General features: G+C 39.5%; 1 protein-coding gene and 1 long non-coding RNA gene across 6 annotated transcripts in view; one reads left to right on the forward strand and one right to left on the reverse strand.

The window, feature by feature from the left end:
• Window positions 1–3,219: 3,219 nt before the first annotated feature.
• On the reverse strand, window positions 3,220–114,148 carry LOC102220330 (protein sidekick-2-like). Of its 4 annotated transcripts, none has more exons than XM_023349539.1 (45): window positions 113,801–114,148; window positions 46,916–47,075; window positions 44,019–44,125; window positions 43,682–43,829; window positions 40,514–40,647; window positions 36,011–36,122; window positions 35,387–35,577; window positions 35,082–35,165; window positions 34,774–34,968; window positions 34,227–34,343; window positions 33,768–33,935; window positions 32,255–32,357; window positions 31,297–31,473; window positions 30,767–30,903; window positions 29,980–30,127; window positions 28,696–28,836; window positions 28,224–28,405; window positions 23,791–23,906; window positions 23,369–23,564; window positions 23,161–23,259; window positions 22,111–22,302; window positions 21,861–21,982; window positions 21,629–21,738; window positions 20,543–20,693; window positions 18,932–19,169; window positions 18,729–18,844; window positions 18,469–18,658; window positions 17,737–17,835; window positions 17,192–17,386; window positions 16,878–17,079; window positions 15,927–16,030; window positions 15,613–15,683; window positions 15,357–15,492; window positions 15,190–15,246; window positions 14,633–14,734; window positions 14,405–14,520; window positions 14,132–14,318; window positions 11,862–11,999; window positions 11,092–11,274; window positions 10,856–10,981; window positions 10,617–10,781; window positions 10,023–10,163; window positions 9,061–9,205; window positions 5,605–5,734; window positions 3,220–4,381 (listed from the first exon to the last, which is right to left on the reverse strand). In XM_023349539.1, the coding sequence occupies exons 1-45, from the start codon at window positions 113,946–113,948 to the stop codon at window positions 3,965–3,967; spliced, it is 6,696 nt and encodes a 2,231-aa protein (XP_023205307.1). In that variant the 5' UTR covers window positions 113,949–114,148; the 3' UTR covers window positions 3,220–3,964. The 4 variants fall into 4 exon arrangements, with proteins under 4 accessions (XP_023205307.1, XP_023205308.1, XP_023205306.1 ...); XM_023349540.1 differs by having other exon boundaries at window positions 11,092–11,253; window positions 46,916–47,078; XM_023349538.1 differs by having other exon boundaries at window positions 46,916–47,078.
• Window positions 114,149–134,071: 19,923 nt separating this feature from the next.
• LOC111611585 overlaps window positions 134,072–140,720 on the forward strand; it is a 7,921-nt gene continuing 1,272 nt past the window's right edge. The window contains exons 1-6 of one of the 2 annotated variants that reach the window (XR_002754102.1): window positions 134,072–134,592; window positions 134,678–134,753; window positions 137,712–137,810; window positions 140,232–140,315; window positions 140,399–140,472; window positions 140,669–140,720. The exon at window positions 140,669–140,720 is cut by the window's right edge and continues 1,272 nt beyond it. This is a non-coding gene — a long non-coding RNA (uncharacterized LOC111611585). Of the gene's footprint in view, window positions 134,593–134,677; window positions 134,754–137,711; window positions 137,811–140,231; window positions 140,316–140,398 lie in introns of both variants that reach the window. The other variant, XR_002754101.1, reaches the window with a different exon arrangement.

The raw sequence follows: 140,720 nt of genomic DNA on the forward strand, positions 1-140,720 counted from the left end.
AGAATTTGAGTGCAGTGGCCTTCCATTTAGGCTGTGATATTTTGACACAATGACGCCTGAATGCATCAGCTCAACTGCTCTCTTCCTAAACAGCTGACACGCACTCAAAGTGAAAATGAAATGTGTTCAGAGAAAGAGGATTTCTTTTTTTTTTTAACAAATTTGAAAATAAAGATCAGAGCCTTTTATCCTTCACTGCAAACCACAAAAAAGAAAAGGGAATTTTCAAGTGAATGTAAAAAGGCAAAATGACAATTTTCTTCAACAAAACGAAAAGTCAAATGGAATCCAAGTTGGCAATTACATCCTTACAAAAGAACATTATTCAACTCTTGCATTTTAGCTTTAACAGCTTGACTGCTCCTTTTAGTCAAACATCAAGAAAAATGCTTTCAATACTATGAAGAGAACACTATCACTATCTTCTCAGTGTGAGTTTAATTCGTCTTTTGCTGTTCCTACATATTTCTTAGACCTGGATTTTGAAGTTCAGGGAAATTATTAATGTCTTATTTTTGTTAAATGGTAAACTAATATTTCTCCTGTCACTCAATGCCTAAGACAATTTAAAGTGCAAACCAAATCCTGTCACTTCCCACTAAATACTCAGAACAGTGTAGACTTGTATATTTCTCATAGGTCCATACTGCTGAACAAACTTTAGTCAAAATAGCAAATATACCAAAGAGCTTCTGGGGAACGTTTCAGTAATTTGCTTCCTCCAGAGCAAGATACCTAGAGCTGACAACATATTTAACAGGACTGTGATTCTCATCAGCAAATCTGAAGGACTCAATAAAGCCAAAACACAATGAAGATTTTGAAGAGGCAAATTCAAAGTCTGAATTTAAATGGGATGAAGAATCGGTAGCAGGTTGAAAATCCTCGACTGTGTCTGACTTAAAATAATTCTGCAATGACGATTGAGCCAGCATTTCTTCACACCAATGTAAAAAGACTCATCATCAGTCAGTGGAAATGCTTGATAGCAGTTTTGAGCACAAGAAGTTATCTGGTTTAAGAGTCCTTTTACTTTTACACATAGGTTTGGGTGGCTTTTCCATTCATAAGTAGAACCAGCATTTGTCAAGTACAATTTGCATTTACTCAGGTAATCTTTGTCTGATTGTGCAACTTAGGGGTAACAAAAAAGTAAAATCAGAAGAAAGCTGTTGGAGCCCAAATACTTGTTTTCACAGCACTGAACAACTGACAATAACAACAATTTAAAAACCTGTTTTTTTTATTTCTACTGTTGCTCTTTGCTTAATACGTCCCCGTTTCAGAGTCACCAGACTAGCTGCTCAACAAATGTACTCTGATTCATAACACCAAAGACAGTCAGAATCAGGACACATTAAATAGATCCCATGAAAAGATATGAAAATGTAAAAAATATGTGACAGATGTGAAGCTTCTTCCATCACTGTGTGGCTGAATGTGAGTGAGCGATACATTTTTGTCTCTCTTAGAAGAAAAACCACAGTTCCGGACATGTTAAGTAAAGAAACACTCTCCATCAGTTTAACTTGTACAAGTGAAAATTCAACAAATGAAATATTTCGTTTTTAAAATTGAGCTTCAGCTGATAAGTTTTCTGAAATACACATTCAGAGTGGCTACTCAAAAAAAAATCACAAGTTTTTCAATTTCTGGTTGAACCCAACAACTAGAACATAAATCCCTCTCCATGTTAACTATTCAATTATTTATGAATAACTGCCCTGTCTTCTGCAAATACACAAACTTTTTTGTTTTTTTTGCAATTCACTGTATGATAAAGTGAAAAACAAAAGATCAGGATGAACATTTCTCTAGAATAGACTCATGCTAACCCCATCTGCATGATTTCTCCGTGTCATGTTTAAAATCAATGTTTTTTGGCCTGAAATAAGGAGATTACCCAAACACCTGTCCCAATTTTCAGCATGCTTGCACCAGATCTGGCTCCTCTTCCAATTCTTCCTCTGGAACTCTTGCTCCTCGTGCATCTGAATCATTTCTCCGCGGTTGCTGAGAGAATCAGGTCACTCCTGCACTGTGGGATCAAGTGTCAGTAATCGCTTTATATTCCCAGACCATGCAAAAAGGGTCTGCTGACGGCTGACCCTGTAAAATGGCTGTCTGGAAAGTTTGATATGGTTTCTATTTTCTTTAAAACCATTGTTTACACAGCAGCTATGAAGCTTCACTAATCCTCTCATATGTCAACAGCGTAAATCCCCTGACTATTTTGCCAACAAATTTATTATTCTTCATTAATATTCCATCACGTTCTATAACATTCCGATGATTCATGAACAAAAACTAAAAAAAGAATATGTTTTGAACAGCTATCCTACTGTTTCCTTCGTTGCTGAGATGCATTTATGTTTACTGTGAATATTTTGGGGCTATTTCTCCAGACTGCAAAGATGTTTTATTCAATTGGGTTCTATCCCAGCACAAAAATATTGCTGTTGTGAAGACCTGGCTTGTGCAAAGTGATGCAAATAAACAACATTACACCACATTAAAATTTTCCTAGCAGCAAAATGAACAACTTAGAAAACTGCAAGCTTTGGATTTTGAAGACATTATTAAATAAATCTCTCTGACATAAGCTTGGTTTCATTATTGTGACATTTAGCAAATTCTAACTGACCCAAAACAAGAAATGTTTTATCTGATTTACTTTCAGAAAACAGTGCCAAAAAGTGCATGCATCTTTATATCCTGTGTATGTAAACTTCTGAGTTAAACCGTATAATTTGTGGATCCTGTTAGAAAAAGTATTACGTTGGAAGAAAGCCTGTTCAATGCTTCTGAAAACATGAGGGCAGGTTAGAGGTTCATCCAGCAGAACAACAATTTGAAACATTTAGTCAGAGCTAAAATAGAACTGTTTATATTAAGGCATCTTCATCTAGAAGGGTTCAGGGAAAACACAGATCTAAACCTAATTGAAAATCTTTGGCAAGGCTGATCACTTGCTGTTAGCAAACTATCCTTTCAATATGATAAATTCTGAGCTATTTTGGAAAAACAAATAGAGTTTGACATTTTCATGGTTTTAACTTGAAAAAAGTAAGTTTTTCTTTATGACTGACTGCTGTAAGAGGAAATAATCTGTATGGTTTCAAAATATCCTTTGGTACAGTCCCTCAGTATTATAAGACACATATAGACATGTTGATGGACTGAGCCCCAGTCCACAATCAGCATCCTCAGACAACCACAAAAGGTGCCACAACGTTTTAATGTGATTCATAGCATTTGTCACTAGTGATGTTCGGAACTTCTGAGCTTGAAGCTGATTGATATAAATATCTGGTAAACAATATGAGACAAGTACATACAGTAAACAATAAACTGGAGTTCCAGCAGTGACTAAACGGAGTGAGAAACCCAAAGGCAACCAAGGGCAACAATGACCACAAGTGCCTCTCGCTCCAGATCAGAGTCCATTCCTCACTGTGTTTTTGTCCTCAGTTGGACGGTACTTTATCCTTCCAAGCTAGTTTGTCCATTTTCAAAAAGCCATGTGGTCCATACTCTACATGGATCTATGGTGGGTTTTTTTTCTCTTCATAAAGCTCTCATGAAAAACAAATATACAATAGTTTTATAACAAGGATTCTTTTTCTTCAGAACTCTGTTCTGTATTTCCTTGTTCACATTGTTGATCCATCAAATGTACCCTAATGGTTGCAGAAAACCTCTTGAATGATTGTCTTTTCAGAAAATACAGAATACATAGATTAACCAAACAAACGCGCTAAACACAGTCATACTTACACACTCTTCACAGAGGAGAAAAGCACTATTTAAAATGCCTGCAATGCTTAATATTGAGCAAAAAACTCTGTCATTCAGACAGAACAAAATATACAAAAAAGAAAAAAAAAAAAGCAAAATATAAATAAACCAACAAAGAAAATCAAAGACTTGTCCTCAGGGTGGTTGCTAGGAGGAGAGTTGTGTGTCAAACAAAGGAGGAGAAGCCTGCGGTAGGTGCCTGAGCGGCACAGCCCAGGCTGCTGGGGGGCCGGTAGAGGGTGCTGTGCTGGCTGGGGGGGTCGGAGGACAGCAGCGAGGGGGTGGGAGTCCGGCTTCCTTTAGGCCTGAACAGATTGCCCTGGCCCGGGCCCTGGCACTGGGGCTGCGGGGACGGGGCGCTCTGGGGAAGGAGTGGAGGCAGAGGGGGCACGGGCGGTGGGTGTGGGCGGGACTCCTGTTCCACGAGGGGCTCGGGCTGGGAGTAGCCGTACGCAGGAGGACGAGAGACGCCTTTCTGCTGCCGCCGCCAGGAGTTGTAGTAGGTGGGGTCGCTGATGTAGTGGTTGACGAAGGAGTGGGTCTTCTGTCGGCTCTGATCCATCTCGTACTCGCTGTCGCTTCCCTGCAAGAACGCAACAGTCAAACGTCAGAAGACAGACACACACACATACGCGTGCGCGCACAAAAAAACCCCTGACAGCTACATTTTCATCCACTCATAATCGAGGATAATTCTATTTCTACTACTGAGCTGTTCACTGACAGAGACACAATGCTGAATCACAGCACAGCAGGAAACCTCTACTCACAACACATCCAATAGGAGGAGACCATCATTTCTATTAGAAATCTGTCTAGTCAGCTCACCTATAGCTCCGTGGAGCACGGACGTGATAAGTGTACACAAGAGCATCCTGGAATTGGATAAAGATATTATTTACAGGATTACTTTCTAGCTTGTAATATTAAGCTCATAAAGTTATGAATGATTGTGTGGGTGAATCCTTTATCGTACTTTCTCAGAAACAAAAACTGCAAACAAACAAAAAAAAAAGGACAGCAAATTACTCCTGAAGAGAACGTTAGACTTCGCGTGTGTGACAAATGCTTACTCGCGCGCTAGTCCATTGAGATATTAAAGCCTAGCAGACGTCGAAGGACCATTTGTTTGGACAAGTGCTTGGTAAACAGTGGGAGGCTATGCAGAGGAAAAAGAATAACACCAGGTTGTGTCTCCGGGGAGAACACTGTTTATTCGGCTTGAACAATGTTCTGACTGCAGGTAGCAGATAAAGGAGCGGGAGTACCGACGACTTGCTCAGAACAGCTTGCCTTTTGCCTTTTCCACCTTTCAGTTACTTTTATCAAATTAAACCCTCATCTGTTTACCAATTCAGCACACCTCATAATGAGCTGGGGCCACCTAAATTAATAAATGAATACCTGTTAGAGAAACATTAATTAGTTTTGAAGACATTTAGCACACAGGGGGCATGTGCAGTAGCTGAGTATCATTTTCTTCCTCGAAAAGTCAGTAATAAAAGATTCAGAGATGTCAGCAGTGGCTCGAATATGTTAATGGGGAATACTTAATTTCCAGATGATCCACTTGAGGCAGATTGTCAGGCAAAATTGCTTTAATTTATTGCAGGAAACACTGGCCCACGGTCATAAAACTGTCTGGTTTTTAACTACAGCAAAATGAGGTAAAATAATCTTTTTTGAAAAGGTTACAACATTCCCCTGGAGAAACTTGTCACTGTGAGAAACTGATAGAGCTGAATTTTTACTTTTTAATTCCTGTCCGCTTTCTCTTATAGACTGTAAGCCAGAGTTGCTACCAACCTGAGAGTCAGAAACCTCAGAGGGTTTTTCAGTCAAACTGCTGCTTTCCGCCGGCATCAGGTCATTATATTTAGTGCTGACATCCTCATCTGAGTAGTGCAGGCTTCCAGGACTGGGTCGTGGAGGAGACCTAAAGAGATTGGGGAAGAACAGCACATTTGAAACACTGAGTGTTTGATTTTCCAGCTAAAATGGACTCTGAAACAAATGTGAGGAAAATATTATAAAAAGAAAAGTTCTTTTCACTCTCTTCACAGCACCACTCAGTTTTAAATGTTTTTAAAAATGCACAATAATGAGAGACTCAACATAGTGCCACTAACTATAAAAGGGAAAATGACCAACTGCTTCAGAGAACCAACAGAACAATGCATATTTTTGGAAGCCCATAACAGAACATTCAAGACAGACGACATAATTGGTTATTCCTCCTTACTGTGTCCTTCAAATCCCTGGAGACGATCAGTTTTAAGTTAGCAGAGGACAGGTTCAGCTAATTTAAACCTTCATAGGCCCCCAAAACAGAATCCTTCACAAAAGACTATTCACTTGCTCACGAATGTCATTGTGCAGTTATTCAACCTGAATGATTTGGAAAAATGAGTCAGAGATGCAGAGTTGCTGTAGAAAAGCTCAGTAGTAAAGAACCAAGTAAAGTAAGAATACGCCTTCAATTCTGTTGGATCCAGTCATTATGTTCATGAACTGAAGCAAGAGAAGCATCTGGATGTAATCGTTTTTTATTTCTTCTGAAGTAATGACTGCTAATGTGCATAAGGTCTAAAGTTGATCTGGACCATAAGAAAGAACATAGGCCGCTACTTTCACTTAATTGAGCTACATCAGTGGGTTTAAAATGGTAATTATGCCAACTGAGCATTAAAGACAAACTTGTCATGAAAAATGAACATTTCCTTTTCTTTCTGTTGCTCATGGGCTCATTGGCTTTTTGGGTCAGATTTGCAAGAGTAAAACAAACTAAAATAAGATGAAGTAATGATTTAAAGAAAAGCTACATTAATCAAAGAAGTAGGAAGCCTGAAGAGGTAATAGAGACAGAAAAAAATTAATCATTACCAAAAAATGTATGTTGTTTTATAATGTATGTATTCAAGAATTAAAATATGTACAGTATGTTTAACAGCTTCCACAGAACTGGTCTACACTCATTGTTGTATGGTATCAATCATCGAAGTGAATAGTTATTATGCTTGATTGATTGATTGATCGATTGATTGACTGATTAAAAACAAGCAATATAGAGGTATTTTTCTTTTACTTCTACTACTGTTATAGTTTGCCTGAATCACATCGTTCTGCTAAGACTTTAGAAGGTTCTCAAAAATGTAAATACCGTAATAACCTTACTTTGTCTTGTCTCTTGTCTTACTTTGAGACAAGAGTTTTCTTGGCTTGCTTAAAGTACCAGTAGCACAAAAACGAATGTTTAAATGGAAAATGTTGAAAGTGGGGTTAGAAGAGACAAACAAACTGTGATGTCAAGTGAAATATTAATGCACAAAGCAGACAACCTTGACTATCTCTTAGATAAAACTTGAAATGTGTTCAGTTACACAAGCAGAAGCGACATTACTGCTTCCTTTTAAAAGCAAGGTTGGACGACCCAACATGTCGACAGCCTTGAAACTGTTAACACAACAAACATGTATACAGCTCCTTCAGGCTGGAGAGAATGCATGTGAGAGGGTGGACTCAGACAAGTTTCAGACATCAAAAAAGATTCAGCCTCATGAGTGGGAGCATCCTGAATCCCTTTGATCCCTTTTTCTGGCCTCCACGATCAAGGAGAGCATGGCATATTAACCTGCATTTGAGTGGACTGGCCAGTACATTCCACAATAATGTGCGCACTAATGTGCGCAAGTACTTCTGTTTCATCTGTTTTGTGCATTTGCGATGACAAGATGCAGACTGTTAGGCTGTAACAAGGGTCATCAGTCTGACCATGAACCATGCCTCTACTCAACCTCCTCATGCTGCAGCATCTGCAAAACCCCTCTTATCAAATGTTTAACTAAACATTACCAAACTGCCAGAGCACCAAAGTCCTGCTGACAGTAGTTTATGTTGGGATAACTCTCACAGCGCTGCAGAAAAGGCTAAAGGCCAAGGGAAAATAAGCAGCTCTGACCCAAAAGCACTCTTTGTCTCAAGCAGAGATGGGCAGACAAAGAGCATAGGCAGAAGCTGTTGAATGCTAATCGGCTGGCATTGTGCTGTTCCCCTGTATAGTTTGCTGCTTCCCAAAACACTGAATATAAATGAGAGGAGAGGAAGGAGGCTCAGATGGGTTGCTCAATATCTGAAGACTGACAGCACACAAAGGTATAATATAAATTCTTATCAGTATTCCGAGTGAAACTGAGTATGCATAAGGAAAAAGGGGGAAAAATGGCTTAAGTTTGAGAAGTGCAATTTTTAAAAAAAGGTATAAAAGTTGTCAATTGAATGATACAACAAGACATACAGTATGTTTCAGAGCCAACCTATTAAATTTAGAAACCATGACATAGTTAAAAAAAATTAATGTACTGAAACAAGAGAGACTTCCACATCTGTTTAAAACAGAATCACCATTTACCATGTATGGGTGATGACATGTCGCTTGGAATGTGCATCTGCTGTAAGCAGTAAACAGTTTTCTTGACTTAAAAAATACACTTCCAATAAGATAATGTTGAATGTTTTTGGATAGCACATAAAAAGGATAGGGTGCACATTCTTACCTTATGAAAACACCTTAGTTGAATGTCATTTTATTAACAAGACGTAATTATGCTCATTCACATTCAAAACATTTACTGATAAAAACACTTTTTGCGTCAGGATGATTAGAAAAATTTGAAACCTGACTTTAAAGGACGTAGACACACATGCATAACACAATTCATACTACTGTGATGACAGGTCACAATGCTAGAGTCTGCATCTAGAACACCGAGTTGACTGTGGCTATTGTGAAAAAAATGTGTTTTGTTAACCATGTTTTTTACTTCTCTCTCCTCTGGAGTCAGTACAAACTAACTGCTGCTATAAAATGAAGTCAATAACTGCTCTCCAAAAAAGGTGAAAGGTCCTCCACATGTTTACCAATAGTCCAAATGAATGCTTTTAAATGACTTGCTAGGCTTCCAGTCTTTTAGGTCTCCCAGCTGATGCACACTGGAGCCTTTCCTCACTACTTTCTTTTTGGGTAACCATCGTGTTAAGAACAAATGCCCCTGTTTTGCATTCTATACATGGCATAATTCATTAACTTTCAGCAAAGTTCTTGGCTGTCTTTTGGTTGTGTTCCTTCCATCAATCTTTTTAACCTATTTCTCCACTGTGGACATAAAAACGAACACTTACTGAAAGCTACAAACCCTTACACAGTTAGAAGTGCTATTGTAAATGTGAGGATTTAGGCTATTTCAACAGAGAAAAATAGCTTACCGGGTGTAGATGCCGTTTTTGCGGCAGAATGAGTTTTTCCCAGAAAGGCGTCTGTTGTTGAGCTCCAGGGCAGGGAAGCGTCCTTCATCCAGACGTACCATCTCTCCATGGGTCAGAGGAAGCGAGGTGCAGTTTGAGTGGTTGCCTAGAAATTTATTATGAAGTTGACACTTTGCTTGCTTTGGAATGAACTCTCCAAAGGAAATACGTCGCTCATATATTTTTTAAACAAGCAATTTTATGAATCACTTCTATTCTTTAGTCACATATGCAAAAAAGCTTTAAAAATATCCTTGACTCTATGATAACATTATTAGATAATAATTACCTTTAGTTAAACAGATCAAATTTGTAGCTGTCATCCACAGTAAGATAAAAAGTCTAATGACTGTGTACATACGCACTAGTAACTATGTGTTGCTGACGACTAGATTATTTAAAGAAATAAGCCTTATTATTATGGCATAATTACCTACGGACCATATGTAATTACCAATGAAGATAACAAACTGGGTTTCTTGGAACAGTTGTGTCAATTAGGATAATTAACAATCTTGCAATTTTCTCTCTTGATGCGATGGCATAGGAGCCACTGGTGCTGTAGTTTTACAATTACTCTCCATCTAATTAATGGCCCCAGCATTAAGCCGCTGCCAAGCCATTTGTCGTGTTATTGATCCTCGCTGCAGTTCAAGTCGGACAATAATATTTGTCTACTTCAGCTCCCTTACCAATAACCTTTACTCTTATGTTTCTGCTGTCAGCCAGACAATGTAGGAAAATCAACATAATGGGTTTAATTGTCTGTGCCTCCGCACTCTTGTTCTATAAAATAGACTTCAGCTGGTGAATCATTAAACTTCCATTTCTCTGTAGACTCGTCCAAGATGAAGACCAATTCCGCACTGTGGCTTAAGCTGCATAAGCACAACAAATGTGTGGTGGTCAGTCGCATTTCCTACCTGAATCCGTTTTTTTGGTGTATTTTTTACTCTGGCCTCGGATAATGAGGATGAAAACAAGGAGGAGGATGAAGATGAGGCCGACCAGAGCTATAACGACCAAGAACCACCACTCCTCGTAGAAAGGAGACACTTTCTGGGCTGAAAAAACACAAACATTGATCAGCATAAACATTCAAGCACAGCCAATAACATGCACAGGTTTAGTAAAAAAAAGAACCAACCAAACAAACAAACAAAAACCAGTATCATTGAAAAGTGAATTTCTTCCAGTAAATCAAATTAACAACTGAAAATCATATTATGTTAACAAAAAACAAGATGATGTGGTTCAAACATAATTTTCTATTAGTTTTGATGATTATGCGCTACAACTAATAAACACCCCAAATTCGCTCAGATTAAGAAACTATCTAGGTACCACTAAAATATTTTTAATACAGAAATGTTGGCCTATAAAAAGCATGTCACTGAATCCAGTGCAGTGCAGCCGGGGTTCATCATTATCACAAACACACATCAGGTAGATTAAAACTTATTCTCCACAGGGCCAAAACCCATAGACTGACAAGTCTACTTTTAAGCAGAATTTACCTGATATGGAAGGGGACGGAGCACTGGGGGAGCCATAGCCATAATCGTTGACAGCAATTACTCGAAAGTCATAGGTGACCCCTTCTCGAAGCATTTCCAGATTAAGTGTGTACGATGTCACTTCTTTGGGAATGTCTTTAATAAGAATATCCCACAATCCTTCATCTGTTTAAGCAAAAATAAATGTTTACAGAAACCGGTGGCACATTGCGCAGACTCAGTAAAGTGTGGTCACTCACCAGACGGTCTGGCCTCAATCACATATCGTGTAATGGGCGCACGGCCTTGATCTCCACTTGTCCAATGCAGAGTGAGGGCAGAGCCATATCGTGAAATAAATGGCTCTCCCGGAGGACCAGGGGCTCCTAAGAAGGTAAAAATAGCTGGACATCATGTCGCAGATGTTCTTCAAAGACTTATTGCTTGACATGAGAGAGAGAAACCAGCAATACATAACAGCCTTATCGGACAATACCTTCGCCAGGCCCAGTAGTGATGTTGGCCTCCACTTCAGGGCCGTACGTGAGCGTTTTAGCCCGAATACGGAAGTTGTAAGTGACGCCATCTGCCAGGTCTTTGATTTTCATCCACAGAGGAGAGCTGCCCTTTACATCCACCGTCACTATCTTACTAACACCTGGAGTGCGAGGAGAGGAGTCTGTACAGGAAACACTAAGACTCTAGATACTGCTTTCAACAAATCACAGAAAACCAAGCTTTGAGCAAAGATCAGAAATAGTTACACACGAGACCAAAGAAGCAACTAGGGACAGGAATATTTGCATGGATAGCAGAAAATGTTTTATTTCCAGTAGCTCTTTAATTGTCAAGAGAGGAATAGACCAAGAGATATTTATGTGTTTATTGCTTTGCTTGCTTCACTTTGTGCTTGCAACCCAAGGGACTACAGCAGCTTTAGTTCAGCTTTCCTAGTCTGCTTTCAATTATTTGACAATCTGGTCAAGGAAACAACACTTAGCCAGCTATTAACCATGTTTCTCGAAGTAAAAGAGGAAGCTGTAGAGAGGCTCACAAGAGCATTCCAGTGTAATTTATCAGCCTTGCTTTATACATTACTGCAGGGTCTATACCCATCTGCAACAAATTAGAACACAAGTTTAAGCAGTATGATTTAAAAACAAAAATGGTTAAGAGAGGAGAGGTTGTAAATCACTGCCTAAGAGAGTCATCTGAGGAATGTCAAGAGAAGAGGAACGTTGTCAGGCTAAAGGCAGATTTTCTCACCGTCGACTGGAGTGCAGGGCTCATAAACCAGACGGTAGCCTTCGATGATGCCATTGGCCTGCTTTGGCTCCCCCCAGGACACGTTTACCGAAGTTGTGGTCAGTTCACTGAAGTGGATGTAGCTGGGAGCAGTGGGTGCTTTTGACAGAAGGATAAAATGTCAGATCCCTCATTAGACTACAGTGCCTTGCAAAAGATTCCAGTCACTTCACCTTTTCCACATTTCGTCATGTTGCTCCCATAAACTCTAACCTAATTTTCTTATATTTAAATTTGAAATCATAAACAAACACAAAATAGTGCACAGTGGGAGGAAAAGAAGAGATGGTTGCCATTTTTCTTTCCAAATTTGAAAAGTGTGGTAATTTGTATTCAGTCCCTTTCCTCCACGGCCTTAAAATAAAACCCAGAAAGACCAATTCCATTAAAATGTAACTTAATCAGTAAATAGTCCACCTGTGTATAATTTAAGCTCTGCATAAATACAGCTGTTCTGGGAAGGAATTAAAGGTTTGTTAAGAGAAAAACAGAAAGAAAACAGGCATTAGACAGGCTATGGATACAGTTTAAACCAAAGTTAGGTTATAAGGCAATAACCTAAGCTTAAAATGTCTAACAGAGCAACATTCAATTTGTATCAAAAATGACAAAAAAAGGAAACATCATGCTGTGGAGATGCTATGATGATTGGGAAATTAATGAAGCAAGATTCAGGGTAATACTTGGAAAAAAAAACAACATGTTTTCAAAAAACACCTTTGACCAGGACAACGACTTCAAACACACAACTGGAGCTACAATGAAATTGTTTTGATCAGACATGTCAAACTATTGTTTCTGGAGCCCTGCTGTCTTACAGTTAGATGTTTCCCTAACAACTATACGTTTGAAGACAATGGCTGATTTGTATCCTCAGCATGCAGTCAAGTTCTACAGAGTCCTACTGAGATTTTTATCTGTACAGCATTTTGAAAACCACCATATTCCATCAGATTTGGGTTTGTGGATGTAATGAGACAAAACCTGAAAAAGAATACCTTTACGAGTGTTGCAAAAGTATAGCACTGTTCTCTGAACAAATGTAAGCCATATCAAAGTACATATACAGTATATTTTTATAACATGTAATTGATGGCATTGCAAAAACAATTTTTTAAAAATTATTTTTCATGTAATTTATCATTTAGGACTTATTAATGTAAAAGGGGGCCTTAAACATGTCTCTCCATTTGTTTAAAGCATTTTAAACAGCAATACGACTTTTTTATAATGAAAAGAAATTGAATTGCACCAAAGGGCAAACTGAAAACACTACAAGACGAAACAAAGAGACACAAGAACAGCAGAAAATATTTAATTGTTATTTCTCTGATGGTATTCTACTAGATTAAACATATTGATTTATCATTTGGATAAAGGAGTCTGTGACTGGAAAAAGTCGACTCCAGCTTAGAAAATCAGCGTCCGACCTTGAAGAAGAGCTGTGAGAATTCTGCCTGCTGAGCCAACCCCGATTCAGCTGAGTGTCAGGATTTAGCCGCAATTCAGCATAAGGAATGAAAGATCACAAAAGCTTGTATTGGCTGTGTTCCCAGTCCTCCGTGGTGAAAAGAGCCAACATTCCAGACAGTGTTTTAAAGTTCTCAGCACTTTTTAACCTTTATCAATGTCATAACTTTCAAAGGGCACAAAAGACCAGAATCATTTTGACTGTAAACATTCTTTTTTTTTTTTTTTTTTTCTGAAATCCCACAGGAGGGAATCTAACTTGCTTCTAAACAAAGACGTAAAATTGTGGCCAGAAACTAATCAACACCCATCATTCTTGATAGTCCTTTTTGCTCTACTGTTCTTCACTGTGGAGTATCCTGAAATAATAGGCAAAAAGCCTCTGATCTCTCATGCTATTCCTCAAGAGACGACACTAAACTACTTGAAAAAATAATAGCATAAAGCTTCCTGCTGAATTCAAGCAGTGGCTGAGTTTGCAGTGTTCCAGTAACTCAAAAACTCCTATCAATTGACTTTAAAGTCATCTATTATTCTCTTTATAGGCTTCTTCTGGGACTACATCATATAATCCACATGAGAACCCTACACAGCGTGTAAATCTGGAAAGGGAGTATCACTGAGTGCAAAAACATTTGCAAAGTTAGCATTGGGTTGGAAATGTATGAGGTTGCAAAGTGGAGCAGGGTGCTGAAAAAAAAAAGGTTTGACACCAAAATAAATGCCGGTGGTCTATTGAATAATCTTATCCGCATTTGCACCTGCTTGCTGAGTGCGCCCTCTGGTGGGCAGGGAGCGGGGCCCATCCCCTGCAGCATTGAAGGCTGCCACGCTGATCATGTAGGTGGTGTAGCCTGTCAGATTTTTAAGCTTCACCCCGAGCTCTGGCAGGAACAGAGTTCTCAGGCGCTCCGTCTCGTTCTGGAGCTGAAACTCCCAGAAGTAGATCTGCGGACAGAGTCATTGCATGGTTTTCTTGCAGGACTTAAAACAAATACTGGAGGCATAATTGAAAGTGCACGCAATCCTGATACCTTATAACCCTGTATGTCTCCGTTCTGAGCATCCAGAGGAGGCGGGTCCCAGGTAACGTCCAGCTGAGTAGCTGTTGAAGACTGGACTACCACGTTTTGAGGAGGAGCAGTTGGGACTGGAGGAAAAAGGTAGAAAAGATTCAACAAGAAGGTGTTTTGTTTTGTTTAAAACCTGAAGAATAATAACTAAAGGTAAAACTAGGGTGCAAACTGAGAAATTAATCCTACCCGCCTCTCCAACAAACACTTCCTGCGGTGCACTGCTTGGACCCTCCCCAACTGCATTATACACGCTGAGTCGGATCTCATAGCGCTTGTGTTTGTTCAAGTCTAACAGAGAAGAATGCAATGCAGCATTGTAATCGAGGACTTAAGATGAAAAAGCAAAAAATGAAAATAAAAATTCAGGAGAAACAACCATTGACTCAAATGCCATGGCAAGATAAGATCACACTCAACACAGAGAACACAGCGGTTTAGAAATATAATGCAAACTGATCAAAAGACAGGGCTGTTGTGGAAGCATGTGGGAAGACTTGCCAGTGATTAAAAAGAAGGAAACCATGCTGAAATAATGACAGGGCAGCTTGCAGAGATTAAAGTCTCACACACACACGCACACACATAAATAAGAAAAAGCAGTGGCCACAGATGAGTGGGAGGATGCTGCTGACTATTGCTGTAAATAATACAAATGCAAGACTTTGTGGGAATAATATTCACTAAATGGTATTTAAGCTAAAAGAGAGTGATTTGAAACCCACAAGGGGCAATGTAAGACTTACTGTCGAGTTCATACTGGGTTAAAGAGGATTCTGTCAAGTTCCTGATGCTGTATGGAGCTGGGAGGTTGAACGCAAAATAGGAAATAATGGGAGATACAAGAATTGAATAATTATTTTTTGAAAAAAACAGATGTAAAAAGCATGTCAGTAATATTATTAGAGCTTACATGTGAAATCGGCCCAGTTTGCAGAAGGACTGTTTACTGTGCGGACAGAGAAGCTGCGAAGGTGATCGTAGTGCAACTCCCTGTACCTGACTCTGAATCCCAGCAGAACTCCATTTAAGTGATCCTCTGAAGGGGGCTAAAAGGAAAATGAGATCTTCTTAATGTGTAATATTTCAATATTATGAAAGAATAAAATATTGGACGCCCTTAAAATTCAGATTCAACATTTGAAACGAGGCAAATCACCCAGCAGTACCTGCCAACGAACCAGTACAGACGTGGTGGTGTGAGGAGTAACAGACAGTATGGTCGGGGCTTTGTCTGGAGCTTCACAGGATTAAAAAATATGTTAGAAGTGCTGACATATTGTATAGGACAGCTTTTGCGAAAACATACTGTTAACAAACTATACACTGTAAGAATTCAGAGCTCACTGATACACTTGAAGAGTATTTTAGTACAACAAAAGGATCCTGAAAATAACAGCTTGTTCAGTTCACTGTGGAACTGAACAAGCTGTTCCTCTGTCCTTACTGTCCTGTAACCTTACGCTAAGGTAAGATTACTTACTGTCCTGTAGCGTAGTAATGGCCTCGCTCTCCACGCTGTATTCACTGTCTCCAATGTCGTTTGTGGCTTTAACTCGAAACTGATAAGAGGTGAAAGGCTTTAACCTGTAAACAAGAGGAGAAAAGTCATTTATAGGCATACGTTGCACAGGCATATAAATAAATTTGAACATAATAGAAAAGTTTCTTCATTTAAGAAATTCAATTTAAAAGGTAAAAACTCAAATACAGATTTATTTCACATATGTACATATGTTTAATTTTGTTAATTTAGATTACAGCTAATCACATCTCAAAATTGTATTTCTCCAAAAAGTTGAGCATCAACTAAAGTCAATTTAAAAAACAATCAATCAAGACATGGTATGTCACGGCTATGTTACGGCTGTTGACTTGACATTTGTCCAACAGACAGTAAATGACCCACTCCACAAGGAGGGTAAGCCACAAAAGGTCATTGCTAAAATTGGATCTCCAATGCACACTGTTTCCTCAAAGCATGCTGATGGATAGTTAAGTGGTAGGAAAAACATGTTAGAGAAAGCAAGCAACCAAATATCTGCAGCCTTCAGAGGATTGTGATGTATTCCACATTCAAGAGTTTGACAGAGATTGAAAAGGTGTGTCAACAATCACTATTGCAAAAGCTGATTCAGTCAACTGAATGGCCAGTCAGTTCAGCTTGACTGGTCAGCAAACAGGGGAGATCTGAACGCCATAGAAAGTCTATAGACTATGGGTGAGAGACACTAGACCCAACAATGAAGACCAGTTGGAGACCATCAAAGCAACCTGGACTTCTTTAACACCTTAGAAGCACAGGCTGATCACCTCTATGCCATGTTATATTGATATAATAATTCATGAACAAAAGCCAAGACACACTAAGCCCTATGCTTATATATACCATGCAACACATATATTGTAATAATAATAATTTTATGATATTTACCTGTCCACTATGTAGGAGTTTGTTTCATGGCTGACTGATGCTGAGTGAACTGTCCAGTTGCTGTCCGGCAGCTCTCTATACTGCACTGTGTAGTAACGAACGGGAGATAGGCCGTCGCTGCCTGGTTCCCATGACAACAGAACTCTGCGAGCCTGGACATCTTCTTGAGGAACGATGGGACGACTGGTGGGTTGAGGCCGAGCTGAGGGGCACACACACACACACACACGCACACACGCAATCCCACTTAATCTAAATATTGAGAGGTAAATGCACTTTAAAAACACATTTGAGCTACAGGATCTTATGCTCACCTCTTTTCTCCGTGGTGACCACCAGAGCCTCTGCAGCCTCTCCCCAACCTTTGCGCGTCTGAGCGGTGAGACGGAATATGTAAACCATTTCGGGTTTCAATGCACTTGCCGTGTACTGTCGCGCGCTGGGGCTCAGCACATCCACAGTGGCAGCGTTGCTGTTTGAAGAGTTTCTTCTATAGGTGATCTGATAAGCTGAAAGCATCCCATCAGAATCATGAAATATGTGAATGGGAATGAAATCAAAGTGAACAAATGTGGTAATATGGTTTAAAATTAAAACATAATGGGACATTTTATGGAAATTAAATGTCCACCAATTTAGTCAAAATTAAAAAATAGAACTTTAGTCGTGAACATGTTTCTTTATCTGCCTCGTGTTACTTTAGCAAATATTTTTCTTGTTTTATGTGTTTATGGTCCTCCATAAATGATTTCACGTCATTTTTGACTTTAAGGACTCATGCAGCCTTTTGAACTCAAATGCTATTTAAAAATGTAACACAAATAACTCTCCACTGCCTTGCCCGACCGTGTAATCTTACCGAGAATGATGCCGTTGGGCTGCGCAGGGGGCTGCCAGATGAGTCTGACTGAGGTTGTTCTGACTTCAGGGAACAGAATGCCAACCGGAGGCCCTGGTACTATCACACGTACAATAAAATAGAAATTATTAATAGTCCTTAGAGATTTCTCTATTATGAAACAAAATAACATAACAAAGATAGCAAGAACATGTTTTTACTTTGACACAATGCGATAAAACTTTAAGCTTGTGGGGAAAGCTTGAACGTTTTCAAAATAAATGTTCGCGCACATCTATGCTTTATTTATTCATGTATTTATTTATTTTTAGTGTCCTGTAAGCTTAGGAAAATGTTATTTTTTGTTTTGTATATACTAATAATAACCTGTATCAATGTTGTGTAGAATATAACAAGTCAAAAGTTTAAATGTATATGAAAACAAGGTAGAACCAATACAAAATTTAAATAAAAAAATATTGTAATGGAGACAAAATACATTAAAAATAAGAAAATATAGTTAGAATACAGTAAAAGCATGGCAAATAGATATTTTAACAATGCTGCATATTTGACTTTTTCATATTCAAGGCATAATAGACCACAGAAATTTGTCTACAAAATGGACTGTAGCAAATATTAAATAGGCTATTCCAAACCAGCAGTTTCCAAATATTTTATTCCAAACTATTGGTTTGGAATTAAATCAACATTTTGATCATCTAATGTCTGATTTGTAAAAGTTGTGTTTACCATCATCCAGTGTCCTCTCTAGAATAGGAGGCGAGCTGCTCCTTCCGTCTCCAATTCGTGTGAAGGCCAGGACTTGGATCTCATACAGGACATACTTCCCCAGACCAGTCAGTTGGACACTATGACTGTTGTTGCCCTCTACTGTCCAGAAGAGGGGTGCTGTGTCTGAGTCCTTCTCCTTAAACACAACCTGAGTGATGCAGAAGATTTACAATAATCTGACTTCTAAAGAAGAAAAAAAAAAAAGTAGTTTGAAATACCTTGTAGCCCAGGATGAGTCCGTTGCGGTCTGCCTCTTGAACTTCTCCCCAGCGCACGAGGATGCTGCTGGAGGTGGTGGCAAATGCTGACACATTTGTGGGGCCACTGGACGGCACTGCGGTAGAAGACTGTATTGTTTTACTGCCATTCAATAATAATTACAGGGTCTAAGTTCTCTACATTCACTCTTAATCTTCCTCACCAGACTCCCTGGTCCTGCCATGGACTGCTTGGCTCCAAGGTCCTGATCCAATGCCGTTGACAGCCTGAACCCTGACCTCGTACTCTGTCCACTCTTCTAAGTCCTCTATAGTGAACTCTCTCTCCAGCCGGTCCATGATGACGTGAGACAGAACGCCCCCTTTTGATCCCGCTTTGAAGTATTGGATGCGGTAGCCGACAAAATCTGGATTGCCATTGTATTCCCACTCTGGAAGAGGCTGAGAGGATTGTTGTTGGTTTTTTTACCTTCCCACTCACGGTTTAAAACCAATATGAATTATATCTTCCTTGTCTGGGTCCATAATGAAATAATAACACATGAGAGGCTGCACTTCACAGCAATTTAACAACACACAAGAGGCATCAACAAAAACTGTGAGAGGCAGTTAGCAGTTTATAAAGTGATGTTTAGTGCTTAACCCAGTTAGAACAGATTTGCAGGAAATTTATATATTCTCTAAAGTGTACACATGCCTGGTAAAATGCAATTTTTTCAATGTAAAAATTACACTCTCTTCACATATGATCTTACACATATCCTGGAAATTTCTAGTAAAAAAAATCATAAGGGTAAAAAAGCTGTGCTATAAAACTAATACTTTGTTGAAATATCTCTTTAAATAATTTTTTTGAAATTTTATTATTATCTTATGTTGCCACCTGTCATCAATTACAATAAATCTGATAAACCTGGAATGTACAGATTTGGAGAATTTTTGAAAGGTTGAGTGGGAAGATACTATCAAATCAGGATGTGTGTTGGACTCCTACCAAAGAAGACTAAATGCTAATTTAGAGCAAAATGTGGTTCAAGAAGATATTAGTTTAAATGTATGCACAGTTGTGCCATTGAACATTTTTGTTTTATATTTTAAATGTCAGCATATATAATCTTTTCAAGCTTCCTGTTTCTTGACATTTTAATGGTGTCCCTTATGATCCACTTTAGGTGTTCTGAACAGCAGCCTAAAGAAGGTGCAGGTTTTATAACATCCAGCTTTAGTACTGGTCATTAAGCTTTGTCATCAGCCTGCAGAGCAGATTCCACTGCTGACAATCCCCTGTTTCTTTAAATCCAGGTAGATTCGCTCTTTTTAATCTTGCAATGGCTTCAATGATATGACAAATCTCTGTGACTCATGTCTTAAGCACCGGTGGAGGGATGTTAATAGACAGATGTGGTAAAGAGTACACTGCCAAATGCTGATGCAGAAAGCAGGCATCCCAAGGACACCAGAATATCCAGCTTTCAACATCCCTATCAGTAATACTGCATGTACTCATTTATCTTATTAAAAAAGCCCCAATAGTGGAAAAGCGAGAGCTGAAAAAGTTACTGAATGTCAAACTTTATAATACCTAATCACCTAAATCAAGTTTTTACTAAGCTTATCTACCAACTCAAGGACATTTTGCCAATTTCTTTTTAGTTCCATCATTACATTTAAAGCTTATACTCAAGAGAGACGTTAAAAGAAAATAAGCCATTTCAAATCGTTCATCACAAAATCAGAAAAATGTCCCTGAAAATCTAATTAAACTACCCAGTGTCATGCTGTTTTTTCAGGACCAGTATGCAGCTAAGACTTACCACCCAGCGAAGCCACAGGCTGGTCTCACTGGCTGTGCGAAGGGTCACGTTGGCAGGGGAGATGTCTGGAGGAGCTTGAAGCGTCTGGATCTTCCTGGAGGGCTGACTTGGAGGACTGGTGCCAACAATGTTGACTTGACGCATCCTGAACCTGAAATAAATGAAACCTGCTGTTAGCAGATAAAACCTCTCAGCCATCTATACTGTTTAATATGAAACAAACCCTCACATAAAATAGTCACTATACTTTAATAATGGTATTACATTGAGAGTCCCTCCAAAGGTATTCATACGCCAAGGATTATTTTAGGTTTTGTTATGCTAGAGCCAAAAACATATTTTCATGTATGAATATGATTGGGATTTTTATGTGAGACAACAATACAAGGCACAGCATAACTGTGAAGTAGAAAAACATGATTGATTTAGGTCTTTAATTTGACCCTTCAATACTTTCCAATGTATCTCTGGCTTTGCTATTTTTGTCCTGCTAGGAGGTGAACATTTTACTATCCACTATGTTCTGTATTTTTTAAATAATATTCCTTAATTAACAAACATTTGGATCTTTCATAGAAGAACTCTATTTAAACTGAATAATTACATAAGAGTGAACACTATTCCCTAATTTGATTTCTGAGGGCAACTGTCTGCTCTGAATTTTATTTAAGATTATCAGATTAAAGTGGACACAATATGAAAACACCATAGCCTATCCCAAAAAGAAAAAAAAAGTCAATGTATGTAAAAAGAATTGGATAATTATCCTTTCAACTTATAATAATATGATGCTCTGTGTTGGTCCAAAACATCAAATCACATTAACGTACATTTAAATGTGTGATTCCAATAAAACAAAATATTAAGTACCTGTAGCAAGTAATTTAGAACCTTTTGTGATATACTGTGTTTTTAAACATACAACTTAAAAAAACAGTAGTACCAAAAGGCAACCAATTTAAACTGAGGAGTAAAATATGGGGTGAAAGAATAAAGACATTTTCAGTTAAATTTGAGTGATGTGGAGAGGACGCTTTTTATATGTATTGCATGAGTATAAGAGTTTGTTGGTATGCAGGAGAGCACCTGTAAAAAGTGTAAGGGTTTAGGTCGAGGACCTCCAGCGACCTAGCATCAGGTTCATTAGGCAGCTCCTGAACCATCAGCCACTCTTCGTTTTCCCCAATTATACCAATCTGAAATGCACAGGGACATGAGCTTGCATAAGCAGCTAAGCAAATAAAACTGACAAAAAAAAAAATCCAGTTAATGAATGCACTGTTGTTGGAAGTTAAAATAAAAGTGGATTTTTTCTTACCTGAGCTTCAACCAACCAGCGAGAAATTGATGTCTTGCCATCATAGCCTGGTTTGAACTGCAGGTTGACCGAACGTGGGCCGATGTTAGAGATGGCTAAGTTGGTGGGAGGACCGGGCAGCTCTGTTCAAAGAAGGTTTTGGGGGAAGCAGCAAACAGATTGTGTGTCACGGCAGAAAAGGAGCCAGCTTCTTGTCCAATAGTTTTGTGTAATTGTCATGCCACTTCTCAGCTCTCATTAGAACACTGACCTGGAGGCACACCAGACGATATGGTCGATGCAGAAAGCTGACCTTGGCCTTTGGAAGTCATGGCCGCCACTTGAATGGTGTAAGTAGTGAGTGCAGTGAGTCCTGTAACCTTATACTCCTGAGTCAGGTTGGGCAAATAATGGGTCACTCTGGTGTTGGTCCTGTTGAACTCCTCCCAGGAGATACGATACCCTGAAATACATTTTAAAATACTGTGCATTAAACCAAAAAAAAACAAAAAAACTGATCTTTGAAGATTTCAGTAACATAAAAAGGGGCTCTGAAGCATTCACTTCAATTTCTTGAAATATTGTCTTGTTACCACCACACATTTCAATCTACTTTATTAGACCAGCACAAAGATGTGAATAATTGTGAAGTAGAACTAAAATGACACATGCCTTAAGAAGTCACCTCATTAGTGAAAATACTCCATGAGTGGGATTTAAACTTAGTATGTACACACAACTGTTCTGTGAAGACTTCAGAGGTTTTTTTTTTTTTTAGAAAACATGAGGGAACAATCAGCATTATAAAGATCAAAGTACAGCACAAAGGTCAGTGGTAAAGTTGTAGAGAAGGTTAAAGCAGAGTTAAGTTATAAAACACATCAAAAGGAAAACACATCTGTTCGGTTAATCCATCATCCAAACATAAAAAAAAGAGTAGAATAACTGCAAATCTACTCATGCGCCTAAACTGAGAGAGTAGGCAAGGAGAACATGAACTAAAAACAAAGTGAGGGTGTAATTGGAGGTGCTACAGAAAAAAATCAAAAGTAATACATGCAATCTACAGGTGCAAGGAGAGTGACAAAGATCTGGAAAGGTCAAAACTCCTGTGACAATTGAGGTACTGAACTCCCTATCCCTCTACTTTATTAACCAGTCAACACATTCTGGTTGGTGATAAAGGTGGTGGTGTTGCTCAAGTCTTCACCTCAACAATATAATACATTGAAGTTTCTGGTTGTAATGAGACAAACTTTGGAAGAGTTCGGAGAATTTAAGTAATTTTGCAAAGCACTGAAATATTACACTTTTTAGATACCTGTAAGAATGCCATTTTTCTCTTGTGGCTCCTTCCAGCTGACCTTTAATGAAGTGTCCAGGATGTCTGTGAAACTAAGGTGTCCTACTGCACCCGGGGCTAAAAACAGAACAAACAAACATCGAATCAGGACCCAAAACATCACTCTTTTTGATGATTTTATTTAAATTAATTCTGAACACAACCTTGCATTAAAAAAAATACATACTATCCTCATGTGTTCGTAACCGCTGAGGGGGGCTACGGGGTCCATCTCCGGGGGTAGTGAAGCATAATACCGAAGTGTAGTATTCTGTGAACCTTTTAAGGCCAGAGATGTAACCCACATGCACGCTGTCCTGAAAGTTGGGCTGCACCATAACCACTGTGACCTCGTTAGAGCGACTGAGTTCCCATGCCAAGAGCTGGAGATGAGGCGATAGAAAACATGGAACATTGTGCAAGTAATTAAAAATAATACAAAAAAGAAGTTATCGCAAGCAATTAACAATAATTAAGCTCATGACAAGCTGAATAATGAGATTTTCAGCACAGTGATACATTATTAGTTCTTTATCAGATGAAGGCAAAAGACTGCCCTGCTACCACTAGCCACTAGAGTGCACTAGTTGACAGAAACGAGGTGCTCACCTTGTATCCCTGGTTGATTCCATTGATAAACTGAGGACTTGGGGCACTCCAGGTGTAACGCACAGTGGTGGAGTTGACAGCTTCAGCTTGTACGTTTCCCGGTGGCACAGTGGGCACTGATCCAAAGAGAGGAGAAAGCAAGAGATTCAGGGAGGCATAGGGATTAGAGAAGACACGGGAAGACAAGCAAAGGGATGAAAAGAAAGAGGAATAGTAATGAGATGGGGAAAAGCGGGACTTGGAATTTCACAAGAGCTATTCTTTTCAGACCGGACTTCTATTCGAAGCGTGAGAATCAGGGTGAAGGAACCTGTATTTTAGCTCATTTGGGAAGGTAAGAACACGGCAGTCAAACGGGGTGTGAGAGCGGTTGCCTCAGGCAGCTTCCAGGTAAACCCTGCAGCAGTTTGTTTGAAGTGAGCACGCCATCCTGATGTAACACCGGAAAACAGTTAGTGAGTTGCACATTAATGACGCTGATGGGACCATATCAGTCCTGATGTCCCCTCTGAATTCTCTCAAAACCTCATCTAAATGTTAACACTGATCCAGATTTAATTATTCAGGAGAATAGAAAAAAAAAACAATTACTGAATGTTTAGCTAAACAACACCTATCTTATTGGCGTTTTTCAATAAAACAGCTCAGATGATGAAATCCAGTTTTTTGCAGTTGAAACAAAATATATAGAAAACTGAACACTTAAGAGTTTTACAAACACCAGTCTTTTGTTTCATAAGAAATGTAGTACCACATCAAAGCTTATTACGATCTTTAACTTATAAATTAAGTGGTTATCTCACAGAGAGTGCAGAATGTTTTTTTCACAACAGAATCCATTATTCCTGAAGCATGTGAAGTATTTTCTAATCATCTGACTGTGACAGATTGGCAGAAATAAATGCCATTCCTTTACTAATAACAACAGACATTGTGGAGTGGAAAAAAAATATTTTTCAGTAGGTAGAGGAACTCTTACGGGCGCTTTATTTATTTATTCATTAATTTTTTGTGTGAGCTGCTGAAAATATTTAGTGATGCACCGTTTTCCCTGAAACACTTGATTTAGCATGACAGGGATTCACAGTTTTGAGTCTGTTTGTTCTTCCAGAACTTTAAAAGGCCTAAAAATGCATAAAATATGCAACGCTTGAGATGTTCCATACGGTAAAGGCTGTTGCAGAATTTCAAACTACATATTAACTTTGATGTGATTGGCCAAGACGTTTACCAAACCAAGCAAAGGCTGGGTTGTCAGTATTTCTTGTTTTCTTGTTTGTTCGAAGCTTTTTTATGAATCGCTCCTATTAGTGTTCAGATTTATACCCAACAATAAAATTCTATTGACAGTCACTGTGGGAATGTGTGATTTAAAAGACTGAGCCTCATTATTTTCTGAAGAGCCAGGCATTTTGAAGCTTAGCTCCTTCTAGAAGCAACATAGATTTTGGTGATTTATAGTAACTGTGACTCTGATCCTCACAAGAGAGAGAAAGGAAGACAAATATATTTGAATCAGTAGGCATGACGGTACCACAGAGTGTGAAAGGAATGTTCTAATTACTTTACTCAGCATGAACAAATGAAGAACAAATCATTCTAAACCAAATCCTTAAGAAACACGGAGAGGTATGACACAAGAGTGACTTTTGTCAGTTAAATTAGTATTTGGCTGACAGGATTAATTAAATATGTTCTAAGAAAGTGCAACAAACTTTTTAAATAATTCAGAATAAACATTTCTCCACTCACAAGTTGTTATAATAACTGATTTGAATTCTGTGTTACTAATAATTAATATCATTGACAATGGAGATCAAAATTAATTTGGGCGTAGATTAGGTGCATGCTTTGGCATAATGTGGAACAGGTTAAACATATTCAAACTTTTTGAAAAAAATTTTTTGTACAAAACTGATATCCCATTAATATAATCCAGTAAAACAGTTGCTGGGATGAGTAAATTAATCCAGGAACCAATCAGTAACAGAGTAAAGTTGTGGGTAAAGTTTAAAGGAGGGATGGCTTATAAAATATAATCAGACATGCCCTGCAGCACTGTTCAATCCATTTTTCATAAATATAAAAATTATGACACAGTTGCAAATCTGCAAAGACATAGCCTTCCTACACTGACAATCCAGGCAAGCAATAATAACAGAAGCAGCCAAGATGGTACCTTTGGAGGAGCTGCAGAGATTCCCAACTCAGGTGGAAAAATTAGTCAACATAACAAGCATTTGTTGTGCACTCCTTACATCAGGCCTTTAACCATGATTGAAGTAGCAAGGAAACCATGATTGAGAGAAAGTCGTGAATAGTAGTGTTTGAAGTTTGCCTCAAGATGAGAAAGGAAAAAAAGTAACATCCCAATAAAATACATTGGAAATTGTTGTTGGAATTGATAATTTGGTCTCCAGGGAGCTAAATCTCCGAATGATCAAGGACTTGGTCTTAATCAATAGTTCTTCTCAGGTTGGCGGTCGTTCAATGTTTTCTTTGAACCTTACCTGCTTGTTTAACTAAGTGTAGACAAGGTACTCAACCATTTTTAGATGAATGTGTTTCTTTTGTTTGTTCAGCCAGTTAACTCAGATCCATGAATCATTCAGATATAAAAAACTCTCCTAAGCACAAAAGATGAATGTCAAGTGTTGTGTCCTCAAAGAGCAGATAATATAGCAAACAATTGTACAGTGCATAGAAGAGGTTTTTATCCCTTACAGATTTATTCTACATCCATATTATACTTTTGTTAACATTGTTCCAGCTCACCAAACAAGGCTAAAATCAGACTATAACATCCAGAGTTAATAAAATATGCAGTTTTCAAATGTTAATTTAATTCATTTTAGGGGAAAAAAAGTGACTATAGGTTGCAAAAAACGCCATTTGAATAATTTGAAATAACTGCAAATTAGTCTTTTGCATCACTGTGGAGGAATTCTGCCACCATGTTCAATGTAGAATTGCTATAATTCAACCACACCTGGAGCAATTTATGTTTACTCACACCACTTCATGTCAAGCTGATCTAAAGCCAAACTTTGACTAGACCACTCAGAGACATTTACATGTAGAATCCTAGTGTGCTTGAAATTACTGTCCTGCTACAATATTGAGCTCAAGATCATGGCTAGGCATTTTCCTACATAATTTGTTCATCGAAAGTCTAATTCATAGTTCCACTGATTAATCATCATTGTGATATTAAATCGGAAAAGAAAACCATCTCACAGGAAGTCTTGAGGATTATCATGATGTGTCCTGCCAAATGTGAGACAGGTTTTTCTGATCTTTTGGTTGCATTGGTTCCTTTGCTACCAGCTGGAAAAATCACTGATGGTAATTGTGGTAGGCAGCAACTCCTGGGAAGATTGACCACTTTTCCATCTTTTTTTTCAATTTGTGGATAATGGCCCTCATTGTGGTTTGCTAGAGTGCAAAAGCTTTGGGAATGGTTTTGTGAATTCCTTGCAGACTGATAGATGTTGCTGATTTATCTCTAATTTTTTCTTGAACGTTTTCTAGTTCAGTGCATGACCTTCTGGTTTTTGTAATGAGTATTAGCCTACTTCCTGATATCAGACAGGTTATGTTTAATTGGTCTCCTGTTTCTGGCAGTGATCAGGCCTGGGCGTGGCAAGTAAAACTGAATCAAAAATGTCATAAATCATAGATAATTTAGGATTTAATACCCCCCATACCCCCTAGTTAAATCATCTTATAAAAACAGATTAGATTATTTTAGATTAATCTAGATATAAAAGAAACAAAAATAAAACTGACAGAAATAATGTTCTTTTCTTGTTATTATAAGGCAGCACCAACCAGCTAATCCCCAAAAATTGGTATTAGCTGAAAACCAAGGTGATTAACTGTATTAAAAATATGTTTCCTATTTCTTGTCATGAACTTTACCAAATTATGAACATGAAAAATAAAAGCAGAGACTTCAAAACAAAGAAGAAAAACAACACTCTGTGAGTAATAAGGTAAGGAACTTTGTGTTATACAGTAATGCAGCATCTATAAAGATTTTTAGCTAAAAAAAATGCTACAGGGCAAGCAGGCAATGTCTTTACAACTCTGCTTTTCTGTGCTGACTGCAAACTTCTAAAATAAGCAACAGAAATAGTGCTGCGTTAACGATGTGGGCGCTGGTGTGTCTTTCTTAATGCTATTGGGGTGAAAACTCCCAAGAAAACTCTTAATTTGATCATTAAAACCAGATTATTGCATTAAGTTATAAACACAAATTTCATGCTGCAGGCTGAATATCATGCCCCCCAACAAACGTTTAAACATAAAGTAAATGGAATATGTAAAACTAAATGAACTGCACTCCCTCTAAGTAGGGAATTTTTGATCCACATAAACAATCTTTTATTTGAGCCAGCACAACCTACAAGTCCCGTTTTTGTTGCTCTTACCTCCTTGCAGGGTCCACTCTGTGACTTTATGGCTATAGATGCCTGTGCCTGCTCCGTTGTAGGCTGCCACCTCAATCTCATAGTTTGTCCAGATGATGAGGTCCTCCAGGAGCAGGCTGCTCTGGTCAGGGTTGGTGATGTTTTTCATCTGACAATCGACTGGAAGCCCTGACAGACAATACCTGGCAGCAGAGAGAGTAATTGATGGATGGGGGAGGCAAGGACAATATAGTCATGCAACAAGATTAGTGAGATAAAAAAGAACATATATATATATATATATATATATATATATATATATATATAAAGAGGAGACATGTGGAAGAACTTAGTACACTTTTAATGGGAAGCACCTCATTGAGCTAAATTGTAACACAAAAACTGGCATTACATTTATTAACTCGTAGAAACAGAACTGACCCAACAGGGCAACTATCCTCAGAAAAGAAAAAGAAATGGCAGCTTTTCTTACCTGATGATGTAGCCTTGTAGTGGCCCATTCTGATGGCTCTCTGGGGGTGGCTGCCACTGGATCATTATAGACTGATTGGTGCGGCCACTTGCAATGACAGTTTGAGGTGGTGCGCTGGGAGGCTCCTCGGGTAGAGTCAGTCTACAGCGAAAAAAAGAAAGCAAAAGAGGAAAGCGAGGTACAAGAAGAGACAAGGAGAGAAGCCATGCATTAATTATCACACGTTTCTGCATATTTCTATCCCATTTCATCATAGCGCATCAAGTCATGATAAAGCCTTGCTTTTGTATTTCTTTTTTTTTTTTTTTTTTTTGAAAACCCTCCATGAAGAAAAGTTGTGGAAGTAGGGTCGTGTTTTAGCCTAAAACATATTCCCCATACTGCTGTCCGCAGAGGGACCACTCGCTGTGGCAGAGAAAAGATCAAAGAGGCCTTGGCGAAAGTGGAGCAGCACGATGGAGAGAATGATAGCACAGAACAAGAAGGAGAGCTCCATGAAGATTTTTCTTTTAAGTCAATTTAAGATGACATCTTGATTTCTTCCCAACGTGCTGGAGCAGCCCCTCTGGAGGAGATAAAGCAGAGTGTTTAGGATCAAAGAAGTGCCTTGGAAAAGTGTTGCTCTCTCTGATGCAGTAACCCCGCTCCCCATTTTTCCCCTTGTTTTGGTGAATTCACCGGGGGATTCTGTAAATGAGCGCTGGTTATAAAGCACCGTGATGATATGCGGTTGCTTTCACTTGCAGGTGTAAAAGAAGTGAATGTTGACAAGGGCCATGTCAAACACTTGTGTGTACAAGCGAATAACATCAGATCCTGTTTGAGTTTGCCCTTTATGAGATTGTTTGGTCTTGCTCATCGACAGAATCCACCTGAGATTCTGGGTCCGCGCCTCTTCAAAGCCTCGGTTTATTTCACTCGTGAAGCACTGCAACGACAGTTAATATGAAGGGAAGAGAGGAAGCTGGGTCAGGGCACCCATCAAATCTTCTCAAAGCACATTTTAAGCTCAATCACACTTATATGTTGAAAAAATATGGCCCGACCGAAAGCTGGTTCATCTCTCCCTCAATTGCGTAAGAGCAAAGAGTTGGGGGGAAAAAAAAAAAAGAAAAAAGTGGTCTTACAGGATTTTCTATTGAACTGCCAAGATAAGATCTAGGGGGAGAACGAGTTGTTCCAGGGCAATAAAAGCCCTCCAAGTGCAATACTTTTCTACGGACCACTGTTCAAATTAAGTTATACAGACTCCGAGTGGTGTTTTAGGGATTTTTGAGCACCCACCGATCCGTCTCTTTGCTGAACTGTCCTCTGCCGACGTCGTTGACAGCACACAGGCGGAACTGGTAGGAACGTGCTGGGATGAGGCCACCGACAACCACCCCTGTCGACTCAGGCTCAATGTTAGCCAACAGTACTGTCCAAGGGGCATCTGAGATAGAAAACATGAGACAAAGCGAGTTGTGAGCAACACACACTAAATATGAAATCTTTTTCTTTTTTTTTCAGGTTGAGGAGTTTTCAGGAGCATCTCCTGTGTGCAGGCAAACTCAAATTTGAATTCTGTGTTATATTATTGCTTCATTTTCTGTAATAATATTGCAGTCACCTATACAAACAAGTCATTTATTTTGCATGCACTCCCTCTAAAGATCAGATTGCAATTCAATTATCTAAAACCCAGATCCCATCTGCATCCTCAGATCCATTTTCTTTTTAATGAGTTGTCATTTTCTCAATTTAGCCAAAGCTTAAATGAGAAATGGTCGAACAATTTACCCTCTGCGGGTGAAAACATCATAACTTCTTTGATTTTATCTGGAGGAAGAAGAAAAAATAAAGGAGATAGGAGCATTGGACATCAACACAATTTAGTTCCCATGGAACCGATGGGTGAGGCAATTCAGTTACACTGATTGCAAAAGGCATGAAAGGAAGCAGCGGACAATTTAAGGGAAACAATAGAGACATAATATAATAAAGGGGCTGCAAATTAGTACATCACACAGGAAAGAAGAAGAAACTTGACTTTTGAAATTACAAATAAGAAGAATTTAAAGTGAACGCTTACTGTTTTCGGAGACCTCCATGGTATAGCGGATCAGTGGGCTGTTGCCATCGAAGGCCTGGGCCCACGTGAGGTTAATGGCCCTCTTTTCTGTGCTACTCAGGATCGCCACTGGGTTCTCTGGAGCATGAGGCAGTTGCCTGTAGGCACATGTGTGTTTAGGAGAAACAAGTGATCAATGATTATCATGTGCTTAAGTGTTTTGAGTGATTTTGTGTGATTCCTGTAAAGTGTCTCTCAGATCTAAAAAAAAAAAAAAACAACAAAAAAACAGTGCACAAATAAACTTATTTTTGTTATTATTATTAATTCAGACAGGATAAGTGCCAAATAATAGCACCAAACAGCTAAGCTGAGAGTTTTCCATTGTAGATTTTAGAGATATTTCATCGATTACAGAGGGGAGCAACAATAAATTGCAACAGCGAAGAAAACAGCCATCAATCATTACCTCCCCAGACTAAAGTAGGCAAGGAAAAAAAAGAAAAAAAGCCCAGACATCAAGATCAAGATCAGTTAGATAAGGTGCAGACCTGACTCGGAGGTGGGCACTACGGGAATCGTTGCCCCCCACCGAGGTCACCCTGCAGGTATATGTTCCGATGTCGCCCGACCACGTCTGGGAGATGTGGAGGGTCCCGTCAGGATCCAGGCGCAGGCGGGGCGACGAGTTCACGTCAATCACCGAGCCGCTCTTCTCCCACACATACCTGCAGGATTGAAAAGCGTGTCAAACACACATTCACCGGGACACATACACCGGCTTATGCCTTTCCACTCTTTACTCCTGAGTGTTGTGACAGTAAATCTGTTTTCCTTGTGTCAGATCATACGGCAAACACAGAAGCTGCTGACACTGATGAAAAGCCTTGTGAAGTGGGTAACAAAGTGTTCTGAATCTGAAAAACATCTCTCTCTCTCCGTCTCCGCCACACATACAGTGCACAACATATCATCCAGCCATTCCACTCCATGTCATGTCAGACATCCACCCGCACATATGATCCCTCTTATGCATGCATTGAGGCATGCAAGTGCCACAAGCCAGTGTGATTAATTGCAGCTATTCGGGCTCTCCGGCTAATCTCCTCTGTGTTGCATTTAATTAAAGGCGCTGTCTGAGGTTATTACGCTGTTTACATATTCATCTGTTTACCCTGCAATCTGATCAATGTCGCAGGCCCACAGGTGACAGGCACTCTAATCACTGGGCTCCCAAGACGACATTTTGCTCCCTCAGAGACAGCTGCGTGTTCTCTATCGCGCTCACGACTGACTGAGAAGCGAGGCGAGGCCATGAACTAATTCCTCAATCCGATCTTCAGTTTCCGAATCTCCTCGCTGGAGTCTTTCCAAGGCTGGATTACCACAAGATATCGCCCAGATTTCATAAACTAATTAAATCCACTCTCGGTTGAGTTTGTCTTCCAGATTGAAAATACTTCATGGAAGATCAGCCATCAATTTGCAGCGCAGATAAGTGAAAGTTACCTTATGGTGACGCTGGGGTCGTGGGTCACACCGCAGGTCATGACAGCCTTGGTTCCCTTGATGACACTCTGGTCTTGTGGTGGTTTAGTGATGCGGGTACGTGCTGTGAAAAGACCCAGAGGCTGGTGCTCAGAGACCACATGTTTGAACAGTGGATTTAACAGAGCTTAGTGGACTGGATTTTATCTTTTACTCAGTGTATCTCGGAAGCAGAATAAATCATCGCAGTAATTTCAATGGGTGTTTTGCAACGGCTGCTCAAGGACTGATAGTTTGCATTCATTTACAGTGAAAAGATCATGTTACCTTAGTGATTGTAACTAGAATATCTTGGAAATTAGCGGTTGAGTGTATTACTCATAATTTCCTTTTGAAAATCAAGATCTTTCAATGAGTGACCTTTAAAACCTGTGCATCTCTTCTGCTAATTTTTTATTTTTTTTGACATCTCTATCAGAAATATTGCAATGAGAACCTGCTTAAGACAACTTTAAGGTAAAATTATGCTCTTTTCATCTTTATGTTATAGTACCAATGATACTCAAAAGAACTTAAGAAACATCTTTATTTTATTTGCAACAATATAAAAAAGTAAAATACTGTTACTTTTGCATGCTTTTACTTGTCTCCTTTTCATCAATTAGAACTAAACCAGCTACAGGAACAGGATTGCTTTCTAAAAACTGACAGATTTCAGCTGATGTTTTAGCTTATAAGTTGCTAAAATTGTATTGTAATGTGGTCACACTTTATGTGATGACCGGTAAGGTGATGGACAATATTGAGCATGGTGAAGCAGCTGAAGCAAACAGCAATAATGATTTTTAGTTTTATCATACGAATCTGTGGATATTCTTGTTAGAGATTTTCAATCTGACTGGTTTCTGTTCATATTTCTGCCTGTAAAATGAGACATTACCCCACTGTTTTAACCTGAAATAGTTTTTGCTGGTACAGTGGCATTCAAACTACTTAAACATTCCTGAACAACTTCCTTCTTTTTGACTGCTTGTCAATGAGATTGGTATTTTTCTTCTTCCTACTGATGTTGACTAGAAAGGATTGGGCTCATTATACGGAGCACTATCTTTCCTACACTGTGTAATTTTCAGCACAAATACCGAGCGATGCAGCAGGCATGCAGGAAACTGTCAGGATTTGAGCACTCAGAAGCTTGATTTTGAAAGGGTACATTTTATCTTGATTAAATAATGATTTTCAACAGCATGGTAAAACAAACAGAAAAATTATTTGGTCTCAAATAGAAAAAAAGACTGATATTACAGGGAAGTATCAGCTTTAATTTATTGAGTTATTTGATTCGATTTTTTTACGTGTGGATTACTTTAGTTTCACTGAGATCTGATGTGAATTTTCTATTATCATTAGAAACGTATATTATGAGAAAATTTATTATCTTTTTAATACTTACTTCCCCACTGTATTGATGAAGAAATTTCTAATGCTAATCATGGCTTTTCGAGCAGATTATATCTGCTTCATTTAAGCTTACCCCACACCACTAGGTCAGCTGAGGCCTCATCAATGCCCCGCGAGTTACTGGCCATGCAGGTGTAGGTCCCGGCATCAGACAGGTGGGAGGGGCTTATGAGCAGGCTGCCTGACTCAAGCAGGGTGAATCTAGGCAGCTGGACTGAGCCGCTAGCCAAGACGCGTTCACCTGCAGGAAAGGGGCAGGAGTGATTGATGGTTTCGGAAGGAGGACAGGGAGCAAAAGAGGGGAGAACATGGTGGGGCACACGGAAATAGCGATTAGGGCATTGGAGAAATGTCAGAGTAACATAATAGGAGTGTAAATAGTGCAACAGAAGTAAAAAGATAAAGATTAGCTGGGGAGCATTTATATTGTGGATCTTTTCTGTAGCTCTTGTGTAACTTTGGCAAGTAAAGACAAAAAAAAAGCTGCATAATAAATGCCCCACAAGGAAGCTCACACTGTTGGCCCACGCACCTTTCTGCCAAGTGATGGCTGGGCGGGGGGCTCCTGAGGTCTCACAATGCAAAATGACTGACATGCCATCAATCACCGCGCTGTCAGAGGGGCCAGCCGTGATGTTGGGAGCAATACCTGGGTGGGATCAGCCACACACACAAAGAAGCACGCATATATTTAAAGAAAATCAGGTGAGACAGAGATGATAATGAGAGACATAAACAGCTTTGTCCCTAATAAAGCAGGCGGCAGCTGAGAGCTTAATAGACTTGACAAAGGGGGCAGCCGTCAGGTCTCATTCCCAGCGACAGCTCTAAGACTCTGACAAGCCGCTCTCATCTCACTGCTTCTCTTGCTCAGAGTCTAATTCAAAAATAGGGCAATAAATGCACAAGCTTCCAGTGTTAGAAGTCTGTCACTGCCATGGCGATATATAGATAGATGGGTGTCGGAGAGAAGATGGGGAGCGCGACAAAAGAGGATTAGAAATGAGACAAGAGGATCAGATTTACGAGTTCGGAAATGCAAAGACTGAGAAAAGATGAGAATTTCCAAAGAGGCGTACTTGTAACGGCCAAGTAGGTGTTTGTCTGGATTTCTCCTGCGAGATTGCGGGCAAAGCACTGAAACATCCCAGTGTCGTCCGGCAGGAGGCCGTTGATCTGCAGGCTGCCTCCAACCAGCACCTTGTACCTGGGGATCTTTACTGGGCTGATAGGCACCGCATCTTTATACCACACAATGTCTGGCTGCGGCGTTCCTGCAGAAGAAGATTCACCTCCTCAACATGATGTCTACTTGTTTTGTTTTTGTTGCTAGATTTTTATGCTTTTTTGTGTTTCGCTCATTCAACAGCAGAAGAAAATGACTAACCTCGTGCCTGACAGGGTATATCTACCACTTTCTCCATTTCTGCGGTGATGTGACTTGGTGGCTCTTTTATGAACAGAGGATATTCTGTTTCAGAAGGACAAAAGCACAGCTCTGTTAAAACATTTACAAAATTATCTCGAATTCAAATTTTCATTCAGCCCTTCTCTGTCGTACATAACGTCACTTAAATTACTCGTGGTAGTCCAAAAATCTCACTCTAAATTCTCTCAACACGAAAGCGAGCATGCTGAGGCAATACCCAGGTGCTCTGAGTGGGACTGAAGTGTCAGCTGTGTTTTAATTACCAAGAACATGCAGGTAGGCGCCAGCGGTCACCGAGGGGACGCTGCTACTGCGAAGAGATGCCTCGCACTCATAGTAGCCACTATCACTGACCGCAGGCAAACTGATCACAAGCCTGCGACCAAAATCCCTGATTCCTGTATTGACCACCACGCCGTCTTTCCTCCAAGTGACGCTCATTTTAACAAGAGGTCTAAAAGAGAGAGAGAGAGAGACAAAAATGATGAAAAGGAAAGGGAAAAAAGAGAGCAAGAGATAGAGAACGTGACATTAATACAAACTTTTATGCTGTTTCAAGGTTAAAGAGCGTTGAGGGTGAAATTTGATACATCTGTCATTCTGATTAAATCTTTGAATTGGAGATAATAGTCAGAATTCAGAGCCGGGACTGTGTGAGATAGGGAGAGCAGAGCAAAGCCTTGAATCAAAGGGAAGAATGGAGGAGAGGTACAAAACGAGAGATGTGCAAAACACTTTTTCGATCATGTTCAAACAAAAGATTTCCGGACTGATTTAAATCACAATATCAGATGTTGAGGAGGAATAAAAGTAGAGATTTTATCATCTCTATGTATATTTTTTGTGTCCTTTTCCCTCCAACTGCATATCTTTTTGTGAATACATACCTTGCATTGGCAACGCACTCCATGATGGCATCATTTCTTCCCACCGTTACCGTGGTGTTCTTTGGAGGGATGATGATGGAGGGGGCGATGGGATCTGCAGGTCCTCCAACATCTATTGCATTCATTGAAACACACACAAACACACACACAAGTGAAACCAATCTATAAAAGCACTCCAACATCTGATGTAGCCTGTGCATCTGCCTGATGCAGCCAGCTGAGCATGACTGGGTCCTTACACGTAGACTGACAGTCTGTCACTATCACCAGCAGGCAGCCAGTTTTCTATAAGCCAACTATTAACACTGCTGTCTGTACTCTAGGATCCTCTTTTTGTGCCCCACACAGCATTTCCCTGTTCAAGGTGTTAGACCAGGTGTTAGAAGCTATTATGTAATGTAATTGAGACAAACACAAAAAGCGATTAAATGCAGCACCATCACTCACTGGTTTCACGGAGCCTCCAGCCATCCATCGATTCACTGCCCTCAATCAGTGATCTCTCTCTGAATCTGATCTCATTTCTGCCAACCCCTCCGCCCCCCCTACAGCCCCGCCTCCCGGGAGGAACGGCTATGGGCCGGTGAACTCATATGGTGTTTGAGTGATTGCACGTTTACGGTGTGCTGTCCGTGTGTGTTGTGTGACCATGTGTTTGTGGGGTGCTCGATTTTCAGGGTGAGCGCAGGTTAATAAGGTTCCTAATCAACTTTTTATTATTAGTAATGTTATTCCGTGCCACCTCATTGTGAGTCTCGCCCCTTCATGGCTCGGTGTTTAATCTCAGCAGCGTTGTAACAAAGCTTCCACCTCAAACACTGCCTCTAAATGTCGAAGCAGACCTTCTGAGGCTTATTACTGCTGTTGGTTAAGCTACGGATCAGCCTCGCATTTCAATACCTCAAGTAATCTGTAAACCTATATTACTCCAAAAGGATTTTGCATAGAAATGTAATTAAAAAACTTATAAAGATTTGGTGTAACAGCTTACGTAGTCTTCAGTAACCACAGACATGAGACAAACACACAAACAGTTGTAAGGTTTACAGATTCGAGAAAAAGTAGGAAGACATTTTCAAAATGCAATTAGTATGCTACAGTTCCACATACTCAACATCAACATGTCAGAATACTTTAGACTTTTAAATGTGCACTTTAAACATATTTTGTGTTGACTAAAAGAAAAAAAAAATTAATTCCAATTTTAAATATATAGTATATTTTCTCTACATATAATAACCACAAAATCAAATGTCTCTGTTAGCCAGTAAAGAGGGAAAGATTCATATTTATTACTCCAGTTGACAGCAAAACAGTCCACAGAATGATGCTGCCACCACCATGCTTGATGTTAGTTAGATGGCCAGTCCATATGGATGACTGGGAAATTTCAGTTATGCTTGAGGTTGTATTGTTTCTTTCAATAGTCCATCAGTCCATCTTCATGTTAAACTCCATCATTGATATGACTAATAGTACTATGAGCCCCAATTTTTCAAATGCTAACTTAGAGTTTACTGAATTGTCTCACCAACACCCAACTTCAACTCAATTTAAATATTGTGGACTAATCTTTCTGTGGCATGAAACCAGCCAATTACTATTAACTCGACCAATTCTTTCAAGATGAGTGGTCAAAGAAAGCCAGCCAACACAATGTCAGAAGCTTGAATAGAAACACTGAGAGGTTGAGGATCAACTTCCAAAAGGACATTTAACCAAATATAAGTCTGTGTTTGTATCTTCAGTAACTGTCAAATGTATAATTCTGCATACATTTGGAATTTCTTTTAAATTTGTTTGAATATATGATTAATATTCATAGTTATGATAAGTGCGTGTAAACTTATGCCTGGAAGTAAACAGTCACTACATTTAAATTAACCTTAGAGATGGGTTTAATAGAACAACATATTTATGGAAAATCCATCTGAGACATATTGTCGAACGGTTTCGTGGACAAAACACGGCGATTATGTTCCGATGTGTGAAATTAAGTCGGAGACTCATATGAGCATTAACATTTGTTGCTGCAGGGATACAACCTCTCTGACAATTGAAAACAGATGAATTTTGTATGAATTTTTGACTGAGAGGTTAGAATTATTCCACACTTCCCCATTACATCATTTCATTACAGCAGCACAAGGACCATATCGAGGCTGCTGTTGACTTTATTATTACAATAATTAATCAGCACAGTGAAGACCAATAAATCCATGCAGAAAAAGCTTTCTGTCAGAGTTTCGAAAAAGAAGAAATTAAGCCCTGTGTGAGTTCAGGGGATTGGTAAGGAAAATCGAAATCTCTCGGGCCAAAAATTGTTTGCTAAATTGTGAGATTGCAGCATTCAGCTGATCTGTGTAATTCATGAGCCTAATTAAGTAGGGGGATTTGATTGGAAAAGTAGATTGACGTGGGGGCAGAGGGTGGAGAAAGAGGAACGACTGATGGAGAATCGTCCACCTATGTTGTTGAAAAATGAACTTATAGTTATCTACGATGAAAAACTCAACTCAGTCTTGAATAGCATTAAGATTTCTATTAGATTTCTTTCAGTTACTAACATATTATATGCTATATTTGAGAGAAAATGTGGTTGTTTACTTATCTAACATTACAAAGAGAGAAAACAGCAATGTTTTTTTCCCCCATAAGACATGAGTGGCTCCCTGCAGAAACTAATTAATGTATTGCAGTTCATAAACTCCCTGTGTTGAGAATACCTCAAGTGTGTAATCATCCAATTATATGGCAAAATTAAACAACACAGTGACCTGCATAACAAGTCCTCGCTACTAATGTCACAGCATTGTTTACATATGTCACAGTCCAAAAACAAGTGTAAACCCAAGTCATGTTGGGTGTATTTCACAATCTGAAGAATAAACCCTAACAAAACAAAGTGCCTTGCTACTTGAAGCATTGTGTTATGCCAGTTTGTTTTTACTTATGACACTCAGCTTTGGCTCATTTGTATTCTCCCTCAAGAACACAATGCTCACTTTGCTGTCTTTTTTTCCCCCGATTTTTCTTGTGTGCGTGTGTGTGTGCATATTTTCTCTGCAGAAATTTCCTAAATGAACAAATGCTGCTCTGAAATGCTTATTGACTTTAAGATGCAAAAATACAACGGCATGATCTGCAAGGTCAGATTCTGTGAATTTTAACTATTTCTGGTCCCAGCAGATTGCTGTGTCACGCACGTTGACTGACTTACAAAGGCTGCATTACAGGCATTTGAAAAGCAGATGCAGACAGGCATTTTTAAGAATGTGCAGGTCCTAATGCAAGCACTTTAAAATCTTTGTCCAGCACTACTTGTCACATACATTTTAAAGGAGATGCAGTGATATTTGAGTCATTCAAAACTTGTCCTTTTGGGAAATTGAAGATATATTTAGTAACTTTTAATTGGCTTGGAAGGGTAAGCAGAGAAAGATTGATTCATTCAGATAAAAAAAAAAGTGTGAGAATCTGTGTGACTTTGTTTAGATAAAACGTGACAGTAGGTGGAAGGATTGGCGAGCATCCACCGGGCTCTAATTATTAGGAATTTTATCTGTGCTTGGTCTAATGATGCAACATTTCATTTGAAGCAGTTACAGACTTTGTTTTGTGACAGAGGTCGATCTTCTAATCTGAAGTTTTTCAGTGTGGGTGGCGTTTTCTGTTAAATCTTCGCTTTATGTCATTTTCAGAAACCTGGTTACTGAACGGTGGGTCAGTACAGGCCAGGCAAACATTAATTTATTAAAAACATGTTTACCTGAATTGTCCCCTGTCTTAACCAGGGAAGCAGCCAAGAGGGGCTGAATTTCATCTTGAGCCTTTTTGATGTTTACGTTTGCGCTCCACCCAGTCTGACTGAACTTCAGCTATTTTACAAAAAGGAAGGGCAAAACTATCCGTCTCTAGATTTGAATAGCTGGTAGAGACATACACCAACAGATTTGCCGCTGTACATGAAGGCAGTCCAAGAAAGTATTGAATTAGTCTGAATACAAATATACCAGATGCTTTTCCGATTTTCCTTTTCTCTATGCTTCACAATTATACAATATTTCGTTAGTCTATAAAATAAAATAGATGAAATGTTGTGGCTGTACAACCAGTAATTTAAACCAGAGACTAGAGGAGCAGCAGAACAAAAAGAGGACAAACATCAGGCTGCAGGTATTCAGTGATTGAAGTTTATTGGACAAGACAAAAGTGCCTACCAATAGAGGGGGCCATTTCTGTTCCCACTGTCTGGAGTGGAAACCAACCACCTGTTTTAAGGCTGCTGTATTAAATGAATGTGTGTGTCTTCAGCTGAGATAAATAAAAACTGTTTTTCTAAATGACATTTTCATCTGTGCCAGCCTGTTGATGCAGTCTGCTGGCGACACAAACAATCTGCTGGTTAGCAGTGTCTTTCACTGCGTGGGCGAAGACGTCTGTTGCTTAACTGCAAAGTACGCTTGAGTGCCTGTGAGTGTATGTTGCTTTATGCGCACTTACTCTCCACTGTGAGAGTGATGGGCTGACTGGTTTTGTTCTCCCCGTTCTTGTCATTCACTGCTTGGGCATAGTACCGTCCTGCATCTGGGGCCACAGTGGACAGGATGACCAACGTGTTGTCCAAAGTGATGGCACTGATGAGAAAGAATTAAAAAACGAAAACAAAACATTAGATGCAGATTTAAGTCTGTCACTTTAGCTACAGATGAGCCTACAGACTGACATGAAAGTAGTTGATTTTTTCCATTAAGAAACATCTCCACTCTGCTCTTGTGCTTAAAATTTCCTCCACACCTATCCACCCCATACATGTGGAGACACACACGCATACACGCACACACCCACACACCCGCACGCAGATCCACTCAGATCATTAAATCAGTGAATAGTTGTTTCTTACAGTCAATAAATCCCAAGGGTAGACTGACACACCAGCAAGCACATAAATTATTTCTAAAAAGTGGCACACAAAGACATTTTATGAGTACTTCCATCTACAATTCACTGCATTTTTTTGTTGTCTATTGTTATTTTCCATTTCTGAAAACCGAAGGCATTTCCTTTGTTTGAGTTTTGTTTGCCTGTGTGGAGCTTGTTCTGCACATACTAACACTAATTAATGGGACCTTTGACATAATACAATAGTCCTTTTGAATAATATTTGCAAGACCTAAGATGTGAACATAGTAAACCTGTATTAATCCTCCTCCAGTTGGAGTGAGAATTAATTTAAAAGTGCATGCCAATACCAATTTCAGAGTTATTATCACATACTGATAGCCATCCTAGAATTGCTTAAACAATCTTTGTATCTATTGCTGGATATTTGATTTGTCTCACAAAATTTAAGTTTACTATTTTGTTGTCGGATAAAATCTATTTTTCTGAAAAACAAAGTTCTGTATTCTGTGAATGTCTCTTGGAAACACAACAGGAGGCATAAGCCAACTGATCAGAGTACTGCCATAGGGCTCCAGAATTTTTAGACAAAAACGTTAAAATTTTATGGATCCATTTGTTAGAAAGAACTGGAGCAGACTGGAATGGATAAAAAAAACAACAACACCAAATTTCAACAACAATTATTTAAAGAAAACCTTAACTCTTTGTTGAGGGTCAAGAAATGAAAGATGAAAGATTATGGTTTGGCTAATCTCTGGACTAAACAAGCAAAGTCAAATCAATCACAAATAAGATCTCCCACTTTGTCTGATATTCATTGCATTCTTCTTCATCCAATATTTGTGCTGCATTACCCATGTAAAAAAATCCATATGATTCACTAAAGTTAAGCAAAATTTTTTATATATATATATTTTTCCTTTCGCATAAGGGAGGAGTGGGTTCTCCTCAGCATTGTGCACAGAGAAAGCACAATGCTGAATATATGGCTGTAGACTGGACGTAGTCTTGGCTGGATAAATCTATTTACTCTGTAGCATTTAAATCAACATAAGAATATCTTATTGCTGACTGTGTGTGTTTTTTTTCTTGTTCATATATTAAGTGCTGAGGTAACCTTCACTAATTTACCCTACACTGTGAATGAATTCCTAAAAACGACAGTTTGAGACTGATCTTGAGATTTGAAAAATAAAAAGATAAATTATATATTTCCAATGCTTTTTTTGGATTAAGTCTAAGCTGCAGGGCCAAAATAGAGGTGGCTCGATCTGAGTGTACACAATCCATACCTGGCAGGGTTTCCTTTACCAATTTTCAGTTTAATCTTGAAAAGGAAATTTATACTTTGCTATCCAATTGTGTTTTTATTAGAATTCTATGGCTGTTGGAAGGAATTGCATTCCTGGGTAATAGATTTATATTTATTCTGACAAGCAGTAAAACATACAAGTATGCTGTGTCAAAGCTACACCATTAAATATTCATAAAATTACCTTCCCCAAATTTTAAAGACATCCTTTACAAACTTTTCTACAAACATCAGTGTCTCGATAGACCAAATGCCGGCTAGCCTGACAGGTTAGGGTGTTTGCAAAGAGTCTGTGAAATGAAAGTTGACATTAAGCATGTGGCCAGATTAGACTCTTCTTATATCAACCACCATCTGCCTGATCGAAGTGGAAAAAACGCTCCAGGACAATTAGAAGCAGCAGCTCTCGCCGAGTCAACAGACTCTTACACAAACAGACAAGCAAGAAAACACAGACACACGCACGCCGACACACACCTGTGAATATCAATGTGGCCTGACACTAAGCAAGCAAGAAAGCGGTAAATGCTGAGTGTCCTTTCAGTGCCTCTCATCGTCACAGTGTTTTACTGCTTGTAAAAGCCAACTGTGTACTTAGCAGCTCTGGAATTGGATAAAGATTTGTGAAAGTAGCTTTGTCTACTTTTTCCCTTCCCTCTTGCCTTTTGTTTTCCGTTTGGCCTACAATCTGCAGGAAGAAAACCCATGTACCGATCTATACCTTGAGCTAGAGCCTAGAGCTTGGGGTAAAAAGTCTTCACAGCAGCAATGACACAGTACAGCTGGCTGCTGAATAATAAATAAGGAGGTGGTTTCCGAGGACTGGTGGACTGCCTTCCTCTATTTGTCAGGATGACAAAATTAATCTCAGGTGATTACCTTACAGTGGCGCCTCAGGAAAATTGCATATATAAAAAGATGGAAATTCAAAAGACACTAACTGTAGAAGAAGAGTCACATACTGAACCCCTGACGTATACTCCGCCTCTGACAGATTCTTACCCCTCGCACAGACGCACACTCACAATTACACGCTCACAACTCCAACCGGGGCGAGAGCTGTCAGTCAATCATATCATCAATTGAGGCCTTTTGTCGAATTTTGTCTAATTGGTTCCCCTGCTGCCTGATCCATGTCTACCCTTCAATCATTCCGCCTGCAAAGTCAATAGGGGGGGATATAATAACCCACTTTATCACTGAGAGGTGATTCAGTGATGAACAGTAGGCTTGTGCCAACATTCACTCATCAGTTATTCTGCTAAACTTGGTTCATGGCGTGAGGGGGAATAGGAGAAAATCAGCGAGTAGTATTGAACTTCTTGGAGCTCTCTGAAGAAAAAGAAATTCTGCTACAGCAGCTCGAAAATTCACCAACATCTCGAGCATATCCAAACCCACACAACTTCTGCTCAATCCAAAAGCAAACAAACTGCGGTGGAATGCGGACTCACATGCGGCTGCTCGAGGGAATCTTGCGCCCGTCTCTGAACCACGTTATCTGGGGCCTCGGGAAACTGTGTATCCGCGGTGCGTGGATGAGAGCTCCCTCGCCCTGGGAAACAGTTTGAGATCTCTCGCCCTCCACAAATCCGCCCATATCTGGTAGACATAAAAAATAAATGAAAGTGAGAAAATAAAAAGAAATGTGAACACCACAGGAAACGAGGAGTGAAGAAAGAATCACTATCAATGTTCTCCTTTAATTAAGCCTAGTGACGTGCTGTACTTTCACAAGAACAGCTTCATCGCCTCAATCTGCCAGATGTATGAAAATAAGCCATCACTTACAGGCAACCTGCACCTCAGTGCTGCATTGCATTATAGCACCCACTCGGTTCCTCACGATGCAGCGGTAGTGGCCAGCATGGGATCGGTCTAGCGATGGGATCAGGTACCTAATGGGCAGACAAAACCCGAGTGCAATTAGTCATCATCAGAGTGACAAACAGGCAACACAGTTGTCATCTTGGGTTTTATCACCCACGCTAAGGACAGTAAATTAATTGAGATGTTTTACTGGACACCTGAAATACAGCTTAAATGGTTTTGAACGTGAGAGGAAAATGTTCTGAAACACGGCAGAGAACTGCCGATGTGTGTGTAGAGCACAGTTGGAGCAACACAAAGGAGACACAGGCGCAGCTGAGTTCCAGACAGGCAGGACTCACGAAACCCCATTGTTATCCTGTATCTTCAGTCTGTTCAATCAAATCATACAACCACCTGTCATGTGTTTCAGACAGCCACAGCTCTGTCTCTCCCTTGACATGCTTTGGTGGTAAATGGTGTGTGAATGTGTGTGTATAAAGCTGAATTGATAACCCAAATATTTTCTTCTGAATTAGGATTTCTAAGACTAATTTTACAGTGCTTTGAAAAGATGTATTTTTTTTATTGTTCCATTACAGTCACACCTTTTATGTTTATGATCACGAAGCTAATTTTAAGGTCAGGCAAATTTACCAAAGAAAACTCTCCCTCCCTCTCTCTTTTTTAGAACGTTTTCTAGGCCAGATTATTGCCTTATCTGCATATTTAAGAATCACTTCAATAGAACCTGATTGGCAGCATGAAGTGCTGCATGAAGATCCCAGAAAACAACAATTGATGTAAAGACATTCCAGATCAGATAAAATATAAAGTCGTAGAAATATGGGAAGTGTCTGGAGAGGGTCACAGAGTTGTTTCTGAGACTCCAATAATATTGAGAGTCATTGTCCAGAAACTGAGAAAACTTGAAACAGTAGGAAACCTTCACAATAGTGTAAAAAACTGCTACCAAAATTACTCTAACAGTGAATCTACTTTTCATCCAGAAGGTCAAAACCAAACCAAAGGCAACATCAGAATCACTGCCTTAGGCATGACTTACCTTAGTCACACTCAGGTTCTCATAATTCAACAGTAAAATTATGACTGTTACTATACAGTTACTATACAAAAATGATCCATGAGAGAGTCCAATGTCCAAAAACACCACTGATAAGCACAAAGTCTAACACCAGAAAATAAGATGATAAATCCTCAACACTTCTGGGAACTTAATCTGTGGACTGAAAAGTCCAAATTGGAACATTTAAGCAAGACTGCATCCTGTTACATCTAGTGTAAAATTAACAGAGCATTTTACATAATATATACATACAGTACAGACCAAAAGTTTGGACACAACTGTGTGTCCAAACTTTTGGTCTGTACTGTATGTATATATTGATAACTGAAGAGTGTGGTGGTAGTGTGATGAATTAAGGCTGCTTTGTGCTTTAGAACCTTGACAACTTGTTGCTCCTTATCAGAAAATCAGGAGTCTGTCTGACCTTCACTTTGTGACCATTTGTGTTATGCAGTAAGACAATGATCTGAAAGTCGTCAGCAAACCCAACTCTAAATGACTAAAACAAAAGGTCAGCATGACGGTTTTGGAGTGGCCTTGACAAAGTTTGGACTGAAATCTAAATGAGATGCTGTGATATTAGAGCAAGGTTGTTTTGGGCAGTGTTTTGGCCCTCAGAAATTGAGCTCATTTGATAGCTGCTTTTTGAACTTTCTTCGGTTATCTTTGTCTGACCTAAAGAAATGTTTGATGCTGTGAAACAGGTAAGTTTAACAAGAAGGCTCTCTTAAAAATGCGTTGTAAAGGTGTGAACCACATCCATGATTCCTGAATCTGCTAATTTGAACGTGGGGTGTGGGGGTGTGTGTGTATGTGTGTGTTGGGGGGAGGTGGGGGTCAGACGGAGGGGTTGGATTTTCTGATTAAATGGATTCCAGTTCTCCTCTTTGATCAAGGCTGGTGAAGAATAATAAGCAGAGGGCTGGCCTGCAAGGCAGACCCAGAGAACAAACCACGTGAGCAGCCAAGTGTTGGTGGAAGACAGGCCAGAGAAGAAGATGAGGGGTGGGGGTAAAAAGATCTATGGGAGAGTGGAAAAAGACAGCGAAGGGATACAGTGTGAGTCTGTTTTTGTGTTAGCAGCGATAGCAATCAGACAATCCCACCTAAGAGTGTTTGGCCATGTCTTGAGGTCTGGTCAGACTGTGAATAAAGTCCTGGAAACGAGGTTGGAACTGGAAAGAAGGTGACTTTCACTGCAGACTGCAACTGTGACTGGCAGGGACACACGGGGAGAGGCCGTGTTAGCGCAGACAGAGGCTTCCTCTTGCCACATTCTTTGGTGTCAGAGGAACTCTCCATGACGGTGTTAAGAGGCTTTAAACGTGTAATATAACACGTCCAAAAGAAACATCCTGTCAGTAAAGCACAATCTTTCAGCTCGTGGAGCAAGGAATCACACCCACACTGCATGGGATGATGATGAAAAATATGCACTGTTGTATTCTATTACCACCATGATAGTTTTGACAAACGGAATGGGAGAGGAGTGAAAAGAAGCATTATCTCCTCACAACATCCAAGAATGCCAAGTACGTTGTGAGACAAATTGGAATAAATCTGAAACTCCCCAAACGCCACGTGCAGGCTTCCAAGGAAGACATGCAACCAAATCTGTGGCAAATAAATCCATGCAAATGAGGTTAGAATATGAATAAAAATGAGCAATTGTGCTATTAGTTACAATTAAATGCTGTTAAAATGTCCTCGTGTGGTGAGATAATTGCAACCGGTGAAAAGAAACAGCAATGACAACAGCATTAGCTCTGGAGCACAAGGTCACATCCCTCACCTGTACTCCAAGGAGAACCGCGTGAGCTCGCTGCTGTTGTAGATCCATTTGAACTCGAGGGGCCAGCTGCCCTCCGCCATGCAGGTCAGCACCAGGCGGTTTCCCTCCAGGTGAACCTGGGTTTGAGGAGGCTCCATCTTAAAGTAAGGTGGAACATCGTCTACTGGAAGAGAATAATTGGAGAAAAAGGCAAGTTAAGCCAAAAAAAATTTAACTATAGGAACAGAAGGTGAGGAATAAGGTGGTGGCTGTTAGGGAGAAAAAAAATGAAATGTTTGATTCAGTAACTCATATAAGAAGACTCACGACACATTTCAGCAGTTCACGAGAAATGAAAGCTCAGAATGAGCCATTTCCATTTTTCTTTTGCTCTTATTAAGAACTTGAAGGTCAACAAAAATATTGCCAAAAAGCACATGGAATAAATTGCCACTGCAAACGCATCATACTTTTTCCCCTTTCAAATTGAAATGCGCCAGCAAAGAGGTGGAGGAGCAATTTGTGCTGAAAGGAGGAGTTTAAATGAACACTTCCATACCTCTAAACCACTAAAAAGGGGATGGGGAGGAAGATGGAGTTGAAGAGGAGACTGAAGCAGAAATAGACAAAGCAGATGGAGAAAAATATAGCAATCTGAAAAAAAATGTAATGCGGGCAATTTAGACGAGAGGAAAGTAGGGAACTAGGAAAGTATGGGAGGTGGCGATGGTGGAAGGGGTTGCTTTAGAAAACACTAAGTTTCCTAGTCTTAAACCCTGCTCTCTGACAGGATGAGTTATGCTTTGTACCTCTCTTCATTTATCTTTATAGTTCCCTAATGCAGCCAGATTATACAAGCCCCATCTGCAACACTGCACACAAGCAGTCTAGCCACAAGGAACAAAAAAAAAAAGCCTTTAAGGTGTTCCGCAAAGTCCAGAGCTGAGTTTGGAGACAAAGTGCTTTCATTTGAGCTGATGAAAAAGGCATGATCAGACCTATTGATCTGTCTGCCTCACCAGCCATGGGCGACACTGAACCAATTGCACCAGTGTTTGTGGCGTGCTAATTAAAGTCTGTATTAATAGTTGCAGGAAGGCGCTGGGGCCTGAAGCACGCATGGTTCAAAGTGTGCTGCAGCAGCTAACTCACTGTCATGGCTGGTCAACGGCGTACCTTTTTAACTCTCCATCCCCCCACAGTTCAAACGCAAGATTTATGAGAGCGGATGCAGAGCGTGGCGCGGCAAAGCAAGGTAAATGTGAGGGCACTCCCGCAGAGCAGGAAAGGGGACACAGAAAATGGAACCTGATTGAAACTGTAAATAAAAGAATAAGTGTGAACCTCTGTTTTCCCCCAAAGGCAGTCATGTGAGCAGAGTGCAAACGTATAACACACATTCCTGTCATCTCTAGTGATATCTGTCTGTAGCCTGTTTCCCTTTCAATCACATTGTTCAAATAACTATAGCATGTTTTAAGAAGCAGTTTCTATTTTTATTTGGTAACAATACTCCTCTCCCTGGCACATCTTGCCCTATCTATCACCTCTGCAAGAACTCAAAAGCAAACACTATAAAACCTAAAAGACACTTTAAACTGATCCTTGGCTGAACCATAATAAGGGAGCCATCCCTTGTTTCTTTTTTCTCTGAACACAAACTGCTGGAGTGGTGGCTATGCTGTAATTCTATCCAGTAGTAAATGCATTTGGACTTGATACACACACAAATCCAAAAACACTCTCTTTTGTCTGAACAAACACACACAGGCAACAACACAAGACCACATCCAATTGAGTCGGTGGCTCGCTGACGGTGTGCACTTAGCAACTCCATCAACAAGCCACCATTAGGTAGCCGAACGTGCAAACCCAAGAACCTCAAACACACATCACTCGCCTGAGACAAGGAATCTGCATAATGCCGACTTAGTGATGTCAGATTGTGGAACAGGGAACTGAGCACACTCTAATCTCCTCTGTGGTTACCTGTTATGGTGCCGTTCATGTGATCGCATTCCTTTCTGTCTCAAATGACCAATTAAAATAAAATCTGATTATAAATCCCTGGACGGCACTTGTGTGTGACACTTGCGACCGGTTTCACATTTAGACTGAAGTGTAGGGTTTCAGGAACAAGCATTTCAGAGGACAGAAAAATCAATGTTTAGCATTATAAAAGAACACAGAATGAAAACGCAATTCATTTCATTTCATGGAGTCCCAGAAAAAGAAAAAAATATCACAGAGTGAAACAACCAAGTCAAGTGATTTCTTTTGAGTCTTTGAGCGCTTAAGTGACCACAGGCCATCAACAGTACTCACTGCTGAAACAAGACAGGGCCAATTCATCCTCACACTGGCCTCTCTGAACTAATATGCTACCAATGAAGAATCTCTTTTCTGTAGCCCCAACTCTCCTCCCTCTCATTGTATTTTTGATATTCACAGAGTTTGCGCCTGTTGTAGAGTCTGCTTTGGTGACAGTGGCAGGATTATTGTCTTTGCATGTTTCAGCCATGGATAAGGAATGTATAAATGTAAAAATATGCAGTTCAAGTGAATATTTCAAGGTTGAAAAAAAAAAAAATCCATGACAAATTTTTGCTTACTTACATAGATGTGAACCTTTACATTTGTGGAACTCATACAACTGAACAAAGCTGTAATAATAAATACTGGGTAATGTAAACTCCTATTGCTGCTGTCACTCTGGTGGTTATTGGTTTTTCTTGTGGATTTCTAGATGTACCAATATGAGATTTTTCAAGTGGTTTTCAGTCGCCTGATATGCTTATAATGATTTTAGCTAATCACAATTTCTCGTTAAAAAAGTATTGATAATAAAAGTCATTTTTTCTTGACTGCTTTTGGACAAATGTAACTCAACCAATAAAATCCCTGCTAAAACAGTTTTAGAATATCCAATTTATTTCTTTACAAGACATAGTTATTTTTTTTATTTTTACAAACATCACAATACTTAAGTGTGTAGAGGTGTGCCATATCACTAATTACAATATAATCCATTCAAAGTAAATAAAATATTTAGTATCATGCGTAGTATTGTTGAATAATTCATTATTTATTGTACCTATACGTTAGCCTTAAGCAGTCGATGATTATTTATTATTTATGTTAGGTGCTGAGGTAACATCAAGCATACTGTGAGAGAGCTGTTGATGCTACACAGCTCTGCAGTCAATCAAATGGTTACTTTTGTTTCAACGAAGACAGCATGATTACAGAAATTACATTTAAAACTGTATTTAAACATCTCACATCTGGATATAGCATGGTTTGTATGGTTAGCATTCCTGAATCAGTAAATTGTAAATTTAAGCGAGATGTCCAAACTATGCCCAAAATGTGAGTTAGACTCTTTAAATGGACAAAACAATAACTCTGACAGCATACATTCGGCTTCCTGTCATTTTCCGAAGTCTCACATCTTGACAGAAGTACTGACATGCACCTATAGAAAAATGTATGTGATTTCTCAAGGTTCCTAAAAAAAATTGTCTATATTGCCTATACACTGTTATCCTTTGCTGTATTTTCTACAGCTAAATACCACAAAATGCCCAGTAAAACTACCATAAGACATCTTTACAAGTAGTTACTGTAATTTGCATTGCATTATGGGTATAGTACATAGTATTACAGTAACTTACTGTATGTTTTGAATTTGCAGTAATTTACTGTTTACACATTACAGTAGTGGTACTGTACTTATAATATACAGTAAGAATTATATTTGATTCCCAACGGTCATCATACACTGTTAGCCTTTGCTGTATTTTTTACAGTTAAATACCACAAAATGCCCAGTAAAACTACCATAAATAGGGTGACCATATTTTCAGTTGGGAAAACCAGGACACGTTGTAGCGAGAGGGGGGGGGGTCTGAAAGCGGGGAAACTCTTTTGTAAATAGTAGGTAAACATACATTTGCGCTTTCGTATGTTGTTGGCTACTGACAGCCACGTTAGCTAAGGTGCTAATTTTACCGTTGAAGGTTTTAGCTTGACTTTTGCCGCTTAATCTTCCTCGGGCGGCTTTAGGTTGAGATGAGCAGAGTGTCTGTTAGCATTGTTGTTACATCCTTTGTGGAACAATATAACCTTAACTGATAATTGATCCCCCCCTTCTCTTTTTTTTACATCTAATGACTGTTCATTTGTTTAAACCATGATCTTGCAAATGTTAAAAGTGCAGATTAGCTACGTAGGTCAGCAAGGATGAATTTCTAACATTGTTCTTTTTTTTTCTTTTCTTCAGATGATTTTTGTTTTAACTCCCAAGCTTTTTCCCTCCAAGTGGCTGTGCAGTTCTGTCCTGCTGACTGCTAACATAGCTTCATCTCTTCAAAAGACAAGACAACAGGTAAAAAGACAGCTCTTCAAACATATTTGAATCCACAAAATAGTCTGGAAATGTAGAGGAGCAGCTAACCTAATCTATAACTTTGAGCTTGCTACAGCTGGTTAGCCTGCAAAAGTACCATTACATCTCCAACATAGTGTATAAGAGTCTGTAAATGAGGACAAAGGTGAAAAAAATTAAAGTAGTTTCTGTTATTTTTTGAGTTTGTTCAGCCACAGTGGCAGGTGGACAAAAAAGTTAATTTCCAACCCTGGTTACATATAAGGACTGTTCACATGTTTAAACCATGCTCCTGCAAATTTAAGGTTAAGTCAGTACTAACAGGTGCAACTATGTACAGGTGTAAATTCTGCAGCATTTGTACTTCAGAATTTACTGAATTTTGTAGTCATGTGAAGAAACATCAACACACAGCTAATTATCGGTTTGCATGTGGAATAGAGCAATGTCCTGCTTCCTTCAGAACATTTTCTGCATTCAGGTCCCACATGCACAGGAGTCACCGCCATAGCAGAAGTCAGACTGAACACTTGTGGAATGTAATGCTTTAAAAAATGCATTTAGCCCCACAAACTGTCATTCACATCCGCTGTTTCAGAGTGGTAGCAGGATGTAGGGGTAAAGTCTAGTCTAGTCTCCGGGATGAGGTTCTCAAAAACCTGTTGTAATCTGGGTGAACTGGCCCTTTAAATATAAATTACTACCAGTAATTCATATTTAAGAGAGTATTCATTTTATGTTTTAAAGGTATCTTCCACCAAGATGTCTGTTGAAATGGAAATGACCTTACCCACTACACCAAGGGTAATCATGCTTGGTAAGAGGAATATTTTCTATCACTATAATTTTTTCGTAGCAATGTATGTAATTGTTATGGTAGTCTGTACTTTTACTCACTAGCGTTAGCCTGACAAGGGTTTGTCTATTTTAGGAAATAGCTCGATGTCTGCAACCCGGTGGATGGTCAGTATGGAGGAGAAGGTATTTTTCCAGCCTGAGCAACTACATGACTTTGCCAGCATCCTTGCTGTCTTTTTTGGGTCATATTATGTCTTCAATCTGGAGTATCAGGAGTCAGCATCCACCACGCTGGAGATGATACAATGGCAAGTACTCTACACCAAGCCATTTATGAATTAAATTTAATGACAGTTTGACTGATGATGAAGAACCACAGCTGATTGCTGTATTGTACGTCTTCATTAAAAAATACAATTAATATATTTTATTTCTGTTAAAAGATTCTTTGTGAGGATCAATCCAGATGTTGGTACCAAATGCACAGCCAAAGTCGGTACAAGCCGCAAGACGGGAAGTCTTGTCAAGAGGAAAGTAGTCAGTGTCAACTCCCAGATCACCACCTTCTTCCAACAACTTGCTGAATTTGAATGGAGGACTTCCAACTAGGTAAGTATTTTACCAAATGTAAATGTTTATTATTTTGTTGTCTTTTCCTCCTATCTTGCATGCTCTGACTTTACTTTAGCCTTTTTAATATGATTTTAATGATTATTTATAAATGGCATGTGATTCCTACACAATAGCCCTTTAGAGTAGCCTGCATCTTTTCTGTGTCCGTGGTAAAAAGTGGATGTCGCTGCATCTCTTAATAAATCACAGAAATGTATAAGTGTGTAGTCGTTTAAGTGTGGTGTATTTTTATACTATGCAGTTTTCAGTTTATTAGGCACACCTTTGCAGTAATCCGTCAGCACCAACAAAATGACTAAAAAGATTGTTGTACTTCATTGTCCCCTTGGGGACATTTGTAGTACGCAATCTTTTGAATTACTGAAGACTGACTGACTGCTTTTGCCATAAACAATCCAAAAACCTGAAGTGAAGCCAGTCCTGCTCATTCTTTATGCAGCTTCTATTATCACTTCAGTCCAATTGATTTTTTTAAACAAATTATCAACTTAATGCTGCTTTATGACAAAGATTTTATGCATGTGAACATTGTCACTTCAGCTTAATTTGTCAACTTCCTGTCGATTTGAAAATGTAGATAACTTCCTGACCATCTCATGACCTCCCACATTGTCTGTCTTATTCTTTACAGTTCAGCTTCCACAAGATGGATCCCACTGATTTTGTTTGACAAATGGAATAAAAGTTCTTCTGATGTAGGAAATGTGTTCTATGGTTTTGTTGTTTTACAGCACATTATATTGTATTGTGACATTGTTTTTTATGACATTGCGAATATGTAAATGGATTTTATTTCTACAAATCTGCTGAAAATAAATACCTGTTATTCACAGTACTTGGACTAAAATTTCTTTTATGAAATTTTTCGGTTTATGGTAAAATATAATTATCTTAAAGAAATGTAAACTTTAATTTACAGTAAAACTCTGACATTATGTTGTGAAACAAGTTTACAGTAGACCAGCTTTACTATAAAATATAATTACTGTATTATACTAGAAACTACATTTACAGTAATGCAGTTATAACTGTAAAGCACACTCACAGTAAAAATTAACTGTGAAATATCATAACAGTAAAGGTACTGTAGAATGGTAATTACAGTAACTTACTGGCAACACTGTTGCCAGTAAGGGTACTGTTGCCTTACTGGCAACAGTGTTGCCAGTAAGAGTACTGTAGAATTGTAATTACAGTAACTTACTGGCAACAGTGTTGCCAGTAAGAGTACTGTAGAATGGTAATTACAGTAACTTACTGGCAACAGTGTTGCCAGTAAGAGTACTGTAGAATGGTAATTACAGTAACTTACTGGCAACACTGTTGCCAGTAAGGGTACTGTAGAATGGTAATTACAGTAACTTGCTGGCAACAGTGTTGCCAGTAAGTTACTGTAAAATTACAATAAAAGGTCTAACAGTGTAGTTCTAAGTTTTCATCTAACTTAGAACTTTCTTCACTGTGAAACTTAATGCTGAGAGAAGAATGTTACAGTCAGAATGATCCAATAGCAGGTATGGTAATTTTACTGACCGGATTATCATAGATCATGAAACCAACAATTACAGGTTGCCAGGCAACATTCTAGGGATGTTTCTATTAGCAGGGTTGTCCTAGTGTATTATAAGAATAGCAGAAGACCAGACTTCACTACCAAGTCTTTTTCATTCAGAGTATTTCTTGCTGCATTCGCTTGGATAAATCTACCAATCACAACCAGCAGGTCAAAACACTGCACCATGCAGCTCATGTTACTAAAGAAAGAAAACTTAAGTATACTGAAAAGAGCAAGTATACTTATTATTGTCCACTTTAAATAATATTTCTTTACATTTCTTTTCTTTTTTTTACCTATAAAATAAAGGGTTTTTTTAACCTAATATATAAAGTTGTACAAAGCCTTAAGCAGAATATGATTTGGGGCCCCTCTCTACCTTTTAAGTACATCAGGACCACTAACAATGTGTCAATACAGATTTTGTGGAGTTGGTAGCTAAGTTTATTTGATGACTATTTGCTGAGGTGTATTTGCGAAGAAACTGATTTCTAACAAAAGATTAAACTCATGGCATCAGATTATAACAAAAGGTAACACAACAATCAATCAAATTATAAAGATTATTCCATGCATTTTTGAAAATTAAATTTACAAACTTCTTTCAATATTAAATATTAAATTTAAATCTTAAACACTTTTTATCTCTGATGAAAACTGTTAAATAAAATTTAATAGTATTGGCATTTTCCATAAAAAATGTTCAAATTGCAAAAAGTTATAATTTATATGATTTATTTTAATTTTATTTTTGTGAGTTTAAGTATTGTCAGCAATGTCATCCACTATAATATACCATAATTACCTAGTCATATTTTTAAATTTTCTGTCGACACAAAAATACGACAGGCCACTGGTGGACAGCCCTAGTGCCCTTATCACCGTGCTTAGAAAGTTTTCTGGGGGAAACGCTGTGGTAGTATTACTGGCCTAATCCAAAGAACAAATCAGTGCTATTTTACCTTAACAGAAATCAGCTATAATTCTTGCTATGTGTCCCTTTCTGGTTTCATTAAAGCATGAAATTTTATGACTCACAAGAATAGTAACATGGATCTTGACTATAAGAGGTACTTATCTCTTCATCCATTCTTGGCAGCACTAGATAAAGGTGAGGCTAGAAGTTATTCTTAAAAAAAAGACAAAAGTGGATCTAGGAAAAAAATAAAGATCAGTCTCTTGGAAGAAAAGCTGCACTCTCCATTCCACTGACAAATGTAGAAAAGGCATTGGTTTGGAAGGTACATGACAGAGCCCACTGAAAGGCAGCGCATCCAGATGGAGCGCTAAGGGGAAGTCCCTCTTGACTTAAACTCCTCCAGCACTACGACTGCAGATAAAAGCCAAACAGAAACGACAGATCTGGAGAAGACCAAAAACTGGCAATAGGAGGACCAGGGGGGGCTTTTTAATGTGGCTGCTGTGCAGAGCAGCTGCCCTCCACCGCCAATCTGCACCACCACAACCCATTCACTACAGATATAAAAACACCTTATTCTAACCTGACAGCTGAGGTTGAATGGTGGCACGACTCCAGTCGGGTCCCCTGCTGCATGTACAGAATTTTAATGGCTGTGAGACAAAGACCACAGGCACTGGGGCAGCTTTATATACCAAAGCCCATTGTGCTCTACGTTGCACCATGCTGGCATGCAATCACACAGACTGTGTTCACATTCGGCTTTTGTCTTGTGTTATTTCTCCTGCTTTATTTGTGCTTCACCTCTTAACCCTGGCTACACTGTGACGGTGAAGAGTTTCTTGTGTCTTCCTCTGTTTAAACCTCGGCTACCTGTGTTTCAGCCTTTGTAACCACATCTTAGATGGCACTTGGCAGTGTATCACTGAGGCACAGCAATAGTGGAGTGACAGATTGTAGTAACAATTGCAGTTCTCTCATTATCTCCATCCTTCACTGGATGTGTTTGTGTTGTAATTATCTTTATCTTCTATGATATCTTCTATTCTTTACTACACAAGGACATGCTCACATAACTTCCCTGTATCATTATCTCAGTCCATCTAGCCAACAGTGGACCATGTCATCCAGGTAAATGTGGAGTTGTCATCTAGCCTCTCCAACTGGTGTATAACATGTGAGATGGGTCATGGCAGACCTCTCTGATGGGGGTTATGCAACTGTCATGGCACTGACCATGGCTCAGTAATAGTCTAGTGAAAGCTTAAGGGCCATTAGGGATGGCATAACGTTTCCAGGGAAGCATCTAGAAAGCAACTAGGTGAAAGTAATTCTTCCGTTTTGAATACACACAATGAAATAGATAAAGCATCTCAATAATGAGTTCTTCTCTGTCATGTATTTGATGCTTTACCAGTTGAAATGAGAAGATTTGAGCCAAGACAATAAGGCTTTTCAATAGAGGCATTAACAAAACACTCAAAATATAAACCACTTGTATAACCAACATAAACTGAAGGTCATGTTAAACACAAGCATATTTGTAAATATTTTCTTGCATCCATGTGAGCAGGCACCTATGTACAATATATCTCTTAAGTGCATCAAAACCGATGTTGCCACGACTGAAGGAACTAGGAAACAGCGGTCAGGGGAAGATTGAGTGATGAAAACAGTGACAGTTAAACAGATGGTAGGAAAAATGCATAGTGTAATGGTTTAAATCAAGAGATCTTAAGAAGTGGGAGAAGAGTTGTGGAAAGAGAGAAATGAAAAGAGAGGGAGGGGTGTCCTCCAACCACAGGCAGCAAGGTGAAGGAACCCATTACAGCAGAAGCCAAACAGGCCCGAAGACAGGTAGAGGAGATGTAGAGCCTCTGCACACTTCTACAGTCATTTATAGAAATGGCCCATGCATCTGCGTCTGCATGCCGAATGAGACCCTTTGTCCATCATAGTTCAATTCATCCTCGCCATTCCCCCGACTGTATTTACAGCCTCTGAATCGGCGCACAACTTTCAGAGTGTTTTTAGTGCAGGCTGGACTCTGCCAGGGTTGCTTCTTTTCATTAACCCGTTTAATCCCACCGGCAACAATTGTTGCCAGACATTTTTTCTAACTTCTGGAAGCTCTAAAAGAATTGCTTTGACTTCAAGCAGCTAATTGAAGTTAAATCAAATAATAGTGTCTACTCTAAGCAATATCAATTTCATGTATATAGTGTGAAAGATCACATGACCAGACCTCTTTACTTCCTGCCTGTAATGGTGGAGGTAAATGTCAGTCACAAACGTGTACAAGAGGAAGTCAGTAAAATACTTTAATAAAAATATATAAATTAAATATTTTGTACATATGTTCTTTCAAGTGTCTTCTACTGATATATAAAGAAAATTGTATCCCTTCATCCATATTTTGATCATAAGAAGAGTGAATGTAAGCATGGCAACAACTTTTGCCGCTAGCACAATACATAGACAGTACTATGCTATGTGTCCATAGCTTTGCTGTTTATTCAATGTCTTGCTGTTCCCACACAGCTTATAACTATCAGATATTTTAGATTTTTGAGGCCTGAAGGAACCTCAAAACGATGTCTTCTACATCACTGTCATTCCCACAGTTGAACCCCTCCCCACACCCCATCCTCCAAAACCCGAACCTTTCCTCAAAGTGTGGCCTATGCACTGATTGACCACTACAAGATGACGCCACTCCTGAAACTAGTTTAAGACAAGGCAAAGGTCTTGTGCTTGGTCTGGTGGAACAGGGGCAAGGTCCTCTGAGATGCAGTTTTCTTCATACTAACATTTTCACCTGATTTTGCCTAATTGATGAAATAATCAAATGAGGTCAAAGGCAGTGTTGTATAAAGTACTGAAATCTCAGAGTCAAGTAAAAGTACAAGTACCTCTCCAAAATACGACTTTGGTAAAAGTCGAAGTCACTGACTGAAATGTTACTTGAGTAAAAGTCTTAAAGTATCTGAAACTTCTTGTACTTAAGTATGGAAATTACTGTAAAAATGGATGTACTCAAGTAATGTAATGAAAAGTACAAGTAAAAAGTAAAACAAGGCAAGTTTGAATGACATTTCTTATATTTTGGTAAACTTGTCAAATAAACTTAAAATAATGTACCCAACCAAGTGCAGGCAAAATGAAACCTGCTAATAAATTGTTCCAGTTTTAAAGAGTAGCACATGTTAATGGTTTGTGGTTTTGAACTTGCATGCCTTTCCTATATTCGTTAAATTTAGTCTAAATTGCTATCGCTATGGCTTCTGTCCCCCATTGAACTAGGGTGACCAGACGTCCTCTTTTTCCCGGACATGTCCTACTTTTCAGACCTAAAAAGATGTCCGGGGGGAATTTAAAAATTGTCCGGGATTTTGGTCAATTGCCTCAAAACACATTACATAGCTTACAGTGCATTATAGGGCACGGCGCTGCGTGTCACGTAATCCCTGAGCCGCGTCAGTGCGGGCAGCACTCTTCTCTGTACGTCCCTCCCACCCACCCGGTGTAAGGTGTTCTGATTTCTGATTTCCCCAACAATGGGAGAAGCGAAACAGGTGTATCCTATTGGAGGTGATGAACAAGCCCAGACAAGCAGGCTACGACTTTGTTCGGTAGCCTGCTTGCTACTTGCTAATCAGTAGGTGGGGTCAAAACACTTGCGTTTCTCTCTCTCGCTTTTTTGTAACGAGTAACTAAACCACACATTGAAAATGTATCGGAGTAAAAGTACGCAATTAAGTTCGGAAATATAGTGAAGTAAAAGTGAAAGTCATCAAACATTTTCATACTCCAGGAAAGTATGAAGTACTCCAAAATATACTTAAGTAAAGTAGTGAAGTATTTTTACTTCGTTACTATACAACACTGGTCAAAGGTCACTTGGCACATTGAGACAATGACATCTGCAGGATGTGGCATTGAATTTTTATGTTTCTAAAATATTTCTGAACACTCTTGTAACCATTCTTTGTTATAATAAGTTATGCATGTCATAATTTTCCTTATTTTTTTATATGTGTAAATAGGTCATATTTGTGTAATTTAGAGTGCAGTTTCCCACCGGCAACAATTGTTGCCGAGTATAAAACCTGCATTTTCACTAACATAACTAACATAAAATGTAATAATTCATAAATATCATGTGTTAAGGAGGTCCAAGGATTGAAATGTATGCACTTATTTTGCAGGAACAAAAATTTGGGATTAAACGAGTTAATCTTCATCATCAGGATTTCAACAAGTAGTCATGAAGAGAAAGGTGTCTGGTTTAAAACACGTAAGATGTTGAGTTTGCTGTTTCCAGATGATGTAGTTATATTGACACCTACAGTACACACTTACTTTAAGCATGCATTGAAACAGTCAAAGATGAAAGCCAACTCTTCTGAGCCAGAAGTCATGATTCTCTACTGGAAAAAGGTGAATTGTTTCCTTCATATCAGGGGGCAAAAGACCGTTTAGGTGTCTTGTTCATGAATCATGATAGGATGGAGTTGGACATGGATAAACACATTAGGGACTTTCAGCAAAGTGTGTGCTTCATGGTATAAAAGAACAACATCCTTTGAAAAATCTGAAATGAGCTTCCTACACAGAATGGTTATGCTCAGCTTTTGAGGCGAGGAGCTCTACTTCCAAGTTAAGTTGCTGCTCAGAAGGAGTCATCTGAACAGAATGTCTCTTTGGTGCTCTCCTTTGGAGCCTTTGAAGGATTTCTGGGGAAGCCCCACTTGAAGGAGACCCGGGGGCAAAATGAAGACTTGGTGGAAAGACTAAGTTTCTGATTTTGCCAGGGAATGCCCTGGGATGTCCTAGAAAGAGTTGGAGAGATTTGTGTGAGAGAAGGTTACAAGCTCTTAAAATTACTTTTTGTCCTTACATTGGCAATATGGATTTCTAAATAGTGACATTAAACACTCGGACGAATAGACGGAAAAAAGAAAAAATTGAATTTCTTGTTAAGTCATTAAACATATTTTTCTTTTTGATGCTCGGTGTGCTTTGATGTTGCAGAAAAAGTCCTCGGGTCCCCGCCGATGAAAAACAGCCTGAATCCCAGCTGCATTTAGCGAATTGCCATGGGTTAATTGATGTGTAATTGATGAGATTAATTGAGGTGTAATGTAGCGCAGTGACGTGCTTGGGATCGCGCTTGCCTTGGGGCCCCGGATTGGTGCACGCTTAGGTGTGCCCGCGTATCTGCGAGGGGCTGTGGCAGCACAATTAGAAGCAGTACTGTAGCAGCCAGCCAACAAATGGAGATTTAATTAGGAGTGAAGACGGAGCGGGAGGCCGGTCAATGGGCAGCAGATTGAATTATCTGGACACACAGTCCAGCACGCAGCACAGACAAATTCACAGCCACACAAAATCTCAAACACACACACTCGGTCTGTTTGGAATTCTTTACTGTTTGTCACATTTCGCCTTTGAGTAGATATCTCTACCTCTCTGCTCTGTTTATCTTCCTTTGGATAGATTCTCTCTTTTTTTCATTTTGATTTTCCCATTCTTTCTCAGATTTTCCCACCTAAATAACAGTTTCCTTTGTGCACGTTGTGGCAGTCTGCCTTACTTGGCGGCTGTGATCTGTTCCAATACAGTAGTTCTCATTTACTATCTCCATACCCTTTCATCAGTTGTCATCCCTTCTTGCGCATTTTCAATCACCATGTCCTTTCCATCTTCGCTCTCTGCCAAGAGGTCTCTCGATCTTATTCGGTCTTTTTGCACTTCTTCCGACTGTACCATGATTCCTTCAGTCCTGCTCTCTCGTTCTCCCCGGCACTAACAGTGTATTGTACGGAGCACCCAGGGACATGTCTGTGATATCCAGGAGCCTAATTAGCAAGTCCAGCTTCTGGCAGAGAGCACAACTCGCAGAGGAGCACAGGCACAAGGCCCGGCCTCAATTAATGAGACCTCGCACACCCACAGCCACCATTACACGCCCTCTGCAGCATCCAGTCTCTAGCTGGCTCAGCCTTGTCCGATGAGCAGTGGCGAAACCCCAGCTGAGCAACTGCGGCGAGATGTGAGAAAGTTATGTCTTTAATCATCAAGGAGTAGTCACAGAGTAGCTTGGCGGAAGATAAAGCAGGGGTTCTTGTCAGACTTTGTGGCACACAAATAAGATTTATGTTTCAGAGCAGCAGCGAGTCATGAACACATTCTTGCCAATGACAGATTGGGTAATTCCTGAGATTTTAAGGGCAAAACTGTATTAAATTGTTAGGGATATGGAAGCTTGGATAGCACTTATGGGTCAGACACTAAAAAAAATGACCCAGGCTTCCAACCTGATTTAGTGATTGGTGTTATTTCCCAGGTGGGACAGATGGAGGATGAAGGGAATGTTCTAACTTTACTCTTGGGGATATCCAGTTCTCATTTGACATCAAATACAAACAGCAACACAAGGCAGAGAAATGGCAATAATTGAATAAGATACAGAGTAAAAGGAGCGCCATTCAGCTTCTTCTTATGGCTTGATAGAATTGGAAATAGCCCTAAGTGAATTTGGAAAGTAGGGCAAAGAGTAATGTAATAAATAAAATAAACAAACGCATTGAAATGTGAATTCCACAAGGCCCGGGGTCATTAGAGTTAATACTGTGCGTAATGCCATCTGCTGTGATTGTTTACAACAGGCTAGATAATTAGATCCTAATTAGTGGATGGTATGGTGGGGGAAACCTTATTTTACGCGCACTGAGATAGAGATAATCAGATGCACCTGTGAAGCTGTGTTGCCTGTCCATCCTGGGACCTGTGGGCAGCTCTGTGAAGATGTAGCTATTAGACAGGTCCTGATTTAATTGCTCATTGCTCCAAACAGAATGTGTATCTTCTTTCCCTCCCATCATTAACATATAAATAGAGTTGTATTTATTTGGAGTCCTCTTGTCTCTTGACATTAGCAAAACCTGTGTTCTACTTGTTCTCCTTTGTCCCACATTTTGTGTGTATTTTCATTTCGGTGTGTTTGTGTGCATTTAAGATGCAAAATATTCTCAAGCAAAATTCATGGACTCAAAATGCTATGTCCCATCCCTGCTTTCTTCCCCAACTGATCTCTTTGAACCTCTGAATGAGAGCGATGCCGATGGCATGCTAATAGTGTTCCGCTAAGTGCGAGGTATCATGGTGCCTGCCATTATAATGTATGCATGTGGAAAAGCTGGTGATTGTGATTCTTATCAGTGTGTCAGAGTGCATGGCTGCCAAACGTTGAGTGGCAGGGGCTGGCAGTAAATGCTAATGGCACGGAGCAGCTGACAGAGAAAAAAGAATTATTACCTCCTTTCATTACATCTACATGGCCTGCCTGTCGTCCCCCCTTCCTTCCGCCGGGTCCAGGCGTGAACAGCAATCAGTGTTGGGAATGTTTTATTTACCTGGTTTGAAGTAGACAAACATCGTCTTTTGCTGAAATTCATCACTGAGCTCAGAAAGTGTTATGACTGCTAACAGGCCACTAGGTTTCGTTGACATGTAGGCATGGGTTCATATGAGATGATCTTGGTATTACAATGTGAAATAAAAATGCAAGTGTAGGACAAAAATGTAGAACCAACATTTATAGCATGTTCCTTTTATATAAAACATTAATGCAACGTACAGCAGCAAAAATGACGTACCATTGATTATTAGTATTTATTTAATTATGAGTATTTGTTTTGAAGTGCTTATTGCATAGAAGAGACCTTTTTGTCAATCTGCTCTTCAAAGTAACATGCATATCATGAACTGAAATTGATAAAATGCCCTACACAGATACAGATATGTGAACATTTAAGTACGCACTTCACAGTGCGCACTTGTAAGCATCTTGTGGATTACTGTAATAAATTTTATGCATGTTTCTTTATGTCTCATCATACTGTTATGAACAGGGTTTTTTTTTCTTTTTAATTTAAAATGTTAACTTTGCAAATGTCTAAGTAGGGCTAAGGAATAACATCCCTTTATTCAATCTAGGAAAGCCCGGATCACTATGTCAAAGCTTTCTATGACATAAGAGAATTGTGGATCTCGACAAGTGTTTTTAGTTTTCATGCCCCGGGGATGAATTGTTTTGATACACAACATGTGTATCAACCACAGAACAAAATCAGAAGACCTTATAAAGAATGTCTCACTATCCACAGAGTCAAATGGGTTGGGAGGTCACACATAGGTGAAGAATCCAAAAAGCAATAAGAAGAGCCATATTGGGGAGTGCCGTGGTGGCGTAGGGGTTAGCGCGACCCGCATTTGGAGACCTGGAGTCCTTGACGCGGCCGCGCGGGTTCGACTCCCAGACCCGACGACATTTGCCGCATGTCTTCCCCCCTCTCCTTCCCCGTTTCCTGTCAGCCTACTATCACTTAAGGGACACTAGAGCCCACAAAAGACCCCCTGGAGGGGTAAAAAACATAAAAAAAAAGAAGAGCCATATTATACCTTGCAAATACTCTTAGGGACTAAGACATTAATATTTGTAAACATGTCCTATGATCTCATTAAATAAAAATATTTCAGTATTGCTGTTAGTAAACCCCTGATTCTTGTTAAAAATGTGGAAAGCCTTCAAAACTGACTTCTCCAAAACCATTTAGCATACCCTGTCTAATTTCATGTGAGAAACACAAGCTCTTTGGGAAGACCACGTTAAAGGTGATATATGATCACAGGGTGATGAGTGTGTGGCAAGTGGATGTGTTTTCATCTTCTCTCATTTCCACATACGTCTAGAGTATAGCAGGATCATCACCTCTGCGAAACGAGAAGCACACGGGAGCACGAAGTCCCAGCTCCTAATTGAGACCTCTGGAGTGTGAGAACTGACAGAATAGGGTTTGTCATTTTGCTGACCCTCTCCAGCGCTCTAAAGAGGGGCCTACATCCACTATTTTCCTCCATCATCCCTGCAGAAGTAAAAAAAGAAAAAAAAAATCCTGCTTTGTGGAGATTCGAGACACCTTCAGGTGAAACCACAAAAGCTGGCAGCCTCTTTCCAGGTCACGCAGCTCACCTCTTTCAGGCACCCACACTTTCTCTTTCACTGCTTCCACATCTGTGCAGCGCAGCACTTGGAGAGGACAGACGAGGAAGTCCGTCTCAAGGCATCGTCTGGTGACAGTCAGGTCTAACCCAGCAGACAGACAAAGGTCTGAGATCTCCGACATCATGCAAATCGTGGTGTTTGGCTGGTTCTTACATGATTTCACACCACATTGCTCACCTCAATTATCAGACAAAGTAATGGGAACTGATGAGAACCGTGGAACTCAAACAACCCTTGGAGAAAAAAATAAAAAAGTCTCATTCAGAAATACTAATTGTTTTGTTCTCTTCATATGTTCCTTTAGACGGTTTAGAGCAAGAAACATGACTTGTTAAGATTGGGTGAGCATAATAACGCCCTATGTGAATACCATGAAATTATGCATGCTTGACAGTGAAAATACTGAATAATGATTAGATGCTAATTCTAACAGACCACATGAGAAGATGAAAGATGTGTATTTCTCTTCTCTCCCCTCTGATTAGGTAAGTACTCAATTTATGATAACAAAATGGAATATTTCTCCCTTAAATTTGATTATATACTTGTTATACACATACAATCAAATTCTGTGTGCTTTGCCACCCCTCTTTTCTTAAAATGCCTGTCATCTGTTCATTTCATGATTATTAAAAGAAACCCACATTTCTACTTGTAAGGATTGTGTCATTTTGATCGGCAAATTGCAAGCTGTCTTACATGAAAACCACAGCTCTTAATCAATAGTTCTCATAGCACAAGCGACATAAATACAGCTTGGAGCTCGTTTGCCAAGAACGCTATCTAATATATGAGGCTGATGATGTTGCTCTAATTACATTCTTAAGCTTCCACTCAAAACATCGCTCCCAGAGTGACTGCACTGATGTTGGCTGGTTTGTTTTCTGCCTCTTGGAATGATAAAAGATTTTTTTTAAAATAAGCAAAATCCACTTTGTCTCTTTCTTAGTTGAGAATGTTAACTCTGCAGTGCCAATTCACATGCAAAAGAATGTGAAGTAAGCACAGGTATTAAGAAATTCTGAATTTTTTTAAGTAAATACTAAGGTGGGCTCTATTCTTGACAGGCTTATACATATGCAGGAGGTCTTTGCATATAAAAGGAACTTAGAACCACAGCAATTTTAGTCTTCACACAATGTCATGTACCGTATATGCTGGAGGTTATTGATTGAAATTACATAAAAATAAATTGAGACACCATCTCCCATCAGGTTAATGTATTCAGAGAGCCTTTTCTTCCCTTTTCCCCTGCTGTGTTATTGAAATGTTCCCACCGATACTGCTAACTAGCACACCGGTTTAAAAAAAAAAAAAGAAGAAAAAAACTTTGTGTTGGTAATTCTCTGAACTTTCTCCGCCTCTGAGGACCTGCAAAGCGTAGGGATTGACTGTAGCTGGCTGCAATCGCACATTTAAATGAGTGTGGACGATCAAGCAGATACGGCATAAAGCTGCTGGCACCCGAGAAAAGGCAAGAGCGATTTGAAGGCTTAATGCGGCCCTCCACACCACGCAGAGTTATAGCCTGCGATTTGCATCATAAACGTCTGTTAAATTTCAACTTTTGGGGGATGAGTATCACTAAATTAAAACCTGAAGCGGAGCCAAATGTGGGGACGTAGGAGTGAAACTTCTTTTTTTTCCCCATTTTTATTTTTCTAGCCATGATAGAACCTAATTCCACATTACCACATCCATAAGCCATGCATAAATACACATCGAGTGCCTTTTATTTCCCAGACATCATAATCCCTGGATAATCTACATCCACACTATGAGCTGCAATAAATTGAAGAGACGATTCACAAATGAACATATTTACATCAGTCCCATTAGTGAAACACGGAGCAGATAGTGCTCCCAGATTGGCTGCGGCTTTAAAATGCCTTAGGCACTTTATATTTTTATTAGAAACATTTTAACTGAGTGTGCAATGGTAAGTAATGTGCTTTAATACACATATAATACAGTGGATTACCAGTGTGGATATTAATAAGTAATCAGTTTTATTTATTATTGCTCTTGTACCGTAATAGGTAGATGACATGTTTAATCTGTAACATGATTCAGGGGATTTATCAGCTACTGGTAGTTTATTATGATTCTGTGTGCTAGATTCGCACAAAGTAGTGCATAATTGTAAAATGGGAGGAACGTGATACATGATCCTCATATTTTCCGCATATACAAATCTCAAGTGTGGCATGCATATGTATTCAGCCCCCTGATCTGAAAGTTACTACAATCACTTTTCTCTCCAAGACTTTTGGGGTCTCTGCCAGCTTCGCACTTCTAAAGGCTGAATTTTTTTCTGCCTCGTTCCTGCTTGCAAAACAGCACAGTGTCAGACTGGATGTAGCATATCGAAGAATCAATTTCCAATATAGTGATTTCAGTTCGTTTTAAACCCCTTTTTGCCATGCTGTCAGCGTGCGTTTTGTTTTTTCCCTTTAAACTGGTGACACTCAATAGAGACTACAAAGTATTGCTGAGGAGGAAAAATAAATCCAGGTGGCCTTTATATAACTTTGGGATTAAGAAAGTTGAAACACTGCAATATTCCTCTTTTATGTAATCTGGCATTCTGTTACACACTCAATGAGTCTTTCAGAATGCAGCGGCAACTCACTTTAGCTACTCTTTGCTGAAACTTCTGCCAGGAAACGATAAAATGAGGAAGGAAAAAAAAAAACTTGGCTTAAGCTGTTAGTTATAAAGATGAGGGCATGAGCCTTCAGTTTGAATTATTCTGTTCTGAGTGAAGTCAAAGGCACTACAGTCAAGTTTTAAAGGTATGCATTATCGAGTCCTTAAAAAGACGGCACAAACTAGGTGCGCTAAACTACATCTGTGCTGTCCATGAGCACACACACGCACACGCCTGCACGCACAGAGTAGCCATGAAGATCACCTTGTGTAAAGCCTTCACTTTTCCTTCTCTTTTGTATGACATATCCAAACTTTGCCTTTGTAAAAAAAAAAAAAAAAAAACTGTTTAAGTGCTTTGTTCACCACCAAATAGAGCACTGTTAAATAACATCAGCATCAACTTCACTCACTTAGGGTTTGTCAGGTTAAAAAGAACATCATTCAATGGAAAGTTTTCAGAAACATGAGCTCTACTCAAAATTGCCAACATGACTTGTGGCAAACTGCAGAGGGTTATTAATTTTTTTCTTTTCTTTACTGTTCTTTCTTTTCAACCACTCAACAGCCTTGCCACTTATTTACATGTTTAAAATCTTTCACTGCAGAATTGTGACTTACTTTCTGTTGGGCTATCACAGAAAACCCCAAATACAATGCATTGAAGGTATTAACACTAGGACTACCAGGATTTTGAGAAATTCCTATCTCTACCAAGAGGGGCCAGATTGGGTATCTTCCTAGAGCTACCGAGAGGGGCCAAACTGGGTTATTAGCATCCAAATGTGGCCAAACTGACGACTCTGAATGGTCTAATTAGCATCCCTGTAGATGAGCAGGGGGGAGGAGAGCCAAACTCACTACATCAACTTTCACGCTCAATACACAGCAGTTAAAGTCACCTTCTCCCCACTCCCCAATTCAACATTTAGGCGTATGCTCACATTTTATACATATAAAAATGACTGCAAATAGACGTGCAATTGCACTGTTTCTCTTAATTTTAAAACATTTCAGTGGATAATTATGTAAATGGAATAGAAGATAATTTATTTTTAAGATTTTTTACTCAATTTTTACCATTTGCATGTGAAAAAGGCAGAATTTTGTGTTTCATAGACTCAAGTGTGCTCACCAAAGTGTTTAATGTAAACATTTTCATCAAATCCAAGGTTCTTTATTGCATTTACATTTTTATCAACCCTGATGGAATTGAGTTACAGAGACCAATACCTTTACCCAAGCAATTCAGAAATGTTCTTCTGACATTTTTACTGTACCAGCTTACATCTTATTCAGGCCCAAAAACTGGATACAGTTATCTGTCGATGATAGGCAGAATGTATCTTAGGGAGAATTTAAAGTTCAACACAGGGCTAACACAGAAACACACCAAGATGGCTACTTAGATGTACTAAAACAAGGTATTTTGAATATTATTAATATTTATGCTTTAGCACTGCTAGAGGAAGTCCAAACACTAGGGCACGAGAGAACGCAAACTCTACAGAATAAATCCAAGGCTACGATTCAAACTGGAGATCTTTTTTTCCAAGGAGACATTGGTAATTACCACACCGCTGTGCTGCTTCTGTGTAACTTTGTATTTATTGATATTGTACATGAAAAATGTTTGAAATGTATCTTTGTTCAATGCATTTGTGATTTTTTTTTTCACAAGTGAATTGGATAAAATACACAGCAGTGTGTTTGTGTTAACTTCCAATCATCGAGTGTCAATCCCTATTTCAGTGGCTTCTCTTTCTGCTATACAAAGATGAATCTTCAAAAAGTGAAAGCATATGCACACTTGTTTGATGCGGAAGGCATGCACAGTTGCAAATGCACTCACATCCATGCTCCATGTATATTTTAAATCTTCATCAGATTAAAGAAACACGCATTCACTTCTCGGTCTTTTAATGACAGAGAGATCAAAGTCCAGCATGTCCCTGGCTGAATTGAGGAGGATCATTAGTGATGGGTCAACAGGTCATCATTAGCCGGCTTGCAACCCTTGTAAGCATGCTGACTCTGCTCATTGTGTGCGCGGCTGTACCTGTGATCATCAGATGCATCTATTTTGCTCTCTGATCTCTCCACACAGCGTGGGAGGTGTGCGGCCCTTTTCCCTGCCGACAAATGCTTCTCCAGCGGTGAGAGCTGGCCTCTTGCTTCGCACCCCCTGCCTCCATCAACTCACTTTCCATCTATTACGGCCCAACAGGATGATCTTCATGGTTGAAGCTCATTGTAAAACCCTGGCCCTGCTGATTCAATAGGCTCTGGAGGGTTCTGACAATGACCAATTCACTCACGACTATTATTCATCACAAAACCTTTCCAGCGCTCCAATAAAATCCACCACCCACCTTTCCCACTCTGTTTGGTATGCTGTAACAATCCATCACTTCCAAATGTTCTTTAGCGTACACACACACGAACGTAAGCACGCATTCTCTTTCACACTTACACACACACACATCACATTTTTCTCTTCCAACTCCACTGAATAAACTCTTTCTTACTTTAAAAAAATGCTATTTCGGTGCAGGGCTATTCCTTCTCTCAGCAGTTTCACATTCATTCTTCCTTCCTCTACAAACATTCGCTCCTGGCTCCACACTCCCATCCACCCATCTAAAACCACAAGCTGCTTTTCCCCCGTTTGCCAGGTCTCCCTTTCTCACCTTCAAATGCCACCCATCCACTGCCTCCATGCCTGACTGCTTTGACAGGCCTGGGATTCAGGTGGGGGGGATTTGATCCCTTCGTGGAGTGCTTCACCGGCAGTGATGGTCCACTCTCAAAACCACCGGACGTAGAGCCCCTGAGCCACCAATTAAAAAGTCATGAAGGCTTTTAGGGGCACACAGGGTTGCAGTTTCCCTTGCTACTCAGGATTGGCTGCCTGAAAATAGCCTTTGTGTTCCTGAGACAACAAAGGAACACGGAGGGAGCTGGGGAGGCTGGGGTAGATTCGGGTTAACGGAGCAGCAACGCGTGGGCTACTGCTTTTCCCCCTGTGCTCCAGAGCAGCTCTCTCCCAGTCCCTCACCTTCCAAAATCAGATAAAATACCCACTGCTCATGCACGGTTCGTGGCTGTCCCCTTTATATTTCTGGTTTGTAAATAGACGTTTTCTTTGCGAGAGACAACAGCTGCCCAAAATACACACCAGATAGAGATAAAACAGAACTAATGGAAACTAATGCAACCACCTCCTAATAAAAACAAAAGGAACAATCCGTTCACTGTGTTTTGATTAATGTATAGAAAAATCTGGTGGAAAATGAAGTGTCAGTGGGTCCTTTAAGAAAAATAAATGTGCACGTTGAGAACAACTGCTGGAGAACCTGTGCTTCCTCCACCTTGAATGCATTCCAGCACATATACTGCAAGTAGTTGGTGACAATTTGCAACCAAGAGGCTGCAGAATACATTCATATATGCTATCACATCTGTGATAACAGAAGCTTACAGGGGTCATCCAGGATTTATAAAGTTAGGTTTTAATAGAAGATTAAAAACAGTTAAAGGGACAATCTGGATATTTAAAGATGAGGTTCTATGAATTTATTATTTGAAATAATTCCCTCACTTGTTAGACATTGCCATATTGCAGTGTAACTGCAGAAAAGTAGACAAAATAATGGGTGAGGTTGGAGACATAAGAATAGTAAGCCTCTGTGGTTTTTCCTGTCTCGTTGTTTTAAATTAGCCACTAAAGTTTGACTGATCAGATGAATCAATGGACTGCTACAGCCAGAAGCTTCTGCCAATGTGATCTCACCTTAGAAGTTATTGGGCTTAAGGCGCAGCATTTGATCCACCTGGTCAGCTGACCGTGAGTAGATAATTTCTGACAAGACCTGAAAATACTGGAAAACCTATACAGTTGCAAAGATGACACCTCTTCACAAAATACAAAAGCATACACTTCACTCTTTCCAGACAGGTTGGTGCTGATTTGTCGTGCTAGTAGAAACATGAAATTTGTTTGACAGAGTAAACATAGACAAAACTAACATGTCTCTTATAAAAGTGTAGACATTCATTATCTGCTAACATAGCACTGAATCCCACAGACAGACACATTTTTCGTTCGAATTGTTTTAAATTGCTAACAACAGGTGAATGATGTTTGTCTGATCAGGTGTCAGCATCACACTGCTATCAGGAGTTTGTTTACTTTTTGACAAACTTACAGCAGAAAGAGGTATGAATTTTACAGATAAGGGGACTATTGCTGATAATATTTAAACGGAATCTCACTGGAAAGGTCAAAACTGTCTGCTTAAGGTCTTACCTGTATCTCTAAACCTGACAGGTCTTTACATGTTTGGTCCTCAGAAGGTGTTTTGCAGAAGATCAGCACTAGTGAACTGCTACATATTGATTGAAAAGGTGATGACAGTTTATAGGTATATAAACTACTAATACCACAAAGCCGTTTTAGAAATTGAAGTTGTTTTAAGATGGTAAACGTACACTTTCAAACTGTGTGCAATCTTCTGCAGTCGCCACATAACAAACTCATTTGAGAAATCCTAAACTAATTCTTCAATGTGCTTTGCAAAGAAATATTAATTCCTGGCCTTCTGATATCACTTTACTTCTATCAGCAGAAGCCATCATCCATATCATTGTCACAAACAGCAGTCAGTCACTAATGGAATCAATAGAGCCTTACAAATATTTACAGGACAAGAAAGCCTCAAGGCAATCAATTCCAATCTATATTACGGTGGAGGGTTCTACTGCGGCTCTGTTTCAGGTTAGAAAAATCAATAATGTCAGATTCAGAAAAAGAGATGGACCAAAAAAAGCACATCTTGTGGTGGCATCCCTCAATCTTTCACTCAAAATGTTCTCCTTCCATCCATCATTCTGACCACTGTGATGATTCCTTTTTTCCGAAGTCCACGTTTGACATCACGGGGTGCAACTTCCCCGCAGGGCGTCGGGAATCGCAGGGAGCACAAGCAGCGAGGCAGTGGGAGACAGCTTTTGAAGAAAGAGGCAGCTAGTGGATGTGACAGGCTCTCAAAAAGCCTGCAAGATAACAGCATCTGCCTCTGGAAGTCTTAACAGGTAGAAAGGTAAAGTAAGGGGGTAAATGGAGGGCTGAGACTGCTTGGCAAATTCTCTGGATGATTGGATGTAAAAAAAAAAAGTGTTTCTCAGGTTCTGCATACATTTTGCAGGCAACTGGAAAGCAGGCTGAGTGACAGAAAGTGAAGCAGGGCAGAGAATGAGAATTAGGGTATATTAAAAACAGATTGCTTCCATTTCTCTCTGGGGGCAGATTTTTTTTTTTTCCATGCACGGGGCTGTAATCCCAAGTTTATGCTCTGTAGTAACTAGCTCAATAAAATACATCAACCTAGCACATAAAAAAGTGAATAAAACGGAGTATATAAAAGTGTGTGAGGGTGGCAGGAAACAGTAGCAGTCGAGAACACCCAGAGAGATTCCTGATTTATTGATGCATTGATGCCTAGAAGCACGCTGACAACTTCAACAGCTTCTGATAAATTGGCGATTATGTCAAGTTTTTTCTCTGTTGTTCGAACAGCTACCAGGCCTCACGTAGCTCCACCGTTTCCATAAGGGATGGGTATTGAAAACAGGATGCAAGAAGGTGAATTCTCTTTTTTTATGCTACTTTCTTTCTTTTCCTCTAAAAACACACCCAAAACTATCATCATCTCTACCTTTGGTCTTTGTTATGTAACAGGGGAGATAAAATGTCTGCACATTTCTGTTAAATGCCAGGAATTTGTGATTGAAACGTGTGAATACCAGATAAAGGTACAGGTATAGCTCAAAATATTTGATAATATGAAAATGATCAATATTTTTTGTCACTCATTTGATGGGTTCATTGTACTCGAGAGTGAATTGTTTTAAGCAATTTTTTTTTCTTGGATGTTAAAGATTATGGCAAACAAGTAATGAAAACCCAAAATTAAGAGTCTCGGAAAAAATAGAATGAATAAAATAATACATCAATAAAATTTGGCACAAAAACAGCACCACACATCATGAGTAATAATTTTGTACTACAGTCTCAAAATGAGACAGAACCTAAATCAAAACCAACAAAAGAATAGTTCCTACAGAAAAAAAAATCAAGAGAGTCAGGAGATGACCACATAATTAGACATACTTTGCTTAACTCTTTTTTTCCAGGTCAAGATGTGGGATGACCTGGAATTTTAATAGGGATGTGTACACATTTTCTTTAGTCTATACACTTGGAAATACTGTGTTAAACAACAACACAAATACCCCTGGGAAGACAGCATTAGCATAGATGGATCACACTTTATGAGAACAGGTTTCCGAGTGCTGTATAAACAAAGTGGAGCCACATTTTGCTGGCTGTATCACACTGCATTTCACTGCCCCTGGGCTGAAAAACTACCTGATCGTATGCTTCATTGCCTACAGTGCCAGCCCGGCTGTGAGCAAGTTACAACGTAGATGAATCAGGCTCATCCGTGCATAAATCAGCTGCTACACATGGTTTATATTTTGCACTCTATGCATCACACAGATATAAATGCGGCATGGTCCGCACTCTGAAAAACGACTGTATCCTCATGTGATAGATATTTCACACCACGGCTCAATTAACTGAAATTTTTCTACTGAGCCGTGTAAGAAATCCATAAAACAGATCAAACTCAAAATGCAACACACACAACTGCCGGCAAGTCTATTTGTGTGAGTGGAAAAAAGGAGTTAGAAGCATAGAGAAAAAAGACTGGCTGCAAAAACTTGAGCGTCCACTTAGCATCTGTGGTTCTGGCTGCCAACTTGCTAGAAATGTCAATTACTTTCTCTACATCTAAAACTTTCATGAAAGCATCTAGGCTGAATCATAGCTCACCACCTCATTGGCTGCCTTATAAATGTTTTCTCTCAGAAAAAAAAAAGAAGATTTTAATTATTGAGAACGTGCTTATCCGCTATTAGTGATTTTGCAGGCAATTTTCTTCAGATAGTTGTCCACAGTACCATTTTGCAAATCAGTGTCATCATATTAATTCAAACCTGTTTTCTTCTCCTGATCTGTTGCCTTTAATGAAAGAGCTTTGATGCATCACAAAGACAACTGTTCTCAGACTGGCTGAGCAGACTATGCAGCACAAGAAAACACACAAGCAATTTGGAAGAAAACAGGAAATGCAGAAGAGCAGATTAAGGCATAATTCACATCATCCAAAGTCTGCTGAAGAGTGATTATGGAATGGATAATTGCAATCTGATGCTGTTAGCCAGAGCTTAAAAAACATCAGATTGTAATTTGGTTGCCAACAATCCTGACAGACATGAGCAAAGCCATCCCTGTGTATCTCTGCAGAGAGCTGTGCCCTTCCTAGCAATGCATCAGATAGACACTGAGACAGCTCTGATCTTTACTTCCATAGGCAAGAGAGTTTTAATCCTTTCTGGATCAAAGACACCAGTGAGCTTTGCTTTCCTTTCATTAGGACGGGATAGAAGGCCACATAGAGGCCCTCCCTCCTCTTCAGGTCTGACCGGCCAGGTTTGATCAATCAATAGCAGTCCACTAACTCAAGCCTAAGTGCCCCAGCTCTAATCACTCTCCACTGAAAAATGGAAGATGGGGTGGTGGCACCAGACTCTTGCACTGTTTCATTAAAACAGCCTCTGGTCTGGGTATGAGTCAAATTATACTGTGCTTTGTTATGTTCCCTTCCAGCAGTAAATCTGCCGTGTGACAACCACAGCCCCAGAATTTAAGTCCCATCGCTCAAAGCATAAAAAGTCTGAATGCTGGTGAAAGGAAGAAGCAGGGATCAGCCCGGCTGACGAAGTGGCTAAGTACAACTGGGCTACTGCCTGACTTTGCCATTGTTGTTCACTGGAGACATGTAATCTTCTTAATCACGATCTAAACCTGCAGAACAACTGACCCATTTTCATATGCGCCGTCTTATCTGTGAATCCATGCCCATATCTCATTTAGAAGTGCTAGAAATCCCTTTTCAATCTAGGTGATCTGTTCTCACCAGCCTGCCTCCACATTCCTCTAATCCACTCTGATCTCATCCAATGCATATCAACCAGAGAATGTCATGTTTATGAATTAAAGAGCAGGTTCTGAGTTTTAGTTTTCTGCTAAAGTTTAAGTAATACTAGCTTCTATGAGTAGAAGCTTTTTTTTTTTGAAAGATTAGCTTTGGAAACCTTTGGAAAGTAATGAATTAGCTTGTTAAAACTGTGATTTGTTTACTGTCATTTAGCCATTTAGCTATTCTAGAAAAGACAAGTAAATGTAAGGCTTTCCAAACACTTGTCAAAGCCAGTCAAAACAATCTTTCCATAAGCAGATACAGGCGATGCAGGTGAGAGCTGAAATATGATAGAAAAGTCTTTTCAGGAAGCCATTACTTCAGTTTATAATGTGCTTAAAAGATCGGTGTTAACAGGAGCGGTTCATGTCGAGTTGAATTTTAAAAAATGCTACTATCCAACAGAACATCTACGAAGAAAAATGACATCACTGTCTAGAAATGACCTTTAGGAAGATTTGGAGGTCAGCAACCATTTAAATTCAAAAACCCACTTCAGCCCCCATTGCTACAAATAATTTTTCTCTAGATACACACAAATAGATATATTTAGTAAATATGTACAAATATACATATATTTTATTTTGAAATCTAAGAAAATATATATTTCTTCTATTTTCAAATGAAGGATTATTATTATTATTATTTTTATTATTATTATTATTATTATTGTTATTATTATTATTGCAGAATGAGGCCACCTGACAAAATACTTTCCATAAATATGAAAAAAGTAAAATAGGTAGCCCACTTAAAAATGTAAAGCACAGAGCAATGGAGTGGATATAATAGGGATGTTTTGAGAGGAGGCCAGTTTCCAGTATCAACATATACCCCTCCCCCAATAGTAGCTGAACTATGCGAGCCAAAAGAAAGCTCTTACATTTGCTTCAAAGGCAAATTTAGCAGTTTGAAAATATTTTCATGGGGTCAATATTGGTGCAGAAGGAGAGTAAGAGCTCAATCTCAGATCTTAAACACTTTGTTGGATAATGTCATAGAACCGCAGAGCTACATCTAAATGCCACGCAAGATTCTTTTAAGTAGGTATGAACAAAATGTCAACAATATGGTTGAAATGTTGGTTATAATGTTAGAATCTATATTGACAAGATATGTCACATACTTATATCTGTATTATTAATAAAACTAGTAAAAAAAAGCAAACAAAAAAACAGGATTCCTACACATTATTCATGTAAAACTTCCAAGTTTTTCCAGACTCCAGATTTTTCCAAACTCAAATATGAAATACTAAAGTTCACTATTTATAGTACACATTTCTATGTTGAACTGTTGAGCGGGCTTTATATGTGAAGTCTGTAAAAACCAAAAACTGCAAGGAAGGGAGTTTTAAAGGAAAAAAAATCAGGAAAGGAAGAAGGGACAGAAATGAGGAAAGAAACAAAAGGACAAAGACTAAACATATAACCATTTCACTGTTAAATTTATACGTTTAGGTTCTCAAAATGTTACTTTAGTGGTAATGCTCATCTCAAGTGCAGTAAATTTTGGAAATATAGCTGATTTGAGGACATGTGGTATACGTAGCACTCAATGATGGGAGACAATTTCTCTTAATTTGATCAAATGTCTCTCAACACCAAGTTGATTGTGTGTACAGACTAGTTTGTATGTTAGATTTGAGTTCCTGAGAGATTATCATTGAGTGCAGCTTAATTAGGGGAAAAAAACAAGCAAAAAATCTCTTTTTCTCTACTAGATCAAATCTGCCTTCCTTTTTCCTCCCATCCCTCCATCTTTCTCCATTTCTTCCCAAAATGAGACGAGATGGGCTTTCTTCAATGTGAGCAGCAGTGGCATTATTGTCAGCATGAGCTGCCTATTGTTGCTGTGTGTCAGGCTGGACTGCTCCCATCACGCTGTCACCGCCGTGCACAGACGTGATGTGAGGACTTTGGTGAAATTGTCACGGAGGAAATAAAGCAAGGCACCCGACTGATCTGACACTCTTATCTTCATGGTATCAGTCCTGTCAGACACAGACAAGTCAGTCAACTGGATCAAATAAGCAACACATAAGAAAAATCTATCTAGAGTACATCAAAGATTGCCCATCCACTAGTCCACATGAAATTAGTATGACATACGCAGTTGATGCTGGAGACACCCAGAGCTTTGACCTAAATGAGAGAGCTTTACTTGCACAATAGAGTGAGCAGTGAAGAAATAAACAGCACTTGTCTTTCTGTCGGTTCTTGTTGCATTTATCATTGTTTTAAGATTCAAAATCTGTAATTGTCTTTGGGAGAAAAAGCATAAAATCTGCATCTATAGAGACAATCGTAAAGCAGCACAGTCCCATTTCTTTAAACAAATTTGTTTACAATTTGTTATATTTTCTGTGGAGCATACATGCATGACCCTGACGGGAAGCCTGGGAGTGAATACAAGCATTATTTATTTTTTTCAATTCCCTCCTAGGGTGACTGAGCCCTGCTCAGGGAGCCCTTGTTGTGCAGACAGGAGCGAAGCCACCAGCTGCTGACCTTTACTAGCATCACATAGCAGCAGGGAGTGCCTCAGTTTACCTGACTCACATTCTGAAACCAGCTAATCAAAAGGGTCCCCTGGGTTACCACCTGTGACGAGCACTGTGTGTTTGCGTGTATTTATGCATCATGTCAGTATGTGTGGATGTATGCGGCTGCATGCATAATTTGGCCCATAAATTGTTTTGATTATATCATTTCCAGTCAACAAGAGAAGCAAAAAATGTATTCTTTGATCATTGTGAAAGTGGTTGTGGGCTGTGCTATTAAGGTCCTCAAAGTGGGCGTAAATGTGTAGTGGTTAGTAAATCAAATCTGAGTTTCATTCTCATCCTTTCATTTGCAGCAGCCGTGGTATCATTCTGACCACTGATGCAAGTCAGCAACCAAAGCCATTGCTCAAAGTTCCAGAGGTTAGATGAGGCCATGATCAGACAATCTATGACTCAATTCAACAAATCAGAGCAGAGTATAATGTCAGGCTATGCTTTCATCTTGAGATGCAAGCATAATATCTTCTGACTTTGCCTACATAAGAGCTGGAATGCAAAAAAAGAAAAAAGCTGCAAGCTTTCAAAGTGTTAATTTTAATTTGAAAATCAGACGTATGAAACTGATGCATATGGATTTTGCTTCTAATTTGGGTCCCTGCGTATGCTCCAAAAGGACTAAAGAACAACGGAGAAGGTAAAAGGCCATTAGACCAAATAAATGCCCTTCCCACCATGTAACCCACTTTTGAGAATCTTTTTGGATTTTTCCCAAGCAAAGGAATTCATCCCACCTTGTGACTCTCTCTGTAAACCTTCTTAAAATCCCTCATAATCAGGAGACTGCCTAGACAGACTGTCTCTGAACTTACTAAAGAATTTCCTAATAAAAGGTGTCTTTAATGGGAATGTAACTATTTCACAAACCTCAAAGCTTTATTACTACAGTAACAGTGATGCATATCTGCCTTTCATTTGAGCGCTGCAGAAAAAAAAAACACAATGCTATTGGAAAATAATACTTTGGCATTGCCTTACTGAGCTTTTGACATTATATTGTAGCAGCACAATGTCAAAATGCAATTGTATGAACTATCACAATCACAAAGGACTGCTACTAGCCAAAAGTAGCGCACCAGGTCCTCATGCAACAAAACTGAATTCTACACTATTCAGCTTGGGAGTCAAATGCAATGTGCATAACTTCAGTTCACAAAAATAATACACAATTATGAAAAAAAAGTGTTATTGTGACAAGAATTGTGATTTATAATGATGACAATGCCTTTTGCAAACACCAAAAATATAATAGTATTGGGGTTGATTACTTTTTTCACTTCTGGTTGCATTAGAGCATCAATAGCAAATATATTTAGAAAAAAAATGCACATAGATGCAAATAGTGTTTGCTATCTAGCAACATAACCACTCTATTTAATGCAACTGGTGCAGTGAAATAGGCTATTTGAATTTGAACAGCTTAGGAAAGTTCATAGCTTTAACACAGATTGTCATGGAGTGGTGCGGTGAAGGGTGGTGAGGCAGACGCAGCGGACCCAGGTCAGATGAATTATGATGATTTTAATGATAAAGCACAGTCCAAACAACGAGCAGCAGGCACATGAACACACTGACAACGAACGTACTAGACATTGACGAGGACCCGACGAGGAACAGGGAACACAGGTGGAGTTAAATACATGGGAGAGTAATCACAGAAATGAGACACACCTAGGAAACAATCAAGGGGAGGACAGGACAACGAAGAGACTCAAGGACACAGAAAACTCTAAATAAACACAGAAAAACACAGATCCTGACAGTACCCCCCCCTCAAGAGCGGCTACCAGACGCCCAAAAAAAACCACCAAAAAGAACACAACAAGGGTGGGCGGAGGGGCGCTGGACGGGGGGCCAGAGTCCAGAAACAATAACAAAAAACGACCCAACGAAGTGGACGGAGGCACAGGAAGGGCCAAGAGTCCAAAAGGCGGGAACCACGGAGGTGGTCTGGCGGTCGTCCGCGGCGGCAGGAACCACGGAAGTGGTCCGGCGGTCGTCCGCGGCACTGGAGGCGGGAACCACGGAGGCGGTCCGGCGGCCGTCCGCGGCGCTGGAGGCGGGAACCCCGGAGGCGGTCCGGTGGCCGTCCGCGGCGCTGGAGGTGGCGACGAGGAGTTCCGGGGGCCGCCCACAGTCGGCGACGACGAGCACCCAGAGGCAGGGTCTCGGGTGGAGCGCACAGAGTCGGGGTCTCGGGTGGAGCGCACAAGGTCTCGGTCAAAACGCAGAGGGTCTCGGTCGGAACACAGAGGGTCTCGGGAGGAACACAGGAGGTCTGGGTCTCGGGAGGAATGCAGGGGATCTGGGTCTCGGGAGGAACGCAGGGGGTCTGGGTCTCGGGAGGAGCGGATAGAGTCGGGGTCTCAGGTGGAACGCAGGGGGTCTCGGTAGGAACGCAGGGGGTCTCGGTCTTGGGAGGAAGACTGAGGGTCTCGGTCTCTGGTGCGCCGGCTGGTGTGCCGGCTGGAGGAATGCCGGAGCGCACCCTTGGAACCGGCTGTGGAGGAGAGCCGGGGCAAAGCCTCGGGGCCGGCTGCGGAGGTGAGCCGGGGCGAAGCCTCGGGACCGGCTGCGGAGGAGAGCCGGAGCGAAGCCTCGGGACCGGCAGCGGAGGTGAGCCGGGGAGCGAAGCTTCGGGACCGGCAGCGGAGGTGGTGTTTCCCGAAAGTGACAAGGGGCCGGGTCCACCGGCGGCTCACGTCGCTGACTTCCCGGACGGAGGAATCGACGGGGGCTGTATCCGGGGGGTGCCAACACCAGTCTTGTTCCCCGGAAAAGCTCCCGCTGCAAGTCAGCGAGGGCTTCAGCCAGCTCCCTCTCCTCCCTGCCGGATCTCCGCCTCGGTCCGCTCTGCTTTTTAGGAGGGAACCTCACTCCAGCTGGGTCCATTTTGGAGCAGCCTGGTCGGGTCCTTCTGTCATGGAGTGGTGCGGTGAAGGGTGGTGAGGCAGACGCAGCGGACCCAGGTCAGATGAATTATGATGATTTTAATGATAAAGCACAGTCCAAACAAGCAGCAGGCATATGGACACACTGACAACGAACGGACTAGACATTGACGAGGACCCGACGAGGAACAAGGAACACAGGTGGAGTTAAATACATGGGAGGGTAATCACAGAAATGAGACACACCTGGGAAACAATCAAGGGGAGGACAGGACAACGAAGAGACTCAAGGACACAGAAAACTCTAAATAAACACAGAAAAACACAGATCCTGACACAGATAGTAGCGTATGAGCTTTAATAAACAAATCTTCAAAAGCTCAAAATACTTAGAAAAACATTATTAATTTAATATTTTTAATTTACAATTCCTGTCATGGCAACTGCAGGCATCCAAAGGAAGAACCTGGTTTTCTTGATCCCAGGGTAGCTTTGCTCTATCTGAAGATCCTATGCTAATTATGTTTTTTACTTGACAAAATCAAAGCTGTATCCAAGTAGATAGAAAACAATAACAAAATAGAAAACTGTGTTTGGATGAGCTTCAAGTTTTTGAATTATTTGTATGGGTGCCTGAGTGTGACTGTGTGTGATCATGTGAGTGCGTGTGCATGCACGCCGCATGCACAAGCACATATGTTTAGAGTAGGTGTGTCAGTGTGCGTGCAGAGCAGGTGTGTGTGTGCTAATTTGCCACCTGGAATTATAAAGATTTCACATTGGTGAGACTATATTTAGCACTCAAGAGCAGCTAATGGCTAATAGGCTCAACTCTCGGGGGGGGGGGGAGCCGCAGCAGGACCAGGTTGACCGACACCAAACACCTCCACAGAGTAGCCATACACCTGACACAGAGGCAGGTTGGCAGCAAAGCACAGGATGAGAAGTCCCCAGGCCAAAGATGCACAGGAAGAAATACAGAAAAACAACCCCCTCTTCCCAACCACTTCCCCGAGTGCAGGCCAAGTTCACAAACTGGTCACTCCACTGACCAGGCACCCACACAAGCTTCAAAAAGCAGAACCGCCTAGCACAGGGGAGAAGGAACCTGCCAAAACCCCTGACCAGCTGGACCAGGAGCAGCAATACACAGAATCAGGAGGAAATGGCACTGTCCTTGTACAGACCCATTCAATAAATCAGAATTATTATTGAAAAGCCCATTTATTTTAAGAACTTCATCACTAAATGTAACACTTTATATAGATTAGTTAAAGACTGATGGATGTTTGAAAACCTTTATTTCTGTTAATCATGGTGATTTTCCACTTACAAGTAATTGAAACATGACATTTAAAAATACATTTTTAATACACTTTTAATCTGGCAAACAGGCTTCTTCTAAGCACATATTGTATGTGTTATATAAACACATATTATATGACTGAACTAATTAGTTAGGTAGTTTAACTAAATAAACTACCTAACTAACCACAAATTCCACTTTTTTCCCAATATACAGTACAGGAAAGTTGGGTGGAATACAATTCCCAAATCTTCAGAGATAAATGGGACAAACATAAGTACAGCTTAAGTAGGCACAAACAATTGTTCCTGGGTCATTGTCTTTCATTCAGTCCCAACAAGTGGTTCTCCAAATATTCTCTACTACACTTCTTTTTTGAGTATTTTATGTTAAAAGCAAAAATCAGTGTGCTTGAACAACCCATCACAGTCAATTTGTGTTAAAGTTGGTACCAAAACTTCTTCAGAGAACCTCTAAGGGCAGCACAAGTACTACCTGTGGTACTTGTATCACGGTTTGAGAACCATTGTTCTAATACAAGTTGAATAAGTCCTTTTTAGTCATCCCTCTTGACACATAGGCCAAAATAATTTTTTTCAGGGAGATGAATTATATTTAGGAGCTGCTATTTTATCCAAAGGGACAGAACTGCTGCTAGCTACAGCAGGATGGGTTACAGTCAGTCTGTATCCTACAGGCTGTGGCGCACCACAGCTCTCAACTTGTTTTGTCCATTGCATGAGGGTGAGGGAGAAAAACAAAGAGCTAGCTCTAACCCATCTTGATTTCAAAATTGGCTATTTAAGTTTTAAAATCTCAGTCTGAAAAGCTACAGTGAATAAATGTAAGCTAGTGAAAAAAATAATCAAATAGAAGAAATGCTTTCCCCCCCATGGTGTTTCACATAGCTTAACTTCTTAAAATGAGCTTTGTCAGTCAACCAAATCGGCAGCACCTGATGAAGTCATCGACTCCTTGTGCTAAAGGAAATGGTTACAAAGAAAATGCAGAAAGAAATGTAAAAATAAAAACAAGACACGGTGAATATTTGAACACCAAGGGATACAATTTCACTTATGTCAAGCCTGAGCCAATGAAGGACTTGGATGAGGGCTGGGGAAGGAAGAGGAGCAAAGTGCAATAAAATGGGCGAGCGTGGTGAGAGGGAGTGTCTTGGCTTCTATTATAGCTCTCGGAAAGTAGGAACTCAATCAGTGGCCAGGCGAGGGGCCCATTGTGCTGGAGTGTAATGGGAACTGTGAGATTTTATTAAGAGAGAGCAATTGCATGTGCTCCTCATCAGGGTTTCCATTGTGCCATTGGTGGTCACACTGACGTCCGGGGAAGATAGAAACAAGGTATTTACTGTCTCACATGGGGGAGAATAGACAGCTCCCAGAAATAGGGTTCCACTTTGACGCGAGAGGGTCTGTTACTTATAATTGTCACAGCATTCTCTTGTTCAATCTGTTTCTATCCCCATTCCTCTCACTCCACTTTTTCTAAGCTCGTTTCCCTTCTCCCTTCTCTCCCTTCCTCCTTCTCTCCCACTGTCAATTCATTTGTTTGTTCTTTCGTTTTTCTCTTTCTGAAATCCCTCTGTTCTGGCATCCTGGTTGAACCGTAAAGAAGATCTATCCTCTGCGAGTTTTATCTCTACAATCATCGCATGCACAGCGATTCTTAAAAAAAGGGATAATTGGGATGAGTAGTGGAAAAAAGTGTGGGAGGACAGCAGTGTGAGAGGGTGTGTCAGCCTGACTGGTGATGGACCCATCCTTGTTGGTTTGCTGCTGTCGGAGCAGGAATTTCCAGAGGACATGGTCTAAATTCGGCTGTTTACGTCTTTCCTCAGTGTATAATATATCTTGCTGTTCATTGTTCTCTACTAACAAACAGAATTAAAGGTCCATTGCTGCTAGTAACTGAGGCAATGTGTATTCGAGTATCTCTATTGCTCCAAATGAGAACTCAAATGATCGTAATATGCTGTATTTCTGCATTCATACAGGAATTATCTTTCTCCCTGTAATTTGTTCCAGTTTTAAATGGAAAGGGATATACTGAAACACATTGGATTTCGGCCCAAGAAATGTCCTGTTGTCTTTAGACATCACTAAGTTGAACAACTTGGAGTTTCATTGCATTACAAATTTTTACAAATATTGATACTAAGTTGAGCAGCAACACAAAATTAATTCACAATGTCATTGGTCAACAATTTTTAAACCAAATTACAACCAGCAAAGAATCATAAATATTTCTAATATTTTCACACTATTCCAGTGGTTAAAACCCAGGTGATGACAAATCAAATCAATGATTTTTTGATCATCAGAGAGTATTGCCACATTTATAACAGCAGGCATTATCGCAGTTTGTTAGCCTGAGCCAATCCTTAGCATATCAATGCAAAGAAGAAAATGTATCAGTAGTGATTGATGCATTTTCAAGTGTTTCTACCTGTTGAGTTTATGAGTTATTACAAGGCCATTTATAAACAATTGGAGACCATCACCATAAGGTTGAGTAGTGCAATGTTTGGTAAAAAGGCAACAAAAGAATCTACAAGCATCAGTAGTTTGATGTCAAAGGTTATGATAGAGTTACATTAAAAAGACTGAAGAAGAACTGATTGTTTGGAAGGAATGATAAAAGATGCCCACTTCTCTTGTAAAAGAATTGAACTGTATGGTGAATGAATGCCATTCCATCTGCACAAACCACTTGTTGAAAACCAAGGAGGAGATGCTTGGCCATAAAATATACCAATACGTTTGGTGAAAACTAAATATGGTGTATAAGCTTCAACTAGATCTGAAGACAACATGTCAGTTCAACTTGCTACATACTGAGAAATGCAGCTCAACATTAGTTAGCTTGCCACAAAGTCTAAAAAAGGGAAATAATCCTGTTTCAAAGACAATAAATAAAGGCCTGAAACCGACACAAATGCTTTGGTGGGATCTAAAGCAAGTTTTGAACAACTGAATACCAGAAAATGTCAAAGAAACAAAATGAAGGATTTTCTCACCAAACTGGTAATATATAATAAATTAGAGGACTACCTTTAATTGTGCCTGTTAAGAGTGGATCTGGAGGTATGAATATTTTTTTTGATTTATTGTTTATTTAAACTTATTAAGCCAAAATTTTTAACTGAGTTAATCTTTAAGTCGACTTTTTCCAGAAGATGTCTTTTACAAACTGGTTTATGCAGAGTGAGAACAATCAGCTGTCAGGGCCAATTTTGTGGATTTCCGTAGTAAACCTACAGAGTGCTGCCAGAAAAGTTGTATTAAAAAAAAAACCATAGGAGTCTGATATACAAAATCTTAGACATCACTTTGGATCTTTTTTATATGTGCAGCTATACAGCCATTTTATTCTGCAAGAGACACACAAAGCACAAAGCAGTAGGCTCAAAAGTTTGTCAAATTTAGGACAAAAATAAGTTATCCAAAATCCCAGGTGCTAATATCCATTAACTGACTGGCAGGCAGCCAAACTGTCCAATCCAACTATTGAGAACCTAGTTTTTCAAATAGTTTTAAAAATAACACATTATACGCCGAATTGAGACATACACATGGGCTAATAAAACTTTAGATTTCACCATTTTATAGAACAAATGTACCAAGTTTTCATGGATTATACTTTAAATAATTTAGAAAAAAAAAACAGCTATAGTAGAACATAATTTAGTTGAATGTTCATGTGTTACATCGGGTCTTATAAAATTGTAGAAAATATGTTGCTCATCTTCGACTATATCCTAAAGTTGCTATTAAGGATAAAGATCTGGTGGCCATTCGAGTACAATAAGCTTTCTGCCTTTTTCTAGAAACAAGTTTGATCATTTTGAGCTTTGTGACATGGTGCTTAAAATCCAGCTGGATGTGGACATCAAAAAATGGGTACAGTGGAGGATAAAAGGATGGCCATTATCAGCACCAACACCGAGACTGGCTGTGGCTTTCAAATTGTATACGGTTAGTGCACAGTTGCACAGTGAACTGAGGGGCCAAAAAAATCCTCAAGGAAACCTCCTCCAACACTGCATATATTTTTGATGTTTATGCAAAATTCTGACCCAAACAACTGATTGTTCCCGCTATAATTGACACTTGCCATCCATATGACTGGCAGATTCACTTATGTTCTCATGACCTGTTATGTAATTTATAACCGTAGTGTTTTTTACATTAAAGTTGCAACAGAAAGCTTTTGTAAACATTTTTTAACATATTTTCTAAAACTGTCACTATGTTCTGATAGTATAATTTGAGACAAATATGTTAAAAAGAAGCTCATTTGCACTCATCCTACCGCGATCTGCAGAAACACACAGATTCCATGTCTTAGCACAGTCGTGTAAGTCTTGCTCACACCCTGTGTGTACAAGTGCAAGAGTGTCGGTTGCAGGGACACGACCTCCCCACCCCCACGACCACCCTGTCCTACCGTGACATCTGCCGCACTCCTCTGAGCATTGAGCTAAGGCCGCGGGAGGGTTAAGATTAGTGTTCTTGCCAGGAAAAGTTTAATGTTTGACTTAAATTCAATTTATCTGAGATTACTGTTGGTATCTGATGAAATAGACTATTTCTTCTTTGGTTTGGAAAAAAGTTGATTCTTAACGTTTTTAACGTTCTATGGAAAATAGTCGTATTTGATAAGATGATATTAAACGGGAAAAGCAGTTATCACTCAAAGTCTTGACCTGGCTTTGTCCTAATGAATCTAAACTTACTCCTCTCTGGTCTCATGCAGTTAAAACGCCCTTTCCATCACAGCCAATCTGATAAAGGGATGAGAGAGGATATCATGTGTTCCTCACACAAATCCTGCCTGTAATCCGTACATTGTTGTTGTTCTACTTCCCTCACTGTAATCTCTTTCCAAGTCCATTCTATCCAATGCTGTCGTCCACCAAATGTGGAACATCAAACATAATAATAGCTACAATATCAGGGAGATAAGGCAAGACAGAGGAGAATACACAACTACAGAGTGTCTTTATGAAGTTCTGTGTGTAATGTGACACAAGGGGGACTGAAACATACTGGCCATCTGATAATGAGGCAGGGCAGAAGGTTGTGGGGGGTAAGGATTACATTCCCCAACAGTAACGGAGAGAACAGGACAGGACATATGTAGTGCTGTCCTTGAAAATCCCATTTGAACACAATGCATCTGAAAAGAAAAACATCTAAAGAGTAGAAAGCAGATATAGAGATAAAATGTTTGAAATTAATGGATGACATGGTGTGGGAGACAAATGTTACTTTAATCAAGAGATTAATTCTCTACCTTAAGTCCATCAACACAGTTACTAACCCAGAACAAAGCTCAGCCAAATGTTGTTTATTTCCCCACAATTTCCTGTCCCTTCCCCCTGCCATGCTGCTGTGATTTTGCCAGTGCGACATTCTCCAGCATTTATGTTACAGTATAGTACGCTCCATCTGCTAAGATCTGAGGATGTGAAGTGAATGCTGTCGCATATAATTTCTTTGACACGACTGGATATTCCTCATAAGAGTGCCCCCAGAATGAGCGACCTGATGCGTAGGTAAAGCAGCACTCACACAGCAACAACTTGTCCCGAAATACAGAGTTTGAGGATGCACACTTGAGAGCATGTACTCTGTCTTTGCCTGGGCTTTATTTTTATCTACTTGGTGACACATACAGCATCTGGACTCATTAGTGGCAATGATAAACTTTGACTACAGAAACAAAAACCTGCAAATGAAAGCAGACAGAGTGAGGAGTGCAGTAAATTAAAAGGGGTTCAATGCAACCCCTTCAGACATAGAAAATGAATCCATGGACATAATGAAATCATTGTTTTTAAAGTATGAAAATATGTAAAAGTCTACTGTTGAAAGCAAGACAGTCCCAAATTCGTATCCTGGTCTGCATTCTTTCTGCATGGAGTTTGCATGTTCTTCCTGTGCATACGTGGGTTTTCTCCAGGTACTCCAGCTTCCTCCCACACTCCAAAAGCATGACTATTAAAATAACTGGTCTCTTACATTGTTATTTGATATGCGTGTGTTTGTGTCACAATAACACATCTTGTAAGTTGTTGCAATAAATTGTAATATTTAGACTAGGAACACATTATCAAAGATCAATAAACCTTAAATTCAAATGAACATTTAGGACTGGAACTGTAGGACATTTTAAATATCTAAAATAAATAAACAAAGCAACAGAAACAACAAATATAATGAATTATGACGTCTCTGTAAAAAAAAAAGTCCTTCAAAAAGGGGGCAAGTTGAAACCAAGGCACCAGACTGAAGATTTTTGTCATCCAATATTTGGTAGAAAGAGAGAAACATGATAAATCATGCAAATTATTGAGTTTGTTTGAATTTATTATGTGATTAATTGATTTCTTGTTTATTGGGACAGGCCTACAGTATGTGTGTATATTGTTGTTCTGTACCCCTCTATTGTCCTGCAATCAACTGATGACCTGTCTGGGGTGCACCCCACCTCTCACTAAATGACTGCTGGACATAGGAACCAACAACCCCCACACCCCACAGTCAACACCCTGCAAGGATAAGCGGGTTCAGACAATGGATGGATGTATTTTATGTCTGAAATGAAATGCGACGGGAGCACAGGCATTTGTGTTTAAATTGGATCTTTGCCCATGATTAACAAGAGAGGAGCCAGGTGTTGTTGAGCCTCAGGGTCAGCTCGGGGCTCTGCTGGCTTAGCGATAGTGGCAAAGCTCCACTGAACACTGTACACTTGTCTGTATGCCACAGGATTCAATTTACAAGCTGCTGGTTTAAGCTGGCACAACGAACCACCCTGTTGTTTGCACCAGGATGCGCTGCCTGTTTTGGAGGCTTTTTGTCCTGCAGTTAACGAGCACTCTAGTGGGAGAGAATCTGTAACGGTCGATTACAGCTGTGATAATGGCAGACTCTTTTGTGTGCACAGAATGGTTAAAAAAAGCCATCCTCACTAGGGGGGAAAGAAAACAAATGAGGAAAAAATAAACTCTCATGCAGTTTGCAATCCTGTAAAGCCTAGTGTTTTCTTAAGGAGGACTGAGTGGATCTGATTTCAAGACAAGTGGCTTCCAAAGACACACAAACATCCATTATCCAGTGCAAGCCCCACAGAACAACACATACACCTTTACAAATGCATATTTTTCACATGTACTAATTCACAAAGGTACATTTAGAAGTATAAGTGCATTGATCATATTGTCTATCTTCTAGCACTTTAGGGATATACAAATTCCTGAAATTTTCAAAATGAAACTGCAGGCAATTGGGAAAAGGACTGGTGCATACAGGAGAAGTCAGTGATCAAAAAATGATGTTTTCTGATCATTGACAATAGGTTATAAGATGCAAAGACTGCAAAGTAAATGCAACACCTCAGCCATGGAACAGATGTTTTTGCCATTTTTATTGAATTTGCTATGTCTGAGTATCATATGTTATTTGAAACAATGCTTTCTTCCAGGCAGCAACAGATATTTAGTTCCATCTGGATTCCCCGCAGGTCAGTATTATCAAGCTGCTCAAACAGAAGGTTAACTCACATGTAGATTACTAAAGATGTAGCTGTCCAAACACATAGTCTTTAACAAATTTTTCTCTTCCTCCTACTGCTTATGTTTTTATGCAAATCTACAAAGGAAAATATATGGCCAGTGGTTATTTTGCCCTTTCAAAATAATGTACTTTTTGGCAAATTGCCTTAAAAATCTTCACTTGAGTCACATAAGGCAGACAGACTGGAAAGTGCAGGAGTCAATTGTCTTTCACTACCAATATCATTACAGCCAGGTAAAAACCAGCCCCTTGTTTTTTGATTCATATAGGGGGTCTCGGCTGTTAATAAACGATTGCTTGCTAGAGGCATGGACTCTATTAAAATTTCAAATGATTGGATCTAATTTTGCCCAACTGCTAATGTTTAGCTGTGACACATGTAATGTGGCAGCTCAATGAAGTCGGAAACTGCCTGCACTGTAACCAACACCATGGGGAGTAGGGCTATGACATATTTGCTGGCTATAAAATCCCATGTACATTCCTCTTGCTCCAACTTTAATTGCTCACTATTTGGAAGCTTGACCAACATGGACTAAATACCTCCATTCACTTTCACTCCTCTCACTGCCAAACTACAAACCTATAGGTAGACTACAAATGACCCACAAAGGAGAAGTCAATTGTTTATAACTCTGATTGGCCCGGTTGTAATTAAATCGGAGAAATCAAGCTCAGTGGGAGAAATTACAGACTGAAGGGAGATGAGAACTGAGCAGAATTAAGCAGGACAGCAATGGCCAAGTAAATGTAATTAAATAGAGAAGTATATAATAATTTTTTAAAATGTATAGAAAATGTTAGTTGTGTCATTCATTTAGTTAACAACATTTTTAATGAACAGCCAGACAAAGTTCTGGAGTGGCTCGTCTTGTCAGTGTTTATAGCAAAGTTTCTGCGCACTTCCCCCACCGGAATATTTGTTTGTTTGTTTATAGATAAAGGCATTAGGGAAAACATATTTTTCTTATTCGCACTAAATTTACAGGTGCCAGTGAAGAAACACCGCCTTTATCAACAGGAACAACACAGCCATCAGTTAGTCCATGCCACTGAGGGTTCAGCACAATTAATCTTTGACTTGGGGCCATTCAGTCACAGCTACAGTGTTGCTCTGGTGATGAGGTCGCGTCGAGTGACCATGGCGCTGTCTTCTGCTGATTAGTCAAGAGAGTTTACAAAGCCACAACAACTGTAGGCAACCATTTGTCAAGCTCCCTGTAATTAATCCATTGCAGGCAGTCTGTTGGGAGGGTAAAGGGGTTGCTAAGGAGGTTCTTGAAAGGCAATTATCAGAAACACAAAAACTAAACAGATTGACACACACCAGACAAATGACTTTCTGAGTGACACTTTGATACCCAATAAGTTTCTTGGCTCTAAAGTGTCTTTGTAAGAGGGTTGATTAGAGGAAGGCCACAGCAGAGAAACCAAAGTGGACATAGAAGCAAAAATGACAGGTGGAAGTGAATTATAGAGAACATAATATGTACTCCCTAAGTGGATTCATCTATCTACATGGTTTAAGGTCAACACAGTTTTTATGTCATGACAAGAAATATCTGAATGTTGTTAAGTGGTTGACATTTCCAACACGGTTTCTTGAAGATTGTTAGTGCCACTTGAAGAGTGATAAAAAAAAACAAAAAACAGAAAGACCTGAAAAAATGTAGGCTGACCTCTGACTAAGAAGAGAATGTTAGTGTTATTTGACCCTTAGAATTGAGGTGAAGCCATGCCATGCTAATAGATGTATTTCCTACCAACACCCTTCCGCACGCCACAAGGGGCGATTTAAGCTCAATAATGGAGAAAATATTTCTTCAATCACACAGGTGTCAGACTTCATGCCTGAGCGCACAATTTTATCACAAGCCTGCAAGAGAAAACAGAAGTCCAGTGTTTTTCTATACAGTAACATCCCACTCTCACCAGGCATGCAATGTCACTCAGTCACCCACACACTGAACAGAGGCAGTTGCCTAAACAGTGTCTATAACCTCACTATGCAGACAGACATAAACAAGCATGACACTTACTTTTTGGGAATGCGAAGAACACTGATTGACAGTGCTCTGTCGGCCGGATTAGAGACGTTCATTTCGTCCTGAACTCAATTATACTTTACAAAGGCTGACATCCCCAGTTAATTGCAGCCTTTCCACATGAGGGAATTATTTGCACTTCTCAATTCCCTGGCCATGTGTACTCTGTTCCGCATGTACAGGCTTCATCTAACATGTGGAAATATTGCAAATTAGATCAGTGGAGAAAAAATGTAGAAAGGAAAAACTAAAATCTCGGAAAGGCAAAAAGTGTGTTACAATTCCAAGAGAGTAGGAAAGGAAGTGGTAGTGTGCCTTCGTCTCTGACTTCTGTCTGGATCTTAGCTCTGACTCTGAGACAACATAGACATATCCAGAGTGACAGAATTTTGATGATTGACACGGTGATGAGGAGGAGAAGAAGAAGGGGAGAAGTGAAGGAAAAGGTTATACGGTGCTATTGGCTGCACCAAAATGAAAATAAGGGTTTGCCCATAGAAAAATATGACAAGAGTCCCTGGGTGGTATTTAGCGGTTGAGGAAATGTTTGTTTAGTAATAACAAGGAAGCCTACAAAGCCCAGAGCAGTTGTATCTGCAATATATGTATGTGTGATTAATTGGTGTTAAAATTATGTAAAAAAAAAAAAAAACAACACTGTGTATACCGGATTATACAGACATGTCTGTCCTTACCCCCAAAGCATCTAACAGCAGACATCCAATGGTTGACATGTGTCAGCACACATAGTCAGATTAGCAAACCTCTAATCCACCTCTGTGGCTGACTGGATGGGTGAAAGGGTTGGGGATGATCTGCCACACCACAAATAATCCAGTACCTAGCATTTCATCTGGTAGGGGGTCATGTTGCTCTGTCAAAATCGCTCTGTGTTTAATGGGCAACGAGGCCTTGGATTAGATATGTGCTGTTACTGACATGTGGAGAGACAGCTGTTGCAGAGATGTGCGAAACTAAAGTCCTACTCCAGGCTCATATCTCTATGTTACCCTTGGGTTGTCCCTGATTGTCAAAGAACTAATCCCGTATCATTGTTTTGCAATTTTGTTTGTTACAATGGATATCAGTGACATCACCGGTGTTGACATTGGCCTGTCAGCAAACAACGCTACTGTTTATCTTTGTCTGCGAGATACTGGGTAAATAAAAGAAGAAGGAAAAAAAACACTTCCAGATGGGAGAACCGCATTGCCAGTGAGAATCTAGAGTAAACAGACAAACAGGGACTATTTACTGATAATAATCTCATCAAACAGCTGAATGAAGAGTCCCTTTTATCAAAAGTAAACAACCCTTTGAATATGCTAGACTAGTTGGAATAGACATCTCTCCAGGATGAAAACATTAAAGTTTGTCTCCTTGAAAGAACATTGTTCACAATAGTATCTCAGATGGTTGGTAGTAATCTTTGAGAGAACCTGTGTCATGCTGTACATGTCAGGGACAATGATCTCTCATTGGTCACATTGACCAAACTGATTGCCACTCATCAGCCATTGCGGCTTACACAGCATTTTTTTTAGAACAAACAATCCTTACAGTCTAAAAGTATTAATTTGCTTAGTATTAATTTGATTTAGATAGTAATAGCAGTGAAAGCTGACGGAATTCTCCTTGACACTCAGTGCAAATAAGAATGTGAGGAGGACAGTAGTGTAGAGAAACAACTTAGATTTGCTCCAAGCAGGGACACTCAGCTTATGCAAAGGCACACCAGTGATTAAGACAGGTCAATCATTCTTAGAGTCAACGTCAGGTGTGCAAAGGACGTGCCCCCCTTTCTCAGCTTGAAGGAGGAGAGAGGCTTTCGACAGCTGCCAGAAGGCCAACAGTGCTTTAACCAACTCCCCATTAGTTGGAGTAAGTCAGTGAAACCTGAGCCCAGGAGACCCTTGATTATGAGCATGAACAACATTAGAATACTCTGGAGAACCCCTGCTGTAATAATATAAACAACTCCTACAGACATTATACTGAGTTAGTTTGCAAAGTATTTTTCTTTCACTGTTTTGTGAAAGAGTGCAGCTTTCCATCGAAGCACTAGAAAAGTTATATAATAACGTAACATCTGATGAAAACATGATGGTTAATTTGAAGAAAACTACACATATAAAGGCACATATAAACATAAAAGTTTTGTTATTATTATCATAATCATCATCATTATTTTTATTATTATTATTATTATTATTATTAATAAAACTGGTGTCTACAAATAGTGGACACTTTGTTAGGTACACCTGTTCAATCGCTTGTTGATGCAGGTAGAGAATACAGATAATCAATCAATTAAAAGACAACATGTGCCTAAGGAGTCCAGTGATGATGATTTGCTGAAACTTGAAATACATATCTAAATAGGGAATAAAGGAGGTTTAATTGACTTTGAAATTGGCTGGATTGTTGATGCCAGACAGGTTAGTCTGTGTAATTCAGAAATAGCTGGTGTATTTGGATTTTTAAAAAACATAATATGACTAGTTTACAGAGAATGGTCTAGAAAAACGCAAAACACTGTGCAATTCACACAGTCATATGGACAAAAAATTCTTATTACTGTCAGTGACCAGAAGAGAATGGGCAAATTGGTTCAAGATAAGAGATGGTGAACTAGATCAAATAATGATTCATTACAACCAATTTCTCCAAAATAACAAAGCTAATTGTACAATGTGTCAAATCTTGACGTAGATGGGCTACAGCAGAACAAGACCAAATCAAGTTCTACTCCTGTCATTTAAGGAACAGAAAACTGAGGCTGCAATTCACACAGGTTCACCAAAATTGGACAACAGGAGAAGATAAAAGATAATGGCTGATCTAATTCAGCTGTAACATTTAGATTGTGGAGTCATAATTTAGCATAGACAACAAGACAGCATGACTCCACCACCTACTTCAGCGTTGTTACTAAACATGTTCATCCCTTTTTTACAGCATGTTGTACCAGGATAATATTTTAACAGTTAATGAGTAGCTTCATCAATACATTTTGCCACAACTGGTCCTTTAAGGGCATTCATGATCATGATATGATCTAAAATGAAAATGAGTTTGACACTCCTGGAGTAGATGATCCTTCAGATCTGCTGGGATGAATCACTGCATAATATTATTATGTCCATATGAAGATGCCTGATGAATATTTCAGGCACCTTGTTCAATCTATGACAAACACAAATAAAACAATTCTGAGGCCAGACCTGGATCCAATTCGGGAAAAGGAAAAGTATTTCAAACCTGAAAAACTGTACTTCATAAAGTGCTTGATGAGCGCATGGAGCTATGGATGTTACCATTCTCAAAGCAAAAGCTGCCTAAATGGTGAAAACATTCACATTACAACAAAGTATTAGATTAAAAAGTACATTCTAAAGTCATATATGTTTTGAATTATCTATGTCTTCAAGACTTGTCTTTATGGTTAAATGTTTCCCCAGGGACACTAATCCAGAGGTTAGAGAGAGAACCACATTCTGATGACTGCCCTCCTCACTGCTACAGGGCTTGGCCACCAACCCTAAAGATTTTTTAATAGCATACTAAAATTCTGTGAAAGCCTAAATTGCAGCCCTCAATGGGCCACAGATGATGGAATTAAAGAGATTTAGAGCTGTTGGGGAAAACGGGCTGCACGTCTTTGATGTGGGGTTGGGAATGAGGGAAGAGTGGAAAAGATGGAAGCTGAGCACACCGAGGCAGCATCTGGCCCTGGTAAGGACACACTGCTCTCTGAGAAGTCTCCACAGATCGAGAAAAGGGGCTAAGTGATAGCTCTTTCTAACACTCACTATGTGCACCAACTGGCACTCACCTAATAGTAACACCTGCTGCACCCATAAGGTGTTACAATATCACTCATCACCTAAACAAAACTGGGACATGTGAGGCATAAAAAAAGTTTGAACTGTGAAATTGTGAGGCCATCGTACCAAAAGGAAAGAAAAAATTTCTTAATTTCAACCCAAGTCCCACTTGAGGTAACCATAGCAACCCCTCACCTGTCATCTCATCGACAACAATAGACAGCCAGGTCAGAGTGACACATTTTCTCAACCTAGCAAATATGCAGCACGATTTTCTGTGTTCAGCATAGTGCCTTACTCTTGCAGGTTTCTACCAGAGTGTAATCAGACACACATAGCCTACTCCACACACACCAGATTAATCATCTGCCTTTTTCCTTTGCCCTCCTGCTGTTCTGTGCTATACTCTCTCTACTCTCTTTGTCTTTCATTAACTGACATTTGTACCATCACAGTTTCACACATAAACATATTCACAATGACACATTTTAGATTCGCTACTCTTGCCAGAGGAAGCTGGCAAAATGGCAATATTTATCCTGACCTGGCATATTCCGATCCCAAGTGAAAATGTGGCCCAGTATAAAGGGCCGGTGGGCTGCCACAGCCTCTATTCACCCGAGACAAAACCTGGATCTGTGGCATAATCTGGCTGGCTGGACTTGTGAATAGAGCCAGCAATCCAGCAATGATGGACCCTGTTAACCTCTATACTATGAGTTACTGCCTGGCTGTATACAGCACATTTGAAAAGGAACAACGTAAAAAAAAACAACAAAAAACTGGCATTGATGGAAACAGCTCTGTGCTTAGAGACTAAGGATTCCCGACACATAGCTGCAGTATACTGGGCATGAAGAAGTCAGTAAAATTTGGAGGGAAAAAAAACACTAACTGCAGAATCATACCTCACTATTCTCCCACACAAACGTTTGCTTTTATCTCATTCCAAAAGAGGAAAGAAGGTAAAAATAATCCAGGGGGAAAAAAAGGAAATCTGGGAGATTGACACTTTCAAACAAGCTGTGGCGAGAGTGACAAAGCAAACGCACAGCAGTTGCTGAAATGTCAGGTTGGGACAGTCTCTGTCCTGAGTAATAAGGGGGGGATGGGTCTTCCCACCTTGGCTCTCGTCTCTACCGATTTCATCTTGCTGCACACCACGGGCACTGTGACTCACCAAGTGAGCAAAACATAGCCAAAACCAATAGCCAGCAGATAGCATCTCTTACGCTAACAAGCTTTTCACTTGGGGATACCATCAACTCTCTGGTTTTCTCATACAGCTAATTAGGAATGGACTGAGAAGCAAACCCGAAGCTATCTTTTCACCCTTTTTTATCCTCTCACTCACAAATCTTTCTCTTTTTCACACAAACACTTCTTTCTCAATCCATTGCCCACCTTTTCACACTTTTTACATCGACCTACCATCTTCCAATCCACCACCATCGGTGCCATTGCTGTCACTGTGTCCAACTCAAGGCCTCTAGTGTTTCTTAATCCCATTAGACCAAACACAATCAATTATCCAGCCAGCCTTAAGGATCTGAGAGCATTAAAAGGTTAGCTCAGGAGATTTAAAGCCATTGATGTCTGTGACAGCAATGCACCCCACACACCCGCAGCCCCCCCTTACGACTATGTCAGTGTCCACATATGTACGCTGCATGTCAGCATGTGTTCATCAAGATCACACCCCAGCAACAACTAGAGCCACCATGCACCGCTAGCGGATCTTTAATCATGTCCCTGCAAGTCCTGGCAAATTACTGCCTTGTGATGGTAATCGATAAAGCAATAAACACAGTCAGGGATTTCAGCTGCTAGAGCAAAGAAATACCATTGCAGCCACTCGTTGTTTTTTCTTCTTTTTTTTTTTTTGCCTTTTTCATAATTGGATACTTTCTATCAAAGAGAGAGAGAAAGAGAAAAAACGTTTTTCCAAATAAGGAAGGCATTTGTGGGTGAGAGAAGAACAACCTCCCCCCCTCCACTGTGTTTGCATTGACAGACAAAAGAGTTACAGGTGCAGGTCAATCAATACTATCAGAAGATAGACTGATATAATCTTATTGTAATCTGTAGACTCATCTCATCTCCTTCTATCTGCCCCATCGCTGCCTGTCCATAAACTCCATGCCCCAGTGCCGCTCCATTCATGGCTTGATGTAATTTTCTCACTCCCTCCCTTTTTATCTTTCTCATACGCTTTTCTCCTTCACTCGCCTCTCACTGACTGTTCCTTCTCTGGCGAGAAAATTAAATATGATCATTCCTCTTCAAAGGCACCACCATTAGCCACATAATGAATATTCAGTTAATGTAGCAAAGAGAGAGCAGGACTGTGTGACTAAGAGAAGTAGGTGACCGCAAGAGCCGATAGGTAAAACTCACAAACTTGACACAATGGTGCTGTGATAATATGTTTGCCTGCTTACATATTTCTTCTATTATTGCATTTTTGTCGCACTTGCATGTTCAGAATCAAACAAATTTCAATATCAGACAACCATAAGTCTGATAAAAACATATACAAATACATTCAAAATGTTCTGTCCAAATGATGATTTATTTTTATATATAGGAGAAAAAAATCTTGGCTCTTTGCAAAAAATAATTGCCCCCTACCGAATAACTGGTTGCTTAACATTTGGCAGCAACAGCAGTCATCTAACATTTGCTATAACTGGCAATGAGTCTTTCAAATCACTATGGAGGAGGCCAGAAACTGTTTTAATTGAGCTACATTGGATGGTTGTCAAGTCAGTACCACAGGTCATGCTATATAATCTCACTTGCAATTAATTCTGGACTTTGACTAGGGCACTTGAGACTTTCATTTCTTTCTTAAAACATTCAGATGTGGATCAACTAGTGTGGTTTGGACCATTGTGCTACATAACCGAAGTACACTTAAGCTAAAGCTAAAAAACAGATGGCCGGAAAGTCTCTTATGAGATTTTTTGGCAGAGAGCAGAATTAATGGTTCTATCAGTTACAGCAAATTGTTCAGGTCCTGTAGGGATAAAGTAGCCCTGACCATCCCACTGCCACCACTATGCTTGCTTGTCAGTATGTTTTGTTTCTGTAGTACTGTTAGTCTTATACCAGATTTACAGTAAGAGGACCCATACCTTCCAAAAATTGCTCCATTTGGCAAAAGTGAGATGGGCTTTTGAGTTCTTTTTGCTCACTAGTAGTTTTGGTATTGAAAAAAAAACAACTAATCTAACGTTTTTAGGTGAGTTGCAGCCATAGAGTGGCATAACCAGAGGGCCAGGTTGTTTCAGGCAGTTTATCACTTTCTTTTTCTGAAATTATTTGATGATCTAAAAAGTGTGTATGTGTAAGGGGGAAAATACCTTTTTCACGGCAATGGACCTTTAACAAGTAACTGAAAAAGAAGTGAAAACACATTTTCACACATTTCACTTTTTAAAGTCAAATACAAAATATTAATTATTACAAACTTCATTAGCATGAATGAATGCTCCAGTGATATTTAATAAGTTGATTGCAGATCTATCCAACCAATGCATCATTTATATCTCATTAACATACACAATTTTGAATCACTGATGATGGCTCTATTGTGAAATGCTTCCATTTGATGTCTCTAACGTTACTTCTCACAAAAGAATCAGTTGACTGAAGCTCAGAAAGCCCCACAGCATTTATAGCTCGGAGGTAAAGTCTGCTCCACAGAAATACTTCTTTTGCCGTTCAGATGCGACACCGAGCACCTTTTCAACTCAAATTCAAATGTGTTTCCTCATGCAGACACGATAGCCACTTTCCAATTTCAACTTAATCTTAAAGCACCAATTTCAACTGCCGTGGCAGTGATTGAAATATGAAACCCTGCATATATACAGGCCATTACAAAGAATACAAGGCTCCAGCTGCTCTCTGTCCGCTCAGGAAAGTGAGGGGGAGAAGAAACAACAGGGATCAGCTTTGGCTGAAACACATTTCTGTTTATTTATTATTCAATAATGCTGAATTGGCCTCTGACCCCCAGGAACAGCTCGCACTGAACTACCTTCAGGAGGAAATGGCAGTGATGCTGAATCAGGAGGAAATCAAACAGAATCCCTGGGGCTCTGTTGCACAAGAGGTACAGTCTGACAGCTATTTTTGTTTTATGTCTTGTTTAATTTATACAAAGAAATGCTAAAAGAAAACACAAACATTCAGTATGACATAAACATAGGAATTTGGATTAAGAAAAAAAGTCACTGAAATAAACAAACCTATGTCAACTTTAATTTTAACAAAATAATTGTTGTTTTAAGGTGTAAACCAATTGACTATCACTGCACACTACTTTACAAGATTAATACACGTTTGTCTACTGCTTTCAAGGTTGCTCCTGCCATTAATTAGCAAAGTTTGATGGCTTGAATCCATTAGAGCCATCTAACCTAGTTAAGTCAGCTCCTCAATGGATTTTCTATGCGCCTTAAATGCAAAGCCACAGCTCTACAGGAACCTGGCTCAAGGTTAGCACCATGGTGTAAGTCGTGCCCAGTGTCCAGAGCATGCAGTCTGCCACGCTCCTCAAGTGGCTGCCAGAGAACACTTCACCAAGGTTATGCCTGTCGGAGGCAATGAATATTCCACTTATCTCAATCAAAGTCCTTCACAGAACTTTGAGGGATCGGTTCTGCCTGTGTTTCAGCTTAGGAAAACAAGGACGGCAACTCTGCTGGAAAATCTGAAAGCGAGGTGGGGGCTTAGCCAGTCACGCTCCTGCACCTGAACTTAACAGCATGGCAAATAACATCTTGAATTATTAATCTGCAGCTAATCAGATCTTCAATTAATCAATTAGGATCATCACATGCAGAGGAAAACAGATGAACATATTAGCATATTCTTTTTGCCATTTGGTAAAGGACAAACTCAGTGGAAGAAATCCTTTTGAACACTCTGTGACACAAGTTTGAAAGGAAAAATAGAATATTTCTTGGGTGAGGTGATGAAAAAATAAACTGCTTTGCAACAGTATTCCTTCCTCTTGAATTCACATTTGAGTTACAAACTTTGCAATGTATCTCCTTGAGATTTTACATGACTGACCAACACAGAGTAAAAGATAATCGTAAAGGAAAACCATGGTTTAATATTGTGCACAACAAAAAATCTGAAGAGTATGGCATGCATTACCACTTTTACTCTAATACCCCCGAATAATTTTCTGTACGATCAATTACCTTCATAAATAAACAAAACCCCTCTGTGTGTAATTTAATCTATGTCTCATTTGGCTTTTTCAAAGTCGAATGAGAAAAAAGTTTAGTTTAATGATGTGTAAAGCGAGGAAACACCACAAAAGACTTGCAGCTGTAGCTGAAGTGAAAGTAATGACTACAAAATATTGACTTAGGGGGACTAAAAACCTATGCATGCTTTACTATTAAGATTTTAATTGCAAACTGGTTTTAAACCATGTGTCATTTTCAGTAATGAAATTTTGTACTAGCTTATAAAATACACTGAAGTGTGTGGCTGTAATGTGTTTTTTTTTTCCAGAAACTGTGGAAGGGTGCAGAAAATGGAACTAAAGAAGACATTCACTTTCTAATCTATATTTCTGCAAATGGTTCAAGTGAGTGTTGTTATTAAGTAAGCTAAAGTAAAATTATTCCTTATTCTTGTAGATATAGTCAGTGTGATAAAAGCCATTCAGTCAACAGTGGTTCGTTATTAATAGCCATGTAAGGTAATGACTGTTCTTAAATACCAAACTGTTAGCGCAGAGATAAATTGATGCATCTTCATGTCCCCAAAGTCAGCCTCAACAGAATGAATTGTATGTTAATGACAATAAATTACAGCACTTTGCTTCCACAGGAAACAATCTATAAGTTGGCTGACAAGCAATGTAAATGTGTTTGTGCAGCATAAATCATTTGCTAACAATTGAACACCTGTGGATTTCCCAAATTAAAATAAATCCTCTTTCAAGCCTCCCATCTGTTCAATATTCCACAGATAGCATTTAATGATCTTTTTGGAGTGATATCCTCCACAAATAGATGGAATTAGCTTTGATGGATACGGTGAAAGTTGACAGATTAGTAAGGCAGATGCATTCTTTTGGTAAACAAGCTAAGTGCCTAGTAAGTTAATAGGGCAATGAGATCTCTTTATTTATTTATTTTTCTTCATGCCGGACCCTTCTTGAATGCAATCATACCGTAACATTTGCCTATGAACAATCGCAATGTTTCTGTTTGTGTGTGTGTGCTGGTTGCATGTCTGATGCCTACAACATCCTGCATCTCCAGGGGCACCGGCTCCCTCTCTCATCAAGCATGCCCAGTCAATGTGGCTGTCACTCCCAATCTGCGCTGAGAGGGGAGCCTGTGCCTATTTTTATAAATGTATTCATATTTATTAGTCCTGAGTGTCATTCATAGCAGCAGTTCTTTAATGCGGCGGGTAACCATCACAGGCCGGAGAAGCCTGCCTCCTCTCATCGCACAAATTAATAACACAGGCAATCACTGCAAAGGTGCCTTCTGTCAAACAACAATGGCTCCTGATTTCCATCAACTGTGTGCACTTCCTCATTTCTACAAGACATGCAGTTGAAAAAGTCACTGATGTCCCTTGAGGAAAGCACAACAAAAACATACCATTGTACCAGCCTATGAAATATGAAATAATTAAATTAACTAAGAATTAATTACAACCTTTTTTGTTCCCTTGACCCAGTGTAATATTTTGCCTCGTAACATCTCGGTGGCGCTGGGTTAATTGTGCAGAATAACTTATGTCAATGTGAACTGCTAATGAGAGCAATTAGGCAACAGACTCACAGTAACTTCACCACCTTGTTCAAAAATGCTGTCTGTTGGCTTTATTGGCTTGTATGTGTCAAATAAACAATTTCATGAACTAATTCTAGTTAATTCAAAGACAACTAACACAATTCCTTCCCTGAATTAAACCATGGCAGGCTATTTTTCCAAGACTTCCAGCACATCTAGAACTAAAGCATGGGGTTTTCATGCTTAAGACCTAGTTCACATCCACTTCTTTGTTTTGCGTTCTGGTTGCTGTTGCCTTTCAGGGTAATGGAAGTGGGCTGCATCTCACAGCCCTCCATGTTTTTTTCATGCCCATTGTTTCTGCTCCACCCCACTTTAAATCAAGAACACAAAGCAATCCCCGCCATACTTCACTCTGGACAGCATTAATAAAACAAGCTTTCAATGATGCAGAATGGAACACCACATTGGGAACGAAGCAGTGGTGTGATTACAGCTTTTAAACACTGCCACCCCTCAGAGTTTACATAGGCCAGCTCTGCAGACTGGGTGTAAAAAGGCTTTTGGCGTTCTTGCTCCCATTGTCATTCATCTTTTCTTCTTTGTCGCCATTCCTCTCTAATAGAGAGGTACTCAATGGAGAAGCCCCCGAAGTAGAATAAAAAAGTAAAAAAGTTATTGGAGTTCCTCAGAGTAGGCCTATTCCCAAGATCTGCATACTTTCTGTAATCCTCTTATAGCCTCTGAACCCAATCATATTTTTATAAGATTCATTGTTTCTCTACCTGTAAAGAGGAACCTTTTTCTCTCATTATGGAAGCTAAATATTCATTATCAATGTACTAATAGATCAATGTACAAAGCACTCAAAGAACACATTTCTGACTGGTCATTCCTTTACACATTTCCCTCTTTAAATCTCATCACGACAACCCCTTGAGTGATTGCAGAAATTGAAATGGGGCCTTTTAATTGAAATTCACGAAATTAAACATTGACCAGAGCAACTTCATTAAACAGATATGACTCCAATTTCAGCAGTCCCTACAGGCTTAAAGTGCATGCCCGCTGTTACAACAGATGTGCTTAAACATTATCTTTCATAGAACTGGGGAATTACATAGGCTCATATCCAAAGTGAAATAGTTTGACAAGCACTGTGAAAGACTTTTGAGGAGAGTGATGATGGGAAGCAGCCGGAGGTTTCTGGAACAGCACCACAAGCTTTAACATATCCACATCTGCTCAGCAGCAAATGCTTTTTGCCTTTACACTTTTGATGAGTTCTGGCATCACAAATCAGATTGAACTATCATATCTCCTGTATGTCACATGTGATGTAGATCCAAATTGGCTTTCATCTCTGGAGTAAAGCTCTGTCAGCCTAGAGTGACTTCACATGTCCATCGTACCTTCCATCTGGATACCTCAGGGAGACCATCGTTGTCAGCAGGCCTCCTAGTGCACAACGGTACATGTCCCTAACAGGGGACGCCTGGGCTCGTTTGTTTTGTTACTTAACTCGGGCTCTGTGACAAGGGGAGACAGTGACCGAGGCATCTGGGACATGGGAGCCCCCTGCAGAATTAAACAGGCTGCGTCTCGAGCCCCTGTGACAGGAAATCTCACTCAGATCACAAACGGCAGCCCTGATTGCATGTGACAGGTGCATCCTCTTCCTTCAGATGCCATGTCTTTGTTTTGTCTTGTTTGCTTGAATGGCGGCAATGGCAATTTTGGGAAGTCAGAGTGGAGTTTTTGGTGGTGCCGTCCCACATTTTCCACAGTAAATTAACTTGCTATGGATACAAATTAGACATATTTTGTTTGAGTGAAAAAAAGTGTAAAAATTAGAATCATAGCATTTACTGTTCTACTGGCAAAACAATCACAAAATAAAATAATGTTTACTTCGTTCAAGATCAGAAGCCTATGTGCATTTCACTAATATTTATTTTAAGTTACTTTTAAAATGTATGAGTTGGGACAAATATTTCAGCACAAGCTTCTCAAAATGACTTGCTGAAAAATTTGGACCATTGCTCCTTTGAGAACTGATGTCAGTTTTGAAGACAGTCTTGCTCACACACAAATACACTTTGCCCATACAATTTCTATTGGATTGAAAAGAGGCTTTTGTAAAAGCCATGATAAAACATTCATTTTCCTGTCTTAAACCACTCACCAATTTGGGTTAAAAAAACTGGCCTTTTGGACAACATCCAAAAGGCAAGTTGTCCTTTTGAATAATGTTTTGAGATACTTTAACATTTACACATTTTCTTTCCTCATAATGCCATCCATTATCTGAAGTGCACCAGTCCCTCCTGCAGAAGTGCACCCCATAACATGATACAGTCCCCATCACATTTGACACTTAGGTTATTTTTTGTTTTTTTAATATCGTTATTTAATTTTCATTTACAGGCAACAAACAACATCAAATAAGTGAGCTTCTTCTTTACAAAATGGTGTGGATATTAATCTGCATACATGGTTTAAATGTGCCAGTTTTGTTTTAACTTGTTTTAACTTGTTCATTTTCTTTTTTGTGTACACCTCCTATATTTCCCCTTTTTCTGCAAAAAAAAAAAACACCTGAAATAAAAGGAAATGCAAGTAGAAAAAAGCTGGCAGTCATAGAAGTGCAAGGGTTACTGTTTCAGCTCAAACTGGGCACACTAATCCCTTTGATCCCCCCATTTTACTGTCAGCTGTTTCCTAGCTACCATTGGATCAGCACAGAATTTAGGATTTGTGCTACTGTATGCCACAGCAATCCCTGCCCCAGTGTTGCAGTGCTCTTCTCTCTTTCCTCCATCAATATCCCGCTCAGGGCTCACCATCGACATCCCTAACAATATTAATTTCTCTTTTTTGTTCCCTTTTCTACTTCACCTTGCTGAAGTTGGCAGTGACTGCGATGTGGCAAAGGGAGTTAGGTTAAATTGGAAACTATTTTGCACAGAGGGCCATCAGGACATGAACAGATGATTCATGCTGAAAAAGCTAATTCTGACTTTGCCAATTCATCTGAAATTACAGTATTTCTTTCAAACACTGGTTTGAGAAAGCTTCATTTAGCAATAATGAAACAATCTACTTCTATTTGTGCCAAGGCGTGCGTTGGAATAAGAAAACGTGCATGTGCATTAGGAACTGTGCACATTGCTACTGCGTGCATGTTTGTGCATTTGTTAGCATGCATTAGAGCAATAAAGGAAGTTTCATTGGGTTACTCTTTCAGGCTGTCTTTGAAATTTGAATAAGCAGGCAAATCTGTCTGCGCAGGGTCTCTTTCATCCCAGTCAGTGTTGCTCTCAGAGGTGCAGTGTGCCATACACTTCTTATTCAACCTCTGAGTTGTTCACCCAAACTTCTCCGAAATCATTTAAGGCAAAAAACACGAAAGGGTTTGACTTGCATATTGGCAAATTTATGCTTCTTTGTCAAACACTGGCTCTTCAGGACTAAATGTTTATTACTGCAGATACAAGAATGAGCGCTACTTTTCCAATTTAATAATTTCAACAGACTGTGGAATGCCTATTCATTTTTGTATGTACGGTATGCTTGCATAATTTGTTTAACTGCAGTGGTCAAACATACTTTTTTTCGCCCAACCTTTAAATATTCAGTATTTCATTTATTTATTCAATATAACTTACATTCTAATATTCAGTACAGACTAAATAATTTTCTCATTTATTGCAATAAGAAATTTTTTTCCAATGATGCCTGAAAGTGAAAACAGCATAGAAATCAAGAAGCATAAATCTTGAATAGGCTCATGTTTGAAAACCAAACCAGCCTTTGTTGAGGTTGAATCCAGCCGCGTGCTTTTAGTAGCCGACCTGAAGCACTTTCACATGGGGCCAAGGATCCAAATTTGACATCGACCCATAAAGAAGAAGCCGACACTTCTGCTGTCAGCCCACATTATCATCGCATTTCTTGACTGATACTCGGCTGATGTTATGGGCAAGGACAGCAATCAAAGCTTATGTGAACACACAAAGTGCTGCCGACCCTCAGTGACGACCGGTTCCACTCTGCTATGTACGCACTCCTTATCAACAAACAAAAGATTCCCAGATGAGACGATTGGTATGGATTTCTGTAGGTGTATCTCACTCAATGCTTTCAACATCCACACTGATATCTGCTGGTATCACTGTTGCACGTTTGTTTGTGGCAATGGTGGAGTGTCAAACTGTGACAGCAGTGGGGAGGCCCTGCGGGTAAGATCTAAACTACATGGATGATGAAGGCCCTGCGAGTAAGATCTAAACTACATGGATGATGAAGATGAAGACAGCAGGTGCTTGGAAACAGAAATCAAACATGATATCAAATCCCATGTGTCCAAGAGCAAGACAATGGGGGGAAAGAGAGGCGGTTCAAGCTGTAATCAATACAGAGCACAAGGTATTGAGATGCAGTGAAAGGCATTTTGCCAGCCCCCCCAGAGGGCCTGGTGGGCCTGCTGCCAAGCACAATCTGAGCAGGACAGCTAGCTCAGCTTTGCACATTTGCATACAAGAATTTGCCTGTAAAAAGAAAAAAAAAAACATGTCTCAGTTTGGAATCACCTATCTCTCAACCTGGTTAACCTCTACAAAAAGTTCCAAACAAGAACTGAAAAGTAAAACGTGATTTAAATCAGTAAATTTTCAAACTTTTTGTTACAAATACCAAATAGGCTTCCATGTAGCACTATGATGACAGATGTTTTACAACAATATTACCATAGAAGATTGAAAACATCTTTTTTTCTAATTTTCTAATTGGTTGACAGATGCAGATTTACTATTCCTTCTCTTCACACAGAAGCTGAAATTTCTGAATTTTAATTTGGAAAAAATATTGGAATGCTGGAATTATTGGTAAGGAAGTTTGAGGTTTTCCTGCCAAAATTCAACATGACTTCCTTTGATACAAAGCTATAGAACAAAAAAAGTATATTATGACTCGTTTAAAATAGGCAGCACTCCCTTCTTTGTTCGCTCCTTGATTCTTGCTACTTAGTCACCCACTTTAGTTCACTGTGTATTAGGAATTCTTGAAAGTTTTCCAATTTAAATTTTTTTAGATTGTTAAATTTTATTAGCACTACATCATATTTATTTGTTTTTGTATTTACCTACTACCACAGTTTCTTCCGAGTATAGAATACTACTCTCTACATTTCATTGCATAGTACAAACTCTGAATGGTGCACACCTGCTGAGATCAACAGTGCGGAATTCAGTGTTCTGCGGCATCATAATGCATAATAATGGCTCACACCATTGAAACAAAACACAGATATACTGTACAATAGAAGGATGGCAGTCTAAAGACAGCCTAGCCTTAGAAAAAGCAATAGTACTTAGGCTAGTTTGAGATCCATTCCTGAACCTTCTCTATGTTTATAAAAATATAGGTGTGTCTATTCATGTTGTCACTAATGGCAGGTAGTCATTACGTTGTGTCTTGGTTTGAGGATGGCCAAGAGTGTCTAGGCCAAGAATGGACTACAATGTTAAGATGTAAATTTATTCACCTCAATGTCCAAAGTAAACAGGATTTCTATGACCAGCTGTTTTCATTGGGACATAGACATGAAAAAAAAACCTCTGCTCCTACCCATGCCACCACGGTATCAAAGTGGTTCCTCCATTTCTCCTCTTCTTGTGCCTTTTGCCATTTTAGTCACAACACAAGAATACACTCAGCAGTCCCCAGGAGGCGCATGCTGGATGTGAGCGGAGATTCAGTGGGCACATTATGCTGTAAAAGGCATTGTTTCTCAACACAGCTTTCCTTGAGTTGCCTTTGTGTTCTTAAATGTTTACATGCAACAGCTCGGAGGCTCGAAGACACATGTACATTTCCAAGAATACGGTTTGAGTCAAATCCCTCACTTGCACTGATGGAACTAATGACACCATTTGTGAGGGCTCTTCAAATGCCTCATTTTAAGGAGGTCGTTACAAAGAGAAGCATGCAAAACATCTCTGCTCCCTGGTCAAAATTATATCAGACAAAACAAACAAATATCTGCCACTTCAAATTCCCCTCCATCCAGTGTCCAAGGTCATTTTTGCTTTCAGTTTCTGGCTCAGCTCAAGGCCTCTTCTGAGACATTTTTAATTTCTTGATAGCTGAGGTGCCTCCAAGCCCCGTGTTGGATTGATTAGACGTTTAGCCAGGAGAATTAATATGTGAAGAATTTCCCTGTTCCCCCATGCAGCGCCTCTCCCCCTCAGTCTCATCAGTAAACAAGTAGATATGGAAACAAAACCACTCTCGGGCTATGTGATTAAAATCGGCCCCAAAAGAAGAAATTGCTTGACAATCAATGTTGTTATTACTGGAAAATCACATCTGAGTGTACCTTATTTTGAACATTATTTTTGACTCTGTACACCAATGCTGCTCTCAACAGGTATAAGGAATCTGTCAGAATATCCTGATTTTGTTGTTTTCTATGCTTTTACCATTCTTTTGTGACAACTTCAACAAATCAAAAAACAAAAAAAAAGAAAAAAGTGCGTTTTTCAGAGTAAGAGAGGATTTTAGCAATAGTTACCCAAATCCGCAGACATGATAGGACTCTGCCCTGCGCAAACAGCTATTACCACTGCCTTTTGGGCAAATGGCAATTACTAAGCAAAGGGAGAATGCCAAAACCCTGCAGTTAATTTTGATTACATTTGCATTATGAACTATAAACACAGTTTTACTGCTGAACTGAGCCAATTAAAGACTTCCTGAAGCTAAAAAAAGGAACATTGACATCAAAACAGCTCTTTTGTTCTTGCACAATGAGGTTGATTGCAATCATTTGTCACTCCTAAAACCTTTCGGAGCATTTAGATTTTTCAAATAATAGGAAAGACATTGTTACAAAACAAATTTTGGCTTTTCATTAATTTACTTTAATTGCTACTGCCAGCGAGCAGACTTTTTCTTACTTGAGCTGTGATATGTTGCCTCTTGCAGGATAAGGCTTCCTGTGGCAGCATGAATAAACATGTGTAGACAGCATTTGGCAGCAAAAGGAAGGAGAGAAAAAAAAAACTCAGCCAACCAACCAAACATGGGAGGCAGCCACAGAAGACGCATAGGGAGTCTGATATGGAAGCTGACACCATTTCACCTGAGGCTGGGCGAACCACTTGCTGGGCTTTCCTGGCATGAGCCATATTGCAAAAAAAAAAACAAGCATTTAAGTCAAAATTTTTAGCGGCTGCTCTCTCTCTGGCGAATATGCTTCACTGACTGCATTTTACTGAACACTGAAATACAAAACTATGTCATAAATATGGACAATGTATAGCTGATGCATGATGGCTTTGGAACACAGCACTCGCACAGTACTGTGCTGGGATGTGTAGAGTTGTCAAAACTTATCAGTTTAGAAAAAAATAGACTTCCATCACCTTATGTAGAGATGTCATTATTTCTCTATATCTAGCCATCTACTCATGGCTGAGTGAATATACAGATCACCTAAATATATAACAGACAACTAACACAGTACATCACGTTGTATTCAACCACTGCAATAGTGAAACATGGTGGTGGCAGAATAATGAAATGAGGATGATTTTCTTAATTAAGTAGGGAAAGGGAAATTGAGGTTGAAAGAGAAGATAGACCTTTACATAAACCATATTACACAGAAATAAAGTAACTAAGTTGCCAATTTCTCTCTGGTGAACAAACATATTTAACTCCATTTTACTTAACACTGATACATGAGCGTGTCCAACACAACACTTGCACAGTACCGAGTTAGGATTTGTAGACAAGATTACATTAACACAATAATTTCATCACCATATGAACTGATAACTAATTGATAAGTAATTTGGTATTAGTGTGGACATTGTTAGTGGTACAGAATTTAATAATGAATTGCTAATGTGTTTGTCATAAACAAAACAATAGACAGCAACTGTCAAAACACTCACCTAAGTTTTCTGTTTGTACATTTATCAAAATAACCATTAACAGGAATGTTAATGGTTCATATATTTCTGTTGAGAATATTTGGCACAACCATTTTGTTTCAATACACTCTCATACTGAATGATATAGACTTATTTAAACCTGAACATATGCAGAATGTTAATTGGCGGAACTTAAGTGTGAAATTATATGTTTAGCTTCTCAACTTTAAAAAGAAAGCAAAGAGTCAGCATTATAAGTGTCTTCCTCAACTACAGTGATGATAAAGTAAGGAACATTAAGCAAAAGTTTTATGTCAGTCTTTTCAATACATACAAAGTATGCAGCACCTAATTATTTACCTGAAAGGACAAAAAGCTAAATGTAAACATCATAGGTATAGAGAAACCAGGCTAAAGTCTAAATCAAGCTCCCTGTAGCAATCCTATGACTCCTTATACAGTCACTTGGAGGTTAGAGGTTTCATAGCAGGTGCACTTATATATATGATGCATTCAAGAAAAAACTGGACTAATCAGGGGTGTCCAAAGTCAGTCTTCGGGGGACGGTATCCTACATGTTTTATTTCCTTCCCTGGTTAAAAACACTGGCAGTGAATGCCTCCTCAGCATGTCAATGTTCTGGAGAGGTCTGCTCCTGAGTCACCATTTGATTCAGGTGTGTTGAACCCGGAAAAATACATGCAGGATACGGTTCCTTGAATACCAACTTTGGACAAACCCTGGTGTAGATTCGCAGTCATCGAATCTACACCAGGGATGTAGTGGTGTAGACATGATGAAATTGAGTTTTAAATGAAGGCAACTGGACTTCTACCAAGATAAGTCCAGTTGCCTTCATTTAAAACTCTCAAGATTAACAAGTAAAACTTGTCAGAATCTGTAAAGAAAAGCTCCTGATGCTAAGTGAGTCACTTCTGGGGCTTTTCCAGGGATGAGCCAAGAAAAAGTCAAAATTTTCAACAGCTGTTCTCTCTCCCTGGCAACATGTTAAGTTAACGGCCTTCTACCAAACTATTTATATGTAAATATAAATGCACAGAGAATAGCTGTGGCATGAAATTGTTAAAACACGTGTAACACCTCCACTTCACCGTGTTAGTACATGCAAAGTTGTAAAGTTAAATGAAGATTTCCGTCACCTTTTGTACAGGCGACACAATTACAACAGATTTAGCACTAAAATTATGTGACTTTAGTGCGAATGTGCAGATCTACTAGAGTATTAGCATGTTACATTTGTTCTACAGTTGCACATGCAGGTGCAGATTAACAGGCTTCCCAGCAGTCTTTATAGGAAGGGACATCTGTAATTCTATTAAAACTGTAATATACTTGTTTTGTGTAATCTTGTACATATTGATTTTTCTATCTATCTGTGGATGCGCCTGCAAGTGCATGTGCTTGCTTGTGTGTCACCAATGGGGATGAATTATGATGTGCAGGCCCGCATTAGAGCAGGCAGTTTTAATCACACACAGATTCAGAGTGTTTTAAACAAATGCTTTTTTTGTGTAAGCACTGAGGATTATCATAAGATTTAAAGATTTGGAAATGGCTGACAGCTGTCAAGCTGCATAATAACGTACGTCCAGAAAATTATAGCAGCTGTCGGTTGGCAGAATGTCAATGCTGCTATCTAGATTAAAGCTCAATAGACAGGAACATAAGCACAGGCAACTGTGCACACACACCCCCACACGCACGCACACGCATTTACACACAACAAAATGCACCCCAACACACAGTCACTCACAAACACACATCAATCTCTGCAGTCTTATTGAGGAAGAGAAAAAAAAGACAACACAAAGGCAGCTAAGAGAAAAATAAAAGCAGACCCTCACATTTATTTACCAGGCTTTTTGATTATGGGATCTGCATGAGTCTTAAAATGGCTTGTTGAGTAAAACCAGCAGAAAGGCTCCTCCTGTGGATCAGCCACATATCCTCTTGTGCAATCGAAGAGCCATCTGTATTAAAAACAGCAGGTGCCTCAATATGAACCTGCTGAAAAACAAGCGGCAACATAGCACCTGTTCCCTGGAGGTGGCTATGTGTTGCCTAATTTCTGTCATCCTCAGAGGTCTTTGTCTCTCAGGGAATAACTGCAGCATCTCTAACTTTCTGTACAGACACTGCTTTTATGCCGCTCATTTGCAAACAAGGATCCCCCCTTGAGGATAAGGGCTGTGTTCTACTTCAGAGGAACGAGGTGTCTTTGGATGCTGAGAGGACCCCCCCCTGCAACGGGTACAACAGCATCCTCATCGAAGACCGAACAGCATAGACAATGCATCATAGAGGAGGCCCTTCTCAAATGAAAGAGGAGACAGACAAAAGGATTGGACCTCTCACCAATGCTAATGCACAACCAGAAATGCTCACAAGAACAGAAAAGGAACTGCAGGGATAAGAAATGGTTCTATTTCAAGGAGAAAAGGTAAAATCCCAGTGAAGTAACCCGGTGGCGCTCAATAGATCCACACACACATACTTCAGGCTTGTTGGCTTGAGAAAGGGATGCTAATAACAGCTAGAGGAACTGTGCCTTGCATAATAAGAGACGCCAGAGACTCTTCTCAGATAAGGTTGGGAGCACTTTAGAGCAACGTAAGTTGTTCAAAGGCAAACAAGTGCAGGGATTATGCTGCTTTTAGCACTCTGGTGTACCGAGCAGTGCGATTGTGAAACGGGGAGTGCATAGAGAAGGCACCTCTCAAATGAATCAACATCTGAAGAAGACTTTTTTTTCTGGGACCTTCAAGAAATGCTTGATAGTCTGTTGCGTCGAAGACATATTTTTTACTTCGTCAGCAAAGGCCATGGCATTGCAAAGGAGAACCAAATAGGAAGTTACTGAAATTAATTGGGACAAAACAAAAAGAAAGATTTATGTTTCAGCATTTCCACAAACTGTGCTGATTCCTATGTTAACTTACTTTCACTTCTTGTGACAACCAGCAGTTACAGTTTTTCCACTCATGAAATATGACGGCAGGTCATACTTGTTCTCCACGGCTTTCTGCTTTTATTTAGCAGATCTCATTAGGTTCTCACTGGCCAAACAGTTAACAGCTGATAAATGACAAGCAAGGAGTCACAGTTTCATAGTAACCCTGTGATTAGTGTTGTCCACGTCTCTGGGTGAGCTGGACATTAAATGAAACCAGCTCGTTGTGATTTATGGATTCTGCAAGGCACATTCTCCAGTGAACCAATGCTTCAGAATCCCGAAACAACTGCTCTCTTTTAATGTTTCCACACTGTAGTCATAACCGTGCAAGTTAATGATCTCTGCTAGAATATTTAAAGGGGGAGCCAAAAAAGGGCAGCTTAATCTGCAGCAGCAGTGAAACTGTCAGAGAACCAGAGAACTTCACATATTTCACAACAGGTCATGATAACCAGTGAAATAATCCAAGTGGTTTTTAAAATGTAATAAAAACAGCCAATCTGGAATATGCAAATAATTAACAGATCTGAATGCATGCATTTGGAGAGATGCAGAAACAACCCAAACTGCTTGTGAAGACAACAGGATTTTTTTTTCTTTAACAACAAAAGCTCTTTTTGTCCCTCAGGTTGTGGTTTTGTGACACTATACGCACAACTGACACTTAATTTCACTTTAAATCCATATTTGCCTTTATTTTTTCATTCCTGACCTGAGCTTTTACACAGCATTTCTAAAGCCAAATATAGTTTGTGGGCTGTTTTTATGTGCCTCATAATAGTCGCATTGTATTAATTCGTTTTATCACACTTTTATTTTTTTTTTTCTCTAAGTACAATACAACTGAGTTACGGATCTTACCTTGAGCCTGAGCGCTAGGGATACAAGTCGACAAGAGCAGAATCCAAAAGGACATCCACACCTGTCCATTCTGCCCAGGTCCAAGCATGCTCCGCGGCGGTACCGTCGAGACCCAGCTGCGGATTTCCCGTCTCCCCGCCGGGAACATGTTGCTCGGTGATTGCCACAGACTCCCCCTAAAAGTGTCCTGACTGCTGCTGCTGCTGCTGCTGCTGCTTCTCCTGCTGCTTCTGTTCCGTCTGCCGCCGCTGCTGCCACTGGTCCTGTGCGTCAGAATGCTCTTCGGTGCTGATGGGGGGTGAGTGACCGGAGGGGAGCGTGGAGAACAGAGTCCGCCGGAGAGCGCGGGCCACGCAGACTGGCACGCGGAGGAATGACAACAAAAAAAAAAAAAAAAAAAAAAAAAAAGAAAGAAAGAAAGAAAGAAGGAAAGAGGGAGAAAAAAATCCTATGGACAAGTCCCGCATGAGCAAGGCGGAGTCAGTCCAATTGAATTTGCCCGGTTGTCAAGTATTTGAGACCGGGTATTGACATCATGTCTTTACTGCCCAGAGTAAACTCTAGATTAATAGCAGATATATAATTCACGAAAAACAGAGATGAGGAGAAGCGATATGCTGGCCAAAAGTTTGACAGATAACAGTTTGTTTTCATATCGAGCTGAGGGCGAAAGTCTAAGTAATAAAACAATGACAAATTCACTACCTTTAGCTCTCTCTGGTTTGTGAGCGTGCGCGCTGGTGAACCTGGTAAAATACTTTCTTTTTTTGGGGGGGGATTACAACAGACAATTTACAATCCAGCCCCCCTTTTATGAATTGAGCACCATATAGACTGTGTCAGATACGCACACTGAGCCAAGTAATGTCAAGCCTGAGAGCTCTGTGCACTATTGCCACCACGTGGTAGAAAGAAGAAGAAAACATCCATTTGGACAGCTGTGATTGATTGTTGACACACTAAAACCAAAAAGCCTGGATTACAAAAACAACCTGATGACAACTAAATCTGTCCAAACACGTCCCCCTCCTGCCTAGTGTTGAAGAAATCATGAACTGGGTCACACAGGCTCCAAAAGTCAGTGCTATTTATGTCATGTAAATGCATTTATTTTTGCGTTGGTTGCAGTTCAATGTGGCTCTATGTCATAAGCTGCACAAACCAGGGTAGACAGAGTGCACCTGAGCAATCAGATGTGATTCAGAAGCACCCTGAGATCAAGAAGGACTGCATATCACTGCCCCCCCTCCCCTCCCTGCCTAAAACGTTTCTTCTCTCATCAGACAAAAGGATTAAAGGCATGTTTGAGTACACAGAAAATCCTGGGCACTTCGGAAAAACAGGCGAGGGTACATGCGAGCTGTGATACCAGCTTTGTTGTCCTTGCTCCTTTTGAACTCGCTGAAAAATGCATGCGGGGAAGGTAAGCTTCAAAGAGCTGTCACAGCGAATCTGTACGTCTGCCATTAGATCCTGTGAGTTAAAAGACCAGCAGTAACGCACACTAACATGGAACATCTGAGCTACCACAAGCTAAATAAAGTCTGCTGTTGCTTCTCATGTGTAAACAGGGGCGGTATTCTCTTCTTACCTCCACGCTGTGAGATTGTTCAGATGTCCTTTTACTCAAATGTCCCTCCCACCCCAGCGTCTTCAAACTTCTCAATGTCAACAGGAGCTCATTTGGTGCCATTCCCTGCTCTCTCCTTTTATTTCCTCTCTCCTCAACCTACTTGCACCTCATGTTCCAACCCCTACTGATAATGATGTGCTGATTATGAGGCTCTTAGGCCAGCAGATTGCTCTCCAGTCTCATTCGCATGCAGCGGAAAATTGCTGCTGTCTTGGAGCCCCCACCCTGCTGTGTGTATCAGGCAGGTTGACATTAGCAAGCTGCTGGGAACAGCGCTCAGGCATGAGGGCAGGTGCTCCGTCTCTGTCTCCATAACTGCTCTGCTGCAGAGGAAACAGAGGTTGCCTGATGCTACGAGCCATGCTGTGGGGGCACCACAGGCAGGTGTCAAACAATACAGCATTGTGTAGCTGACATTTAGGCATGCATGCTTTCAGAATAGGTATTTCCATTTGCCAAGTGACACACACCACGGTTTTGCAAAGAGGGCTGAGAAAAATGACTCCTGCATCTATTAACATAAAAACCACCGTTAAATTATTTAATGAATGCCAGCAATCCTGTGCTATAGTGTTCTTAATTAAACAAATTAAGCCTCTTATTAGGTTAAATTAACATTATTGACTAAATAGGTGGACCAAAAGTTTTCTTGCCAGATAATTATGGCCTAAATTAATTGAAATCGGACAGTCAAATTACCTCAGCACTAACTAATTTATAAACGTCTTTTTGATTTTTTTTATTCAATTTTTTCCCCCTACTTTTCTTAAAGCTTTGATGTTTTCAGTTAATGTTGATTATCCAGCCAAGTCTTCAAGGAAATTTTCACAGCCATTAATGGTCCTTGCATAATTGCCGCCCTGGGTGAGACCTTTCTTTTGCGACCACCCTAACTAATTAAAATTCAGGAAATCATCCAAATTTTGGGTTGAGAGAAATTACAGAGCAGTCCTGCACAAAGATCGCAAAATATTCTCCCTTTTCTTAGTAGCACGCAGGTGCCGTCAACTCCCTGTGGATTGCACTTGCGTAAACGCAATGGAAAACATGTTGAAGGGGCAACTGACAAGTAAATAATACATTTTAATCTGTTTCCTGTGGACTCCCCTTTTTCTTATCCTGTCCGTTGCAAAAGACCCAGAGCAAAATCTTCCTCTGTTCAAAGCATTAGGAAAAGCGCTTGTTCTGTTAGTGGTTAAAACCAAGTCATTACTTCATTGAAGCCTGATGTGGCAGAATGTCATGAAATTTTTAACAGGTGTATATTTACCTCTGTGTTGCATCATCACTCCTTTCAGTCCGTAGACATTTGGCAACTGAAGGGGTCGATTGCTGTAGAGTTAAAAACAAAATATTTTCCCATTCTTGGCTGAGGAGGGATTTCAGATTCCCAACCTTTTTTTCTCTTTAGCCATGTCTTTAAATTTGTTAGTAGCTGGGAAAAAAAAGCCTGAGCTGGTTGTGGGACCTTTTCTTCCACTTGTTTAAATTTGCTTAGAAAGTAATTTGATAACAAAATAATAACATTTGTAATGTATTACCTAGGAAAAAGAAATGTATTTTTGATGCAATGTGTTCTAACAAATTTTGAACTGACCCTCATGCAAGGAAAGATTTAGACTGGAATTGCTTCTTTCTAAACACTTTGTCTGTTACCTCGTTTTAAGAACTTTTGAAATAATTTGTGTCATTTGTAGCTTACAGCTGAGGAAACCCCCCAAAATAAAATGTTCAAACAATTAAATTGAAGTTACACTTAAGACAAAAAAGACAGCTATTTTTTCACAGTAATGACTGCCTACTAACTTACTCAATGTACTGTATAGTATGTGTACTCAACCCTACATCACTGTGGATTGGCATGGAGACACTCAACCTGTGGCTCTGCTAACGTGAAGCTCAAGTTTCTCTTTACAATATTTCAGAGATGTGCTAACATATAATTTAGGTCAGTTAAGTTTTCTGGTCAATCAACCACAGAAATATCCTGGTCATAGTTTGACCAGAAATTGGTACTTTAATCCATGTGGGCAGGTGTCAAGTTCTGCTAGAAAATGAAATTAGAATTTCTGTAAAGCTTATCAGCAAATGGAAGCATGGAATGTTTCAGAATTTCTAATTAGACGTCTACACAGATTTTGAATCCTGATATTAATGTCCTACTTTTCTGATACTGAAAATGTGTAATGAATCTATATAACTATGAGTTTCACTTTCCGAAATAGGAGACAAAAAAAAAAAAGAATCGTCCCCCTTTTCACAATTTTGTATGTTTTGGAGCTGTATAACCAACTTGCTCAGCAGCAGCCTTTTGAAGTTTACCCTTATCTATTAGAGGGTGTCTTTGACTACTTGCTGGACAACATGTTGCCAGGTTACTTTAGGTTAACATCAGCAAAATTGACAACGATTGTCAAATAGCAAACCAGCTTATTTCTGTTTTCTTTGGCTTAGCAGATGGGAACTGCTTTACGGTTTCTGAAAGCTGCTCTCGTTCTATCAACTTGCTCGAACTGAAATGGGCTAATTTAAACAAGCTTTGTTTAAGATTGACCCTGTGCTGCCTCACTTATGCATGGAAGCACAAAGGTGCTAAGGGAAACGAAGTGACCATGAAATACCAAGCTTTTCATCTGTGTGTAGACATTTGTGTTTCCATGGAGTATGTCTCTTTTAAAGTAGAAAACAGGCTGATCACTCTCCCCGTCTTTGTTTCCTCCTCCTATTTTTTTTTCTTCTACACAGCCCATCATTTGGCACACATGTTGCTGATTTTACAGCATGGATGTGGGTTTTTCTTTCTTGTAAATGAAAAAGCGTTCTCTCACAAGTGCCAGCAGATTGCACGCTCACTGCACGGAGCTGCTGCATCAATCATGACACCTCGTCTACAGTACCTCACAGATAAAATCTGATTTATGCCCAGTAACAGATCACCTCACAGCTCCTTCTCTGAGACAGAGGTATGGCTGCAAATTGAAACATGAAAAACACATCCGAACTCCTGCTGCAAGATGAATAACAGTTTCTGAGCAAAAGACATTAGTGGAAAGCATCATACACTCATGTTCAGATTTGTTTTCTCTCCTCAGCAAAACCTAAATTCATTCTTCTTCATCAATCCTGTTCAGTTTGTAAAAGGAAATGATTCTGAACGTATACCTCTACCACATTGTAAAATCTTAAAGCTACAGTATGCAACTTTTATAAAAAAATAACTTTTTTTATATATATATATATACAGTATATATTTGTTGGAACTGTCTATGTTGTGACAGTAAAGTATGAGACAGATAATCTGTGGCCCCATTACTAACTAGAAACAACCAATCAGAGCACGGGGGGGGGGTCTTAGCACTGTAAATAATGCTCGTGTTCACGCCGCTTGCCCTCTTTTACTCTCCCCCCCATTTGCTATCTGTTAAGATACAGCTTCTCCCTGTCAGCAGAGCCTGTCATGAATAGTTAGCACGGCCACCAATGACAGCGGATAAACAATCTTCTTGTAAAGGTGAGTTGTTTCTCTGCCATTAGCACATTTAGCAGCACATTCACGAGATTGACTGACAGCGCGGCTGGCTCTGATTAGTTGTTTTTGACCGGGAGCAGTGCATTTCTTCTGATGGCAATAACTGCACAGGTAGGAGCTGGAGGAAGTCGATCTTTTCACAGGCTATCTCTCTCATATTATACTGTCACAACATGGTGATAGTTTTAACAAATATGTAAAAAACATTTATTTATTTATTCTACAAAAGTTACATACTACACCTTTAAAGTACTAAAATACTGTATGCATAGACAAAGGTAACCTGAGTAAATGCCTAAGTTAGATTTTAAATGATAATTTCATATAACATGTTAAATGTTGAGCATGGAAGTGCTGCTTAAGGTCATGCCACAGCAGCTCAATCAGATTATGATGGCCTTTGGGTATTTTTGTTTGGCCAGCAACCTTAACCTTAACTGAGGCAGATGAGACTTGAAGTGTTTTAGATATTGCTCTAGGTTCTTTTGTGACTTTGTAATGAAACCATCCCCTCTTGCAGTAATTTTGGTAGACCTGCCTCTCCTAGAATGATTCATCACTGTTCTATATTTCGTCTCTCTGTAGATAATGTCTCTTACTGTGGCTCACTGGAGTCCTAAAAGGTTTTGAAACCTTTTGTAACACTTGGCAGTAGATGTCAATATTTTTGCTTCTGCTCTTGAATTTCTTTACATCAGGCTGCAATATATTGCTTTTAGAGATACTGTAGTTTGTTTTATGCCATCAGATTGATTCTGTTAAAGCGATTTCTTCATTCTGCTTGTCATGGAGTTAAAAGGCCTGGGTAGTTAGGGGAACTGAACTGAAAAACAAGGTCAACTGAAGTTAATTTACAATTTAACAAAGGGTGGTGGAGACCGAGGAGCCAGTTATATCTCCACATTACCCACAATGGTGTGGATAGTCTCTTTCTCTTAATAAAAGTAAACATTTTTGTTTGATGGACTGAAACAATTACGAATGACAAAAAGCAAAGACAGAAGAAATCTCTAAGGGAGCAAATACTGTTTAATGCAACTGTATATATTGTTTAAAACAATATTAGGTAGGTCTCAGAATATTAATAATATCAAAATATTATTCCACTATTTCCGAGGGGACAACTCAGTTAAGAATATTGCCTTGAATCACTGGCATAATTGGTTTCCTCCAGTCTCACTTTGATGTAAATAACATTAGCAATTTTCCACTCATTTTGCATTGATCCTTCTCTGTGGAATTGTGCCCCAAGAAGCGGCTGGAAATTGAATGTCTCAAACCGAAGATGTGAAACGCGCATTTCATTCAAGCTGTCAGAGAGGCTGCAGCCACCTGAAAGATGCAACATTACTTGGATTGATTTTGTACCTTGCCCAGCAGCGATTCCTGTCCACCATGCGCTGAGGGAAACGAGCTCCAGAAATGGCATGCACCTACGTGCATATGTTACATTTGATGCACCACCGACTGAGGCAGTTACTGTATAAATCTGCCTTGTGCTGCTGGACGGCATATTGTCGGTGTTTGCTTTCAGAATGGCTATTTTCACAAATCAGCTATGCTTTAGCAATTTGACATTTGGTGAGTGATTGCTGTGTTTCCATGTCACACTGTGTGACCTTCAAAACTCAAAGTTGACAATTATTGTTTCAACTGGCTTTCCAAGTCCATGATGTGCTATGCAATATAAGGTTGAAACAGAAATCATTGCAGCTAGAGTTTCTCTGTTGCTCCTCTCATCTAATAAAGAACAATATGCTTCTTGCTGATCGTTGTTGTCGAATTAAAAAAAAAGTGTAAAAATTGAGTTTGAGCTCTGCATACACAACACAGAAATCAATGTTTACCACACTTTACTGCAGTTATATGAGTTTTTTGTGAATAAATCAATTTAGATGGTCGATTATAACAACAACCTCTTTCTTCTTGCACAACGTAAACAGTTCATGAATCACGAACAGATGGTATTGAAGCTGGAATGCGACAAAGTGAATCTACAGTCATCTCAACTCTGATCATATTCGATCAGCAGCTAATAAAGCTCGAGTTTGTCTTTTATCTATTGCTCTGTAAAAGTAATTCAAAGCACTTTCTTATACATTAACCCACAAACGTGTGGACAGCCATGTTAAAATTTGACGTTTGTGTGAGACAGTGATAATGACTCAGGTTTAAAAACAAGTCCACCTTTGCTGTGACTTAAATCAAGTATAATTGAACAAAAACAAACAAATCTGTTGTATTTAAGCTGATGTGTTCTACATGTGATGCAAACCTCCTTTTTCTGCATATGTAAGGGGTGTGAATGCACAATGGTAGCCTTTTCATTCATAGTAAACATCCAAGTCTGGCTAGAATCTTCTAAACCCTTTTGGGGAAATATGTCACGGTCTAATGAAGCTAAACTTCAACTTTAGGCCACAATTCTAAAAGCTAACTTTACCAAAAGTAAACCAAACTGACAGTGAAACATGGGGGCAGCAAAATTATGATCAGGGGTTCCTTCTCTTCACATGGAAATTTTTGTGGTGGTGCATAAGATTATGAGCATTTCACATAAATTATTTAATCATAATTTGATTAAAAACCCTTTAGGTTTCTTCTAGAAAGTTGAAGTATAACACTGATTTCATATTTCAATAAGGTCAAACATCCAAATCAACTAAAGGAGTGTTTCAAGATCAAAGATTTGAAGTTCAGAATGATGTACCCAGTGTCCAGAACTAATTCTGTGGGATTTCCTGAGGGGCTGTGGACAGGAAATGTCATCGGGAACAAATGTCAAGATGTGGCATACATGAATACCATACGAATAGACGAATACCAAAAGAGCTATGTTTCACATTACATGTGATGTGAATAAAGGTTTAAAGTGATTTATTATGGTCTCTTTTTTTTACATTATGAAAACAGGGCAGCATTTTAATAGGGTCGTGTGCTATTTCAGAGTTACTGTATATGTAACCCTAAAAAAAATCTGTTGCTCCTTCTAGCTCCTCACGCTATCTTTTGGCTAATGGCATCATGCTGCTAAATCCTTTGGCCGCCAAGCCTCGCCATGGTATGTTATGGCATTATAAGATACCCTGGGCACCCTAAAGATTAGCTGGGATGAATGCAGTTTTAGATGCCAGAGGACTGTTTCGATTACACACTGGTATTAGCATGTGAAATTCCTCCCAGAGACTCTATAGTATGGTTAAGCGTGCTGGAGCAATACCTGCTCAGAACAGCATCTGTTCAAAACAGAATCCACACCCATACTTGGTTTTAATAGTATTATGTTCCGGATCTCTGCGGTGCCTTGTGCCAGATGTTCATTACAGTTTGGAAAAGCTGAAGGTTGTACATAAGTATTACCCAAGGCAGAGTGGCGACTGTCGCTTGACATCTGAAAGTGCAAAGATATTTGAGATCTAAAGATTTTGAAAAACCCAACACCGAGAGAATAGACTTTAAAGAAAAAAAAGAAGATAATGAGCATGTTTTACCCAGCTGTGCCAGGTCCACAGAAATTAAACGATCGTCTGCTCACTCTGGATCTGTTAGATGAATTTTACACGCTGAAGATTATAGGGTGGAATGCTTGTAATCAGATCAATAGGTTTGAATTATTGTACCGTACAGATGCCATATCATTATTATTATAGCACATTAGCCGGTGAAACTTCAGCACACTGATTGGCCCAAGTAGCTTTGCTGTGACAGGGTGATTTATGCAGTTTTCAGGAGCTTGGAGTAGCATAATCTAAATAAATGTTCCAGAATTGTAGAAGCCTCTCAAGTGGATTTGATGCAAGGTTTCATCTTTAAACCACATCAAAAAGAAAACTTCAGATTAAATGCAGATGCTTTGCACCAAATCCTTGTAATTTTCAGAAATGAGAACATTGTAAAAAACACAAAACAGTGACTTGTCTGAGTTAGACCATATGTCTTTATATTTTAAATGTAGGAGATGTTTAAAGTCAAAGAAAAGTGACTGATTTTAATTTAGATTTGAAAATGACAATACCGCATCAGACCTCGACATACAAACATTTGGTAAGACAAAATGGAGACACATATACTTGTCAAAATACGAAAACATTTACTGGAGACATTACAACTTTGGTGGCTTGATGCATTTTGCAAATGAGGTCTTTCAAGAGTTAGAGCTGAATTAAAAAGAGAGATAAACTATAGAGTGGAGGCGTCCTTTATTAGTCTTTCTGCAGGGAAATTTGCAGTTGTTGTTATTGACAGCTTTTATGGGATTTGCTTCAAGCTGACATATTGATTTTCATAAAGGAACAATGAAAAACATCCTACCAAAAAAAAAAAAACCCTGCCACAGAAAACATCAAAGCTGCTAAAATTTGACAGCAGTTTATGTCAAGGGGTTTATTGTCTCTCAGGTAATTTCTGAGTCCCAATATGCAGCCCACGTCCTCAGCTGTTTAACACCAGAGTGCCAAAGTCACACGCGGTTAACAAAGCAAGTCATCATTTCCATTAGAGAAGCCACTTGAGCTAATCATAGGGAGCTCTTACCGGATGATTGTGCCAAAAACATAAGGACGTCGGGGCATTGTGTTTGAGACTGGTCAGCTGCAGTAACTTCGCCAGACACACACTTATGAGAGAGGTCATCTTTGTCATTAAGAGCATGGAGCCAGACCTTTTATCCAGGCACTGACTATTGCTGCTCTATAAAATTGATTCAGAGACAACCAGTAATTGTGTCCTTTAAGTCCATTAAATGTTCACCAACGAGCAAGCTCACCATTGTCTTCTCGAGTTCAATCTAAGACTAAAGAGACTGAGCACATTCCAGGTTCATGTGGGGGTTTTTTGCCAAGAGGCAATAAGATAGGGACTGTGAGATATTATCGTCTGATGATGCAACAACTTTCTCCAATCTTTACAGCCATCCAAACCCCCAGCAGAACGCCCCCTGGCCTTCAGCAGCTTCAATAGTTTACAATTGACTTCTTATCTGTATTCCCTAAAGTGCAGTCTTTTGTGTTAGAACTTGGGACTTACAGCTGTCAAGTGATTGCACTCAAACCCACCAGAAACAGCTTTATCATTGTTATTTCTCAACTATAGTTGAACCCAGATATTTACATACACCGTATAAAAACAGAACAAAGCTTTTTTTATTATTATTTTTTCCCCCCTCCTACACTTTCCAATGGAATATGACTGAACCTTTCCTGCTTTGAATCAGATAGAATCATTTCTAATTTAATTAGAAACATAATTTTTTTTCTTTTCAAATGTTGAAACTTACAGATTTCCTTGATAGTTAGAATTGCTTTTTAAACAGCTTCATCCTACAAGTCTCTCACAACAGATTGCTACAATTTTGGTGCATTCCTTGTGACAGAAGAGGTGTAACCCTGTCAAATTTGTGGAATAACTTTTTCACACACACCTTAAGGCTCTGTGATCAGTCCACCCGGAACATTGACACACTGAGTGTGTTGATAAACACATTTTGCAAATGGAAAAAAATCATCTCTGAGGCACAGAACTCTGCTGTCCTGAACAGTATAATAGCTTAACATTCTCAATCCCCCTTGTGTATGATTGTCTGAGCACGCAATTTCACCTTCAACATTTGGAAATTGTACCCAAGGTTGACACATCCTTATGAATGTCCTTGGTTCTATTAAAATTTGTATGTTTACAAATTAAAAGTATAGGCAGTTTTTTATTTATAAAATAAATGTTTAGAAAACTAGAGTTTCGTTTTAAGTTAAATAGTAATTCCACAGAATGATTTCAGAATGATTGCCTACTTTATCAAACTTTAGCAGGAAAACCAAAAATACTTTCAAAAAAGCTTTATAAAATGTTATTTTTTTCTTCTTCTTCTTCCTCTAATCTTCCAGTTTACATAAACATGTAGCGATGAATACATTCCACTGGCTGCCAGCCTGTTCCAACTCCGTTTCGTCAGCCATAACAACTCGACAGTGGCTCCCAGATGGTTATGGCAGGGGATGCCAAGTAGCTGCTCCTGGAGCTCCTTCCATCGAGGAAAAACAAGCATGAGCGGTTGTGAAAGGGGCTGAGTGAGGCCTGTCTAGTGTTTGTACATGCGCAGACACACACGCAAACGCACGCCTACGTACATGACAGGATGTGGGAGAATCCCAATGAGTTATTTGGACAGAGGGCAGGTCACCAGCAGATTAATGGAAGCTGAGCACCGACTTTGTGTGAGTCAGGTTTGGGTTTCAGTTAGAATGCAGATGCGACGCCTTGAGGGGAAGCTACCACTGGCCCGTGCGGTTCTCTGTGACACTTCATCACAGCTCACCTCTAGTGGATGTGACTTTATATGCACCAGAGCCAAAAAAAGCTACCGCCATGCTTTTTTGTGACTTCTGATCTCACAACACAAGGCTGGCATGTGTTATAAATTCATATAAAAGGGCATATCTCCTCACTGTGCTTCAGAAGTCTTTGCTCTGCTTTCTGTCACAAAAAACCCATCTTTTTCTAAAGGCCTAAAATCGGTTTCCAATTAAAGGTAGAGTTTAAATAATTTTAAAAAGTATTAGTTTTGTAAATTTTGTTCCCAGCATTTTAACATTTTGGTTGAACTGAAGAAATGTAAACAAAGGTAGCTTTATTGACTATTGATTGAATTATCCATGTAAGCTTAACTGTGGTGCAAAAATATTGGACTTTCTATTTTGCTTCTGCTATGTATTACAATACAGAATCTTTAACTGCAAAAATTACTTTATTAATAATACTTCATTCTCCTACAACAAAATACATTTATTGTACAGTATTTAGACAAGCTTTGAATTTTGCCCGAATTCATTTTGTCAGCTTGTCTTGGAAAAGGTTTCGTCCTGTTATTCTTAAAATAAAAATCCGAAACAATTCTGCAGTTGTTCAAGAAAAAAAAAAAGTTTTGACTTTCAGGGGATTTCTCCTGCCAGGAAAGCTTCCTCCCTGTTGCCTTCCTGGCAGGTTCTTTGTTTTTCTATCTGAACAGCACTTGTTGCACTTAGCTTCCACATTTTGACCCACCGTTTCTTTTAGAATATTTGAGTGTGTATATTCCTGTAAGGGTAAGAAGGGCATTAAAGACTGAGAAGAGGAACTTTTTGTGCTCTCGTTAAGATCAGCAGGTTCTGTTAGACTCAAGACCATGTTCAGATCCAAGCCCTTGAATTTGTATGGCACATGATGGAGGAGAAGGAAAAAATGAAGAAGAGGTGTCCTTGTAGACAACTCGTCAAATGCTGAAACACACCAAGTTAATGAGGTGAATGCACGTCAAAACTGCTCTAACACTTTGGACCAGTTGATACAAGCGTTTGCCTCTTGTAGAATACAACTTGTATCGACAAGTTTCACTCGACACAACCTGTCGAGTGAAAAACTCGACAGGTGAAAAACTCGGCTAGGTGGTGATCCCAGTACAGAAGGAAGTAGACTGGAGTGCATACGTCAATAACTAAAGGCTTTCTCAGTTTTCCTGAGAGTTTCTCTGCGGTTCTGGACAGGAGCCTCCAAGTGATCAAATTCTCAAATAGCAGAGTGGCTTTCATCTTGACTACATCTCTGTTTTTAAATCACTTTTTGCCACCACATGACGTGTTGATTTCAGTTTGTTTTTATTTTATAGTAGTTTTTTCTTACTTGGATAGTTTTATTTGGGTTTTTTTATACATTTATGTCTTTTATTCATTTTATTTGTATTCTATGTTCAAGGACTAAATTGTCTGAGGTCGGGCAAAGAGGAATATTTATAAATCTTTCTCTTTATGCTGGAACTTTGTATAAAGTAGAGTAAATAATTGACTAAATGCTGCTCTATAGGCATTAGGGTAGGGTACTTATTATATGTAAGCCCAACCACATTCATAACTCTTGCAAAATTAGAGATATTGTGACCAACACATTTCTTTTAACTGGGCATAGTATGAACTTTCTGAGCATAGTCAAAACTTTCTGATGGAGGGAGCTAAAGATTAAGGCAATGGCAACTGGGCCTCCCAAACTCCACAACTTGGAGCTCCTCACCGAAGACAAACAGTCAAAATACCATGAAAATACCTGCTCTGCAGTTGTTAGAAAGATTAAATTGTTGTACTGCAAATAAATTTGTTTCCAATGATTATGAAGAATTTACTAAAATTTCACAAATTGTATTAAAAGAGATTTTCTTTCCTCTCCAAAATTGAGACTTTTTCTCATTGTTAGAGATGCCTCAATATCTTAATAATCTCTCAGAAACAAAATAATCAGAGTATCTTTTAACTTAGTTATACATTTTCTTTAATATTAAGTGCTTTCTTGATTTTTCTTCGGTAGGTGTCTATCTTGAAAACGACACTGCACGATTTGAACTTAATATGTTTCTTATAATTTCCTCCTTATTAAATGAAATTTTGCCAAAGTTTTTGCAGTTTTAATAATAGGCAATAGATTTAGAAGGGGCTGCATGTTCCATCAAAGTCAATATCGTTTTTCTTTTTGGCCCGTTCATCACATCAGTAACAAAAAAAAGCAGATTGCTTACCCAATCCTTTTCCATGTCTCCTTGACATTGTCCCCCCACCCCCTTTTTTCTGGACTAGTCTGTGTCCCATTTATTGCTTGGTCCTCTCTGCCTCTTTGTTGTTCTAATTTCCTGTTTCCTTGTCTCCAATGCTTCTTCACGAACTCTGTTCAAATGTCAAACAGCAGCTGCCAGTGCCTTGCTACTGCAGTTCGTGCTCATAAATCTGTGCTAATTCTCCACCTCTCCTCTATAGTATATAAATCTTCTCACTCACAAGACCACTGGCCCCTTTTGATGAATGGGCAGGAGAAAGCACTCTGAGCCGAGCAAACTCCAGCAGATTGTGCAATTCGCCCAAACACAGACACAGACGGAATTACAGTATAAATTAAATTCATTTAGAAGGGGCTTCTTAACAACTTTAATTCCCTGCTGGAATTCTGTATGGTAGAAAATGGCCTCTTATGCTACTTTGTTATATTGTGTAATTTTTAATAGTTATTGTACAAATGAAGTTTCATTTGGACATCAACATCATCATTTGGAATGAAACCCTGGAAAGAGAAAATATTGCTTTTCATTTCATCTTAGATTTGACTTATCTTTTATCTATAAATTTAGTTCTGAATAACAAAAATCTTTGCAGGGAATTATTTCAAAAGAGAACCATGTTGTGAAGATTTAGTTGTCGGGTAAAAAGGACACGGAACAAGCCAGCTTATTTTGGGCTTCATTAACACAAGTTGCCTCAGCAGGCTCACTTGATCTCCATGTTAAACACATTTCATCAAGTTGATCAAGCGAGCTTGACTTTTTGCAGAAGTCTAATCATAATTGATTTGTTTGCCTCAGTAGGAGCAAAAAGAGAGAAAGAGACAGCCCACTGGATCGTTGAGTGCCTGAAGCTTTCCAGACATTTTGATGACACAGTCCCTTGTCGCAGTCTGTACATTTGTTCATCACTTTCAGAGCAAAATGAAAGTGCAACAGATGTTATTCGTCATTATAAAAAGCCTGTCATGGTGTCGCTTTGTCGCAGCTCGCACTGTCAGGTCCTTCCTATCGCAGAGATGAGGAAACAAATGATGGTCAGTCTCCACGGGTGTGTGTGTGTGTGGCGGGGGTTGGGGACTGATCAGGTTGACATTGTTGACACAAAATAAGAAAACTCACTGGTCAATATTTACAGTCAAAATTAGTAGAGAAATTGTTTTGGAGATTCAGGATTATTCAGGATGTTCTAAAGCTGAAAGCTCTGTTAATGTTAAAAGTAGAACCTAAAAGACCTGCTAATACTATTGTTTCTGTACTGTTTATGGACAGGACAGCCATAGTGGGGCACTGGCAGTCATCAATATATCATTCTTACTGTTGCTAGTTTCAGTATTCCTGTTTTAGGCCTTGTGATGGCAGGTTAAACGGCCATCTTGGTGGTCCAAAACTCATTTGAACCCCTCACTGAGATAATAAATTAAGATTCAATTTTCTAAAAGGTTATTCATTATTAACTCAAATTATTTAACAGAATATTACTTTATTAAAATATTGTTTTTATCTTAACCTCAAATGCAAAATAAAAATTTAAAATATATATATTTTCTGTTCATACTGAACTATGACAGCACTGCATTATTTTTATTGGTTCTATTATTATTTGTTCAGTTTTATCTCAATAGTTTAGTTAGGTTGTTTCTATCTTAATAAATCAATGCAAAGCTTCCCCAGCCAAGAATTGAGTACATGAAAATACTTTTCAGAAGGCTGACATTTCTGTTTGAAATATTCTTTGTTTTATTTACCCAATGTAATGTAATCGTCTGAGGCAGCAAAGTTTGAATGTTATTATCTGCAAGACATGATCACTACTGATTAGAAATACTTCACTCCATGTGTAATGAGTTCATAAAATACAGCAAGCAAGTGTCACTTTCAGCAATGAGTGACAAAAACATATTCAACTTTATCACCACATTCAAATTTTGGGTTGTGGACAAAAAGGTCTTTCCATACTCTAAGAGCCTCCAAGTCAAGGTGGGGAAATACTGACAGACACAACACTAAATACTGAGGTTATATTAAAACAACTCAAAGTATAACTTATTGTGAGTTTACACAACCAAGTGCAACCAAGTTATTGTTCTTTTTTTTTATCTGCTAGATTTGTTTGACTTTCAGCTGAATTGTGAAGGACAAACATCACATATGTGTAAAAAACATTTGGCAAATAGAAAAATATTTGCACTGGTATAATTCTTTTTAGAAAACAAAAATCATTTTATTAAAAGGTGTGTACATTGTTGAAAGGCACTATGTGTACAAAACAGCCACAATTATCCTGTTTCGATTTTTTCCCCATTTCTCTTACCTCAGTAACTTCACCATTTTATCCACCATTTAGGTTTCACTTCACACCCACTTGACAGGACTGATGTAGAGATACAGGATGCAGGAGCAGGGACCATAAAGGATTGGACATATGACTTGGGGAAAAATATGAGCGTTTTACCGGTCCCACTGACACCCTGCAATAGCAGGTACCCCGCCCCACTCCCAACTCCTGCTATAATTCACAGAGTTCTGCTACGTCTTCCAATGACAGGTCCTGTAAATCTCTGACCATTTTTACTGCTTAAAGTCCTACTCATAGCTTATCTTGACCCATCCTCCCAAGGCAAGCTGTGGAAGCCCATTGTAAACATCTCGCCAAGCACTAGTGGAGCCGGTGATGGAGTGGCGGAACGCGGATAATGCGTGTCAATGTGTTCACAAATGTTTGATGGGTTCTGCACACAATCACAGTAAATTTGTTGTGTGCGGAGGTCAGTGTCTGTGAGTAAAGAACATATCTGCTGGTGTAATCTGATTATCCAGACTCTAACCGAAGGGCTTATGAGGGTTAAGTACTGCTTTCCATTAGTTGTCTGACACTTATCACCTCAATTCATTACATATAATTATCCCTGATATAATCTGAAACGACAAACACATTACGAAACCAAACCTTTGCTTTACTTTTGGTTCTTTGAATTTAAGATGCCTGAATCTGTGCACCGGCCTCTCTTCCTGACAGCAATCTTCTGGCTGACTAGACTTAACAGTCCCTCTGATTGTTATATATGCATGATTGATGTTTAAGTGAGATATGGGTGCATATAAAGGTCTCCTTTAGAAATAAAACCAAGGAAATTGGCTGTAATTTATACAACAGTGCAGGAAACTCCCTTTCGACAGAATGTCATCTGATGTTGAGTGGTTGTAGGTGGTTGCATGTTTTTCTGACAACCCACTTGCCATGCTCATCAGTGGCTGCTTGTGACAGTCGGTGTGTGTGTGCACGAGGTGATGGCTGTGCTCAGCACAGGTGAGGGCTGTGTGTGGGCCGCTGTCACCCACCCTCCATCATTCCTCCTCTGCTGCTCCACCTCCCCCCGCTGAATCTCACAACTGTTTCATGTCATTCATTAATGGATGCCCCAGGGCCAACAATAGCTCACTCCGGCCTTTTATTGCCGTCAAGGTCAAATCTACTTCACTGTCGTTCACCTGTCACGTTCAGCCTGCTGACATTTGTGTTACTGGGAACAAGAGGGAATGTGTGTCTCTCTGCAGAAACGAGGGAAGAGCAGTGAAAGAGATGAAATGACAGTGAGGAGGAGGAAAGAAAATAATAAAATGTCAGGAGAGCTGCCATGTGAACAGATGTAGTCTGTTCTTTGTCCTTGATTAACTGTGATGAGTGTGGCCCCAAAGAGGATATAATATGTAAGAAAAAATATAAGAGCAATCTGTTTCCTAGGGAGCATTTTTAATCATAGCGTCTGGGGGTTTTTTTGTAATTAGTTTCACAAGACAGTTGAAGAACTGGTAAAATTAAATGACTACAAGTGACTAATTTCAACATAATTATTCGGGGTTTTTTTCATAAATAAAAGTACTTTAATAAATTACAAACTGCTTTGCTGCTAAAATACAAGTTTGAATGTTTGTTATGCATTGGAATCACCATAGTTTTGACAGTACATCCTAACAACGGTCAGTAATCGCTTCATCAGTTTGTTCACACCTCGAGTCACTATCATCATACACAAACCAGCACTGCTGTCACAGTTCCTGTCTCCAGACATCTCTTCCTCTTCCTCCTCTTAGGTACAGAGCTTTACACGGGTGTGTTCATGTCAAACTCCAGCTGCAACTCATCCACAGCCACATTGGCTTTAAAGGTTAGCCTCAAACTCCATCACTCTGCTGGGATGTAGACTTACTCACCCAGTCAGTCTTGTTTCAGCTTGGTTTCAATCTGTGAATGACTCAACAGTAGTAGCTTATTTTTCACCATCTGGTGTCCTCCTTGGACCTGACTAACCCATTTTTCAGTAGACATTCATCTCCCTTACTTCTGTTGAACCATCATCAGAGGAAGCATTTCTAAAGCTAGCTAGATGAATGCAACAATAGACCTAAATAATCTCTTATGTTTTACAATTGAGGAAAATATCGGCAGCATATAATTTTCATTAATATCTCAGAAATACTCACACAAAACCATATCTTTAGTATTTAGTACCTCTTTGTACTAAATACATCATATTTAGTACCAAATAACGCTTACAGAGATGCATGACTAAATATAGCAGTACACTTTAGCAAAAGTGGATTTTGTATCTTAAGTATCATACTTGAAACAAACCTACAACTGAACACTGAAACATTTTGGCACATAGTTTATTGCAAAGTTCAGTCAACCCTTATAAAATGTGGAAGAAATATACTGAAATCCCTCTAATCGATTGCAACAGAACATCACAAAGTGTAACATCCAGTATCACATTTTGGAGAATATTTAGATTTTTTTTTTTTTAGCTTTTCCCTATTTGCATTGGAATTTGGGTTTTCACAATGATTGAAAAAAAGCTAAATAAAAGAAAAAGAATGTCATTGTAATCAAAGCCATACTGAGCCAAGACCCCATTATAGGCAGCAGCTAACTCTAACAACTTCAGTGTAATAACAAGGGGCAATCACCCGTGGCAAAATAGAAGTGTTTGCTTTTGCAACAGACCTACTCTGATTGTTAAAAGCGCCTGACAATATTATGGAAATCATCTCTCTTTGCTTATTTTTTGCTTGCACCAGTCCTGTTTTAGCAAAAACTGTATGTGATGTTTACAAACTGTAAAGCTACTTCGCTTCTAATCAGGCCTCAGACTAAGATGAACTGTTTGTATTCATGTGTTTCCGTGCAAAGAATATTTAGCTGTTTTTTACACCATGTTTGGGAGGTTTGGTGGCCTGAATCTGAGAGCTATCAGTACTTCTTTCAAAGTCGACTGAAGATGAATTTATAGAGAAGATGTGGAGAGAGAACCTCAGCTAGAGCAGAATTGACTTCTGCAAAATTACTTTCAGTCGGTCTGAAGCAGGTCTCTGTGATCTTGGATTTTTTTTTTTTCCCCCCCAAGGTAAAAAGCTGTGGTGAAGGACTCCTCCTGCTTTCTGACTAGCAGTACTCACTCATTTGAAAATGACTACTGTGAACACAGTAGTCTGCAAGGTACAATGTGCAGAAGGGAGGGTCCATCCACAACTATCAGAGCTCCAGTCCCAAATGGGAACTCTGCAAAAGCTGTGCAGATACTATTTTGTTACTGCAGTTTTCCAAAAGCACAAAGCAGAATCTGTTTTTATGAAGCTGCATTTATATTCCCACCATGTAGCAATAAGTTACCTCTGGTGCCACTCACATAATAGGCTGTTGTCATCTTGAAATGACTCTCTCTACTTACCTTATCTTTGTTCCTTCAATAATCTAGTTTCAGTCCAAAACTTTCCCCCATTTTTTCCTCACTGACAAATGCTGTTTATACACTTTCAGCTGCTTTTAATGGCAGTTTCCTTCACATGATTGCACAAACCGAGTGGATGTGTGTACTGACATCACTGTGATTGGCTCTTGATTGATGTAGTCAGAGCTGGTATCAGAGTGACATTGAAGTGTCTCTCTTGAGTGTTTACAAAGCTTTGATTTGGCATCAGTCTTAGGAGAGGAAAATAGGTAAGCTCTTTTTTAAAAAAAACAAAACAAAACCTATTGCTTCTTTTAAATCTTACTTGATAAAAAGGCTTTATCACCCCAATAACTGTGTTGTCCTTTTTATTACAGCAGCCATTTGTGAAACTGTTGCCATCTTCTTTCATTTTCCTTGGACTTATTGCTGTAGTTGTAATCAAATAATTGTTTCCTCATTTGTTTTGCATGGTTCATTATCCTTGCTTTACCACTGTCCCCATCTTGTAGGTCCCATGACAAGAAAGCCTGAGAGAGAAAATCTCTGAGCAATTTCACATTCATAACAGAAAAACGCTTCTGTTCCGGTCGCAAACGTTTTGACTTTGCAAGAACAGAGAACTCATCTGTTTATAGTTGCATTTAAGGATGTCATGCTGATTCAAAGGGGAGATTTCTTCTCTGTTCGCCCCTCATCTCACGAACGTCAGAGATGATGGCTGAAGCTAGGCCTCGGGGGTTGGGGGGGGGGGCGAAGTCTGATAACAGCGAGTGCATTTGAAAGTTGGTCAGGCTGTTCGGAGAACAAACACTGCAGATGGCAAGAACTTTGGACGCAGCTTGAAATAGAAAAGCTCACCCAACGTTCATGACAGACTGACAGCCAATTATCAGCATCTCTTTTCTTCACAAATTCCTTTTTTGTACATCTTCCATTCCGATTTGGGACTTAAAAAGGAGGCCATTTTTCCAGACAGTGATTTCTTCCAATATCTCATCTCCCGGTGCCTTTTTCATGCGTGTGTGCATTTTTTTTTTTTTTAAACTGAGGCAGGATCTCCCATGGGGTTACAGTCTTGCAAGCCTTACAACTGCTGCCTACAAAGCAAAGAGGAATGCAGACTGACTGGTGTCTGCCCCTATGTTTGTGAGGATTGGAGATATTGCTCTGACCGCTGTTGTGACGTCTGCTGCCAGATGTGCGTGGACCTGTGCTCTTGCTTGTGTTCAGGAGACTGCAGCTACACTTTCTGCACAGTCTGTCTCGCTCTGGCGCAGAACTGCCTTTTACTTTTCACCGCCCGACAAAGTGAAACATCAGAGGCACGGCGTAAGTAGAATTGTGATAAGGCAGCTGTTATACTAATTACCTTGTTTCTATCCCAGCTAACTGAATGTTTTATCTATTTTGGAAGCTGCAACCCCAGAACAGCTTGCATAGCTGAGAGTCGGAAACAAAAGCATGACCACAAGCCTCGAAATAACTCACAGGTGAAACATAGTTAACTGCACAGCATTAATTGTACTTGTTCTGAAGTCTTGGCAACAGCTGCGGGGCCTTAATGCAACTCAGTCCTTTGTTTTCCTGTAGAAACAGATAACTGGGAAATTCAAGTGCACTGTCTCTAATGAAAAGATTTTTCAGTTGAGCTACTAAGCGCGAGCAAATTCTCAAAATCTTTCAGCCAAGAGTGGCACAGAATTCATCCTGCCACACATATTGTACACTTGCAAATGGCACTTAAAGATAAAAGAATTGCAATTCTTCATAAGATGTGAGGCTAATTTCACAAAGACTTTATAGAACGCCAAGACCACTCGCATCCAAAGGTTGATTTACATGCAAAATAAAAATACACAAAACTTGTTTTTCTTGCTGTCAGACATCAAATAAGAGTAAACTTTTGTCTTTTAGAAATGATTTGTTTTGCCAAATGCTGGAATAATGACAAACGTTCTTTTTCTTTCTTCAAATTCAGCAGTTTTAACATATTTCTTTAGTATTTGGTAGAAATGCCTTTTAAGCTATGACTCAAATATGTTTTAGTATTCTTCCACAAGCTTCCCTCGGTAACTTCACAGGGATTTTGTTCCTTCCCTCCTGACAGAACTTCAAATCAGTCTGGACTGTGGTTCTGATTTGCCTTTTCATTGTCACTTGTTTTTTAATCAGACAACATGGCATTTCTCAATTTTTGTCCATTTGTACTTTGGCAAACTGTAATATAGGTTTTTATGTTCCTTTTGGAGTAATGTCTTCTTCGTGTCTCAATAGCCTTTCAGTCCATGTTGGTGCAGGGTTCGTTTTACTCTGAATAATGAATCTTTTATTAGCTTCCGCCAGCAACTTCACAAGACCTTTTCCTTTTGTTCTGAGGTTGAAATACACATTTCAGACTAAAACTCATGCATCTCTAGAAAACAGACCTAGACATCCCCATGATGTCTAGCATCATGGGGATGATGCTAGACATCAATACATTGTAAGGAGGAAATGGTTACCTTTCCTTGACATATTAACTTATTTCTTGTGAAATATTGTTATTGAAAAGGCTTCAAAAATGTGTGCTTAGGCTTAAAAATTTCTGGCAATTCCTGAAGAGAAACGATGTTGTTAATCCTCTAAATCAGTCGCCCCCAGCCCCTGCTGCGGACCAGTACCGGTCCGTGGACCAGTTGGTAACAGGCCGCACAAAAAATAATTAAATACTTCAGTTTTATGTATTATCCGAGTCTGAAGGATTTTTTATTTTGAAAATCCTTTTACCAGATTCTCTCCATTAGGTCTTGCCTGCCAACATTGAGCCAGCAAGGAACAAAATGAGTGAGAAACAGATCAGATGTCTTTGGAAAGTTTCTTAGGGAAGGAGGAAAGGCTCCAGAGAAGAGACAGGAGAATGGATTTATCCCGGTAGATTATTCCCACATTCCAAGCCCGTTCTGTATAATATACGGTGACCGGCTCGCTAATGAGGCAATGATTGTTGTAAGGGGAAAATCGGGGCAAAAAATGTAAAATTGTGCTATGTGAACTAGGCTTTAGTGGACACATGCCTTGTCTGAGGGTTCAACCCCCGCCCCTGTCCCCCACCTCTTTGGGGCCGCAGTGAAATGGCCAAGCCTTGACCGGTCCGCGGTGATTAAAAAATGGTTGGGGACCACTGCTCTAAATGGCTTAAAACAGGAAATTGAGTGGGAATAAGAAATGGCAGACAGGACAGGGATAGGATAAGAAATAAGAAATGCCATTGTGTATTTTACACTGTATAGAAAGATTTGGCTTTATCTGTAGCTGAACAGCAGAAAGTCCTCAGCTATACCGAGCTAACCCACAGGAAGAAAACACCTGAAATTTGCTTCCTGACAGACTTGTAGAAAGTTGAATCAATAGAAAGTGAAGCAAAGAGAGCAATGCAGTGTCAAGGTTTTGATCGCAGTTGTTGTTCGAGGCAAACCCACTGAGGTTTTGTGGATGTGTACAAAATGACTTTTCTTCTCTTTTTATGCTTGGCTGAAAGCAAATGCACATCACGCTCTGCCTTGGAGGACCACTGTTGTGCTTATATGCACATAACTGCAACCTGCATTCCAGAGGCTTTAGACGCTGTCTACACATAACAAATTTGTCAATAAAAATAGTGGGTAAATGCTAACATCAAGAAAAAGTTGAGAAGCCTTATTCACAGAAAAGTTCCAGAGTGAAAGTAAATAAAAAGCTCTTTTCCCCCAAAAAAATTTATACTTCAAATAAACTGCACTTATAGTCTCAAGTCATTAATGTACTTTCTAAGAACGACATTGAAGTCATTGTCTAAACAATTACCAACACATCAATATTAAAATACTTCACACAGGGTGCTGTGTTGAAAGTCAAAGTTACTCTTTGATCACTACATTCATATTTAAGGCAGTGAGCCACCTTTTAGACCTGACAGCAACACCAGATAAACATAAATGGAAAAAAATATAAAAGCTGATAAATTAATTGGTGAGTGAGAAAGAGGAGCCATCACGAGCCGGGACGTAGTCCTACAGTAATGTCCGCGAACTGCAAGCACCCAGACATAAACACAATCAACAAAATTTACTTTTTGATTTCAGCACAAACTGGCGTGCACAGGCGGTGTTCCTGCTGCAGTTGTCATATCCATCCTAGCTTGTAACTTTCAGTGTCAAACATTTTTCCCCGATTCATATATTCAAACTCAGCCATTTCCGGACTAAAGCGCGTCGGGAGGGAGTCACGTGATGATGTAACGACGTCATCAGGGCGTTGTATTAATTTAGTGTTTTCTTTCAAATTGAATATAGCATTTTTTTTCAGTGTTATGATTGTTTTTTATATATATATATATTTTTTTTTTGATTAGAATGCTTAAGTTAGAAGTAATTGTTTCATTTTTTTCTTTGTGTGTGTTTTGTTTTTGTTTTCTCTTCTTGTGGGCGGAGCCTGTGACTATAAAAGAGGGCTCTGCACCGCAAGGAGGCAGTCTGAGTTTAGACTCTCAACAGATCATGATGGCGATGGACTTCTGAGCTGCTACGAAGGTATTGTTTTTCTCTTTTTGTGTGTTTTATTTTTTTAAACCTGCCTGGACGTCCATTGTGAATACACAACTTTTTTCACCTGAAAATAAGCACAATAAAGACCATCCGAATTGAACTACATCTTTGATGTATCATTTTTTTGCCCAAGTCATAACACAGCCTAGCCACCGTGAGACACTTTATTTATTAAATTTCTTTAAAGATTCTGAAAGTTCACAAGTTAAAGAAAAACTGTCTTGTAAAGCTTTTAATGCAAATGTGTTATGACAATAGATTGAGTCATTTGCAAAATACGTGTTAAAAATGTCTAATAGTTCAACCCTTTGAGTATTTTAATTTTGTTAATTTACAACCACAACATGCAGTGAATTCTGAGATTTCCTATGATAGTGTCACAAGGTATCATGAAATGGAAGAAAATTATTTCACAAAGAAAATTTTGGCATCCAATTTTATGTAGATGCACTGAATCAATGCTTTGTAGAATAACTCGTGAAATTCTGTCATTACCAGCTTTTGCAGAAGAGCTCAAGGTCAGTCAAATCGGAAGGAAACTTCCTGTGAGCATACATTTTTGATTCCACAAACAAATTCTTATTTGGTTTGAATCAGGATGCTGACATGAATATGGTTGGGATTAGATTATTTGGCAGTAGATCTGTCTGGATGTTTAGGGTTGTTGTGCTGGAAAGGGAACCTTTGCCCCACTATCTTGTTTGTGCCGCCGTTACGATTTTAAAGATAATTTCCCTGTATTCAACTGCATCAGCCTTCACATAAACTGTCATCAGTTTTCCTGTCCCTGCTAAATAGTAATAAAGAAAACGACATCCCAATAGCATTAAGCTGCCACCACCATTTTTCATGGTGGGGTGCTACTCTTAAGGCAATGTGCAGTGGTAGTTTTCTACAAAACATTACATTTTGAATGTAGGTCAAAAAGTCCAATTTTCATTTGACCGGAACAACTTCTACTTTTTTTTTTCTCACCAATATGATGAGATGGCAAACGGTAAACATAACTTCTGTCTTCCTGTTGACAGTGGCCTATTCTTCCCTTTGTGACATTACACCCAGATTTATGGAGTTTCCTAACCCGACTAATACATGTCCTTACAACATGTTCTAGTAAGCTGTGTGTTGGAGTTTGTACTTACTGTTTCTTTTTAATATAGTTTGGTTCATTCTGTGCACTGTACTTTAATTTACTTTCTGCTCTGCTTGACTTTCCTGTTTCTGGGGCTCTTTGTCATCTTTTTAGATTAGCCTTTTGAGTCATTTTGGTCTGCAGAATGACTGTTTAGTTGTGTATTTCTCTGTGTAACTTCATCCATCCCCCTCACTTAAAACTCACTTGGTCATATTTTTACCTCCCTGCTTCTTTCTCAGCTATTTTTTAATGCAATTATTCAGGTTTCCCAGCATTTAAGCCTCTAAGTTGCTTCTTTGTCTCATGCTTTTGTTGTTTTCCATCAAGAATATGTATCTGATGCAATCTGTCCTGTCTGTGCCCTTTGGTTTTCATTATTAAACTCATCCCCATCATGAATCCCACCTCCTCCTATCTAGACTCTCCAACAACCTAACATTCTATGATATTTATACATTGATCATATTACCCCATTTTTGGGAGGTTTAAAAAAAAAAAATAACAAAAAAAACCAGATAACCCAACCCTATTTTATTAATCAACTCAGACCTTGATCACACCATATCTGACATAGTTATCAAAATAACTTGAATTGGACTGCTATTTTACCCAGCAGGTTTTAGACTGTACGTTTGATACTCCTTTACCTGAAAGCACATAATTCTCCATATATTCATAGATGCTATGCCTGGACAAAAAAAACAATGAAAGCCCAGACAAAGTCTCAAGAATAACACTGAAAGAACTTCAGAAAGCCATAGGAACTATTGAGCAATACCATTATAAAAGATAAAATCTAAGATCTTGTGAAAAAAAATATGAGGATGCTAGTCGTCCAAATTTTTGGTCATTTTTGCAGTTGTGGTCTTGTTGGGTGAAATGTGGAAATACTTGGGTTGTGCACTAATGATGAGGGACCTTTTTTTTTTTTTTTTTTTTTTTTTGCTAAGTTCACTTTCCTGTTTCCTGCTTTAGTTTGGGAGCTGGTTCATTTACAACCGTTTCTGTATGACCTGAGGTTATTCGGGGCACCAGCACCAACTGCATCTGTGCAAATTAACAAAACACTGCTGTTATATTGGATTTTTATTGCCATGTCTCCCAGTGCAGAGGTTTCTAATCCTTAGATTGGTAGCTCAGTATTCCCAAAGACTGCTGCCATGTTTCACAAAGTCAAGCGGAGCGATTTAATAATATATGCCTCCTGGCCTGTGTCATACAGATTGACAGCTTCCCGTTTTTCTTGCTCTTTATTTTTTCACCTTAAACAGGGTGAATTACAAGTTGTAAGCAAAAGGAGAGAGCACGAACTCAAAGTTAGCATGACCCACAGACGACCTGCACACATCAAAATGGTCAGTGGAATGTTTATCTCCCCTGTCGCTCAGGATGACTGACAAGTGTGTATTGAAGAGAGTCTCACCGCTTCCTCTCACAGAGACTGCGAAGACGAGGCATGAGCTGCAGGTCTGATGAGGTTGGAGATGAGAAGGCCAGAAGATTTGACAACAGGTGTAAAAATAGCTGTCTTCCCAGTGCTGGGGAGTGCATACACATGTGAATTTGCAACTTCACATGATCCCGTGTGTCACAGAGAAAGTCTTATAACCACTTTCTATCTTTCTGCAGAATAAAATTCACAGCTAGGTGCCATGATATGATGGAATGAAAGTGGTATTATAAATGTCTTTTTGCTTTGTCTTTCCAGATCAGTGGTCCTTACAATGAGCTCAGGATTATTGTTGTCATCATGGCTGAAC

The sequence above is a fragment of the Xiphophorus maculatus genome, chromosome 16 (genome assembly GCF_002775205.1).
Source record: "Xiphophorus maculatus strain JP 163 A chromosome 16, X_maculatus-5.0-male, whole genome shotgun sequence".
NCBI classification, from domain to species: Eukaryota; Metazoa; Chordata; class Actinopteri; order Cyprinodontiformes; family Poeciliidae; genus Xiphophorus; species Xiphophorus maculatus.

Bases quoted from the DNA above. Each gene is read 5' to 3' on its own strand.
- LOC102220330 (XM_023349538.1), bottom strand. From the start codon at position 113,948: ATGTTCCCGGCGGGGAGACGGGAAATCCGCAGCTGGGTCTCGACGGTA. The intron at 23,907-28,223 runs GTAAGAGCAACA...TCTTTGGATCAG, and splicing joins AGAGTGGACCCTGCAAGGAG to TGCCCACTGTGCCACCGGGA. The intron at 10,982-11,091 runs GTATTGTCCGAT...TTACCTTCTTAG, and splicing joins CACTACTGGGCCTGGCGAAG to GAGCCCCTGGTCCTCCGGGA.